Below are 144,179 nucleotides of genomic sequence, written 5' to 3' on the forward strand. Positions count from 1 at the left end.
CTGGGACGCAATGTCTTGAATACCACGGGGGTCAGAGCTGGAGGGTGTGTCCTCGCTTGGGTTAGTCCTGGGGGCGAGGACATTATCACTCTTGCTAGTCCTTCGGAGGCACACAACATTGGACAGATCTAGCGGAGATGAGAGATCCAGGAAATCATACGCTTCACTCTGGAGGAAGTTGGTCCACATGAACAGAATCACACATCCGGAGTTTTCTTCCCAAAGTTCGTCAAGCTTGTGACACAGACGTGACAGCTGGGGAAAGAACAATATTATTATTATAATGATGTATTTGTTTCTTCTTTAATGCTGCATTCCAACTGTATGACATAATCGTGTCTGCACTAGACAATCCATCGATTGATATTGTGAGCAACAATTTATGCTGTAGGAGTATGATAACAACCAAACCTGACCACCCGATCCATAATGTTGCCTCTTGCAAACAAATCACCAAACAAACAAACATGGGGAAGGCTCCTTAAACAAACAAACATGGGGGTAGGCTCCTTAAACAAACAAACAAGCATGGTATAGGCTCCTTCAACAAACAAACAAACATGGGATAGGCTCCTTCAACAAATAACAAACAAACAAGCATGGTATAGACTCCTTCAACAAACAAACAAACAAGCATGGTATAGGCTCCTTCAACAAACAAACAAACAAACATGGGATAGGCTCCTTCAACAAATAACAAACAAACAAGCATGGGATAGACTCCTTCAACAAACAAACAATTAAAAAACCATGGGGTAGGCTCCTTAAACAAACAATCAGTTCCTCTAACCATGAGGACAACAAACACAGGCTTTTAGGGACCAATTCTAACCTTGAATCCATATCTTGTATGTCACTTAAACAATGAAAACATAGACACACAAACACAGGCAACTCCCTTGAGATAAGGAACCATACAAAACAAATCCGTAATTATCATCTTGTGAATGTTCTGCACTACCAAATTAAACTAAACTACAATAAAATGAAACTACTGAAATCAGGGGATGACTCACCTGGTGCCTTGTGAGCCACTTACACGACAGTGTGAACTGTGGGGGGTGGACGGACGGGTAGTCAGGGGGAAGGCCAAAGTTCAAGGTCACTGGCGGTAGAAACTTCACTTCTGTTAAATCTTGTGTCACTTTGTTTAAATTTGCTGAAATGTAAAACATGAAATTCAAACTTACATCGATAAAATGAAACTTACCTGAACTTTATTCACCATAGTGAAATGACAGATGTGATGTAAAATCTTGTCACTCACCAATCATCAATCTGGATACAATAGTGGTGAAAATACTGGTTTAAACCCAATGGGCGCTGAATCCACTTTGTGTAAGTTCATTGAGGTATGAAGCTTCACAGGTGTAACGGCGTAAATATAAGATATAACCACCACAGAGCTCCAGATAAGCTTTTGGTGTTGTGGGTATTTTACCTATGCATTTTAAAATCATTGGGTATCAGTAATTCTTGTTATTCAAATTTCTGTTACCCACTAGTTTTTACACATGTGGGTATTTAAGTTAAATATTTAAAAACACTATTTATCAAGTCCCTGCAAACTGGTGTCGTGTAGGTTCGAGAGCTTTATAGGACTCAAAAATACCACGATGTATTGTATAGTGTGATGGCAAGCAATCATGATGTAACTGTCATCGTGGAGTTTGGCAAGGTTGACGTAATGCCTGGTTATAATTTCAAAATAAGTTGCTGATTTGCTAATCGAATATGCAGGGTTACTTCACAATAGTTTGATGATACACACAAGTTTTATTTTTGTAGCGTATCTGTAATGTTCGTTGCGCATTTGATACGCTTGGATTTTATTTTACTGCATATTTCTGCATTTCTGATGCATATTTTACGCAGGTACGCAGCTTATCTAGAGCTCTGAACCATCTACATGCAATGTTTCTGCTTCATCCTATTCCCTGGGGCACGGGTGGCCCAGTCGTCTAAGGCACCGCAATTCGCTGTGCAGAGTTGCGTCCCTTGGGCACGCCAGAAACCTATGATTGTGGGTTCGAATCCCGGTACACCCTGATTATGTTTCTAGGTTTGTCAGCACCATACCTGAGCTCGTGGGTTTCACCGAAGTGGTAAACGCCTGACACCTGCATCACTTCAGGCTTTCCTACCACATTAAGCTGACACGCCATGATATAACGGAAATACTGTCAAAAGCGGAGTTAAACCCAACTCACTCACTCACTCATCCTATTCCCGCCACTTTCGTAACCACGTCACTTGTCTTTTTATCTACACAGCATAACATAGTGTGAATATGTAGCAGGGTAAGGAGTCATTCCACAGATGATGTCCTTCCCTTGTCATCTTGCTGGTTATGTGGACAAGTGGTCCGACTTCAGATCAAAAGGTCTGTGGTTTGAATCCCATCACGTGATGGGAAATTTTATGCCCACTGCATTCACGTTTCAAAATTAGAATCCTTCAACTAACCTGTATGTACTTTCATATTTCAGGAATTGGTAAAACTATGAAAGATTAATAATTGTCTTAAAAGAGCAACCAATTAATGGTAAATGACATGTAGTCTTAAAATTTACAGAACAGAACACTTAATATTTCACTGCAATGAACAAAACACTTCGACGGAACTATTGTCATACAAGAGTTACCTACCTAGAAATTGTCTTCCTTTATCATAGGTGTCAAGGTGGTACGCAAACTGTTGACTGGCCTTTCACATTAGTTCCACATTGACAAGGCAAAATAATGACAGATGGTCATTTATGGAGTCAGTATTGCTTCTTGACGTTTGTTTATCTCTTGACAATATTTCGTCATAAACTGTAAATTTCTCATTTACCTTGTCAACTGAGAATCTTCGTTTCGCAAAGCGCCATTTTTGTTACTTAACCAGCGTGTATTCCTTAGCTTCAAACTGAGGTTTCAAGAATAATTTTTGTTGAAGTTGATGTTGTATATCATCATATACAAATGTATGACAAAGAATTCCACTGACCTCAAATATTTATTATTACTTTTGTTTATATTAATCAAGATTTTGCAAACCCCCTCAAAATGTCCCTCAAGGTTTTACATTTGTAATAAAAAAAATAGTTTCCAGGTAAACAAACAACTGCACAAAATATATATAATAAATATGTGACATTGCTGGTCATACCGAAGACCCAGGTTTCGATTTGCAACATAGGTAGATTGTGTGAAGCCCATTTGTGGTGTTCCCCGCCATGATATTGCTGGAATATTGCTAAAAGCGACGTAAAACCTCACTCACTCACTCGATACATGTCCTCTATATACTCAACAAAAAATTCATCTAGACCTGCTCAGAGGGCGATATTAGGCCCCAATTCTCAATTCATGTCAGTACAGTTAGAGCTAATATGAAGGCTTCGTCAAGCTGGCTTCTACTGACTGAGTTGCGAGTGGACTAATAAAAGGAAGAAGCTCATTTTACATTATTGTACTGAATACAATGTTAACATACAATAATAAAAGTACCTCAGAGAAATAAGAAAAATTTGAAATAACATTTTCCCAGTTTGCTTACAACATGTACCAAGAGCACTTAGTTTTGAAATCCAGGACCACAGACATCAATATTAATGAAATTTCACGACGGCCTGTAAGGAATTTAATCTGGACAAGATAAACCAGATAACTAAGAAATTCTGAGTATCCATGGTAATTGCAATTTACTTAATTATCTGCCATTAGAAATATTTTTGGAAAATTAATGATGAATTCCTTTGATAGAAATTAATGAACAGGAGGCTGATACTGCCCAAACTAACCTTCATCTTCCTGTTTTTCTCTGTGGGGGTCTATCTGGATGTAGAATGGATGGGGGAGGGGGAAGCAGGCCACAAACTGGCCCCCTGGCTCCTCCCCGTCCTGGGAGAGTGTCAAAACACTGTTGTCATAGATACTGGCCAGGGCTGTCAGCTCATCCTCCTGATCTTCCTTGTCGGCCATTGCTTACATCTGCAAGCAACACACTGAATCAGCAATACATATTGTATACAGACTTATTTCTTTAGAAACATCATTTTTATTAACCGGAAATGATAAAATAAAATAATTTGTTTTTTTGTGTATCTGTTGTTTAACGCAGCACTCAGCAATATTGAAGTTGTACGACAGCGCCCTGTATATAACCGAGTCTGGACCAGACATTCCAGTGACTGACATCACGAGCATCGATCCATGCAATTGGGATATGATGACATACATCAACTAAGTCATCTAGCCTGACCATCCAAATCTCTTTGTAGATGATCATGGGTCACTAAACATCAAGTCTAACCCGAATCTTCATAGGCGCCCGAACCAAGTCAAACGAAAGATAAATCACAAAAATCTTATTAACTGATAAGGCAATAAGGTCATATAAAATGTAGCCGCTATATTTATTCAAGGATCCAAGGAAAGAGTTGGGGTAATCTACCCTAACCCAACCAACCATAAACAACGAAGAGGTATGCAAACATACATCTTTTCCAAAACAGAATAATTTTTGTTGAAATATATCTAGTTGTTATAATACTATTTGGTAACAAACAGATTGTATAATCGCACCTGTTTAATTGGTCTCATTTGAAGCACAGGATCCGGACCATGTAACTAATAATAATAACAAACAAAGTCGCAGACGAGGCCTAAGTCGTTCGTCCTCGTCTGTGAAATTGTTTGTTGTTAGTTACATAATCATATCGTGAACATGTTGAAACCGTCGTGTTACCATCCCATCAATGTGATATGTCATGTAATGTGACCAGGCTACACAGATTTCCACTACAGTAGGCAAGTAGTTGTTTGTCTTTACCGGTTTGCATGAACTGATAGTGATACTAGTGATAGCTAATTATACGTCCAAGTTGAAAAGCCTCCGTGGAATAAATAAAAATGAGTCTCTAAGTAGTCGTCTTCCTGAACGACTTTAGAAAGAAATAACCGTCAGTATTCAATCATAACAGTGAAATGAAAAATATCAACACATCTTACATGTGGCATCGTTATTGCACCGTTCTTCGAAAGCTTTCGTGTTGTTTTCGTCCTTTAATTAGAGTTACTTCCCTTGTATTTCCGTCATTCGGAAATAGTCGGGGAATTCCGTTTCAAAGGGGGTTTCCCGTTGCAATTGTGGGATTGTCTGAAGATGAAATGAAGTCCGCTCATTACAATAATGTATTAATTATGAAAACTGAAGTCACAAATGATTTTGTCGTGAGAGTTTGCTTCCATACTCTTATATGAATGAATTAATGAATGAATGAATTCGACAGTTTTTTAAGGGAACATGTGCAATCAATCGTTTAACCTCAGTATGTTGTGCGAAAAGAAATATGTGAATATTTAGATGAAAGCGTGGTGTGTGTGTATATTGTTCTGTATCTGAGTTGCGTAGTTTAGATTTACCCCGCCTTTACCAATAAACAGTATTTTAGTTATATACACCACGGCCGTAAGCCCGACATGACGCGGGTACACGGGTATGGTGCTAACCAGGGGTGTCACGATAAATCGAAATATCGATATATAGCTATTGGTAAGCACTTTAGGTCAATAAATCGATTGTTAAATCAGTTTCCGATTAACAGTATCGATTTCAGTTAGGAATATCGATAGTTTCGATTTTATTTTTCCATATCAATAAAATATATGCAATGCTGTTCAAATTTGTTTTTCTTTTGAGTGGTAGTAATTTACACATGATATTGTGGAAGATTCTTTTTCTTAAAATATTACCATTAGAAAAAGAAAATCAGTCATATCTCAAACTTTGCTTTTTATTTGTTGTTATGGTTATGTCATTCAAAGGAAACTTCAGTTCCAAGGTTTAAATTCCATCTAAAATGATACACCGAAAACTTTCGATATTTATCGCAATCGTTGCTTGCAATATCAATAGTTATCGCAATATAATTTCTTTCAATATCAAAAGTTATGGTGATTTCCATACCAATAGTCACCCCTAGTGCTTACAAACCTAGAAACCTGATCGCGGCGAATCGGGATTCGAACCCACAACGTTAAGTTTCTGGCGTTTTAAAGAGACGCCACTCTGCACAGCGAATAGCGCCCCCTTAGACGACTGGGCCATCCGTGCCCCCAGGCAAATATGATGCTGATGTCACCGTGTATAGACTGATAGCCATATTTTAGGAACCCTAAGCCATCGGGATATTCCAAATTCAGTCCATGCCATTGTATCGATCAACGTGACTATCGGGATATCAATAAGTGTTTCAACCGCTACACCTCAAATCCATGTACAAAGCGTTGTCAGCAAACAATGCTGTGTGTATAATTGTGAGTGCAGCCGGACGTTGTATAACTGATCATCAATTAGACAGACAGACAGACAGACAGACTGACAGACAGATATTTTTATTCAGTATAAGACGACTGGCCCTAAATAGAATAGCAGAGATATACAAAGGCGACACAATCTATGGATAACAACTTCTTAAATAATGTTGTTATCCATAAATTGTGTCTACTTTGTCATCCGTCAACTTCTAAGTAATGCCTAAGAATTCAGCAGATATGTAACCATCTGCACAATATATTTATACATAATACATACAGAAGTAGATGTGTATTTATGTTAAAACTAATTTAAGGAACAGTATTTCTTATTAGATTAACCTTCAAGAGGAATACACTTATGCAATATTTCATAATCTTGTGATGAAATCAATATATGAAGGAATGTATGGATGGGATGGTTATATATTTATCGTGGGAGATTATAAAGTTCACGCACAAACAAAATATTCAATTCAACTTCAATAAAATAGTTTCCCTTACTGAGACAATATGACCAGAGTCTTTCTTCCTGTGGTGTAGAATGGTGTCTTCCTGTATATACTGCGATGTTAAAGTTGCTGTATCTAAAGCGTGATAAAATATATGATCATCAATTTATTGATTTGGATTAGGGATGCTGTGGGTCAAGAGGGATTAAAATAACATTACAGCAGAACTCATGATCTTTATTTATAAATCTTCAATTTAAAAATATCTTAAGGAAGAATATATGGTCCACATTCAGCCCAATCAAATACCAGTAAATCTTTAAACCTTCAAAGAAAAGTTTTAAATCGTTCACTAAGCTAATAGGTGCAGTATATACTCTATCCCCATTGTTTTATATACTCTAGGGACAGTAGAGTAGCCTAGTGGTTAGAGCGTTCGCTCGTCACACCGAAGGCTCGGGTTCGAGCCCCCACGTGGGTACAATGTGTGGAGCCGATTTCCCCCGCCGTGATATTGCTGGAATATTGCTGATAGTGCCGTAAAACATACTCACTCACCCACTCACTCACTGTATAATCGCTCGTGAAAATTCGGGTTAGAATTGACCTTTAGCACCCATGCTTGTCGCAAGAGGCGACTAATGGGATCGGGTGGTGAGACTCGCTGATTTGGTTGAAGCATGTCGTCGTATGCTCATGATATCAATCACTGGATAGTCTGACCCAGACTCGATTATTTACAGATAGCCGTCATGTAGCTGGGATATTGCTGACTGCGATGTCAAACAACAAACAAATAAAAAAAAACATACTCTGCCTCTGTTCAAGGACACTACCGAATTTCAGACACCTCGTGCTACTCTATGTATACACACAATTTACCTATGGGATCGCGTGTTACTGTATACAGATCCTTGTGTGCAGTGTATGTCGTTTCCTTATCACGAGATGCAAAAAAAATCATTATCACGAAATCTCATTTGTGGCTAGAGGTCGGCTTGAAAGAACCCCCGCGTGTCGTAATGGTTCAGTGTTTGTATATGATGACACGAACAAACACCATGAGCACATGTCCTTGAATATATAAGGCAGACCAACAAGAGAACCTCTTCCTCCCAGCTCTTCAAACAACATCGGTGTCACATATCTCGGGTAGGTTAAAAAGAAGAACGCTCCAATCAGCTGACGGCTTACGTATTACATATCGTAGCTATTCCAAAGCGTACACGTGTACTTCCTATTAGGTATAAATTTCAGATAAAAAAAGACTTTATGCATTAACACCTATTGGTCGTTGATCAATTTTGCGTCTTGAGCACTGTTGCTTTTGATGCACAAGTTAATAGGTTAATGTTATTTGTGGTCGCTATCGCCTTACCTTGAATCTAGAGGATAAGGTGAAATGTATACAGACTTGACCCAGAACGGATGAGAGGGTGCATTGTTCATCGCGAGCTGTCGGTGAGACATATATTTTCGGTAATATTCCCGATCAGCATTGCAGAGCATATTTTGAAAAAAACCACTAGCATTTCTGAGATTCATCCTTGTTCGCGTCACACAACATGAAGGGAGCATTGAAGACGAGAAGTGAGGAACGTCTACAAGATGTCCAAAATGAAAAACAAAATTTCAGTACCGTTTTTTTGTTGGTTCAGCTAGTCGTGGTGCTAGCTGCCATTGGAGGGTACGTGCTGTATGCCAAGCGGGGGCGCACTGACCTACAATGGTGGAAGACGTCGGTGATCTACCAGATATACCCACGGTCATTCAAAGATTCGGATGGGGATGGAATCGGAGACTTAAGGGGTAAGGACGCTAACGGGTCGTAAGGTGTGTGTGTGTGTGTGTGTGTGTGTGTGTGTGTGTGTGTGTGTGTGTGTTCGCGTGTGTTCGAGCGTGCGTGAGTGCGCGCGTTCAGTGTTTAATCCTATTGCTTGGGCAATATAATTTGAAAACCTGTATTATACATTAAACCCTTCTTAATACTTGTCGTATGCTGATATGGAATATAGCTAGCTAGACCTACCTACTTTAAACATCTAGATTGGTTTTGATTAAATTAAATACGTATCACGACACACTGGTACATGGTACTGAACCTATCACCACACACTGGTACATAGAACTGTACGTATCACGACACACTGGCACATAGTACTGTACGTATCACGACACATTGGTACATAGTACTGTACGTATCACGACACACTGGTACATGGTAATGTACGTATCACGAAACACCGGTACATAGTACTGTACGTATCACCACACACTGGTACATAGTACTGTACGTATCACCACACACTGGTACATAATACTGTACGTATAACGACACACTGGTACATAGTATTGTACGTATAACGACACACTGGTACATAGTATTGTACGTATCTTGACACACCGGTACATAGTACTGTACGTATCACGACACATAGTACATAGTACTGTACGTATCACGAAACACCGGTACATAGTACTGTACGTATCACGAAACACCGGTACAAAGTACTGTACGGATCACGACACACTAGTACATAGTACTGAACGTATCACGACACACTGGTACATAGTACTGTACGGATCACGACACACTGGTACATAGTATTGTACGTATCACGACACATGGTACATAGTACTGAATGCTTACATGATTCTAAACCTGCATTGGCCCTTTACTCTTTCTAGGCAAATCTTACACGTTATGATCTACAACAGGTCAATGGGTTTGAGTGAGTGTGTGAGTGAGTGGGTGAGTGAGTAATGGGTTTCACACATTTTACCCATGTGGGGAATCGAACCAGGGTCCTCGGCGTGAAAAACCACACTACCCCACCGCCCCGTAAATGGTTTTGAAATGTTATTTCAATCATTGTTGGATCGGTTTGGAAGGCTGGTTGGAGTCTGCAAAACATAGAGACTATTTCATGTACTTAGCCAGGTACATGTACATTTCATCAAGTAGAGAAGGAAAGCCATGTAGTTTCACGAATCATCGGGATATTCCAAGTTCTTTTCATGTCAGTGTATCGACCAGCGCGATATCAATACGTATAGCGTTACACCTCTAATCCATCTATTGGGCGTACTCAACACACATGACATTGTGCTTTATAGTGACGCTGAATCACTGACCCCATTTTCACGAATTATCAGTTTAATAAAAATGAATGCAACTGATGCATCTTGAAATATTGCATCTGTGACAAAACGGATAGTTTCTAGCGAGAAATACACTATATTCTACATATCAATTATTTCAAAAGTAAAAACTACAACAGATTCGTTAACTTGTTATACAGAGTTGCGTCCCTTAGTCGTTCTAGGATCCGTTGTTCCCAAACCCAGATAGCCCCGATTTTGATCCACACCCGTCACGCGTCATTATGGGACCTCCCCTCACCTTAAATATACCCACCGTAACTGAACTGTTGTTCACAGTGGCGTTAAACCCAATCCACTCACTCACTCCATATATTTTTATTAACACGTTATGATTACGTGTTGAAATAAAATGACATGATGGTTATTATAAGGGATGTCTGATACCGATCACAGCATTGACAGACGGGTCGTTGTTTCAGGTATCATCTCGAAACTCGACTACTTCCAGTATCTGAACATCAAGGCGATATGGCTCAGTCCATTCTACACGTCTCCCATGAAGGACTTCGGATACGACATCTCCAACCACACCGACGTCGACCCCATCTTCGGCACACTAAAGGACTTTGACGATTTAGTCAAAGAAAGTCACCGCAGGGGTTCGTAATTGTTTTGTAGGATTTCTATGCTTTTTTAAAACTATTTTTTTTATCAAAACTAGCATAAATGTTATTTTACGTCGCATCAATAAAGAGCTCGAATAAGCCGAACTGTTTGCTTTACATTTTGACTTTTGTTTGTTTGTTGTTTAACGCCACACTCAGCAATATTCCAGCTATATGATGGCGGTATGTAAATAATCACGCTTGGACCAGACAATCCAGTGATTGACTTCAGGAGCATCGAACCTCGCAATGTGGGACTTGCATTAACCAAGTCAGCGAGCCTGACCACCAGATCCCGTTAGTCGCCTCTTACGACAAGCATCGTCGCCTTTTACGGCAAGAATGGGTTGCGGAAGACCTAATTCTCACCCGGATCTTCGCGGGTCTTACATTTTACAACATACCAACGGCAATTTTGTAGCTCGAATTAATGGTGAAGGACGCCATTCTCCGGATATGTACAATATTCTAAGAATGAAATAGATAGAGGGGAATTTCGCTGAGGTTTTCTGTCATTTGCTGCTCCGATGAATGCGAAAAATGAACGAGGTGGATAAATGGCTAACTGTGACCAAAGCATGCATGCCTAAGACATCCATGTACCTGCGGTAAGATACATTCGTTGTCCACCGGTCTCTCGGGCACATCAACGAGAGTACATCAACCCATCTTCCCCCGAGACCGGTGGACAACAGTTTTTTTACTTCTAATTTACTATCAACCATAATTAAGCCACAACCATTACGTCGACACAGGCTTGATAAGAATATTATGTTTGAAAAGAAATTAGAAATATTTTCTCAAAACCTGAAGTTTGAATGGGAAACCTAGAGACAATGACAAATTCTCTATCTCCTGAAATGACCATTTCAGATATCAAAGTGATTATCGACTTTGTCCCCAACCACATGAGCGACCAGCATCCCTGGTTCCAGGAGAGTCTGAAAGGGACGGGGAAGTACAGGGACTACTTCATGTGGAGTGACGGCAAGTCATCATTTGGAGTGAGGAAACCGCCGAACAACTGGGTAAAGTCAATCCACCGCCATGTACCGAGCACCTTAACCACATGTAGTACATCTGGCTAAACATCCCCCTTGCAAAGGCAATACTGTGGAGAATTCTGTACATATAAATTACCCGGCGTTTTAATTCAGATCCTTTTTTATTCGAGGAAACACGGTATAATGGACAAAGTTTGAATGAGTTGCAGCATCCCCGGCCGCGTCATACCAAGAGACATTAAAAGATGGTACTTGTTGTTGCCCTGTCTGGCGCTCGGCATTAAGTGGATAAAACAAGGACTGGTGGTCTCGGAGTCAGTATACTGTGTCTGAGTGGCGTATTCATGTTAAACTGCGGCATGGTATCTCTTAAAGATATTATTCTTTAAGTTTAAGTTGACTCACACTATGTTAACCAAAGGGGCTTTGTGTTTAAACAAAAAAGACAAAATCCAAACTCATGCCATGCTGTGTTCTTCCAGCTGGGCGTGTTTAGTGGGGAGTGCTGGCGATGGAACGAACAGCGAAAGCAGTATTACTACCACGCATTTGTGAAGGAACAGCCTGACCTAAATTACAGGAACCCAGATGTAGTCAAAGACATGAACGTAAGTTCTATACGGCTCCTCAACCAATTGCTACCTTTCCTTTCAGCTTTCCTATTTCGGCGGCAGCGGCTGGGAGTGGAGTAAGACAAGGAAACAGTACTTTTACCATGCTTTTATCAAGGAACAGCCTGACTTGAACTTTAGAAATCCAGACGTTGTGGAAGACATCAACGTGAGTGTAGTGTGTGATCGATAGTTAAACCGAACTGGTTCCACAATACGGTGTTTCGACTTGTACAGTTTATATTTATTATTATTTAGCCCCACACAAGTCGACGTTGGATAAGTACTGTATCTTTAAATATTGCTGAAGCAATAGCTGCATTTTTACCTATATTCGTACATACATACGGATATTTATGTATTATTTGAACCGCCCTGTGGGAATGAACGCAAAAGAAGATAAGTCATTGCATGTGTGTTTGGATTGAGAAAGAAGTACTTGTCTTTAAATATAAGCTTCCTTGTTGATGAAACCGTCAGAGGTTGTTATTTTGATTTGAAACTTCTGACTGACTGATGAGAGTCGAAGATTTTCCCCGAACAGCGTAGAATCTATATTTATATTATATGACCCACATATACATTCGACGTTAGATACGTCGTCCTCAGAATACATGAATGTAGCAGTCTGATCTGCTCAACTGCGGATAGTTCTACAAGATTTCAATGGCCTCAAGGTCTTCGATTTGTTGACATTTCATAGTTAAATTAATTTCGTTTGGTAAGACAGCGACCTGCATATGTTTCTGCTGGGCCAACTGTTGCAGGACGTGCTGAGGTTCTGGATGGAGAGGGGAGTGGATGGTATCCGGGTGGACGCCATCATGAAACTGTTCGAGTCAGAGAACATCTTCCAGGACGAGCCCCGGAGCAACCGACCTGATGTTCCCGCCGTACGTATGTTACACGTTACAGCTACTAGTCCCGACCCGCCGTACGTATGTTATACGTTACAGCTACTAGTCCCGACCCGCCGTACGTATGTTACACGTTACAGCTACTAGTCCCGACCCGCCGTACGTATGTTACACGTTACAGCTACTTGTCCCTACCCCCCATATGTATGTTACACGTTACAGCTACTGTCCCTACCCACCGTACGTATGTTACAGCTACTAGTCCCGACCCGCCGTACGTATGTTACAACTAGTAGTCTCGACCTGGCTTACGTATGTTACACGTTACAGATACTTGTCCCTACCCGCCGTACTTATGTTACATGTTACAACCCCTAGTCACACCGCACTCTGCTGAGCAAATTGCGGCGCCTTACGCATGTTGAGCACCGGGCCTCCTACACATGAAACAGATTATACAATGTACTACTATAACCTTGCCTACACTGTCGACCACCGGTTATTCCTGGAGAGTAACCTGGTTGATAGTGTGACATTATAACCAGCCAGATTAGGGGCCAAGGATGTCCGGACCATTCGAAAACCTAATGTAGTATGTTGTAGGCAGTAACATTATCTGAGAGAGTGAGCGAGTGAGTGAATATGGTTTTAAGCCGCGTTTAGCACTATTCCAGCAATATCACGGCGGGGGACATCAGAAATGGGCTTCACACATTGTACCCATGTCGGGAATCGAACCCGGGTCTTCGGCGTGACGAGCAAACGCTTTAACCACTAGGCTGCCCGATCTGAGAGAGGATGTTGACATTTAAAAAATGCTAGATCTGCTCTTGCCCATAGTTCGTTTGTCATTCTATCAATGCTCAGTGTACCTGTCCCGTTTCCTTTTATTTACTCACACACTATGCTGATAGGATCAGAACACGCATTCTGACTGTACAGTGTCAATAATGTGTATCTCTTGAACCTGTTTTAGTGACTATTACGGAGCTTAGCACCTGTTTCTATATTTCCTGACTAATGATGTTTAGACACAACTGACATGAGTCATACGGGTGTTGTGAACAGTTCCAGTACGAGTATCTGACGCACATTCACACTGAGAACCTTCCAGAGATCGGGGACGTTGTGAGGGGATGGAAGAAGGTCATGGACGAATATGAGGCCAAGGACGGTCAGTCAAGGTCAGATGTTCAAGGTCATACATTTTTCAACAGCACTACCAAATGGAAATGCCCAAGAAGATTAATATATAGTGATATAGAGGGGTTTGGGGTGATGGTTGCCAGTGCCTGCTACTTTTAATGTAAATTCGAGAGGAGAGTCTTTCAAAGGCATTTAAGTTGGACATAAATATGACAAGATCGAGTATTTGGTTTGATATAATCACCCAATGAAGGGGCAAGAAGTAGCCTGAAACGTCGTGTATATATAATATAGAAGTTGTTATCTACAAAACTCCTAGTCTTACATTCGACCCGTGAAGACCCGGGGTAGAATAGGTCTTCAGCAACCCATGCTTGCTGTAAAAGGCGACAACGCTTGTCGCAAGAGGCGACTAACGGGATCGTGTGGTCAGGCTCGCTGACTTGGTTGATGCATGTCATCGATCCCAATTGTGTATATCGATGCTCATGATGTCAATCAATGTATTGTCTGTTCCCTACTCGATTATTAACAGACCGCCGTCACGCAGCTGGAATATTGCTGAGTGCGGCGTTATACAACAAACAAACAAACAAGCAAATACTATCAAATAGTGAGGATACCAGGTGTTCGCGAAAAGATGAGCGTATCCTGTTCCACAGCTAGCACCAGTCACAAACACATGCCAAGGCAAGTCAATTGTTAGACTAAGAAAAGAAGGGAACATGTGCTCAAAATACGTAATTGCATCAGATATCATTGGACATTATTTATCCGACTGTCGTCCCAATTTGTTTTCAGATTTATGGTGGTGGAGTTGTATGATCCCCCGGCCATTAGGAACAAGTACTATGACTATGGCGCTATGCCCTTTAACTTTGACCTTGTAGAGGGTCTGAAGGCCGACTGTGGGGGTAACTGCTTCCTGGAGGCCATCAGTAATGAATATGACAATCTGCCTGTCGGGGAATGGCCCAAGTTTGTGGTAAGTATGAAGAGTGATTGACATACGATATGCAGGACATAAAAATGACTGCATTCATACTTCACGTCTGATGATACGGCAGTAATTTGGAAGGACAATTCAATTGATTTCATTGAATTAAGAAATTGCTTAATTAATCACAAACATCAAAAATTAAAAGGCGCCTTTCCCGAAAAAAATCAACAAAACAAGAGGATATGCAGCGTATTCATTATGGCAAATATCGGTCCGAGTAGCAATATTATTTAAAGTCGATATTTTATGGATATAGTTTCAAGAGTAATTCACAAAGCGCATATCATTCGTACGGAAGCCTTTATGGCCATTTGTTGAGATACAGAAGTTGAAATTTCAAGATAAAGATACTAATTGGCCTTAAAACGCACATTCGTACTTTACATGTGACACCGTGTGTAATGGTTCAATTATGTTCGACATTGAATCTCATTGGTGTGACGTCATTTTTCTATGTGATTCCATTATGTGTAATACAGTGTTCCTGAATGAGAGTGAGGAAGGCTACTATTCATGAAATAAGAATTACTAAAGATGATTTCCCGTGTCTTCTTGAATGTGTTGTTGATATAGCTGGGTAACCATGACCGTAAGCGGGTGTCCAAACGCTTCGGCGTCGAGTCCGTGAACGTGATGAACATGCTGTTACTGACGTTGAAGGGGACGCCCACCACCTACTACGGCGAGGAACTGGGCATGGAGGAGATTGAGGTCAGCTTTGAGGAAACACAGGACCCCTGGGGCATCAATTTTGGAAAGGTACAGAGGATTCAGTGACTTTGTTAAGTGTCCGTTTTGAACAGTATTCCAGTTATATCAACACGGGGGCGGTCGTGTAGCCTAGTGGTTAAAGCGTTCGCTCGTCACGCCGAAGACCCGGGTTCGATTCCCGACATGGGTACAACGTGTGAAGCCCATTTCTGGTGTCCCCCGTCGTGACGTGGCTGGAATATTGCTAAAACCAATCTCACTTACTATATCACGGCGTGTTAGCTTGATGTGGGAGGAAAACCCGACGTGATGCAGGTCTTAGACTTTGGCCACCTTGGAAAAACCCACGAGTACGGGTATGGTGTTTCCGAACCTAGAAACATAATCGGGGCTAACAGGGATTCGAACACACGATCATAGATTTCTGGCGTGCCCCAGGGACGCAACTTTGCGTAGCGAATTGCGGCGCCATAAACGACAGGGCCAACCGTGCCCCCAGAAATCCTGTGATAGAGATTGAGCGCGTGCGTGCTTGGGTGAGTGGGTGTATCTACAATGGCAAATATTTCAGCCATATCAGGGCGAGGGGACCCATCAATGTGCATATGACATCCAACCCCTGTAGTGAAGAGCGATCACTTTTCATTAGACTCTCCCAGTACGTTGGACTAGGGGTTTATTGCCTAGGTGTATTACCTTTTGGCTTTTTCTCAATGAATGTTCCTTCAATGGCAAGGACTAATTTTAAGAGTGAGTGAGTGAGTATGGTTTTAAGCTGCTTTTAGTAATATTCTAGCAATATCACGGCGAGAGACATCAGAAATAGGCTTCGCACATTGTACTCTGGTCTTCAGCGAGACAGGCGAACTCTTTAACCATTAGGCTTCCACACCATCTTAATTTCGAAGACTTTACCTTAATTCAGATTATCTAACACTAAGCATACGCACATCCTATTATTTGCGGGAACGGGAACGATTTCAGCTTCTAACTAAGGACTCGACAGAATGACCAGTTCCAAGCATACCTTTGATTCAGATGAAATTACTGATGCAAGGAGTCGAATGATTGTTAATACGTGATGAGATTCCGGCCTATTTTATACTGGTAAACAGATTGTTCAGAAACCTGTCATAAATAACATGATATAGAAAGTTTATACAGGCATTGATTTTACACAAATAATGTGTCAATCTGGATTCGACACAGAAAAATGTTAGTACCGGGACGGCACGTTTTTAAGCCCCCTCGTTATCCGGAAAAAACAAAACGCTTTTAATCACATGGGCTTAAATTAACTTAAAACTTTGATTTGATTAGTCTCCTTTATCGGATTTACTTTAAGAAGCGTTGTAGCACGCTTCTACATAGGGGGCGGTGGGGTAGCCTAGTGGTTAAAGCGTCCGTTCGTCACGCTGAAGACCCGGGTTCGATTCCCCACATGGGCATAATGTGTGAAGTCAATTTCTGGTGTCTCCAGCTGTGATATTGCTTGAATATTGCTAAATGCGGCGTAAAACTAAACTCACTCACTCACGCTTCTATATGGCAAATTTGCACCTGTCCTATAATTGCACCTCAAGCGGTTTCAACATTAACAAGCCACATTGGACCCATAACGTTGGGGGTCGGTCACAATGTGTGAAGCACATTTCTGGTGTCCCCCGCCGTGATATTGCTGGAATATTGCTAAAGGCGGCGTAAAGCCATACTCACTCACTCACAACGTAGGCAAAACACTGGAGACTCAATATGACGTTTTAAAGGCAGGGGCACGAGTAGCCCTAAGGCGCCGCGATTCGCTGTAAAGAGTTGCGTCCCTTGGGCACGCCAGAAACCTATGATTGTGGGTTCGAATCCCGGTTCGCCCCGATTATGTTTCTAGGTTTGTCAGCACCATACCCGTGTTCGTGAGTGTTCGTCTAAGACCTGCATCACTTCAGGCTTTCCTCCCACATTAAGCTTACACGCCGTGATATAACTGGAATACTGTTAAATTTAAAGCGATGTCAAACCCAGGTCACTCACTTTTAAAGGCATAGGACAGCTTAGCATAATTTCGATATTTGTTTGTTGTTACTTCTTTGACATGTGTCATTTCAGTTTTTAACGTGTGATTGACTCATAACATTTAATTTGGAAAAGAAAATCAGGTCTTATGTTAAGGTTTTACTCTCTCATACCATCTGTAAGTATTGTTTTATCAATCTTACGATATTCATTCTTCCTATCACGTTCTTGCCCTGGGCTTAAATTTGTATAAAACGATGACGTAATCAAAATAAGTAAAATCCATAAGTAGGCCCAGCGCTTAAAAACGTGGAGTCCCGATATGCATTACGTTCTTGCAACCCCTTTTCAGGAGCGTTACACTGAGTTTTCCCGGGACCCCTGCCGCTCTCCCCTCCAGTGGGACGCCTCCAGTCAGTCGGGTTTCACCTCCTCCTCCAAGCCATGGCTTCCCGTCCATCCGGGTTACAAGACTTGTAACGTGCAGGTAAATCTCATTAAAGTCAGACCTTAAATCTCGCTGCCGCTAAACAAAAATCTGAGGACATCCCATGACGAGTCACGTGAGAACGACCTTTCGCTATCTTTGACCGATCACTGAAATGAGTAACAAGAAGTCGACATCAGCCAAATTAGAAAGCAGCTTTCTCTAGCTTTATGGCACACGTTTCAACCTGGCGACTTCCATTTCAGACTACGCTTGAAACATATATAAACACAGATCTCGATTAATTTAAAATTTTGAAAACTGGACAAACAAACATCCCGGAATGTCTATTATATTGTTGAGGGTGTACGCCTACGTACTGTGCAATGCCTCTTTCGTTCAAATGTTTATCCCATGGAAGCGAGAGATAGACGATGATTTTGACGGAATCAGTCGAACGGGCCGTAACTGTCGTTCGGAATACCCCGTGTTAACGTTTTCGAGGTTACATGATTTGAAAACACATTCCGACATTCACTTTCATGATCTGGCAAGGGATGCTTTGATTGGTCGGATGAAATGTCATTCTGACGTGACCCGTAATGGGATGTCCTCAGATCTTTGTTTAGGCTGCAGATTAGACACACACTGCGGTTATTACTACACCGAGGTCCAGACCTCGTCTGGAGCTGGAAACTCATTTTTGATACCAATGGTTTGTTAGTCAATACGACGTCTCTATCTAAACGATTTCTGCCATGACGGACCAACTGGATGAACGAGGCCCCCATTTGGAGCTAGTCAGTGAGTGAGTTTGTTTCAACGCCGCTTTTAACAGTATTCCAGTTATATCACGGCGTGACAGCCTAATGTGGGAGGAAAGTCCGAAGTGATGCAGGTCTCAGAAGTTTACTACTTCGGTGAAACCCACGAGCACGGGGCGAACCGGGATTCTAACCCACAATCATAGGTTTCTGGTGTGCCCAAGGGACGCAACTCTTTACAGCGAATCGCGGAGCCTTAGACGACTGGGCCATCCGTGCCCCTCCATTTAGAGGCATTACCTACCTGTATCATAGGTTGTGTGTTCAGTGATATTTGTTTTTCTCTGGCCCGATTTGTTTTGTTATGTATTCCTTGAAGTTTATAGACCAATGGGTATAGAATAACAAATATGTGATCATTGTGTCAGGGCACACTATTCTATTTTACAGTTTACTCACTCATAAGTAGGTCGGAGTAAAATATACTATCAATTACTTAATCTAAATATTTCTTACTTTACTTGGCAGTGTGTAAGTCGATTTATATCATGCTAAATATTACTGAATTCTTTGTTGTTCCTCTTTCTTGTATTTTGAAATTGTATAGATTTTACTTCATCAAAAACAGAGCCAATCAATTGATAAATATGTTCACTATATTTAGCAATGAACGTAATGAGAGGGCATTTTAACAAAGTATACGCTTAGCAAAAGTAAGTGGGTTTGGGTATATATATGAAATATAGAATTAATTTTACACTTATTCGGTTTTCGAGTAAAAACCCATTTTTCATACCTTCACTACTGCAGAGATCCTCATGTTATAACACTGGATCCATCTTTTCTACCTCTTCCTCTTCCAGGTACAAAAGAAAAAGAAAGATTCCTCTTTGAACATTTACAAATCTTTAGCAACGTTGCGAGAGGTCCCTGCCTTTCAAGATCCAGATGTTCAATTTGCGGTTGTCAACGATAATATATTATCCTATGTGCGAGGTACCGCCAACACTGGCCGATATCTCGTTACAATGAACCTCGGACACGATTTGTCGACAGCCGATTACACCAAGGAACCCGCCAAAGCCAAAAGCGGCCGTGTTGTTATAAACACTGAGAACTTTAATGAAGCGAAATTTAACGTTGGGAAAAGTGTGTCCTTATCAGGTTTAACTTTGAAACCTGGACAAGGTTTAGTTCTTAAGTTATAAGACATATATTATTAAGTTGTAATTTTCGATTTCAAACTGGACCATGTTCTGCGCAGATATATGAATCTGTTTAAATATGGGTTTTCTCAACTTACCTTAATATCTGTCAAACCAACTAATACCAACCATCATCTAAGCAGGGTACGCTATTTCATTATACCTAAGAGTGAGTGATCAATCACTAGATTGTGTGGTACAGAATTGATGAATGACCGCCGTTATGTAGCTAGAATACGGCTTGATGCGGTGTTAAACAGTTTTTTTTAACAATTTAATTGTAAGTATTTTGTATTAGTTTTTCATGTTGAAAATAAAATGTATATTAATGCCTTTCACACTTCATATGGGAGTGAGTGTGTATGGTTTTATGCAATATTCCAGCAATATCACGGCTGGGGACACCAGAAATGAGCTTCACACATTGTGCCCATGTCGGGAATCGAACCCGGGTCTTCAGCGTAACGAGCGAACGCTTTAACCACTAGGCTACCCCACTGCCCCGATCATACCTAATAAATTCATTGTAGTATCTTATCATATTATAACATTTATAATAATATTACAAAACAAAACAACGTTACAATTTTAACAAACTCATCCCTTGTTACTAATATGTTGCAATATTGAGGTTTTTAATTCGTTATGAACATGACATGTTCAATACATGTTCAATGTTGAAACATGACAATAGTATAATATACCGCTGCTTTTTTTAAATGAAAAATATACATTCATTTTCCTGAAACGGGCTGAATTTAGACTCAGTGAACGCATGTCAATGGCACTTGGTTGCCTCAAACTAGGCCTTGACGTGTTCTTTTTATAGAACTATTGTAGCCCCATTGTTAAACATACGACAACCCAACTTTGAACACGTACATCGATTCTACATGATAACTCTGCCACGAAACTCGCATTTCTTTTATTCATACCATGACAGATTTCCAATATTACTATCGGGTGGTCCTTAACTTCTTTTGGGTAGTATATATACCTAACATATTGATACAGTAACTGTGTTTAAGCTACCGGTATAGTCGCATAGTTTCAAGAATAGGGTCAGTGGGTGTATTGTATGGAATCCTTGACATTGTTGCATTGTCGCAAAGTCGCATTATCGTCTATGCAAAAAGTGTCAAAATTAACAAAAGACAGTGCGACAATGCGTCAGTTTGGCCATATGTCGCATTATCGCGTTTGTAATAATTACTGCATATTTTAATATTTTAACAAAGCGCGACAACGCGACAATGTCCTTTCAAGTATTCCATAGTTTTGTGTTAGAATGGTATAAAAGCAGTCTTTATTTATCGGGGGCAAAAAAGGGTTTTTGGAGTGTTCATGTGTATATATACGTGTGTAGGGTAGACAATGTGCTCGGTAACACATGCTACATCTGTTTGTTGCCTTTATTGTTCATCGTCAAATAATTTGTATTGTACATGCATGTGTGTGTTAATAGTCGGATTATCTTGATATCAGGTACTGTCATTTGTGATTACATACATGTTATTTTAAATCAAGCAAATCAACCAAACATGGATGTTGTCACAGGAGACAATATCAGTATAAATATTACTTCTGGGAATTCATATCTGATCCATCAGGCTGTCACTGGCCACATTCCAAATTTCGTTGTAATATTGAACAACAGACTACCGCATTATGGGTCGTTGCTTGAGAACACCTGTGTCGACTCTCATTTCCAGTTATCCATTCATATATGTTTTAACGCTATTGCCTGTTACTCCAAAATATATCTGTGTAGGGTAATAATAAAGAATGGTTGTACTCTGGCGTTGACGTTTTATAATTGAATATATAAAGGAAAACAAATGCCACATTTGATGTTTCTCACACAGACATCTTCCCGGGGCAAGTGAGTTGACTGACTATAAAATTCCAGTTTCCACCCTTACCGAACTAGGCTGGTATTATGGAGTTACATTTTGGCTGAACTAACGAGTCTATGCATAGTCCAATCAAAATCGCACTCCGAAATCGAAATCCGGTTCGTAATCTGTCATGCAGATTTCGGTCGTTTGCGGGATTTGCAAAGCATGTGCACCACTAACTCGTCAACAAATATTTTCTACATCTTTTCATGTTTTTAATGAAGGTGCTCACGTGATTTGATGCACTTCGAGATGTAAACTCATTTTATCACAATACATAGATCTTGATTATCGATCAGATCGCCTTGACTGGGCGCCGCAGTTTTGTTTGAAGCAAATGCAAGTGATACGAGTGTTGGAATCTGATTGGTCCATAGGAGAGGCATAGAAGGGACATAACTCATAATAGCCACTGGTGGCGCTACGATCGAGCCCAGGAATTCCAGCCTAGTTCGGCAAGGGTGGAAACCGGACTCTTAAAGTCAGTGAACTCTCTTGCCTCGGGAAGATGCACATAGAGGGATAACGTCAGAAGAAAACTGAATAGTTGCTGTTTTGACCAAATGTCCATAGGCGATCATGGAATTATCCCAACAACGTTCTGGAAATGGCGATCAAGTTAAAATTCGAAACTGGTTTGATTAACAAACGAGAACGGAAATCCAATGTTTTCTATTCCCCAAAGACCAAAATGCGTACATATTAAATCAGTCCATTCCTCTATGGTAAAGTGTATGGTACTCTCTGCGATCCAGTGATTCACTATTTCTTCTATTTTCGTCTTTGCATTTGTTGTTGATAGGGATTAACAAGAAGATCGTTTATAGGAAGATCGTTGATAAGAGTGAATAAGTATAGTTTTACGCCGCATTTAGCAATATTCTAGCAATTGTTTAGATATGTTGCTCAGGCCTGTCTGTGTTTGATAAGCCGATAATTAAGTATTTAAGAAAAATAAGATTGCTAATGTAGCAGGACGTGGAGTCATCCCACAGATGACATACTTACCTTGTCAGCTTGCAGACGGGGTTAACCTCTCTGGTCATGTGGTTCGAATCCCATCACGGGACTCTGAAATTTTATGGCCGTTACATTGGCGCCCAACGTGGGGCTGAGCACGTTTATATTAAATTTGAGCAAAATAAGCCTCAGTACCCTACTATGCGGCCCGGGACGTGCCTTCTGTTGACGGGGGAGTATGTAGCAGGGCGTGGAGTCATCCCACAGATGACATCCTTACCTTGTCAGCTTGCTGACGGGGTTAACCTCTTAGGTCATGTGGACAAGGCGTCCGACCTCGGATCAGAAGGTCCGTGGTTCGAATCCCATCACAGGACTCGGAAGTTTTATGGCCGTTACACTAACATTTGAATTTCCCCAAGCTACGCCGCTGGTTTAACTAATTACCCTAGGAAACATTCAAGGCATTATCTGTGTATTGGGCCAAACAGTTTCTATTTTTAGTTTTGGCCTGTAGAAGTTTTGTTATGAGTTATTGTTGAATGTCCTTAGCGTTTGCGCAATGCAAGACTACTTACAGTTTTGTATTAAGGACGAAGGGAACTAACTGCTTTGCAAATGAATTCGAAAGTTGGAAAATACCACAAGCCTAAAAATACAACTGCTTTGGCTCCTCACATCGTTGTCAATGAATGCGTTACAACAGGAACGTTGTTGCGGAGTTGAACTTGCGGCGAATGGATTATCGGAAACGATGGTCGTCGATTACATAATGCTGATGTTTGGTGTTTTGTCTGCCAAGAAAGGTTAAGTTGAACGTATCGGTAAGTACACGGTGGCAAATTTGACAGCCAGCATAATCTGAACACAACCCCCCTCGAAATATCGCTTCTAGCCAACCTCTCGAACTGCCAACCTCTTTGAAAACGAGACAGCAAATTCACATGAACTCGTTATTGGTCAGTAACTAAAAATATATACCCCCCATACGTTACATATAGGGGTTATATATTTACTGACCAATAACGAGTTCCTGTGAGCTAACTGACTGTCTTGACAGGATATGTTAGGCGTCTGTTTTTCACAACTCGGGCTGGAACAAGTCCAAATTTACTACCCGGGTACCCACCCCCATATTACCCGACACCACCGGCTGTAGGTCTCAAGAGATAGGTACAGACTGTCCGATTGGAAAAAGTTTGACCGTAGCCCTGGAAAAATGTACTTAGATACACCAGAGACCATATAATAATCTCTGGATACACCTATAAAACGGTCTGGTGCATACCCTGTAGTTTTATTCAAACATGTCGGATGAAAGGGCGGTAGTAGTCAGAAAGAACTGCCAACGTAAGTGACTTGTAGTTGAGATATAGAGTTATGAATACACAATGCCATTTAGAAAGTTGTGAAATGTACCAAATGTTATGTTTGGGATAACATTGTTACATTTGACCACTTTCTAAATGGCATTGTGTATTCATAATTTTCCGCCTTGAGAGCCATGCCAATTTACTCTTGTCAGAGGGGTACTCAAAGTATGTGATGTAGACTACCAGTTGTCGGACTTTCATTTTTGTGGAAGCCTCAGTTACTGAGTGGGTTAGATTTTTAGCATAGCCCTGGCAACATATATTTAGATTCATGTATCAAACAATCTGGTCCTCCATACACTGAAGCTGAATTAAGTTTTATCTTTATTCAACCATATGAAAAAAATCAGAAGGAATGGGTGCATAGTCAGAAAGAAATGGGAACCTTAGTGACTTGTAGTGTAACCGTAGAGTTCAAGATAAGTTTTGTCATTAAACAATATATCACGTGACTAACCACGGGTAGTCCTGTGGGTACCCGGGTCCTACTCAGTACCCACCTGACCCGGGTACCCGAGTTACCCGTCCCTACTGTCTGGGCTCCTTTTTATTCTATTTTATAAAGATAATTTAACAACTGGTATCTGTAAGATATGTTTATTTAGGGGACTAGATGTTAGTCTAGGTCAACCACTATGTCTAGCGGGTCAAGACTAATCCACATTGATCTAAATGGGGAGTGCAGGAGTACATCCCACCTTTTTCAGACACCTTACTTGTTCTTGCACCCTAGGTCGAGTCACTTGGGTATTATGTGGACCCACCATTTTTAAATTCCTGGATCCGCTTCTTTTGTTGATGGCGGCCTGTGATTTATGAAGTCTGGATCAGACGAAGCAGTGATTAATACAACTGTGATCAAGTCCGATCCACCTGGGACCAGTTCTAACCTGGTAACACTTGTACAACGGTATATTTCATGTAAGAGCTTGGTTATGTACAGTGACAACAGTGTACAAGGTTCGCAGTGGTAATGCCTTGGAGCAGCTTGGGTAAGTTTAATACCCCAGTGATGAGCCAGGGTAGAAGTGGTCTTCAGCAACCCATGCTTGCCGACCCGTGAAGATCCGGAGTAGAATAGGTGTTCAGCAACCCATGCTTGCCGTAAAAGGCGACTATGCTTGTTGTAAGAGGCGACTAACGGGATCGGGTGGTCAGGCTCACAGACTTGGTTGATGCGTGTCATCGATCCCAATTGAGTGGATCGATGCTTATGACATTAATCACTGGATTGTCTTGTCCAGACTCGATTATCTACAGACCGCCATCATATAGCTTGAATATTGCTGAGTGCGGCGTTAAACAACAAACCAACCAACCATGCTTGCCATAAGCGACGAATGACGGGTCACATGGCTCACTGATTTGGTTGATGCAAACTGCAGTCATTTATAAATAGATGAAATGGAATCTGTCTACACTGGACTTGCGTTGGACTGAAAGTTAAGTTGTCCTTATTATTGATATTCTAGTAAGAGTTATGCCCCTTGTTATCAAGCCTATTGTAACTTCCAGCACATGTTCAGTCTGTTTATTTGTAAAATTACAAATGTCTGTTAATGTTATAGTCCATGTTTACACAGAAATTGAAAAAAGTAACCTTACAAAACTTTTAACAATGCTTGTAATCACTATTTTTATGTAATGTTAATGATAAATATGTAATAACGCTCTGAAAAAGTATCACCGTGTTAACATGATGACATTGATTATTTCGCTAAATTTGATATCAGAATAAAGATAATGATTGAAAGAAATGTTCAAAATTCAGCCGTCAAAATAATCTTTCACTGTAAGTAGTTAAATGTGATAAGAACTGAAGTTGATATAATCTTCTTTACAAATTTTGATTGAATAATTCTGTTTACATTTGTCGTAAATATCTATTTTCTGCTTGACATGTGATCTTACCAATTAAATTGAGGAAATGAACAACAATGAGACAGGTCAGGCAACCGAACACACAATGCCATTTAGAAAGTGGTCAAATGTATCAAATGTTTTATTTGGGATAACACTTTCTTGATAGTACAGATTCTCATACTTTTTGGAGTACCGTCTGGGATTCGAACCCGCACCGCCAGAGTGAGGCACCAAATTGCCAGTACACAAAGTCAGCAATCTAGCACACCCAGCCACCGAGGCCTCCAAAAAATGAAAGTCTGACAGTTAGTAATCTAGATGACATACTTTGTGTACCACTCTGACAAGTGTAAATTGGAGTGGCTCCCATGGCCGAAAGCTATGAACATACAATGCCATTTAGAAAGTGGTCACATGTATCAAATGTTATATTTGGGACAACACTTTCTCAGTAAAGTACAGATTCTCGTACGTTTTTGGGTTGAGTCATGTCTGGGATTCGAACCTACACCAACACAGCCTCGGTGGCTGAGTGGGTTAGATCTCTGACTTTGTTTGCTGGCAATTTGGTGCCTCACTCTGGCGGTGTGTGTTCGAATCCCAGAAAGTGTTATCCCAAGAAAGCGTTATCCGGAATATAACATTTGTTACAGGTCAGTACAGATTCTCATACGTTTTTGGGTTGAGTCGCGTCCGGGATTCGAACCCACACCGACACAGCCTCAGTGGCTGAGTGGGTTAGATCGCTGACTTTGTTTGCTGGCCATTTGGTGCCTCACTCTGGCGGTGTGGGTTCGAATCCCGGAAAGTGTTATCCCAAATATAACATTTGTTACAGGTCAGGCCAACCAATAGATAAATAATGTTCTAAGGATTGTTACAAGAGTTTTAATAGACCGCTTAATATTAGGGTTAGAATTGGTCTTCAGCAACCCACGCTTATCGTAAGAAGCGACTAACAGGATCGGGTGGTCAGGCTCGCTGACTTGGTTGATCATGTCATCATATCACAATTGCATAGATTGATGCTCATGATGTCAATCACTGGATTTTCTTGTCCAGACTTGATTATATTTACAGGCCACCATCATATATCTGGAATATTGTTGAGTGCGGCATTAAACAACATACAAACAAACAAGTTTTAATGATGTTTTTTGTGCAATATCCCTGATTAGCATAACCCCATAGTTTGTGGCAGCAAATGAGGGTCATTTACAGGACATGAAAGAGAAATAAGCAAATGTGAATTTGATTTTGGGAGCATTAATTACATGACAAACAGGGCTGTAGCTAGGAGAAGTAAATATGTAAACAAAGCATGAAATAGTACAGTTTATTAATCATTTATAATGTTGATCAAACACAGACCAAATATAACCAGCACATACACTAGGGATGTCACGATAAGACTAGTATCTTCCAATACATATCATGATACAATCTTGGTACTCAATTCGCAGCAATTTTGCATGTATTTTTATGTTTGATAAGGCATGAACTCTATTAAAAAGGCTTGAAACTTCCTGATAATCTTGTCTATTTGAAAATAGATTTTTTTTTATTCAATTGACATTTTATTGCAGATAATACTTGAGTATCCACAAAAGTATTTTCTATTATTAAATAAAATAGCAAATTCCCTTTTTACGAAATGCCTTAGATGTGCCCCCAGTATTAAATAATTCAGATATGAATGAATGGGAACATGTGTGAAATGGTACAATGTTAAAATATTAATTGATACAGAATATAAATATGAATCATTACAGGTAAGCGTGTATCGTGTATCATCTAATTGTCGATAGATTGGATAATCGTGACACCCCTACTGTACACTTTATCTAAACCAAAGTTATCACAAAGATTCCTGTCCATGTTCTGGACATAAAATATAGTAACCGTAGACCAGTTTCATCATTTTGATACAATCCAGATACCCTCAAAAACTAATGCAACGAGTAAACACGACCCTTGAAGATCCAGGGTAGAATAGGTCTTCAGCAACCCATGCTTGCCGTAAGAGGTGACAACAGGATCAGGTGGTCAGGCTCACTGACTTGGTTGATGCATGTCATCGATCTCAATTACGTGGAATGATGCTCATGATGTCAATCACTGGATTGTCTGGTCCAGACTCGATTATTTCCACATTGGCTGCCGGATCAACAAAGATCATTTGACTACAACAAACGAGTGAAAGAAGGACACAATATAGCACTTTTCTTTATTGTTTATTTTTGTAATGATTTAAAAGTGTAAGCATTTATTTTTCTGCTACATAGTAGCTACACCACTAATAAATTAGTTTAATTTCAGAATCCAGAGTTAAGGAAGTCCTGGTCAGTTAGATCATACATGATGATAAGTGAGTGAGTGAGTTTGGTTTTACGCCGCTTTGAGCAAAATATTCCAGCAATATCACGGCGGGGGACACCAGAAATGGGCTTCACACATTGTACCCAAGTTGGGAATCGAACCCGGGTCTTCGGCGTGACGAGCGAACGCTTTAACCACTAGGCTACCCGACCGCCCCTTGATAATGAGTGATTGTAGTAAATTCAGGACTGAATATGGTCCAGTATTGACAGAGATCCAGAATATGTGAAGGTGTTTTCACTGATTCCACAATATAAACAATTAAACTTCCCTGACATTTTAGCAAATTAAAAACACTTGAAAAAAATATTGTCAGCTAACGACCCTGACATGATAAAAAACGGCTGAAATTCAAAAAACTATTTATATTTTTTAACCGATCATTTGATATTCTAGGGATGACTATGTGGAGGAGCTGAGATTTTGAAAATATATACTTGTTGATTTGTTTGTTGTTTTATGCTACACTAAGCAATATTCCAGCTGTATGACATCATTCTCTGTGTGTAAATAATAAAGTCTGGACCAGACACTTCAGTGATTGATATTGTGAATAATGATCCACTCCGTATGACACACAATCAACCACCTGATCCATTAGGTCACAACTAGCAATGCCGGGGACCTATTTTAACTCAGAATCCCCATGTTAGGAATTTTACCATCTGAGAAAGATGATTAATTGATTGTTATCTTCTCTAGCATGTATTTACAAATGCTGGTCTGTAAATTTCAAGACAGGCTACTTACATTTATTAGTCTCCAGCCTAGCTTGTTGGGTGTACAAATTATTTCAGACACTGATTGCATTATTTATTTAAGTTTTTATCTGAGTGGGTGAGAGATGTCCTCACTCACTCACTCACTCACTCACTCACCCACCCACCCACCCACCCACTCACCCACCCACTCACTCACTCACTCACACAACCAACCAACCAATCCCATTCACTCACTTACCCAATTCCACTGACTAACCCAATTCCACTCACCTTCTGATATGACATTGTCATATTTGCAGTGAACAAAGAAGATGGACAGAAAAGACTGGGCAAAGATCCAGAAGAACTGGGATTTTCTGAGGAAGGACCTGACTGCCATCTACCTCCTCGATGACCTCAAGTCCTGTCCAGACGATATACTGACTGACGAAGATGAACAGAGGGTGAAATATGAGCCAGTGGATGCTGACAAGAATGAGAGACTGTTGCGTATCCTGAAACACAAACCGTCTCGCCTAAATGCCTACAAGTGGTTTCTGGGTGTCGTTAAGAAGCATCAGAAATACATCTTTGATCGACTGCAGGAGACAGAGCTTGACACCAGTGATGTTGGGGGTAAGAAGTGTTATCATACTTCCATGTCAGAATGGTGATATGTGATTGCTTGACGTGATCTAGATAAAATACTATATATCCCACTTGGGAGGGAAATAAGTTTCTGATTGGGAGGATAAATCCCTTATGCCCAACCACACTGTTTTCTATCTTCATACAAAGAGTGAGTGATTGCAACATTTTTATGAATAACACAGAAAAAACATTTAAGCAGCCGCATTCAGCAATATTCCAGCCATACGACGGTGGTCTGTAAATAATCAAGTTTGGACCAGACAATCCAGTGACTGACATCATGAGCATTAATTCACACAATTGGGATACGATGACATGCATCAACCAAGTGAGTGAGCTTGATCACCCGATCCCATTAGTCGCCTCTTACAACAAGCATAGTTGCCTTTTATGACAGTCATGGGTTCTTGAAGACCTATTCTACCCAGAATCTTCACGGGTCAGCAACCTTGGTAGCAACCTTGGTGGCATCCCTCGAAGGCCTTTTGTAGCATCTTAGAGCTCCTTGTTGCGTCATTGGTAACATCATCGGTAGAACCCTTGGTAGCATCCCTGGTAGAGCCCTTGTAGCACCTGTGGTAGAGCCCTTGGTAGCATCCCTGGTAGCACCCTTGTAGCACCTGTGGTAGAGCCCTTGGTAGCATCCCTGGTAGCACCCTTGGTAGAGCCTTTGGTTGCATCTCAGAGCTCCTGGTAGAGCCCTTGTAGCACCTGTGGTAGAGCCCTTGGTAGCACCCTTGATAGAGCCCTTGGTAGCACCCTTGATAGAGCCCTTGGTAGCACCCTTGGTAGAGCCCCAGGTAGAGCCCTTGGTATTGCCCCAGGTTGCATGCCACAGGAGTCCCCTGTCATTAGTTCTCCTGGAGGCTCCTTCCCACAGAATAGGGAAGATTCGGTTCTACAACATGTGACCTGGCTTGGACAAAGTTCCTGATTGTAGGGATTGTTGTTCATGCTACCAACCACTGTCTTTCCTGTCCCAGTCCTAAGTATTTACAGGCAGCCTTGGTTGATCGTCTTCTCGAAGCAAGGGAATTCACTGACTATAGAACTCCAGTCCACATCCTTACCAAACTAGGCTTGAATGTCTGAGTTATAATTTGGCTGGTCTAATAAGACTATGCACAGTCCAATCCAAATCACGTAACAATATTGACATTCGGTTTGTAAACACCATGGCAACTGGTGAGCAGATTTCAGTCGATTGCAGGATTTGCGAAACAAGTGTACCATCAACTCGTCATGAACAGGTATTTTCCAAATCAACATACTTAAGTAACATGATGCACTTTACTATGTATGACCTTTTTTGATACAATATGGATCTTAATTATTTATGATCACCTTGAATGGGTGGCACCATTTTGTTTGAAGCTTAGGCAAGTGATATGAGCAGTGGAATTTGATTGGTCAATAGAAGGAACATAACTTGCAATAGCCACTGGTGGCCCTGCGATTGGGCCACAAATTTCCAGCGCAGTTGGAAAGGTCGGCAAATTCCTGCAAAGGTGGAAACTGGACTTCTAGACTCAAGTTAACTCCCTTGCCTCGGGAAGATGTGGTAGAGCTGCAAAATTGGTGACCACACCATAAAACAACGGACTTACTCATTAGTAATGCTGTCTCAATACTGCTGCTGAAACCTGTTTATTCACAAATGTTTAGATGAACTCAGCTATGACATCAACAGCTTGGTGAGGGAGATACTTCTGAAGAACTTTGTAGATGAGGCAGGGAAAAGCTGCACCTTGCCTGATGTGAGGAATGCTGTCTGTGTACTGAGGGGAAGAGGTGTCAACTTTGACTGGAAGGATGACAAACTGAAAGACTTTGTCATTGAGGTCTTCTCGAGAGTTCTCTTTGAGCCAGGCAGGAAGGGAAAGGTGTATCCTTAACAATCTGCTGACATATTGATTGTAACTATTGTATATTTGATTTTCACACTGTTAGATTTGTCATGAATACCTCCCTTGCCAATAGAGGAAGAAGGTGTATCCTTAATTTGATGACACATTTGCAATGCCTATTTTCTTGTACTGTCACGGATACATCAATATTCTCTGTAAAAGCATCTCAATTCGAAAGGTCACCCCCAGAGAATAATTAGTCACAATTATCTGCAGAAACAGATTCAATTGGGCCTAAAAGGAAATTTATGAGGGAGTCAATTTGTCAAGCAGACCCCTTTAATCATTCACAGATGTTAGGATTATCAATAACTCTGAAGCAGTTCCTTGTGAGTTTGGCATGTGTCAAGGTCATGTTAAATGTCAAGGTCATTCACAAATTCTTCTGTTTTATTCTGACTATTAAGGGTATGCAACAGTAACTTTACATTTGTAGGGACATTGAAGGTCAAGGTCAAGGTCATTAGACAGGATATCCTTGAAACATTTTACCTGGGGTAGTTTCTTTTTCAAAGTTGTACTGCTTTGAGCACATGTTTTGAAATAGTTTTCCCGAAACAGGAAGTCATATGTTTAAGATAGAAGTGTTTAAAACTTTGTTATTAAGGTAGTTATGGGCACGGAACTTTATATTTCAGTATTTCTGTTGTGCCAGAAGTGCTTATCACTTATGGTTAGGGTAACTTGAGGCTAAGGTGAGGTGAAATGGGGTTTTGACGTCATGTTCAAATTTATTACACTTATACAGTGACATGCACGCACATACATGTACATGTGTGTGTGGCTGCTTATACTAGTCCAGACAATTTTATGGTCCTGGCCCACTGAGATACCATGCCATAGTTTAACATGAATACCCCACTCAGGCACAGTATACTGACTCTGAGCCAACAGTCCTTAATGCTGAGTGCCAGGCGTCTTTGGTGTGACGCGCCCAGGAATCGAACCCCCGCCGTTTCGTTCTCTGTGGAGATCGCCACCGCTAGTGATCACGGTGGCGAGCTCGAGGCTAAGGACTGCATTACATTGGGGATCATAGATAAATATAGGTAGATATTGGTGAGTCTGTCTGTCACATGATTTGGGAAGGGTTTGGAGCATTCAGGAAAGCTGTGCAATTGGAAGCTTCTGTTTTTGTATGGAATAATACCTTTCTAGTTTTCCTTGTTTTACAAAAATAAGGTTATCAAAGGGAGCTATATTGCTCATTGGTCTATTTGCTGTTAATCCATTTATGTCCTTGACAAAGGCAGTCCCAAGTTTCTAAACCTTGGAGCAAAAGATGAAACAGGAATTGTTCCTGTAGTACCTTCTCCACTGGAGGTGCCTACTACTGCACCTGGTGCTGGTGCTGGTGCTGGTCCCTCTGCTACAGCAGCTGGTGGAGCTGGGGATCCTGGAGGACCTAGAGCACCTGATCCTGATATCAGTAATGGTAAGTCCATTACAGATTGAATAGTGTTCCAGCAGTGCAAGCTTCATTCGTCTTAAGGTGCAGGAAGGTGTTTTCTTCTGTTATCTGGTTTCTTCATTTATATTCTCCCATATGGGCTTATGGTTAGAAAAGTTTCCTGGCACATCATGCTTGTTATAACTCTAAGATGGGGGATCAAGTTGTCTGTGACTTGGCTGACTAAGATGGTGTAGAATGTTATAATACATATTTCTGGCTTTTGCATTAAACAACATTCACTGATTCATTAAAATACACACTTCCAAAGAAATGCAAACCCTTAAGTATGAAATGTCTGAAAATGAAAAGGTAATATTATACATTTTTGTTTTAGGACATTTCATACTTTTGGATTTGTGTTTCGTTTGGAAGTGAGTATATATTTGTTTTTCTAAAACATTAAGCAATCACACTTCTTCGTCATTTCAGAACCTGACAGTCAGCACAAAGACATGAAGACAATGACAGTAGAGGATCTTGTTGCATGTTTAACACCCATGTTTCAGAAACTGGAACTTGGAGAAACTTTCATAGCAAAATTTCGCGAACTAGACATTGATGGGTTTGTATTTCTAACAATGAAAGAAGAGGATTTCAGACGGGAATTCTCCACCAAAGAATTATCATTTGGAAAGAGACGCAAATTGATGTTTGAGATAAAGGCCATATTGGAACAAAATCCACAGATTGCACCACTTGGTGACAGTAGCATGTCAGTACAGAGAGTCATGAGAAAGGATGACAAACAGGGTGAGACAACTGCATCTCCATCTGTACAAACCACACCAGCTAGAGAGAGCGATACATCAGCAAGATCAATTGGTGCAGCTCCTTACAAAGAGCACTTCAGGAGGTTTGATTCCCCTGTATCCCCAACAGATAGATACACAAGGGGAAGGATGATAGAAATATCAGGCTGCTCACGAGAGAACATGATCAACCCAGTAAAGAAGTTTCTTCAACTTGAGAAAGGCGAGAAAAATGTGTACAAGAAGATTGCCAAGGAGACGGTGATGTTTGCATCTGCTTGCATGAATGACCGAACCAATGGAACTCTCTATGTCGGCATCAATCCATTGCCTTCTGATCTTGGTCAGGGACAAGTTGTTGGAATTCATCTTGACAGAGAGAAGTGTGAAGACAACATCAGACAACTGATTGGAGAGGCATTTTATGAAGATCAGCAGGAAATTGCATTTCAGGCAGTTCGGTCAGGAAAGTTTATTGAAGTTGCTGATCCTGAGACACCAGACAGACCACTCTGGGTGTTGGAGGTCGATGTTGTTCCCAGTGGAAAGGTTGTGATGGAGGAAGCCTTCTTTATTCGGGGCAAGGTGGTAGGTGCACACAAGGCCAAGAAGCAACAATTGTACAGATTAATTGATGGAACCCTAAATTCACTTTCTGAAAAAGACATTTATGATTTCATGGAGAAGAAGAAGAGCCTGACAGAATTGAGACTTCAACAGGAGATTCAATCATCACCTTCCTATGTGCAACCAGATTTGAGGAAGAAGATTCTCAATCTGTTTACAGGTGGCAGTGAAACAATAGAAGATGAAATGTATCCTGTTTTACTGATAAGTCCACTAGACACATCCATGGATCATGGCTATATTGAAGAAAACCTGTCCTTCATTCAGTATTTTGATACCAAGGCTGTCTTTGATTTTGATCCAAGCAGTGATTCCAAAGGGATCTTTTCAGCTAATGAAAAGGAGCAAGTCTACGAAGTCCATACAACTGATAATTTTGACAAAAATGCAGAGGAATACTCAGATAAAGTTCTAGAATCTCTTAAGTTGTCAACAGAAAAATCTTGGATTTTTTGCAATGGCTACAGTCGACTGGCTAAAGAAGAAATGCAACCATATGATTGGAAACATAAGAGATTTGAAGGTTTCAAGGAAGCTCTGAGGTTCTTTCATTCAGGCATTCCACTTGGAAGGGGTATGCTATTGATCCTTCTTTTCTCCAAGAACTATGAAGTTCTGTTGGAAGCAGCCGATGAAGTCATTCTGAAGTTTAAGGATCAATGGATGGTTATTGCCGAAACAGAGGAAATAGCCAACTTATGGCAGGATGAACTGACTAGGCGTCATGTTGTGTCAAAGAAATCTCTTGAGAACAGATGCGTTCTTGGGATGCCATGGAGACATGTCAATACAACATTCACGCACATTATAAACCCAAAACAGACAGGAACATGTGAGCTGCCAACATCTTCTGGGGCATTTTGTGTTCTGAAGGAAAGGAACATAACAGAGATGAATGATCTGGAAATACTCAGCAGCAGAGAATGTGAAGGAGATGAGGAACTGGAAGACAAACAGTCCAGAGAAACAATACGAAGGAGTCTTGAAGTGAAGTTTTTTAGAGGAGGACAAGTCCAATGGATGAATTTCTGGTTCAGAGATAATCATGTCCTTCGGAGACATCAACACAAAGAGCTCATGAGAGAAGTCGAAAATGCTCTTGAAAACCCCAACCGTGATGAAGACTTGCGGGTTAATTTGGTAACGCTGATGCATCAGCCAGGTGCAGGAGGGACAACTTCATCAAAACAAATTCTCTGGGATCTGAAGGAAAAGTACAGATGTTGTGTAGTCAGGAAGATTTCTGATGAAACGTCAACACAGATAGCAAAATTGAGAGGTTATGATGAGCCAACAACAAGGAAACCACCTCTGATTCTCATTGACAATGAAGAGGAAGATAGGGTTCAACAGTTACTACTGGAACTGGAGGAGAAGGCCAAGGTGGCCTCAAGATACGAGGAATACTTCAAGGTATTCTGTGTTGTCCTTTGGTGCAGGAGAGGTGTGAACCTGACAAGGTCTCACGAAGGACAAAAGGTTCTTCTGAAGCATGAACTTCAGAAATGGGAGCTTGAATGGTTTCAGAAGAAATATGACAACCTGGAAAAAAAATTTAATGAGGATAAAAAAGTTGATCCCAAACTTCTGATTTCCTTCAACATACTTAAGACTAACTTTGACCCTGACTACATCAAGAGAACTGTCACAGAATTCATGAGAGAAATTGATGACACTAAAGAATCAACACTTCTCAGATACCTTTCTTTGATCAACACATATGATGGTGACTTCCAAACAATTCCAATTTCTGCATTTGACCCGATTATTGGAATGCAGACAAAGCACAAGAGGATAATGCAGTTTGGAATATTAGAGAAAAGTGGATTGAGGGGGAAGGGATGGGAGACGACTATGAGCACCTCATTACGTGTCTTGGTGAATGAATCATCGCAAAGAGGTGCCCATGGAACACACATAAAGACTATCAGGATCACCAGTGCTCTCCTAGCTAGGGAAATCCTTGACTACATCATGAGGGAAAATAATCTTCAGACCAGTGAGATCATGCTTGAGTTTCTTTCCTCATCAATATTTGATTGTGAGAACAGCAGCACCTACAAACTATTGAATATTATCAAAAATCTTGTTAAGAAAAGGGTCATGCAGAAAGGTGGAAGACTTGCCAAGTTTTCACAACTTATTTTGCATATCAATAAAACTGAAGGAGCTGATAAAGCTGCTGACATCTGTGTTGAAGTTTTCAAGAAAACTGAAGATCCAATGATTGCTCAACAGATAGCAAGATTCTATATCCACAAAAGCAACTGGTCTGAAGCCGAGAAGTATGCCAGAATTGCAACAAAGAGTCGTCCCAAGAACTCATTCCTCTGGGATACCTATGGACAGGTGTACAAACAACAATTATTGGACCACTACGAAAGGGCCAAGAAAGGAATGAAAATCAGAAACGAAGATGCTGGTGAGATTCTTCAAATTGCACAAAAGGCTATCGACATATTCAGAAAAGAGCAAAGCCTGAGTGAAACTGAGAAAAGTTTGATGACGAATCATGGTGGCTACCTTGGGGAACTGAGGGTTATCTTCTGGTTATTGAATACCTTTTGTCACTTTGAGAGCTTCACTGGAGGGGAAGACCTTCACAAGTTTCTTGTTGATCGATGCTACAAGCCCCACTCCTTCTCATTTCTGGACAGGGATGAAGAAGGAATGATGAAGTCACTGGGTGAATCAGCTTTTAGAGCCATTCGGAAGCTGGAGGATGAGATGGTGCAGTTGAAAGGTGAATCAAGGGAAGAATTCAGGCCAGATTGGTCGTTTGACAGAAAAACACTGATTATCCTTAAAGAAAATGTAAATACCTTCTTTGGCGAAGACTCGGATGAAGTACCAGAATCTCTCAGTAGTGAAGATGCTTGTGAATATAGAAGACGACGTGCCCGGAGAATGGGTGTGACTTCCTTACAAGGAGCTCTTGCTTTGAAATATGAAGACAATTGGGAAGACAGTCTGATTGCAGTTTATGATCTGATGAAAGAAAACGTCAAGTCTGAAAGCTGCACAGGTTTTGATTTGGTCACGATACTGAACACAATTATTGCCCTTCATGTTGCTGGATCTTCAAAGACAGCATCCATTCCATATTCAAAGATTTTAGAATGGAGCAATAAGTTGTACAATGCTAAGCAGCCAGAATGCCGACCATATTTGGAGACATACCTGTATCTTGTCCTCTTTCACCTCCCAACAGACAGCAGAAGGCTGAAGGGATTCAACATGTGTTCTGAAGTGAAAATACAAGAAGCTTTGGTCCGATGGAGGGAGGCATTTTTTACAAATTATCCCAAACATCGTGATTTGGAACAGTTCTCCAGAAGGAAGGATACCACACTTTTCTTTCTCGGCAAAGGTGTTGGCTTGACAGAGGTTGTGTATCAAAAGGAACTGTTGAGTAAAGGAGCAAGAATGCGTGACAATCAATACTGGCAATCTGAGAAAGCAAAACGAAGATTCCAGCGCCTTGAAGGCACTCTGCTCGTGGGTGGTCAGGAAGTTCAGGTTCAACTCCAGCTCCCCGGTGGAAACAAGTTCCACATCACAATCCCGACATCGCTGCCAACAATGAAAAGGAGTATGTGGCAGAAGAGGGTCTACTTTGTTCTTGGTTTCAGTTGGTCTGGACCAAAGGCCTACGACCTCACTATTGACAACCCATCCAATGGGGAAGAGTCTGTTGTTGAAAGCAGAGAGCTCTTCCCAAGACCATCTGTCCAGCGTGGGCATGATATCTACACCCTGAAACTACAGGACATAGAGGCTGAGATAACACAGTGTACAGAGCAACTGGAAGCACTGGGACAAAAGAAAAAACACTCCAAAGCTGTGAGTATAAAATACATGAAACAGAGAGTGATCTATATGTTAACATGCCTTGTTACCCTACCCCTAATCCATTGACATATAAAAAAAGTGTTGCCTTACCATCTCAACTCAATAATAATAATAATAATAACAATAAGGCTATTCAAAATCCACATCTTTGAGGGACATGCTCGATGTGTGTTTGAGGTGGAGGTGAGGAGAAATGGTTTTTAAAGTTGTGTTCAAGGTTATGTTGCATTTACATGCATGATTGTGTGTGTTGGTCTGCTTGCACTAGTATGGACTAATGCTAGATTTACAATGCTAGCCCACTGGGATACCATGCTGCAGTTTAACATGGATACCTCACTCAGGAAATTGACTCCAAACTGACAAGTCCTTGTTTTATTTCTTTCATTCTCATTACTACTTTTCATGTTGTTGTGTTGAATGCCTTCATTAATCAAAGCTTCTGAATCTTGTTTTCAGGACATTAAGAAGAAGACATTACTTGAGAGAAAGCTGGACGAACTGAATGATGCCAAGACTGAACTGCTGGGTGAACTGCCATAGATGAACTCCCCTTTGCTGTGGACGACTGAATCAAACAAAGGCAGCAGGTTACTTTAGGAGGAGATTAATGATGTCATGTTTATATTATATCTATATATCCAGCCCTTGTTCTTTTTGTTAGGGAGCCAAGCGGCTCCAAACATGAATACTTTAAACAGATATTGTCACCAGTTATGTTGACTTTTAGGTTGACGAGTGGCGAGCAGTAGATAAATTGGTCACTAAATTTGACTGAATGGTTGCTATTGCTGTTCAATCAATTGTCAGATGTCAGCTACATGTTCCATTTCATCTCTGAAACTACTGGACCTGATTGATTCAAGGATGAAATTTGTCTTGCTGTAATTACAATTAGATCTCAGAATCTACATCAGTGTTTCAAAATTAGTACTACAGGTGGTTGAAGGGATAATAATGTATGTCAGAATTTGTACTTTATGTACATCTTATGCCAAACTATCAGGCCATGTGGAAATTGTTGTGTTCCCAAGATCAATGTCTGTATGCTTCATTGTGTTATTTACTGTGTTTGAAGCCTTGTGGTCATACTCTTTTCCTGTTAGGTTTGATCACATGCCTAATTTTTTGTATATTGTTGAGTATGCTCTTCATTTCTGGACACTTTTTTGAGCCAAAATGATAAATATTCCGGTACTCTCAAAGCGCCTGCACCAATCCACATACACACAAAACACATGTCCTCCACGTGCATGACTTCGAAAGGTTGTGCCTGATCATGATATTTTGTTAATTTTCACCTGGGTGAAGCCATAACACCATACACAGCTGCCAGGATCGATCTCTGCCTCATAGTCTAGGACAGTGTACTTGTTTATTGTACAATTTTCTTGACCTTTTGCAATGTGAGTCTGCAAATGCTATTGCATTGTTTTTTTTAATTGTAGTTTTGGAATGTCATTGTATATGTATTTGTACTGTTCTATTATAGACTATTGTCTGGGTGCTGTTGTACAGAACAACATTAGCACTGTCGAAAGTCAGTGTAGGGGTGTGAGAGTTACAGGGGAAAGTTCAAAATTTGGGATATAGACTACTCAAAAGCAGTAAGGATTACACAAATTTTTCATATTGCCATAGATCATGTCATGCCATGACAGTAATAGGAAAGAATCGGGTGGTCCTTAACTTCTTTTGAGCAGCATAGAAGATATCACTATGTACCTGATCAATATGCATTAATTTTTTGTTGAAATGAAATGTTGATTGAGATGCTATTGGAAATTTCCAGTTTATGCTTTCTTAGATACAAATTTCAGCTGACTTATGACCTTGGAAAAAATCTGCTTTGATATGTGTATATTTTGTTTTGTGCAAGTGGGCCCTGCTGTTACATTCATAATAAGTTCAGTGTTGTCACAACACCACAAGATAACTTTGATCCAAGTAAGGAAAAGATTTATGGATGAACAACTTATTTATTACAGTTGGGAGCGACATTTCGGTGTAGGTTCAAACACTGTTATCAAGCAAGTGATGTACTGAGTATGGTTGACGAGTATATATATATATACAGGTGGGAGGCAGTGTTTATACAGTAGAGAAGATATCAGTTACAATGTAGTTACACTGGAGTGGAGAAGCCTGTTATGTACACAAAAAGGGAAGTAAACATATTGACCGGCGAAGTCAGTAATATAAACAAAAGGGTGAAGCAAGTAATATAAACAAAAGGATTATGACGGATTGGGGTCTTTGATGAGTACGCCGTGGGTACGTAATAGCCTTGGTCACGGTTGATTGACAGTTGGAGTCTTTTGATGTTTATGGCTTCTTGCATTTTTCTGATTTTGAAGTCTTTGTTATTTTGTTGTTGTTTTGTTTGTTGTTTAACGCCTCACACAGCAATATTCCAGCTATATGACGGCGGTCTGTAAATAAACGAGACCAGACAATCCAGTGATTGATAACATGAGCATCGATCCACACAATTGGGACGTGATGACATTGAAGTCTTTGAGGTTGGTGGTGAGGGCTTTGACTTTATCCCACTGTAAAAATTAACCCAAATTAAAGAACATCAAAGCTCAGTCTCCAAAGATGACTCAAAATCAGCTCTATCAGACCATGTCCATGACAACCCAAGCCACAGCATCCAGTGGGATAAAGTCAAAGCCCTCACCACCAACCTCAAAAAACGTTTACCACCAGTCCCTGTCCCTTGCCTCCCTCCAATCATTGTCCATGACAAATACAAATGTTTTTAGTGTAATAATTTATAGTTCGGTTTGTTTTAAAAAATATTCTCATAATTATTTATGTATTTTTCGTATGTACACATACCAGTATACATGTGTGAGAAGATAAAGTTTATTTTAAAAGTTTCTTTACATCTTCCCAAAGTTTACTCATCCCCATGTAATGTGTTTCCTTCCGATCATTGTCCGCGACAAACACAAACATTTTAAGTGCAATAATTTACAGCTAGGTTTGTTTTAAGAAATATTCTCATAATTATTTATGTATTTTGTATGTTCACATACCATTATACATGTGTGAGACAAAGATAAAGTTTATGTAAAATCTGGTTTACATCTCTCATGTCCCTATGTAATTTTCTCAAACTCTTAACAAAAAAGAAATGGCCATTTAGTGTAGGATTGTCATAATGTGAACCTAATGTTTTATATTACTTTAGTTATTAAGTCATCACACGACAGATATTGACTTGTATATATAAGTGTAAAGCAGGAATCTCATTTGAGAGTTGTCCATCAGGTTAGGTCCATGTTTTGTCTGTTAGATATAGGACTTTCAGTGTAAACAGTTTTAGTCAGCATTATTGAACTCACCTTAACTGGAGATCAAGTGAACAGTGCATTGTCTGTCATCTGTCTGTCTAGGCATCTCTTTGTCATTAATTTATAATTATGATATCTCAGCATAAGGTCTACAAAGCTGAAACTTTCATGGATGATCTCAAGAAAGTGTCCCTGAAACTGCCCACCGAAACCTGGTCCAATTTTTACCTTTGTCACCATGGCTGCCATATTGAAAAAATAATTTTTGCCCATAACTCCATCACTATTTGTGATATATGGAGCAACATTTATTATGCTTTTTGGTAGCTTGTAGTTTTGTACTCTGCTATGAAATATTGATACTGTTGTGCAACTTCTTTTATCTATTTCTTTAATTCTTCATTCATTCTTATAATTCAAGAACAAAAATCAGGTGAGCTACGGAGCCCTTTGGTTCCCAAGTGATGTAATTTCATTGACAGGAATAAACATTAAGGTCAAACAATTCATAAGTGACAGAAGAAGATTTATCCTGTGTGCATTAATAGGTTTGACTCTTTGTAACAAGATTCCTGTTGCCAACTTGCCATGTAACATTATTCAAGCTTTACAACTGTATAAGGATCTTTACTGATATATCATGTCAATGTGTTTATTTGCTCAATAGTTTAAAATGCTCATCATGAATTGTTTTTTCAGATGAATATACTGATACTGGTCTAATGTGAGGGGAAATGGGGTTTAACATCGCATTCAGGATTATTGCATTTATACAGCTATGGAATAGTGCTGGTTTTATTGTGCTAGCCCATGGAGATCTTATACTGGAATTTAATATGGATACCCCCTTCAGACATGGTATACTGACCCTTGTGTTATATCCCTTTAATGCTGAGTGCCAGGCAGGGTAACGAAAAGTATCATCTTTAAACATCTTTTGGTATGACGCGCCCAGGGATCAAACCACCTACCTTCGGACCATGGAGGCCAACAGGATTGAACCACAGACCTTAAGCACTCAGGGCAGACACTCTCTCCACCAGACCATGGAGGCAATTGATGGGTCTCAGGGTAATGCAGTATATGACAGGGGATGGTGGGGTTATGATTGGCTATAAGGGGTCCTATGCTCCGGGGCCTGAATGTGAAGTTCAGACATATGGCTTCTTTCTTGATAGGTGTAATCATTTACTGCTAGATTGACTTTCATAATTCTATGTTTTAGTTGAGCACAAACAATGGTTGTTTGAATAGGTGTAACTTGGATGATCTTTCACTGCTGGATTGACGTTCATAATTCTGGTTGTTTGAAGGCCTTGGATTGAACTTGCAAGGACTGCCAATCTGCCAGAGTCCTAGGTCTCTAGAGTATGGCAACTTAATTTGAATCACCTCTTTGAGTGGCATTTAGAAGTTGGAATGGTAACTAAGACAAAATTGTTATGGATGAGCAACTTCTTTATTACCATTGGCAGTTGCTCATCCATAACAATTTTGTCTTAGTTAATTTGAATTGATTTTGGGTTTCTACTTAAAACTGTGATAAAACTGATGTAACTACCACACTGTGATAAAATTGAAGTAATATACAGATTGACATTGAACCCACCTTGCATTATAAGTCTGGTTGATGCAGTTATTATATGTACTAGTTTTCAAGTTAAAAGACATCTTAATAGTAATGTTGTCTTTGTCAAGCCTAATTAGACAATGCCAAACCACCAGTTCATGTGCCAAAGAGATGTTACAATTCTTCCTCATATGTTCACCTTATGATGAATCGATGAACTGTGGAATGAAATAAGGGATGACATAATACAAAGATATTTTTATCATGTTTACAAGATATTACCTATGTTCCATCTTGTGACACAATTGTAATTGTAAAGGAGGAGGATGGACTACAAATGACATGTTTTACTTTCAGTATTTTAATTAAATCTTACTCATTAGTGTTTGTTATTTTTGTTTCAATAGAAATGTTGATTATTTGGTCAGAAAGTACACATTGTTTTTATTTCTGTTAATAAAAGGATTGTCATCCCTTATGATGAAGGCTTTGTGATAGTGGAGACACACATATAAGTGATGACCTGATGAACCTTAACTGCATTACTTAACTTTACAATACAGCTGCATGTATATAGCATCCTGTTGCAATGTGTTCTTTTTGCTTCACATGGTATGACTTCATATAACATATTATCAATAAAAATGATTAAAATTATTTTTCAAAACCTATGTTCCCTGTAAAATTATAAAAGTCAATGACAGGTGCTCTCATCACCTACATGATATAGATTTCTTGCAAGTTTACATTGCAATAGAGCTATTGAAACAGGGACTGGTTTCAGTCTCTCCTTGCTCTGCAGACCCGTGAAGATCCGGGATAGAACAGGTCTTCAGCAACCCATACCTGCCGTGAAAGGCGACTATGCTTGTTGTAAGAGGCGACTAACGGGATCGGGTGGTCAGGCTCGCTGACTTGGTTGATGGATGTCATTGTATCCCAATTGCGTGGATCGATGCACATGACATCAATCACTGGATTGTCTGGTCCAGACTCGATTATTTACAGAAGGGTGTCATATAGCTGGAATATTTGGGGGAGCTTTTCGTAAAATCCTCAATATATCCTTCATGTTTTTGTTTCATTGCTTATAACAAAGAATGTTATCACAACCTTTCAAAACACAGAAAGACGGAGAATTTCAAGAATGAATGGAATGGGAAATAAGAATCATGAATAATGTTTCAAATATATATTCACTGGGTATTAATTATATTGATAATTATTTTTAAAAAGTGTGATATTTATGTTTGCTATTTATGGGATATTTTACACAAATTTCAAATGTCTCATCATGTGTATTTGCTTGTTTGATGAATGCTTGTATTTTTTTCTTTTAAATTCAGATATTAAAACCACTCGTCCCTGTCCAACTTGATTTTATATTTAAACATATATGATTTTGCTCTTCAACTTGTAGTTGTTTGAAGATTAATTTAATGATAAACAAAAGACAAAATAACTGACACGAATGTGACCCAAAAGAATTATAGGGGAGCTCAGCGATTTTACAACATCAATACGCTGGGCAAGGTAGATTAAGTTGTACTCTATGGGCTTATACAAAGGGAAACCACTCCCATCTAGAGTATACTAAGATGAGCTGCCCTTGATTTATCCAAAAGGTCACGGACATTACAAATCGCTTGCAGACTACTTAGGTTTTTATCCCCCGCCGGGACAGAATGGCCGAAGGGTGATTATGTCGTGGCACTGTCCGTCTGTCTGTCTGTCCCACAGAGGGTACTAAGCTTGTGAAATCTACTCCTACAGTTTCCAGAGAATATCCCTGAAACTCTACACAAAAGATGTCGACATGTTGATGATACACATATCGCAGTCCCTTTTCATTTCCACTAATTTTGACAGAGTTACTGCCCCTGTTTTACGGAGCTTCATTTGCCTAATTGTGAGAGAGGTACTAAGCTTGTGAAATCAACTCCTCCTCCAGCTTTTAGAGAACATGCCTGACACTCTACACACAAGATGTCGACATGTTGATGATACGCATATCGCAGTCCCGTTTCATTTCGACAAATTTTGACAGAGTTACTCCCCCTGTTTTACGGAGCTTCATTTGCCTAATTGTGAGAGTACTAAGCTTGTGAAAACAACTCCTCCTTCAGTTAAAATGTGCTCATGTTTAATATAACCATATCAGTCACGTTTCATTTCTTTTCATGTTGAGAGAGTTACTGCCCTTGGTTTATGAAGCTCGATTTGCACAACTGTGAGAGAGGGTACTGTTTTTGTCAACTCCTACATTTTTCAAGGAATATCCCTGACGCTTTAAACACATGCTGCTCTACACACAACATGTGTTATTGATACGCATGTCGCAGTCGTTATAAATTTGATTTATTTTAACAGAGTTACTACTCTGGTTTATGATACTCATTTTTGTCAACTGATACAGGTACAACTTTGCCTCAGGTAACAACCATTATAAAACAATGTCATTTACTCTCTGTTGTGAAAATGTCACAATATCTAACCTGTGTCTCTCCGTCATAGTCTGGTCATTTTGGTCGAAATAAATGGCCAACCTCAAGAAAATTGCAACAGAATTAATTCATACTTTATGTTATTTGGTAGCATGTCAGCTTTCGGGAAAAAAAAGTCTACCAAAATCAACTCATGGGAATGACCTTTCTCAAGGTCACAAGATATAGGCCTGTATATTTTGTATTTTCGTATTCTTGGATATTTGTAGGAAGGAAGAGATTCAAATTTATTATAGTTTTATTTCTAATATAACTAAATTAAAGAACAATCTGGGTATACAACTTTTATTTACTTTATCACAAATATCACAGGAAACAATTTAATTCATTATGATAGTTCAAGGTCAAATAGAGGACATATATGAAGAGTGGCCGAGAAGTTAAATGTTGCCAGAGATTTTCAAATATTGGAATGAAGTCATACATATTATATTCAAATGTAAGATGATATCTCATTTTAAGAACTTAATGTACTAATTGTGGAAGAAATCACCTAATTGTGTGTGTGTGTGTGTGTGTGTGTGTGTGTGTGTGTGTGTGTGGCTACTTTATGTTATTTGGATGCAAGTTTTGACGTTTATATAATTTTAAAAGACAATGGATGATTTTGATAAGTCAAGAGTCCTTCAATACAAGTTTTACAATTTCGTACAAGTAATACTATTTTGTCCGTAGAAACGGGTGGTGGCAGAATGTTCCTTAGATTGAGACTCTGCCCGAATTGTGACTCACGTACAAGAGGAAATGAATATCATATGTTCCAGTATACATGTTTAAGATTTGAAAGAAAATTATTACCAAACTATTGTCGTATAAATCCCAACTTTTATAAACTCCGATGCTTATTCACAACTACTGATAGTTGAACACTCATTCGTTAAGTAAGTATATTGGTTGCATATTTCAGAAGTTAATTTTGTTGTTGTTGTATAATGCCGCGCTCAGCAATATTGCAGCTATATGATGGCGGTCAGTAAATAATCGAGTCTGGGCCAGACAATCCAGTGATTGACATCATGAGCATCGATCCAGGCAGTTCGGATCGATGACATGCATCAACCAAGTCAGTGATACTGACCACCCGATCCCGTTAGTAGTCGCCTTTTACGGCAAGTATATATGATACTGTGATGTTGTTGTGCTAGATGTAAATAAAATAATGTAGCTGTAGTTTCAAAAGATTATCCAGTAATAAAACACTTACAGAACAATAATCATCTTTAATGTCAATTATATCATGTATGCTATTTCTCATATCACTTTAATACATTGTAATTTGTATGTGTATCATGTTTGGGAGAAGCATTCAGATAAGCAAAATTTGCTTGTTTGCCAACCCCTCCACTTTATTGAAATAAATCTGTTAATATCATAAAGAACTGGAACTTGGTAACGCATGGGTAGTTGGCCGACTATAGTCTATTCTGGTGAAAGGGGCCCCGGCGAAACTCATGTCAGCCGGTTATCTATTTCTGTCGCTGATACGCTGAGTGAACACAGGCTAAACTGACTATAGATTCATTTATTTTAGTGAGCGAATCTATTCAATTTGAGTATCAGTACAAGATAATCATAGACTATTGCATAGCATAGCAATATGGCAAACGCTCAAGTGAGTGAGTGAGTATGGTTTTACGCCGCTTTTAGCAATATTCCAGTTATATCAAGGCGGGGGACACCTGAGTGAGTGAGTTGGGTTTGACGCCGCTTTGGACATTATTCCAGTTATATCATGATGTGTCAGCTTAATGTGGAAGGAAAGCCCGAAGTGATGCAGGTCTAAGACGTTTACCTCTTCGGTGAAACCCACGAGCACGGGTATGGTGTTGACAAACCTAGAAACGTAATCGGGGCGAACCGGGATTCGAACCCACAATCATAGGTTTCTGGTGTTTCAGAAAATCGCAGCACCTTAGACGATTGGGCAATCTCATTAAAATCAGATCTTAGTTCTCGCTACCGCTATACAAAGGACTGAGGACATCCCATTACGGGTCACGTCAGAGCGACCTTTCTCGAATTTTGACTGACCAATGAAATGACTGACAAAAAAATGACATTAGCCGATCAGAAGGCAGCTTTCTCGAGCTTGACGACACTAGTTTCAAACTGGCGACTACGCTTCGAAACATATTTTGACGTATTCTCGATTTACAAAAAAACTGATAAGAATATTTCGTGATCTGGTAAGCGACGCTGTGATTGGTCGGATGAAAGGTCGTTCTGACGCGACCCCTAATGGGATGTCCTCAGATCTTTGTTTGGCGGTAGCGAGTACAAAGATTTGATTTTAATGAGATTGCCCTGAGGGACACCAGAAATGGGCTTCACGCATTGCACCCATGTTTGGAATCGAACCTGCGCCTTCGGCGAATAAACACACAAGTGCCTCGCTGTATTACAAACAATCTTTGGGGACAGAATTTGGTCTACTCCTGCTACAAATTTAGTTTCAAGTCAAGAAACGGAGTACAGAATCCACTGGCGCTGTTGTCTGAGATCATGCCGTTCCAGAATGGTAGCCGTAATTCTGAAAGAAGAAAAATGTCTTAGAGCATTGTGCCAAAAGTGAGTAAAGTTGTTTAAATTCCTATATATTTCAAGTAATTACATCTGCATTTGCTGAATTTTCCTGGTTCCGTTTTTCACCAATTTCCCAGACAAAAAAAAAGTTACAAGCCGGTTAAAAGAGTTAATTTTGTGACTTTAAACAGTAAAACAAATGCACTCAAGACGAGAAATGTCAATATCGGGTGTTTTAGAAATAGGCAACTTGTTCTGATATCAATATTGTCAAGATTGGTTGTAAAGCGTAATGAATCTAATTAATTGCAGATTACGTACGCATTACGCAAATGATTATACATCATGTCACTCATGGGCTTCCATACATTTTTTATTTTATCAAGGAGGGTCCACTTTTCGATTTAATTTTGGTTATTGGTCGTGTTTAACACACATGTTCTCTGCTGGTGCGGCCGTAGTTATACAGCAGACGACGCTACATAATTTATGGTTGATGGGCATGTTAGAAGTATATTGGAAGCCAACTGCTATTATTTTCATCATTATTAATTTCATTTTTAAATAAATGTGTATTTGTCAACTTACCATGAAATAATACGGCTCCGTTATCGTTGTTTTTTCTGAATATTTTCCAAGGCATTAGCAGGATCACTACGAATTATCTCCCTTTGCGAGCTCTTCTTGATGTACGGTGAACCGTAGATGCCTCATTCTCCTCGTTGGTTTTTATCTTTTTTAATGCGGGAATTAACCATTTTCCTGAAGGTTGATTTTGGTAGACTTTTTTTTTATACAAACTCAAATACATTCAATTAAAAGGAAACAGTCGTAAAATATTCTGTTGCAATTTTCTTGAGGTTAAATTACAGAATGACCAGACTATCAGCCTGCCAGTTTCTGTCTGCTGCCTGTGTCCCAATATCTAACTTTAGTTAGTTTCCTTGTATAAGGCTTTTGTGGGTGAGCTACATCCTTATGGCATTAGCATTCAGACTGGATTACTCACAACAAAATGTTCTGCACAATTTGTTTCAAATGCAGTGCCATCTACTGTTGTTATTTCATAAAATACAAAGAAAATATAAACTCGTTCTAAAATTCATGCGGGGGATGTTGTGCTCTCAGAGCACTCTTGTTATCATTCCCTTGATTAGCGAAAAGGTATGTTGTTTCACTCTTCTACCAGCATTGAGTCTGTTGGGAAATGCCTGTGTATGTCAGCCTGTCCCTGTCTGTCAGCCTGCCTGTGTATGTCATCCTGCCCATGTCTGTCAACTTGCCTGCCAATGTCTGTTATCCTGCCTGTGTATGTCTGACTGCCTGTGTCTGTCATCCTGCCCATGTCTGTCAACTTGCCTGCCAGTGTCTGTTATCCTGCCTATGTATGCCAGCCTGCCTGCTGCCTGTGTCTGTTATCCTGCCTGTGTCTGTCTGCTGCCTGTGTGTCAACCAGCCTGCCTATGTATGCCAGCCTGCCTGTGTCTCTCTGTCAGCCTGCCTGTGTCTGTCTGCTGCCTGTGTCTGTCAGCCTGCCTATGTATGCCAGCCTGCCTGTGTCTCTCGGTCAGCCTGCCTGTGTCTGTCAGCCTGCCTGTGTCTGTTATCCTGCCTGTGTCTGTCTGCTGCCTGTGTGTCAACCAGCCTGCCTATGTATGCCAGCCTGCCTGTGTCTCTCTGTCAGCCTGCCTGTGTCTGTCTGCTGCCTGTGTCTGTCAGCCTGCCTGTGTCTGTTATCCTGCCTGTGTCTGTCTGCTGCCTGTGTCCGTCAGCCTGCCTATGTATGCCAGCCTGCCTGTGTCTCTCTGTCAGACTGCCTGTGTCTCTGTCAGCCTGCCTGTGTCTGTCTGCTGCCTCTGTCTGTTATCCTGCATGTGTCTGTCAGCCTGCCTGTGTATGTCAGCCTGCCTGTGTCTCTCTGTCAGCCTGCCTGAGTCTGTTTGACTGCCTGTGTATGTTAGCCTGCCTGTGTATGTCTGACTGCCTGTGTATGTCAGGCTGCCTGTGTCTGTTATCCTGCCTGTGTATGTCTGGCTGCCTGTATATGTCAGCCTGCCTGTGTCTGTTATCCTGCCAGTGTCTGTTATCCTGCCAGTGTCTGTTATCCTGCCAGTGTTTGTTATCCTGCCTGTGTATGTCTGGCTGCCTGTGTATGTCAGCCTGCCTCTGTCTGGCATCCTGCCTGTGTCTGTCAGCCTGCCTATGTATGCCAGCCTGCCTGTGTCTCTCTGTCATCCTGCCTGTATCTGTCAGCCTGCCTGTGTATGCCAGCCTGCCTGTGTCTCTCTGTCAGCCTGCCTGTGTCTCTCTGTCATCCTGCCTGTGTCTGTCAGCCTGCCTGTGTCTGTCAGCCTGCCTGTGTCTGTTATCCTGCCTGTGTCTGTCTGCTGCCTGTGTCTGTCAGCCTGCCTATGTATGCCAGCCTGCCTGTGTTTCTCTGTCAGACTGCCTGTGTCTCTCTGTCAGCCTGCCTGTGTCTGTCTGCTGCCTGTGTCTGTTATCCTGCATGTGTCTGTCAGCCTGCCTGTGTATGTCAGCCTGCCTGTGTCTGTTTGACTGCCTGTGTATGTCAGCCTGCCTGTGTATGTCAGGCTGCCTGTGTATGTCAGGCTGCCTGTGTCTGTTATCTTGCCAGTGTCTGTCAGCGTGCCTGTGTCTGTTATTCTGCCAATGTCTGTTATCCTGCCAGTGTTTGTTATCCTGCCTGTGTATGTCTGACTGCCTGTGTATGTCAGCCTGCCTCTGTCTGTCATCCTGCCTGTGTCTGTCAGCCTGCCTATGTATGCCAGCCTGCCTGTGTCTCTCTGTCAGCCTGCCTGTGTCTGTCTGCTGCCTGTGTCTGTCAGCCTGCCTATGTATGCCAGCCTGCCTGTGTCTCTCTGTCAGCCTGCCTGTGTCTGTCAGCCTGCCTGTGTATGTTATCCTGCCTGTGTCTGTCTGCTGCCTGTGTCCGTCAGCCTGCCTATGTATGCCAGCCTGCCTGTGTCTCTCTGTCAGACTGCCTGTGTCTCTGTCAGCCTGCCTGTGTATGTCAGCCTGCCTCTGTCTGTCATCCTGCCTGTGTCTGTCATCCTGCCTGTGTATGTCAGCCTGCCTGTGTCTGTTATCCTGCCAGTGTCTGTTATCTTGCCAGTGTCTGTCAGCGTGCCTGTGTCTGTCATCCTGCCTGTGTATGTCAGCCTGCCTGTGTATGTTATCCTGCCAGTGTCTGTTATCTTGCCAGTGTCTGTCAGCGTGCCTGTGTCTGTTATCCTGCCAGTGTCTGTTATCTTGCCAGTGTCTGTCAGCGTGCCTGTGTCTGTTATCCTGCCAGTGTCTGTCATCCTGCCAGTGTATGTCAGCCTGCCTGTGTCTGTTATCCTGCCAGTGTCTGTCAGCGTGCCTGTGTCTGTTATCCTGCCTGTGTCTGTCATCCTGCCTGTGTATGTCAGCCTGCCTGTGTCTGTTATCCTGCCTGTGTCTGTCATCCTGCCTGTGTATGTCAGCCTGCCTGTGTCTGTTATCCTGCCAGTCTCTGTTATCTTGCCAGTGTATGTCAGCCTGCCTGTGTCTGTTATCCTGCCTGTGTATGTCAGGCTGCCTGTGTATGTCAAGCTGCCTGTGTCTGTCATCCTGCCTGTGTCTGTTATCTTGCCTGTGTATGTCTGACTGCCTGTGTATGTCAGGCTGCCTGTGTCTGTTATCCTGCCTGTGTATGTCTGGCTGCCTGTATGTGTCAGCCTGCCTGTGTCTGTTATCCTGCCAGTGTCTGTTATCCTGCCTGTGTATGTCTGACTGCCTGTGTATGTCATCCTGCCTGTGTATGTCAGGCTGCCTGTGTATGTCAGGCTGCTCGTGTCTGTTATCCTGCCTGTGTCTGTTATCTTGCCAGTGTCTGTTATCTTGCCAGTGTCTGTCAGCCTGCCTGTGTCTGTTATCCTGCCTGTGTATGTCAGGCTGCCTGTGTCTGTTATCCTGCCTGTGTATGTCAAGCTGCCTGTGTATGTCAAGCTGCCTGTGTCTGTTATCCTGCCTGTGTCTGTTATCTTGCCTGTGTATGTCTGACTGCCTGTGTATGTCAGACTGCCTGTGTATGTCAGCCTGCCTGTGTCTGTTATCCTGCCTGTGTATGTCAAGCTGCCTGTGTCTGTTATCTTGCCTGTGTATATCTGACTGCCTGTGTATGTCAGACTGCCTGTGTATGTCAGCCTGCCTGTGTATGTTATCCTGCCTGTGTATGTCAGCCTACCTGTGTCTGTTATTCTGCCTGTGTATGTCAGCCTACCTGTGTCTGTTATCCTGCCTGTGTATGTCAGGCTGCCTGTGTATGTCAGCCTGCCTGTGTCTCTCTGTCAGCCAGCGTCGGTTATCCTGCCTGTGTCTCTCTGTCAGCCTGCCTGTGTCTCTCTGTCAGCCTGCGTCTGTTATCCTGCCTGTGTCTGTCAGCCTGCCTGTGTCTGTCAGCCGGCCTGTGTCTCTCTGTCAGCCTGCCTGTGTCTCTCTGTCAGCCTGCCTGTGTCTCTCTGTCAGCCTGCCTGTGTCAGTCTGCTGCCTGTGTCTGTTATCCTGCCCCTGTCTGTCTGCCTGCCTGTCTGTGTATGTCAGCCTGCCCCTGTCTACCAGTCTGCTTGTCATGATTGGTGTTATAAATATTCAGTTATATTGTTTTTGAGTATATATTTTAAGGTTATGGGTGAGTTAAGATTACCCAATAGTATTAGAAGTATCTTGAGAGTATGGTGGTGCAAAAATTGTTTTGTTGTTGACAAGACTGTCTTCCAACATATGTTAGAAGGGCATATATAGCACTCAACTTGTGATAGGGATGATCGGATACATCATGCTATTTAAATATACATATATAATGTCAGTTCTGAGGATCATAGAAAGATGAAAATACATCTCTATAAAAAGCGGAGCAGTACATAATCAATAAACATTTACTGAACAGTTACATCTACACATGTAGGTCAACAAAAAGACAAAAAGATAATTGCTTTTAATCATTTATTAAAGCAAAATAATGCAAGACAGCTTGAATGTGATTCACACAGTGGTTTTTCCATGGTATGATTATTAATTGGTGAGGTGCGAACTCGGAAAGTACATATACAGTACAAGTACTTTAATAGAAAATCCTTACATTTTGCAAACCTTTTGTAAGGCCAAAGACAATATAGATCTATATACGTCTTTGGTAAGGCCTATTGTCACTGACATGTTGTATCATATCATACCAAAATACCAAAGTGTATTGTTATAAAGCCCTTGCATTGAAAAACTAAAGGCAACTATGCACAAGTCACATGTATATTTACCATTAAAAACCAGTAAAATACTGAGGTTGAATCAGAAATAGAAAGAAAACAGTTTGTGGAACTATTTCAGTAAAACAACCATGAACAGTAAAAACTTAAAAACATCAACTTAAACTATTCAACCCAAGTTTTCATTCAGAAGTTAATTTTGATGGTTTATAAGAAAAATCTGGGTGATTTGGGTCAAACACCACTTTGAACTATTTCAGAATGATTGTGGCACGTCTGCCTAATTAATACCACTTTGTTGGGAAAAAATAGATGTCATGAAATATTTTCTTGGTTCAAACATGATATTTTGAAACAAACTATAGTGTAAGCTTTCTTTCACATTATCTGTAATCAATTTGATTTATATTCACAATGGAGTAGTATAGCAAATAACTTACACGTAAGTATTTATAATTATTCTTTTGGGGTTGCTTGTCTTGACTGTTCAGTGGAAGAATGGTGGGAGTAGTGCACTTTACCGGGCGCACTTTTTCAGATCCAATTAGTGCTGTGGGGGCTCGAACACGCTTCGCCGGCTCACCGGCTCTGCTAATTAATGCGTTAATTAGCCGACGCTCTACCACTGGACCACAGGCGCTATCACATGTAATCAGTGCTCGTTTAACAGGTCATTAAAATCCCCATTGACATGCATGCGTAATTCAGTAAACAATGAATTGCGCATGCGTGTGACGTCACTGCCCGCTCTCCCATTCATTTTTTCTTGAAACCACACCCGCAATTGTTTATGTCAACATGACCGACCAATGGGATTAACTGGATTAACGCTTGAAAAGGTAAGAATTTATGGCTAACCCTTGCCCAAAGCAAGCTGACCCTAATGACTGAAAAGGGGTTTTGGATCGTAAAGACGTGTAAGTTCCCTCAGACCAAAAACGGGTGTTGGATCGTAAAGACGTGTAAGTTTCCCTAAGACCCGAAAAACGGGTGTTTGATCGTAAAGATGTGTAAGTTTCCCTAAGACCGAAAAACGGGTGTTTGATCGTAAAGATGTGTAAGTTTCCCTAAGACCGAGAACGGGTGTTTGGTTGTAAAGATGTATAAGTTTCCCTAAGACCGCAAACGGGTGTTGGATCGTGAAGCGAGAGTCACCAGAGCGTGAGGCACGGTAACGGTATAACGAGACAGCAGTGGCACTATAGCGCGGTAATTGAGCGGATGGTAGAGCTCGGGCTGTGCCCGGTAAACTGCATTGTTGCCAGGCGAGTTTTTCGTACCTAAAATGAGGGGATTAAGAAGGGGGTCGTCTTATACACGGAGTCGAAGATTTCACATTTTTTTCCACTGGCGATGTCAACTGGCGTCCGATAGCCAGCCCAGCATTTGACAATAAAACTTCGCATTTCGTCCTAAATAACTGTTCCAATAACTATTTCCATACATAAACATGATTTGTATCTCTTTTCCTTGAATAAAGTTGAATAATATCTGCAAATAAAGTTGAAATGACCCTCGCCTCGATGCAGATTGTCAAACCAGCTGACACGGTAAAACAATCAACATCCGTGAGTAGAGAGCCGGAAGTACTGGTAAGCATTTGCATTTTGTACATGTGACCTAACATGTGATAACCGGTGAAGCTGAAATCAATTCCTGCTGTTTTTACAGTTGTATTAACAGCTGTTGGAGACAGTGTGAATAAGTGATTGTGGAATAAACATGCTGAATGTGAAGCAAATATAAGCCTAGTTAGTTACAACATAGTTAATTGGCGATTAAATTACTCACCATTGTCTCTTATATGTTATTACTTCATAAATGAATTTTATTTTACGGGCACCAATTTGGTGTCATACCGTGTAAACACAAAATGGCAACATGTGCTGGAGTTACACACGCAACCAATCATCGTAGAAAAAACAACGCAAGATAAACATATTTTTAATGCATATATAAGGTTTGTGCGCGCACTTGTGAGGTGGGTGTTTGTATGTTTATCCAATCCAAAATCCAATAAACATACAAACACCCACCTCACCCGGCTCCCTTAGTTCCCTCCTCCACCCACCTCGGCATTTATTCCAAATTTAAAAATTCCAAAAATTCAATATAATTAAGCAACCCCTAAAAACCCCCTCTTGGGTTGCACACACCACTTTCACCCTTTTCGGAATACACTAAACTGTCTGGCCAGGCCCGTGTGCGAAATACGCTACAGTCGGAAAGCGCACGTTAAATCTTCTATATCAGTCAGTCAGTCAGACTTCATTCCAGGTCGCCTTATACATGGAGTATAGGATTTTGGGTTGATTTTGAAGGCTTGTACAGGGGGGTCGTCTTATACGTGGGGTCGCCTTATACACAGCGAGCACACACTTGTAATAAATGAGCACACACTTGCAATATAAAGACTTTAAATAAAAGAGAGCACACAAAAACCTGCAAATTGTGAAAACAAGTGAATAAGTAATAGCAAAAAGAGACAACATGAAACCCTGAACATTGAAAAATCAGGTGACATTAAGTCATTTTCTAAATCCCAACCATTGAAGTAATATTGCATAAGCACAATACCATTCTGGGATCACACCCAAGGAACATTCACAATGGACTACACCCAAGGGTTACAATTAGATCAGGTGAACTAAAACATATATCGATGGGAAGACATTTCACAAATAAACATTTGTTTATAATGGTTTTCATACATAATGGTATTCATACAATAAACACTACCAAGCAAAGGTAATTGCATATTTGGCTCTGTTGCCCTGAACACAACAATGTCCAGAGACATACATACAACACTTTAGTCAGCTAAAATATTTCATTTACAAGACTACAGTTACATACTACAAAACTTATACCGGGTAATTAATGATAACTAATGAAAATGTAGGATGTACAAATTCACAATTTTTAAGATTTCACTTATACACAAAAGTTACAATATAATGGTAACCAATAAGAACATAGGAGGTACAATGTACTAATTTATGGTTTCAAATATTTAAATTATATACAAAAGTTACAATTAATGAAACCAATAAGAATGTAGGATGCACTAATTCATGGTTTCAAATATTTCAAGTATATACAAAAGTTACAATTAATGAGAACCAAAAACAACATAGGAGGCACTAATTCATGGTTTCAAAGGTTTCAACTACATACAAAAATTACTATTAATGAGAGCCAAAAACAATGTAGGATGCACTAATCCATGGTTTCAAAGATTTCAAGTATATACAAAAGTTACAATTAATGAAAATCAAAAACATAGGATGCACTAATTCATGGTTTCAAATATTTCAAGTATATACAAAAGTTACTATTAATGAGAACCAAAAACAACATAGGATGCACTAATTCATGGTTTCAAAGGTTTCAAGTATATACAAAAGTTACTATTAATGAGAACCAAAAACAACATAGGATGCACTAATTCATGCTTTCAAATATTTCAAGTATATACAAAAGTTACAATTAATGAGAACCAAAAACAATGTAGGAGGCACTAATCCATGGTTTCAAAGATTTACACAAAAGTTACAATTAATGAGAACCAAAAACAATGCAGGATGCACTAATTCATGGTTTCAAATATTTCAAGTATATAAAAAAGTTACAATTAATGAGAACCAAAAACAACATAGGATGCACTAATTCATGCTTTCAAATATTTCAAGTATATACAAAAGTTACAATGAATGAAAATCAAAAACAACATAGGATGCACTAATTCATGGTTTCAAATATTTCAAGTATATACAAAAGTTACATTTAATGAGAACCAAAAACAATGTAGGAGGCACTAATTCATGGTTTCAAAGGTTTAAAGTATATACAAAAGTTACAATTAATGAAAATCAAAAACAATGTAGGATGCACTAAATCATGGTTTCAAATATTTCAAGTATATACAAAAGTTACAATTAATGAGAACCAAAAACAATGTAGGAGGCACTAATTCATGGTTTCAAAGGTTTCAAGTATATACAAAAGTTACTATTCATGAAAATCAAAAACAATGTAGGAGGCACTAAATCATGGTTTCAAATATTTCAAGTATATACAAAAGTTTCAATTAATGAGAACCAAAAACAATGTAGGAGGCACTAAATCATGGTTTCAAATATTTCAAGTATATACAAAAGTTACTATTAATGAGAACCAAAAACAATGCCGGAGGCACTAATTCATGGTTTCAAATATTTCAAGTATATACAAAAGTTACACTTAATGAGAACCCAAAACAATGTAGGAGGCACTAATTCATGGTTTCAAAGATTTCAAGTACATACAAAAGTTACTATTAATGAGAACCAAAAACTAATTCATGATTTCAAATATTTCAAGTATATGCAAAAGTTACACTTAATGAGAACCAAAAACAATGTAGGAGGCACTAATTCATGGTTTCAAATATTTCAAGTATATACAAAAGTTACTATTAATGAAAATCAAAAACAATGTAGGAGGCACTAAATCATGGTTTCAAATATTTCAAGTATATACAAAAGTTTCAATTAATGAGAACCCAAAACAACACAGGAGGCACTAATTCATGGTTTCAAATATTTCAAGTATATACAAAAGTTACAATTAATGAGAACTAAAAACAACGTAGGATGCACTAATTCATGGTTTCATACATTTCAAGTATATACAAAAGTAACTATTAATGAGAACCCAAAACAACATAGGATGCACTAATTCATGGTTTCAAATATTTCAAGTATATACAAAAGTTACAATTAATGAGAACCAAAAACAACATAGGATGCACTAATTCATGGTTACAAATATTTCAAGTATATACAAAAGTTACTATTAATGAAAACCCAAAACAATGTAGGAGGCACTAATTCATGGTTTCAAAGGTTTCAAGTACATACAAAAGTTACTATTAATGAGAGACAAAAACAACATAGGATGCACTAATCCATGGTTTCAAAGATTTCAAGTTTATACAAAAGTTACTATTAATGAAAATCAAAAACAACATAGGATGCACTAATTCATGGTTTCAAATATTTCAAGTATATACAAAAGTTACAATTAATGAGAACCAAAAACAATGTAGGATGCACTAATTCATGGTTTCAAATATTTCAAGTATATACAAAAGTTACTACTAATGAGAACCAAAAACAACATAGGATTCACTAATTCATGGTTTCAAATATTTCAAGTATATACAAAAGTTACAATTAATGAGAACCAAAAACAATGTAGGATGCACTAATTCATGGTTTCAAATATTTCAAGTATATACAAAAGTTACTACTAATGAGAACCAAAAACAATGTAGGAGGCACTAATTCATGGCTTCAAATATTTCAAGTATATACAAAAGTTTAACTATTAATGAGAACCAATAAGAATGTAGGAGGCACTAATTCATGGTTTCAAATACTTCAAGTATATACAAAAGTTTAACTATTGATGAGAACCAATAAGAATGTAGGATGCACTAATTCATGGTTTTAAAGATTTCAACTATATATGAAAGTTACAATTTATGAAGAAGGAGGCACTAATCCATGATTTCATATATAGATCTATGCAAGATTCAGAGTGACAAAATACTCTCCACAAGACTGTATGACAAGAGGGATGACTTCAACTTTTTAATAGTCATCTTTCCCTTTCTGTCGAGCAATATTTCTGCAGCTCCAGGCCTTGATGTCTACATTTCACAAAAACAACATAGGAGGCACTAATGAATGGTTTCAAAGATTTCTTATATATACAAAATTTACAATTTATGAGAACTAATGACAATGTAGGAAGCAGCGGTTTCTCAAAGAGGGATAGTAAAGGAAGATGACAAAATTCAAAAACGAATATCCACATGTAAGGTTTCATCTTGTGCATAAGTTCCACCCTACAATCCGAGCAACACTAAAGCACCCAAGAATCTCCTTCAAAGCAGCAATAGAAATGTTCACATATACACATATATGTAATATGATAGTGAACGTTGCCATAAACCGTCAAACCAATTGAGGTCATGGATAGTCACAAGAGCCAATGTCAAACAACTATCTTAATGAAAAGATCAAATCAGCTAAAGAAAGTGTTGGATGTCCAATGATTTTATCTAACAAGAATCAAGCATTCTTCATGAAATGATAGACAATTATATACAATGTTGTTATATGACGGTTTCCGGACCCCTGGTCCAAAGCATGAAAACTTGTTTGGGTCTTGTATTGTGATCATACACATTTTTTGTTGCAAATACGGCCACAAGATTGGCCACTTAAATAGGCCTGATGTGAGGAACAGTCAGCGATGGAACTCACTTGTGTCATTTGCAGGTATGTGGACATTCATTTACACATTTGTATGTAGCCGATAGCATATGGATTTGCCAGCTATGATAACAGATATTTTCAAACTATCAATATAATTTTATGAAACTTCTTCTGCAGAATTTCATGAACATATGACATTTACAACTTTGCTGTTTTTTTCAGTGAACAGTCCTTGTTGAAACAATGCTTCAGCATTAATCATCCTCTGTTTCAACATCTCCTGCAACATCAGCTGTTAGCTGCAAGAAGTTTCTGCTTCTGAAACACAATATGATTAGATTCTGTATCTATGGATACACTTTTTATTTCTTACTGGAATATAACATCCTTCTTGCCTCTGGAGAATACTAAAGTTTATAGGTTTATGACAGACTTAAAATCCCAATGCTGATTCACCTTCTGCTGTCACCTTTATCACTCCATCATCATTTAATATGCTGTCTGAGGTAGAGGCACTAAAAGTGATCACTGAATGAGCTGTTTTTGGACTGTGTATTGGCAAAACATTTGTATAGCAATATATATTGCAATATATGTGTCTACTGAGATTTGGTTTGCAATATATTTTGTTTCTTTGTTTGTTGCTTAACGCCGCACTCAGCAATATTCCAGCTATAAACCGGCGGTCTATAAATAGTCAAGTCTGGACCAGACAATCCAGTCATTCACATCCATGATTTTGGGATACGATGACATGCATCAAACAAGTCAGCGAGCCTGACCACCCAATCCCGTTAGCCGCCTCTTACGACAACCATAGTCACCTTTTATGGCAAGCATGGGTAGCTGAAGACCTATTTTACCCTAAAACTTCAAGGGGTTTTGCGATATATTGGCAGTTAAAGTGTTTGGCAGTGTCTGAAACTAATTGTACATAAATATTATGATGTCAAAGCCAACATAGTCAGTCATTGCCATTTTGTAGTCATAGATACAGGGGAAAAAACATTGTGAGAAAAAAATTACTCCTGTGTTTCCACAGTTTGGGAAAACATATTTTGAAGGGAAAAAAACATTTGTGAATGAATTTCTGAGTAGATTTAGGCTTATATACTTTTAACCAAATTATACTGGTACACACAAACAAATATTGAAATATGTATTGTTTGATAAGCATAGTTCAGTATACTAGTAATACCGTGTAGTCCTTAAGATACTGATATTCTGGTTGTCATCTTACCTCAACCTTTATCAGCATCCCAGAGTAACCTCCGTTGGTCCTTGTATAGATCTTTCAAATCCGCCTCCAGTTTCCGTTTTTTTGCTCTTTGCTGAAATAGACATACCGGTAATGAAATAGCATATTCAATGGATTACACACAGACACATTCATGTGGTTTGGCAGATCAGTAATTACCTCACGCCACATCATACCCTTTTCTTTTTGAAAATCATGAGGCTTGTTTGTCTATTTCTTACATATTTTTGTAAAACTTATTTCTTTTCTAATCTGGCAAAAGGTTGTTTTGGTTGGTTTGCCCCATGGGGAAATAAATGCAAAGTCTGTTGTACAATGTACAATGTTACATAAATTTGAATTATTGGTATATCATTTACTTATCCTGATATGGCATTATGCAATTTCATTCATTTTTCAGTATCTACAACACAGAATGAAAAGTATTCCCTCAAATGCTCCTGTGGCCACTATGGTCTGGAGTGTGTTCCCATTGATCGTCCTGTTGCTTATTTTTCACCAAGGAGTGAGCGAGTCACTTGAGTATTCCAGTCATATCACGGCATGTCAGCTTTATGTGTGAGGAAAACCTGAAGTGATGCAGGTCAGATTTTTACCACTTTGGTGAAACCCATGAGCATGTTTATAGTGCCGACAGTGAGTGAGTGAGTATGGTTTTATGCCGTTTTTAGCAACAATTCAGCAATACCACGGCGGACGACACCAGAAATGGGCTTTGAACATTGCAACCATGTCGGGAATTGAACCCGGGTCTTCGGCATGACGGGCGAACGCTTTGACCACTAGGCTACCTGACCGCTCCTAGTGCTGAGAGACATAGAAACATAAACTGAGAGAATTTGGAATCGAACCGTCATTGGTATCTGGTGTACTCTAAGTCGCCATTCTGCACAGCAAATTATCATGTCTTAGATGATTTGGCCACCCGGCCTCTCCAAATCATCAAGGATGGACTGAGTAACCAGGATGAGGGGAGGTCAGGTAGGCCTTATCCCCGTTGATACAACATGGATACACAAAATACTGAAATACTTTTTTTTATCCTATCCAGAATGCAATTATCCCACAACACGGTAGGGCAGTCTGGAAACTGTTGCATTATCTCTCCTAGTGACTGTTGCCAAATGCATGGACAAGGTTTAACTTCTTACTTCACCCAGGAGGTGCCTTCACATGTCCCACATCATCAGCACTATAAGTTTGGTCATTGTAAAGCTATGCTCCATGTATCACACCTTTGTGCCGATCTCTTGAGAGAAGTGGCATCTGCTAAGATACATCACTGTAGAGTGCACTGCTAAAGACTAAACCTAATTGTAACCTCTAAGAGGAACAAAAAGTAAGTGCCTGCAAAAAGTCCATCCTTGTTCCATGTTAGATCTGGTGATGAAGAGGAAGAATACACCATATCCAGTGATCCAGAACCCCAGATCAGAATGATCAGTGAAAAGTATTAACTAGCATAAACGAGTAAACAGTTTTCAGCTATAGCTATTGTAGAATGAAATAAATTACATACTGTCATATCAAGATCAGAAATACAGTCAAACAAACAAAGGGTTTAAATTGTGCTCTAAGTGACCAAAGAAAAAGGTTACATTTCAATTATTTTATATTTGTGTTTATATCTATATGTGTTCTTATCCATAAAAATCAGGCAAGGAAAAATAATTCTGATTACTTGATATTTTCTGCTTGTAGATTTGGACACTGCTGCCGTTATCCATAAACCGCAAAATCAAAAGAAATTCTGATAACTTTGATCTAAAACCTACGTTTCCAGACACATGTTATGTTAAAAATGAGCATTTCTGATTAAATGCAATGTTTTTATACTTACCTGACAATACAGTTCATTCGTGTCCCTACCTTGTACAAACAGACAGTACTGGAACGAAGAGACAGTTGAAACAGATTACTGCTTGTGCCTCGGCATCAACGAGTTATCCCCCTTGACCCATACTTCTTCATATTCTTCACTGTATGACAACAGAGGTAGTGTAGACAGTGGTGCCAAATGTTGAGGTGGAGGAGGAGGTGGGCCTATAGGTGTAGGGTCAGGTAAGTCTAAAAACAGCAATGTTTTTACTTACCTGATGCTAGACAGTACTTTATTTGACTGACATGGAAAGCGTGGCTTTCCGTGGGAAGCGCAAGGCATGCTGAAGAAGCACAACAAAACCGTCCTTGGCAATGGGCATCAGCGGTGCCAGTGGGCTATGTTCCTCAGAAACGGTGCGTTCAAAAGCATCAGGGGTTGGTCAGCTGCTTGGACAGGACAAGTGGACCAAAGCTATGGGATAATGACTGGTGGAGACAGAAGTAGATGACCAGAAGCACCCCTCCATGATGGACTAGATTGACATGTCAGCATGGAGGGCCAGCAAAAAAAACAGGGCACAGATACAATGCTGCTGAGACACCTGTAGATAACGATGGGGAGCCGAAACTGGGTAAAGGCTTAGCTCCAAGTCATCATCAGGACCAACGATCTCTGAAAGAGATGGACATGAAATTACCGATCATTGGCCAGGCTGCTGAGTTTTGGCGACAAAGTTCCATCAAAGGCCAAGGTGAACCAAACCATGAGGTCGCTGGTCAAACTGGACCCAGGTCAGGTCCAGGGCATGAAGCTCGCAAACCCTGGCTGGAGTTGCATGGGCCAGGAGAAAGCAAGTGTTAAATGTGAGATCTTCAAACGAGGCAGACGTAAGCGACTCATACGGAGCTTGGCGTAAGTCCTGCAAAACAACAGGAGATCCCAAGCTGGGGGTCAGAACTTCTTACTCAGGTCCTCCAGCCGAAAACCTCGGACCATGGCAAAGAGGGCAGGGACCGATGATAGCTGGGAATCTCAAGCGATCTTCAGGACATAATTGAGCACAGCAAGATAGGTCGCAATCGTGGAACCAGCCAGGTGATAAAACTGGCGAAGAAAAAAAAAAGTCAGCCACCTGTGGAATGGTGGCCTCCACTGGAACGATGTGCCTGGACAAGCAGAAAGCCTGGAATGAACGCCACTTTTCATCACAAAAGGAATGAGTGGAGGAATGATGAACTTGTGAGACAGCCACCGCAGAACAACCTGAAAACCTTTAGCCGCTCAGCGATTTCTGGAGACACGCCAGACATACAGTCTGTAACCTCTGGGGTCTGGATGTGGGTGTCTGGTGTGTCAGGATTGATCAAGAGATTTGGCCATGCCCGGAGATGTAATATGGGTTTGCCAGCGAGATGAAAGAGCCTGGGAAACCAAATCCGGGCTGGACAGTAAGGCGCAACCTAAAGCAGATCCAGAGGACAAGTCTGGGCCGCTTTGTGAATGACCTGAGGGAGAAGAACTAGGGGCGCAAAAGCGTACATGCTTAGGTCGATCCAGGACAGAGTGAGGCCGTCTACCTCTCAAACAGCTGGGTCTGGGACTGGAGACATGAACACTGGCAGTTGGTGGTTGTTCACCATGGTGAAGAGATTGATGTTTGGAGTTCCCCGGAGATCGCACAAGAACCGGAAGGCCTCCGGGTGGAGCATCCACTCCATGGGCACGGACGATCGGTCCTGGACAGGGAGATTGGCCATGACCATGCCTCATCCTTGTAGAAACGCGTCCATGAAGAGATGGTGGGTGGCCTCGAAGCTTGTCATTGAGGAATCACTCGACGTTCGAAGGGACTAGCCACTACTCCAGGAATGAGAGTAATTCCATTGGCAGAGGAAGAAGATGACCTGACAGGTCTGAGCACAGAAAGGGAAGGAGAAACCATTGAAAGGGACACAGTTGCAGATGACCCCTGGACGTAAGCTGAAGCTGAGATGAAGTCAACAGGCTGAGAAGGCCCTGCCACTGGGGAGGTTGAGAGGTTGAGAGAGAGTTCTCCTCACCCCAGATTGGAGAGCAGTAACCGATCCGGAGGAACCTGAATCAAGGTTGGTCTGTCAGAAAGACATAGCCTATAAAAGAGAGGTGGCGAGTGAGATCTGACTTCTCCAAGTTGTTCATCCAATCCAACCGATGGCGAAGCAAATGGTGAAATCGTGCTGAAGAACCAGGGTCTGAGGAATGTCGTGACCAAGGATGCAGTCATCGAGGTAGACTCCAAACCAAATCCCCATACAGTGAAGGAACGCAACGATAGGATGGGTTTTATGTGGAAATAACCACAGAGCCCGTGGAAAAGCCAAATGGGAGCACTTTAGGCTGAAAGTGATGGCCCAGGAAGGGAAAGCGAAGGGACGATGCGCTGCATGAATGGGAACATGGAAGCATCCTGTAGATCCAGACTGATGAGGCAGTCTATCAGGTGTAGTAGGTGGTGCAGAGAACAGATAGAGATCATCTGGAAATGTGGCGGAGGCGCATAGTTGAGGTTGAATAGCACCAGATTGTGGATTATCATCAGTTTGGACGACCATTCTTGGGCACTTGGAAGACGGGAGAATAAAACCCTTGAGTGATGGAGTCGGCGTCCAGGAGATCCACGGCATTCTTGGCTATCAGGAGTTCAATGCTGGCCTGAAGAGCTGGTACATCGAGAAGCCAATGTTGAGGTTCCAAGGGGGTGGTAGTGTGTGGAGGAATGGCCCAAAACTGCAGGTGGAATCCATGGGTGACGACCGGATCCTGGAGGCTGCCAATTCCTCCAGTACGTTTGAAGTCTCTCTCCAACTCGGGGTGACTGAACAGGGACAACTGGCGGAGGGAGGTGTCAGTTGTCTGGCGCCAGATGAAAGTTACTTTCACCTATGGTCCCCGCCGGAAAAGCGTCTGTGAGGTTTGTAGATCTGGTCTTTTCTGGGGTACTGGCGTTTGGGATGAAAAGAAGGGGACTTCAAACTAGTTCTCTTTCCAACATAAGACTTCCGCTACTGAGAGAACTGTGAAGAGAGGTGACATTCCATGTTACTAAGGAGACAAAATTGCTATTGATTAGCGCCCCAAATCTTGGCCTCCTTGGCAACATTGGTGATCTAGCCATTGATGAGTGCCAAAGGAGGGTAGACGTTGGCAAAGTCCATAGAGTGAAACAGGTAATGCTCCTTCCAGAATCTTGGGGCTTGAATTGATGGCTGAATCAGAAGGGCTGTAAAGACGCTGTCTAATGATCTGGTCACATCAGCGACCAACTAGTCCCAGGGAAGAAGAACTTCTCCGAGACCCGGCTGTTCCACCTGAGGGGAGGCGCCTTGTGCAGGTGAGGCACAAGGTAGATGATCCACGAGCCAAGCCGGCATATCCGCAGAAGTGAGAGACTTGGCTGGAGACGCTTCGTCATAGTTCGGTAGTAGATGTTGCTCATTATCTGAAGGGTGCCGTAGAGCAGAGACGGATGAAAAATAACGACTTGCTGTAGAAGGAGAAGTAATGGCGGACTCCAGACGTCAGACGCCCTGTGCCTGGACGCCAAATGACGAAGCACACTCAGTAGGCGAATAAGAGTCCTGGGGACTGAAACGTCGACTGATGGAGCTGGCAACAGCTGTCAACAAACTTGCGAATGCTGGCAACAGTCTTGCGAATAATGGTGACAGTTTGGCGACACGTGGCGAAGATCGCAAAAAGTACATTAACTCGCAACCTTGTAAACACCTGAAAAATTGAATTATCAAGGTATAAACCGCAAACAAGCGGGTATATCAAGCAGGGGAAGGATATATGGAGGTAACACCACCTGAAGACAAAATTTGATGACTAAACAAGGTAAGTAGAAACAAGTAGTTCAAATACACATCTGTCCGTTGGGCGGACAGAGAAGAATGTAAGGGAGTAGGGACCAAGGGGCCAACTCGTGGATGCCAAGGCACAAGCTGTAGTCTGTTTCAACTGTCCAGTACTGTCTGTTTGAATAAGGTAGGGAGCTAAAGCATTGTGTAGCGTCAGGTAAGGTAAAACATAAATTACTTGATTACCTTTGATCCATTTTTTTTCATCTTCAATGACTCAAGTTTTTCCTCCTTCTCTTTGATATCATTTTCAATTTTTGAAAGAGTTAGTTGAGTGCTTGACTCATTCTGTGTTTGGGGGAAAACTTGTTGTGGAGCCAAAGCACCTGTTGGCACAGTTTCATCTAAATCTTGAGTTAGGTCATCTAGCCGTATGTCATACGCTTTTGGTCCTGACCAGCCAAATCCAAAGACAAAATATATTTTACTTTGCCACATGCGCTTTGACCTAACTGGTTTTGATGCAGCTATTGTGATATTGTACTTGTTACCACTTGCTGTTTGCAGTGGTACCAAAACCTCAGTTCCACCAAACAGAAGATAGCCTTCCAACCGCTGAAATCTCTGCTTAGCTAAGGCAGACTCCCAGAATCCATTGTCATGATATTTCACCCCATCAGTTAACAGATGTTTTTGGTATACAATTTCAGACAGCCCCATGCCTTTCCCAAGGAAGAATAAAGTTGTACCCTTCTTTGCACCAAGTCTGTTTTGATCATCATGTTTAGGATATTTTTTGGAAAAGGTTTGTTTCCATTGTTCCAAAGCATCCTGTAGTGTAACTTCTGAACACAATTCAAAATTTGAAACCCTCGCAACTGTTGGCAGATGAAACAGAACAAGGTAGACATATGTTTCGAGGTATGGCGAATCCTCTGGCTGTTTCCTGTTGTACAGCTGTTTACTCCAGTCTAGAATATTCTGATAAGTAATGTTTGCAGTATTTCTGAGATCACAAACATGACATGACAGAACAATATGCAACATTGTAACCAAGTCAAATGTTGAGCACCATCTAGAAGATACATTTTCAAGCATAAACATACATGACACATCCAGGTTTTCATGATCATCAGCATGTGTCAAGTCCAGTGCTCCATGAAGGGAAGTCAATCCTATTCTTTTGACAAATCGTCTTCTGTACTCACAGGCATCAGAGCTGCTAAGTGATTTAGGAACTACCTTGCTGTGCTCACCAAAGAAGACATATGCTTTTTCTTTGTAATAATTTAACTTGCCACGGTCCAAATAGCGGTCAGTGTTAAAGGCTTCCCTTGAGTCTCCTTTGGTCTGAACAAGCTCATCTTCAAGTTTGCGTATCGTTTTAAATGCTGAATCACCAAGTGATTTGAGCATGTTCCTTGACTGTAGGTCCAAAGATGAAAACTCTTCTGGAACAAAGTCTGCATCAACCAGAAATCTATGGAATGTTTCCATTCCAGGAAATATTTCAAAGATCGACACAGTGTCACACAGTGAGAAGATAGTGATTAATTCATTAATATATCCTCCATGGTTATTAATAAGAGTTTTCTCTGCTTCACTAAGTTGCTGTTCCCTTCTGAATATTTTCAAAGCTTCACTTGCAAACTGCAAAACCTCATTCGAATCCTTGATATTTAGTTTTGTCTTTGTAGTTCTAGCAGTGTCATAGCTTTCTCTCATTCTGCTCTTGTAGACTTGACCTATGGTGTCCAAAAGAAAGGAATTAGAAGGTAGAAGATTTGTTGCTTTTCTTGCATATTCTTCTGCCTTTGACCAATTTTTGTTGATGATGTAGAATCTTCCAATCTGTTGGGCAACCATTGCATCACAGGTCTGATGAAAAACCTCAGTCATGACGGCTGATGCCTGTTCACTTCCTTCAAGTCTGGAGATATCCAATATCATTGGAGAAAGTGAGGATCGTATTTCACCTGTCATTCTTCTCTTCTTAACCAGATTGCCAACAATAGAAAGAAGTTTTTTAGTACTCCTATTTTCACATTGAAAAATGACAGATGAGAGCATCTCCAGAAAGATGTCACTTCTGGTTTCTTCTGTTGTCCTGAGGATGTAACCCAATATCTCTTCTGCAAGAAGAGCACTTGTTATTCTAATTGGAGCCTCTCTCCCACATATGCCTCGGTTGGATGTTTTGTTCACCAGTAACCTGAGTGATGTGCTCATTTTAGACTCCCAGCCTGTTGGCCTTATATACCTGTCATCTCGCACAAAGCCTTCAAAGATAGGATCAAAACATGACAGTGGTATGATGTGAAAGTCAATATGGTATGAATTGATCAAAGAAAGGTACTTTATGACAATAAACTCCTTCCCATCAAGTCCTGGCATAAAGTCTTCCACTCTTTGTTTAATGTAGTTCTTATCAAAATTAGTCCGCAAAATATTGAAAGACATCAACAAATTTGGATTTGTGGTCTTATGTTTCTTAAATTCATCTTTCAGGCTTTCATTCTTTGCTTCGAACCATGCCAGCTCTTGTCTATCAAGGTCATGTCTTAGTAATACTATATTTCCAACTATCGAGGTTGGAAGGTTGACACTCTTTTCACAAAGAAGAATTGCACAGAACACTGGGAAATAATTTTCCTCTCGCAGAGCAAGCTTTGCACATTTTTCAAGATTTAAAAGCAAAGATGTCATGCTTTCTTCATCCATGCTGTCAAGTAGTATCAGAGGGGGCCTCTTTTTCTTCTTGTCTTCATAATTTCTCAAATTGACGATCTGTTCAGCTGTATCGTCAGTAATTTTTATGACAACACAGCATCTATACTCTGATCTTAAGTCCCATAAAATTTGTTTTGCCGATGTTGTGCCACCAGCTCCAGGATGATGCATCAATTTTACAACTCCAACTTTCTCATCATCATCATAGCCAGGTGAATCCAATGCATTTCTGACCTTTTCTTTAAGTACTTTGTGTTGCTTCCTCTTCAAAACATGGTCCTGGTTAAACCAAAGATTCAACCAACTAACTTGATCTCCATGATAAAAGGCATCAGCAGCCTTTTTCCTGATATTTTCCCTTGAATCAGGATCTTTCAAATTGTCATCATTGTCATGAAGGTTCCTACTGACTATTTCCAAGTCAGTCATGCAATTCAAATCACGCTTCTTAAGAACACAAAATGCTCCAGTGGACGTTGGTATTTCACAGTCAAACTTTTGTGTTGGTTGTATGAGCTGCTTGAAAGTTGTATCTACATGTCTCCACGGCATTCCCAACACACATCTTTGTTCTAAGGCTTCTTTCGAAGCAACATGTCTTGAAATCATTTCTGACTTCCATGACTTTGCAATGTCCTTGTTTTCAGCAATAACCATCCATTGGTCTTTAAATGCCATGAGAATTTCAGCAGATGCCTCAGTAAGTGCTTCATACTTGTGAGAAAAAAGAAAGATTACGACTATTGCTCTGTTTTTTGGGATCTTGAAAAGCCTCAAAGCTTCCTTAAATCCGTCAAGTCTCATTTGCTTCCAGTCAAAAGCACTGAGGGGATGTTTGTCTAGGCCACTGTATCCATTGCTTAAAATCCAACGATTATGAGGTGTTACCATTAATTCCTCTGAGAAATCTTTCTTCTCTTTGTCAAAATTGTCTGTGGTGAGTAATTCAAAGACTTGCTCACAATCATTAGCTAGATAATGATATAAACCCTTGCTGTCACTGTTTGGATCAAAGTCAAATGTTACTTTGGCATCAAAATGTTCGATGAATGACAATGTTTCCCTTATGAAGGCTTTGTCCATAGAGATATCAAGTGGACTCAACATCAAGATTGGTTCAATTTCATCTTCAATCACTTCACTTCCTCCAGCATACAGATTCAAAATCTGTGTTCTAAGGTCAGGCTGACTTGAAACTTTAGAACTGAGACGCTCTTGTTCTAATCGATGATCTCTCAACAACTGCTTTCCCTTCATGTAACTGTGTATTTCCTTTTCATTTAATTGTTTCCGAGACCCATTAACATGTCTATACATTTCTAACCCCTCTCTTTTGCATCCTCCAAGTGCTGTTCCTTTAACAAAGAAAACCTCATCTCTAACCAAGATTGCATTTGGAACTACATCCACTTCTATCACATAGAGAGGTGTGCCCTTTGATTCACTGTTGTCAACCTGGATGAATTTGGTGGATCGTATAGCATGGAATACTATTTCATGTTGATCCTCAAAGAAAGCATCTGCAATCATTGATCTTACAGCTTCTTCACACTTTTGCTTGTTAATGTGGATACCAGCTACTTGCCCTGAACCTTTATCTGACTTGCTGGGACTGATACCAAAATACAGTGTGCCATTTGTGCGGTCATTAAGGCATGCATCAGAAAACAAGACTGTTTCTCTTGCAATGGTCGTGATTACATCTGATTCACTTTTGTTCATGTCAATGCACATCCTGATAGGGATGATCATGTTCTGTGAAAGCCCTGATATTTCCAACTCGCTCCCTTTCTTGTATCTGTCTGTTTCGTCAACTGCTGTGTCAAATCTTCGGAAATATCCTTTCAGTGGCAAAGGTTTATCTTGTTGGCTTTCTTCCGTTTCAATGCTGTAATCATCAGCTCTGTTTTGTACAATCCCTTTATTTTGAAAAGTCTTTACTAGCTTGTCTCGAGCCAATAACAAACGCATTCTTTTGCCAAGGGACATGTCACAAAAATTTTCTTTTAAGTGTGACTCTTCCATTTTTGAGAAAACAAGACCATCTATCTCCTCTTCTTTGAACCTCTTCAACAGCGATATGTCAACATTATATTCTTCCAGCAATGGTTCAAGATGTCTGCATAATTCTTCAGTGTCCATATTTTGCAGAAGACAGGTTTCCGGCAATTTATCTGAAACAGACATGAGGTTTCAATGGGACAATCCAGTTTGCTCCAAATGGGAATGATGAATTGCAAAATAACTCAAAATTGGGAATTGTCTATTACACTCTTCTGAGCTTCGTGGTATGAGATATTTTGTTCAGCCTATATTTTCATGATTTTAGACTCGCGTTTCAACACAGGGCAGGATTTTGAAGAAGCCACATGGTTTTCACCTCAGTTTGAACACTTCACATCCTTCCTGCAGTCAGTGGCCTCTTGCTTGTCACCGCAGTGGTAACAACCAGCAGAGGCATGACAGGACTTGGATCCATGTCCAAAGGCTTGGCAGGTGTAGCACCTGAGTGGATTGGGGATATACACCTCCACTCAAATGTTACAGTAACCATCTTGAAAACATGCTGAAAAAGTTTCATTGGGTATTTACGTGTGCATTTAAATTCAATTTCATTTGCATGCGCTTCTGTATGCAAGTTAATTGAAAGTAATTGGGTTTTGAATATTTTTGGGGGGTATTTTGCGCCAATACACTGCTTATCTGTAGCTCTGAGATGCATTTACACAGCTGATGTGAAACAGTTGATTTTTAAGGTGTATGAATTCTTTCAATATGCCATTAATAAATACTTGACAGAAGTGCTTCTGAAGCTGAAAAATGTTGTCCTTCGACTGGACTCTAGCAATCAGTCAAAGCAGGTGGGAATATATCAAAACCATGTAGGGTTAATAAATTAGACTTGCAATTATCAAACTGCATCAGAAAATAAGTACATGTCACTTTTAAAGGCTCTTGAAAAAATATGTTGAAACTGAATATGATTTAATTGTTACAAAATACAAGCTATGGCAGCTTTTGCATACATTTGGATACAGATACAAAAAGATAAGTGGCGAAAATAGGGTTGTGTTATGTGAACCCTTTGTCTCTGAAATCATTATCTTCGAACCATCAAGCAGAAACGTGAAGAAGGATATGAGCCTGTTTTCCAAGATGAGATGTAGGTAAATGCCTCTCACACAGCCAGCAGTCAGTGGCTACCCAGTGGAGACTGTAAGAATAGGTGAAAGACTTATTGTTCTCCATGCTGGATGTGCTGGTCAGGGTTTACTCCAGACTGTGACCTCGTCTTTCGAGGCAAGAACAACAGGGACTACCACACAAAAATAATGGCAAGGTATTTCTGGAGTGTGTGAAAAATAAATTGGTCCCTGGTTTGCCTGCTAAGTCCCTTATTGTCATGGACAATGCACCATAACACAGTATGCAGGATCCTGACAGCAAGGCCCCGATGTCTAAAGCCTTAAAGGAGAAATGGCTGCAAGGGATTAATATGACCTTTCCTTCCAGGGATACAAAACCACTACATCAAATCCAACAAACCTGAGCGCGTGTATGTGGGGACCGCCTCCATGGTCTAGTGGTAGAGCGTCCGCCCGGAGAGCGGAAGGTCCGGGGTTTGATCCGTGGCCGCGTCATACCAAAAAACGTTAAAAGATGGTTCTTGTTGTTACCCTGTCTGGCGCTCGGCATTAAGGGGCTAAAACAAGGTTTGGTCGGCTCGGAGTCAGTATACTGTGTCTGAGTTGGGCATTCATGTTAAATCTGCAGCATGGTATCTCAGTGGGCTAGCACTATAAATCGACACCGGACTAGTACAAGCAGCCACACACACACACGCCGCTATATCAGTGCAATAATCTTGGACGCGACGTTTAACCCCATTTTCACCTCACCTCACCCGTGTATGTGATTGACAATTACAAGGTTAGCTGTCTCATAACTTTCCCTATAGTTGTGCCCATCAGAAGTGACACAAGCAATTCTGACGAGGGCTGTGACATAAGCGAGTCAGATTGCGATTAAAAATATCATGAGACGACCCATCTTATGCTGTCATTCTCCGTAATGTCATGTGGCACATTCAGTGCATGTTTGCTCTGTTCCTCCTTCAGTTCAAGAGGTCAACACACATGTGCATGCATGTCGCTATATCAGTGCAATAGTCTTGTATGCGACGTTAAACCAAATTTCACCTCCTGTCAAGAGGTCAACTTGTAACAGGGTATTCATTGCTGTGTAAGGTATTGTCATTTAATATTCCCGATTTTGAATTATTTTGCAATTCATCGCTCTTGTTTGAAGCCAAATGGACTGTAGTTGCTTTTGCAAAATCTGTTTATGACCGCACCATAAAACTAAGCAAAAATATGCCTTACCTAAAATCTAAAATATCTCACAGAGATAAAATCTTTACTGTTACAGTCATCTGGCAAAGCATGTGTCTTCCTCTTGGGCTCTGATTGAGTTGGGGCATTTTATATATTCAGATGCATTACATTAGAATAAAGTGCAACAGTACAGCAGCTCAACAGTTTCAAATGTCAAAAAGAGAGCCACTTCACCTTCAAAAAATAATGTTTTTCCAGGTTCACAAAGGATGTACTTTCAATTTTAATGCTTAACTGTCAAAAAAACAAACACGATGATGACATTCATCAGGATAGTAACGAAATATTTCAGTCAATGTAACGAGAGTACAGAATCTATAGGGATACTTACCATTCTGTGTTTCTTTACTTGTGGTCTGAACTGCTTCCTGGTCACTCTTTGCTCCACGATTCTTATGTTGACATTCATTCTTGAACTTCAAGTTAAAAATCTTTGTTCTGATTGTATAAGGCATCAAACTTCAACATATGATCGGTAAGGTTATTAAAACTGATAGCTGTAACCTCTTTAAACCACAGCTAAAATACACAGACATGGGATCATGTACTGCAGGAATGAAGTAAACAATACATCACAAATATTCGAAATTCACTTAGGAACAAGCATGTGTGGTTGTAAAAAGTTAGAAATTGCATAATTGGAAATTTTTTACTTATTCCATCTCACACTGCATTTTTCTTTCTTCAATCCTATGTGGAAACGTGCTTGAACAAAATTTCCAGCTTTAAAAACAATTCACCTGACCACATCCAAGCATCACCATTGTCATGCACCCAACAACTGGATCACGCATGTAATCCTGTGCATAAAGACGTCTATTTCTGCCACATCATTCTCTTTTGTCAGAGCTAACATGTGGAGATGGTTGGGTGGGCAAATAGTGTGTGATATAGGAAAGTACATAAATATCGAACAATACCCGGTAGTTATGATTGTTAATAATTCTACCCCTCTAACATATCTGCCAGCCAGCCATAAATTGTTAATTGGTCACTGCAAGTGCCTTAATTATTTAAATTTCAGTGAACTGAGTTTATTCACATGTTAGCTTTCAAAGGTTGTGATGGATACTTGTATAATCCTCGGTTGACAAGATAGACGCAATTTTTATGGATAACAACTTCTTAAATACTGGGAAAAGCGACGTTTTGGTATAGATCCTTATACCGTTGTCAAGCAAGACTAATGAGGGACATAGACTTACTTACTTACTTACTTACTTTGGAGATTTAACGTGCGCTTTCCGACTGATGCGTATTTCGCACACGGGCCCGGCCAGGCCATTTAATGTGTTTCCGAAAGGGGTGAGGGTGGTCTGTGCAACCCAAGAGGGGGCTTTAGGGGTTGCTTATATAGAATTTGGGAATTTTGAGATTTGGAATAGATGCCGATGGGGTTGGGGTGGAGAACTAAGGGAGCTGGGTATGGTGGATGATTGTTTGTTTATGTGATTTTGATTTGGTAGGTTATTGTGTTTTTAGATGCGTTTTATTAGTTCCGTTTTGATTAAGAATACGCCTAAGGCCTTGAAGTTTTCTAGTTTATTTTGTGGGTTTAGTATTGCTTCTAGAGTGAGAGCCTTGTTTAGATTGAGGGTGGTTTGTAATGCGGTTCGATGTGTTAGGTAGTGTGTGCAGTGGATGAGTGCGTGTTCTGGGGTTTCTGGTTGTTTGCAGTGTGGGCAGTTACCTGTAGTGTGTTTTTTAATTTTTTTTAGGTGGTTATTTAGGTTGGTGTGTCCTGTTTGGAGTTTAGTGATTACTCTGTCGATTTTTTTTGATGGATGGAGAATTTTTGGTTTGGTTAGTGGTTTGCTGAGCACTCTTTTGATTTGGCTATTTGAGTTTAGATATAGGTTATGCCATTTTTTGTGTGATTTTTTGTTTGTTTACACTTTTAATTTCTGATTTTGAGATGGGTAAGTTTAAGCTTATTTCTGGGATTTTGAGGGATAGTTTAGCTGCTTTATCGGCGTTTTCATTACCGTATATTCCTACGTGGGCGGGTATCCACAAGAAGGTTATTTGTTTGCCTGCCTTAGTTAGGTCGTTGGAGCTTTTAAGTATTTGATTTATTAATTTAGGTCGGTTTTTGGTATTTTTGTTTTGTAGGGCTTGTAGTCCACTTAGGGAGTCAGTAAGTATTAGGATTTTTTGGTGGTTTTTGGATTCTTGATTGTGGAGGGCTGAGGCCATGCCCATTAGTTCTGCCGTGAATATTGATTGGTTATTTGGGAGTCGGAAGGATTGTGTGGTTTTAGTTGGTTGTGTGGTATGGACTCCGAAACCCGTGTGTTTGGAGGTCGGATCTGAGGATCCGTCCGTGTAAATGTGACACCAATTTGGCCAATTTTTGTGTATGTATGCTAGTGTGGTAGTTTTAGCTATGTTTGGGTCGGTTTGTTTATTTATTTGGCTAGCTAGTGTTGTGTCTATTTTGGGTATTTTAAGTTTAGGGGTGAAGATATTTGATTGTTTGCAGTTTTGTTTAAGATTTTTAATTTGGTGTTCATTTAGGTAGTTTGTTATTCTTTGGGATATTGGGGTAAGTAAGGGGTGTTTACGAGCTAGAGCTTGGTTTTTAGGGCTGATGTTTTGGTTTATTAAGTTTTGGATGAGAGGGTTTGATTGGGACGCGGCCCAGAAATTTAAGCTTAGCTGTTCCCTGCGTAGACTAAGTGGCATTTCTCCTGTTAAGGCCTGAAGTGAGGTGTAGGAGGTGCCATGTTGGGTGCGTGTAATGAGTTTGAGAGCCTGATATTGTATTGAGTCAAGTTTTTTAGATAGAGAGTTGTTTAGGGTGTTGTATATGGCGCAGCCGTAGTCTAGTTTTGATCTAATTAGGGATATGTAGAGAGAGAGGAGAGTATCTTTGGAGGCTCCCCAGTTAGAGCCAGTTAGGCATCTTAGGGTGTTTAGGTCTTTACTGCATTTAGTTGTTAGGTTTTGGATGTGAGCATCCCAGGTGAGATGTTCATCGAAAATAAGTCCTAAGAATTTGGTTTGTTTTTGAAATTTGATTGTTTGATTGTTTAGCTGGAGGATTGGGGAGGCGGGTTTCATGTTTTTATGTTTGAATACTATTCCTGTTGTTTTTTCTGAGTTAAGGGAGAAGCCCCATTTGTCAGCCCATTGTTGTATTTTATTAAGAGATTTTTGGAGTAGATTTTTGGCCATTTTCATGCTTTTAGTGCAGATCCAGATGGCTCCATCATCCGCGAATTTTGATGTGTTTACTTTAGGGGATAGACCCTCGAATAGATCGTTTATCATTATATTGAAGAGGGTGGGGCTGAGGATACTGCCCTGTGGAGTGCCATAGAGGGACATAGAACAGAATATATATATATATAGTGGGTGGGGGATTAATTGTGTCTATCTTGTCATCTGTCAACTTCTAAGTACATGTAATGCCTATCAAACAATTTATCCTCAGTTGAGTTTACTCACTAACTACTATGAGCGTTTTGGCATGACTTCTGTGCTTGTATAAACACAGTCACTGCTAAAAGTGGCGTAAAACCATGCTCACTCACAGTAACTGTTAATCCTCTGTATTGTGCTGGCAAATTGGGGATAAACCTGTGACGGATCAAACTAAGTTAGAATCCTTGTTTATCTGTGACATCTTCCAACTGGTGACATTTTAGTAAACTTGAAAAGTGATGATCAATTTTAATATTCATATTATTACAGTTTTTTAAATTGTAAATAAAACTTTGATATAATTGTGCTAAAATCGTCTGTAGGTAAGTTTAAATGTCATGTCACATCAGCATTTTTTCAGTTATATTGCGGCGAAATAATTGCCAGCTTTTGGGGACTGCATGTAACATGGCTGCTTTTATATTTCTTATACAGGCGCTTGACCTGCAGTAGTGTAGTAGGCCTCAGTAGAGCATGATCAATTAGAATTTTTATTGTGTAAACAAATCAGTGAAGTTTGCAACAGTAGATGAATAAGTTGATAAATTTGGACCGCAGTTACCGATTAACAACTTAAGACATAGAGACAGGTCGTCGATATATTAAACGTTATGGTCCTGTTAAGACGATTGACAGTTAGAACGTTGGAGTAAATGACCCTATATTGTAGGGTCAATCGCTTTTGACATGTTTAAACTCACTTCAAGGCACATGACAAGTCTAAGCTGGCCGCCCTGATTACGTTCTTATGTTTGACAGCAACTATGCCCGTGGATTTCAGAGAAAGATATGATTTTTACCTTGATGTTATTACAATAAGCGAAAATATATTCAAAGTCCACAGTTTGTTTAATAGTACAAAAATTAGAGTGTTAAAAATCAACATTTTCTTTTATTGAACACAATATTTGAACTATATTGCTGTAAATAATCTAGCCTGCTGCCTATGTAACTTAAACATATTTATGTATGATCTTCATATGCCACGTCTTATGGCCTCTATTATCCCTGCTGACACTATCATAGTATTCAATTTCAGTCTGGCACTCCAAGCGTGAATAAGCATTATACATGTGTTGATAAACCACACTGACGCATATACATTTTTGTAGATATGAAACATTCTAGTTAGTTAATTGTGGATACACTGGGCACATATACATAAGAAAGCCCCATGACCAATGAATTGGTACCTTGATATGCAACAAGAAAGAATCTTGTTTATTTCCAGGCCGTCCTGATCATCGTTTACTCCTACTTCATGCATGGTTAGAGGCATCTTCCCGAGGCAAGAGAGTTAACTGGCTATAAAAGTCCAGTTTCCACCCTTGCCGAACTAGACTGGTATTATGGAGTTACATTTTGGCTGGACTAACAAGTCTATGCATAGTCCAATCAAAATCGCGCACCGAAATTGAAATACGGTTCGTAAACTGTCATGCAGATTTCGGTCGATTGCAGGATTTGCAAAGCATGTGCACCACCAACTCATTGTCAGCAGATATTTTTCAAATCTTCTCATGTTTTTAATCAAGGTGCTCACGTGATTTGATGCATTTCGCGATGTTTTATCACAATATAGATATTGATTATCGATCAGATCGTCCTGACCAGGTGCAACCATTTTGTGTGAAGCAAACACAAATGATACGAGAGGTGGAATCTGATTGGTCCTTAAGGGAGGCTTAGAAGGGACATAATAGGTAAAAGCCACTGGTGGCGCTACGATCGAGCCCAGTAATTCCAGACTAGTTCGGCAAGGGTGGAAACTGGACTTTTAAAGTCAGTTAACTCTCTTGCCTTGGGAAGATGGGTTAGAGGCAAGATCAAAGGCGCCGCCCAGCATTTATTAGACAACAGACAGGGTTGTCTGTTTGGCTTTGAACCACCATCCCCACCCTGTCGGTAGGGGTTATCTAATCGATTAGCACATAACTGTGTCCAGTTTACCGCGGGGTTTGATGCGGTGTCAGTGTCGAATGGTTTTGTGATAGTTGTGCAAATGTGTGTTGTATATCGTATATTTTTGTTACTAACTATCTTCTTATTTGCTAAAAGAAAACGGATATTACCAAGAGTAAGTTAGCCAACTGGCATATCCACTGCCTGCTACATTCCTTATATAGCCTAACCGTCCTGTTTGTGTGTACTAGACGTAACATCCGAAGACTAATAAAGTCAATTACACGCATTTACACATGGAAGAAATTTATAGTTGATATTGTATATTTTTTAATCAATCTAAACACATGTATATCAAAATAACAAATAAACAAGTCCATGGAAAATGCTTTGTTGCACAATAATGGTTTTTTTGCTTTCAGTTTGACATTATATATCATAACAGAGTAAGCAGGTAAGAGAAGGTTTGGGATTCCTCTTGAAAGTACTAAAATAACTGGTGTTTACAGAACAGAGAGTTTTTATGATAAAAACATTGACTATAAATTTCTTCTCTCATTTTCCAATGTAGTTCACTTCAAATATCTTCTCTTTTTCTAAACTGTTAAGAAAAAATGTTAACATGATCACAAGGTAATGAGCCTGTTGAATGTTACCCTGTGAGATCTGTCAAATCCATCACGGATTTGATGCTATCTACAGGTTCAGCCATTTCCAATTTCCTCCACTAGTTATTGGAAACGTTCAGGAAAATATTTCCTTTCTCCCTTAATCCCATCTTTCATGCATGTAAAACATATACTTAGTGAGAGCTTTGTATAATCCATACAATAAACTAATGTTCATTCATTATGATATTGAATTTTATGATTTAACACACACACATGTATGTACAGTTTGACAGATTATAATAATATGAATATAAAAAAGCATCACCACTTCACAAGTTCACTACAATGTCACCAGTGGGAAGTTGTCGCTGATCAACACGGATTCTAACCAAGTCTGATCTTTGTTTACCATGGAATGCATGAACTGGTTGAGTGACTTCTTCCCATCAGAATTACACACAGAGAAAGAAAGGGCTCAAAATCCTGAAGATATCCTGTATAGATGGTATTAAGTATTCACAACCAATTTCCTCTAATAATAAAATGTTCCATTTGACATTACTAAGCACCAATACTCAGCAGGATCATTTGGGCAATTGTAAAAATCACCTCTGATGTGAAACCCCCAGTGATTGTTAAGATAACAAATCCTATCTGTAGTCAGACAACATGACAGTCTATATTCATTTCCAATATCCTCCAGTAAATAGGGGGTAATGCCAGAATAACACCCTCTGAAAAGATACCTCTAGTCCCCCACCAAACCTCCTCTTATTAACTTTTACCATAAACAAACAAAAAGTTAGGGTGTGGGGAAATGTCCAGTATTGAATATCAAGAGAACTATTTTTTCATAACGAAATACTAGATACCCTTATGGACCTTCTATTACAAGAAATACATCTTCTTGTAGACCTTTCAATTTCAACGGTTATATGCTACTTACGTTTAAATGTATCCAATTTTACAGTTAAAAAGGTGTTGAAATATGTTAATGTGTCAAAAGTATTCAATATATCTTCACACGCAATGCTTGTTGCATTAACATTCATTCATTATCATTATCAAGTTTTAGGTTTTATGTCAACTTCTGTATTTCGTCGACGGGGTAGACAGGGTTGAATAATAAACAAGAGTTTGCCACTAAAGTGGCTATATCCCCCGCCCCTGTTGGAGAATTTATGACATAATTAAATCTAAACAAACCCTAATTTTTTTTAACCAAGGTGGAACTTGTCATGGAAATTGTAAAAAAAAGATGAGTTTGGAACCTAAGTCCATCTTGTTGCCATGGAAACGTAAAAAATAAAAATTTCTAAAATTTCTCAATAGCAAAAGGCACCAGTTCAGCATGTACCTGACAGACCTGCAAAGTTTCATGAAAAAATATAGAACGGTTTATGAGTTATGCTCCGGAAACGAAACGTGACGGACGTACGTAGGTATGTACGGACGGACAGAGCCCGTTTCTATATCCCCCACCAACTTCCTTGGGCGGGGGATAATAATATGATTATTTAATAGATATAAACCACCATACTTAATTGTAGGGGGGGGAGTTTAATGTATTTCATTACATTACATTATTGAGTTAGTACAGATTTAAAGGTATATATGTTGACTATAAATTATAAATGATGTATATATGTAAATACAGATATATCAAATATAATACTAGAACATATGGATTTTGTTACAGAGGGAGAAAGTTTTAAACATAGATAAAATTAAGCCTTAATATATTAGTAATGTACAGCTTTGTTAGATGTAAAGCATAGCAGGATAAAGTAATATAAACAGTTAGGCTGTTTTTCAGTATGAGGGGCTTGCTATATAAAGGAAAACTGAAGTGAACCCCAGCTTCAACATTCATATATTTTTATGTTTACATGTTTTTTAGCGCTTGTACAAGAAACATATTCTCCAGCAAAAGTAATTAAGCATTAAGAAACCTGACAGACACTTTTGACGTTCAATCCGTAATCTGTAGGTTTGTTCATAGGGACAGCACGTCGATCTTTCTGAAGCATTGTTTTCACACAACAGCAGATAATCCCTAAGCTTACTCTGCTCCATTAGCCTTATTCAAAAAAGAATCCGCGAGTAGTTCAGCTCTAGTGACCAACTGCGAGAGTAGGCTTCTTTCCCGGGAATACCTCTGCCTTCTGGCTTCAAACGACTGAAGCATTTATTTTGTTATCTAGGCTTACATACATTTACACACACGCACGCACACACATAAATACACATACATAATTTACATACATTTAATCAATCATACATACAGCCACTTAAAAGTTAACAATAATAATGACAGAGAGATAAACGCAGGTCGGGTAAGTATTATTACCTTGGTTAATCATAAGTTGCCATTTTTTAAACAGTTTTCATTAATGATGGTGCAGAAAAAAGACTAGCAATTAACACTATAACCGTGATGCAATCGCGTTACTGAATACAATCCACAAAGAACAATATATAGGGTGCTTTTTTACTATTTATTCGTTATATGATATCAATAATTCATTTATGGATACTAAAGAATGAATTTATATCACACATTTGATTTTGTTTCATCATGAAATGTTTATTAATATGGCAAATCGTTTTTTAGATATCAATAACTGAATTTATTATCAAATGATGTACTTTATGATCTAAAAGATCAAAAATGGCATTGTATCTATAGCCTTCGTCTCCGTGAACCTTATGCCCATTTTTTTAATAATTCGTGAAGATAGGTACAGTATCGTAACATTTGCATATAGTCATATTCAGATGATGTCTCTACATATATGTAAGGGCAAGCTTCTTCCTTTTGTTTAGTCAGCAGCTTTCCTCCTGGTTATGGATGTGGAACACAGGCTTTAGGGTTACATATGAATCTTGTTATCATTGTATTTTAATGCGATTTGAATATTATTATTTACTATTGTACTTACTTCATGTTTTAAATGAGAAGTTTTATATTTATATGTCACCACAAATTACAATTATTGCTTGTAAGCTCATCACAATTGACAAATGCTCTAAAAGATATGACTATTAAACCATTAATGTACGTTGAAAAATATATATTGTAAATGCCAGAATGATGTATCTTGGATCAAGTAGAAGATATATTAACAGCAGCGCTGTGAATTTATTCAACAAGCCCGTGAAAACAACACTGCTTTAGCTCAATGTTTACCACTACTGGCGGCCATTATGCAACGGCCATCTTACACATACCGGTAACCCTGCGCTCACGTCTACAGGTCTTTTCCTGTGGTACGGTAATTAGTAGAACCCCCTCCCTCAAGTGTATCCTCCATGATATAACCTACTCTCATTAATTAAATGCTGCCCTTACCCAGCGTCATGGCTATGGAGCTGAGGCAAAGAGGCCCAACCATCATAAAGTAATTAGGGTCCATTAAAAACAATGCTCCACCAAACCTCATAAACATGATCACTGAAAGTCGTACTATAGGCGTTTAATGTCAAATCACAAAAAAAGCATTTGAATAGCATCAACATTTAGCAGGATCATGTATTCTCTTAACACCATCGCAAAACATCATGTAGAAGCCACAGCAGTACTCATATTTTCCAAGAAAATCACATCTAAAAATGAAACATCAGCAAGTACAGCGGACGGGTTCCACACGAGTGACCAACGGGGTGCACACGGGTTGTGTAACGCGTTGCCCATGCGTGTAAGGGGAATGAACTTCTAGGCAGTAGTGTATACTATTCAAAGGGAGTTTCTTTCTAATTTGACTGGTGGGTATTGCAACACACAGCCTTCCAATTGTGCTTGTCCTTAACTTGTTTTGAGTAGTATATATATAGCCATACCAAGGTTGCGACAAGGATACATTTGACTCTCATTTCCTGGTTCACATCTGATGTCTGCAAAGACGTCTTTCACAAACTGTTGAAGGTGAACATCTGTCCACTCAGTCCAATCAAAGGTATCTCCACTGTGTTGAACTGTATTTTTGACATCCAACAGGGTGCAACTCTGTTCATCTTCCTCAATGAAATTTTCCAGTAAGATTTTACGAACCACAGATTTTGAATTCTTAGCTGCAGTGGCTGGTTGTTCCTTGGTTGCCTCTAAGAACAAAAAGAGTACATGATGTAGTCAGCATAAAATTCCTTTTTTCCTGTGACATAACTATTAATACCACGTGCACGGTACGATGTTCCCCGAGGTTGGCGTACCCCAGCTTCATCCACAACAACTCACGAGATACTTCCCTCTCAAAAATAATGTCGTGCAATATATGACGTCTTCAAGTTCATATGTTCAAATCTCCAGAAATGATGTCATCACAGAACAATGTTTTATTTTGAAATAAACTATGCTTCGCTCTTCGTTGTTCTTTGCAATTTATCGTATAGCTATCTTACAGTGATCAGCAGTACCTCAATAAAAAAAACTAAACTTTCTTAACACCCTGCATGATTTTACCGGTAGGTCATGTCCCATCAGCCATACGCCCATTTGTCATACTCCCAATAGTTATACAGCAAATGAGGGATTGGTTAAAACAACAAGAGGGATATACCCTTTGGTCAAAATGGATAAGTCCACTGATTAGAAAGCTTGGGATTAGTTTATTATGAAAACATAATATACATTGAAGTTATTTGAACATAATACATGACAGACTTTGATAATCAAAACATTCAAATTAATGTTATTTAAATAAATACCTATGATGTTTTAGGAACAAGTACAGGATTTATCTCAAACTATTTCCTGTTCTTTACTGAGTTAAATTGAGTTTACTCAATTTAGTGAAAAAACACAAACTAGTACATAAAAGTGTCTATGTTTTAGACTCAAGCCAGTTGCAGTTTGTACTCCAAGCGAGCAACACCTCTCCAAGCCTCCAGAGCCTCCTCAAGCCCACGCACAGCACCGCTGATAGCAAGCCCAGGGAGAACTTCAAAGGTAATTATATAACCACTCACCCATCCATTCACAACAACCTACACCTCCTAATCAACGCTCACACCCAAGCCCAAACCTAAAACTACACTCACAAAGCCCACCTAAACAAACTCAAACACTTCAAATTAAAACACAAGCCCTCCAATTAATCTCTTAAAGCTTTAAACAACTCACAAACCCAAAACATCCAAAACACCGCAAACACTGCTCACCCCTTCCAAAACACTCCATCCACAACCCCTCACCTCAAACACCCAAACTCACACACACATCCTATACACCCAATCCCAGCATGACAGACCAAAGACAAATCGAGATATGCGAAATATCTGGCATTACATCCCCTACACCTGCGGAGGCGCACAACACCTCCGACAGGGCAACACCCTCACTCATTCCCGCAGGCTACGGCGATGAAGACCCTCAAGCCTCCTACATGGAAACTCAACCCAGCACCCCACCTCCCCAAGCATGCAACTCAAAAAAACGCAAACTAGACGCATCGGCATCACCTACCTCACACACCCTCTCACCCGCAGCCCTCATCACCACATGGGCCCTCTACTTTTTTTCGGCCACCCCCTCAGTACAACTAGCTCCAACACTGACCATAAATAAAATAGGCATGTGGCTAAGGCAACAAAAAATCAATTACCTAAACATCAAACGTAGTTTCAAAGGATATCAGATAATCTTCCCAAATCAAGAATCCTACATAGCAGCAACTAAAATTAAACAAATATTCCAATTCACCGTAAATAGCTCTAAACCTAACTGGCAAATATACACTAGGGGAGTTATTCGAGTGCACCCAAGGGAAACCGACGAGGACCTCGACATATACCCCAAAGAAGCTAACACTATCCAAACCCAACCACAAATAACTAGCCTCCGCAGGATTAAATCAAACAGAAACAGGAAAACCACCCCCACACCTATTGTAATAATAAACTTCAAAAAAACAGCTAAACACCCTGAAGCCCCCAAACATATCACTTTCGGCGCTAACCATAACTTAGAGGTCAAACCATACATCAAGCAAGTAAAGCAATGTTCAAATTGCCTACAATATAATCACACCGCTAACCAATGTACTTTCAAAAAAACTAAATGCAAAAACTGTGCTCAAACGGACTGCCCAGGCATATGCACACCCTGGTGCATCCACTGCAAATCCATAAAACACTCATCACTCTCGAACCAATGCCCCCACAGACTATCACTCACCCAACAGGCCAACAGACATATAGACATAAACACGGCCAAAATCCAAACCAAAAAACCCACACCGCAAGCATACAAACCACTACTACCAACACCACCCTCAAACAACAACACTCACGCACGCAAAACAGTATACCCAGTCTCCGTATGGGACCAAAATCAGCGAGACGCATACATCGCAAATGAAACAAACACCCCACACATCCCACAAACTCACACTCTCACCCTCCCCGCCTCTCACCCTACAATTACCACATCTACACCCGCAAGCAAAACCCAACGCACAACGACCACCACACAACCAGCACCAACACAAGCCATCACAACAACACTACAGGCAACCCCCGAACACCCAGTCAACAGGGAAACTACAGAAACCACTCAGACTCTCGCACCCAAACCCAGCATGCAACCCACCACCGAACAGATTGACCAAACTAAAGACAACTTAACCGAGGAAGAGGACGAGTACACATCCTCAGAGGAAATAAACGAGCTTACCTTGTCAGCCCCAAAAACCAAAAGCTATAGAAAAAAACTCACCCAAAACGTAGCAAGCAAAAATCTAAACAACTTAGTCCTCCTACTAGCTTACGTGTTAAAGCAGTCTAATCCAGAAGCCAGCTCCAAAGCCTTCTTTGGTGTAGCACATAAACTAAAACTCGTCACCACCTCTTTCGACCGTTTCAGCAGCAACCTTAATAACCTACTAAAGTAAATACCTAAACCAAGCCTAAACCAAACATAAATCCACCCAGTTTCCCAATGGAAGGCCTAAACATTTTTCAATGGAATGCCAATGGCCTCGCCGGCCATGGTTCTGAACTCAAAGCTAAATTCAAAATAGATAAAGGTCCCCATGTAGCTTGTATTCAAGAAACCAAATTCTCACATAAAACTAAATTCAACCTACCAAATTATAACGCAGTGAGAACCGACAGGTCCAAAACCATGCCAGGCAGAACAGGAGGAGGTCTAATCATCTACGTTAGAGAGGATATTAACTACGAGGAAGTTAAAGTAAACACTCCTAATCTAGAAGCTAATGGAATCCAAGTCACCATCAATAACCAAAAAATAAAAATCATTAACATCTATCACTCAACACTAAAACCAATTAAAGATACAGACCTAGATGTCCTTTACCAATTAGGAAATAAATCAACCATCTTCCTAGGAGACTTCAATGCCCATCATCCTACCTGGGGCATTGCAGATAAACTAGACAACCATGGACAACTAATATCAGAGTGGATCGAAAAAAATGACCTAATACTATTAAACAATAACCAACCAACTAGATACGACAAAACCCACCACACCATGTCGGCTATCGACTTAACAATATGTACGCCAGACTTAGCACAAAGTCTGATGTGGGACGTCCACCCAGTACCTCTAGGCAGCGACCACTTTCCCATAAATATAACCCTAGGAAATATAAAAATACCAAATCAAACCCCTAAACAGGAACCTAAATTTCAGTACAAAAACGCCAACTGGGACCAATTCCAAGAATTATGCAACGAAGCTAATCTAAACGATTTAGAAACAACAGACCCCGAAACATTCTGTCAAAACCTAACTAACTTCATAATCAACGCAGCCAAATCCGCAATCCCCTTCAAATCATCCAACCCAGGAAAACCCACTGTTCCTTGGTGGAATGAGGAAATAGAGCTAACTAGACTAAAACGCAAATCAGCTTTCAACAGAGCTAAACGAGACCCCTCTCATCTCAAAACAGCTCATGAACTTAACCACCAAGTGCAAAACCTAGTTAAAACTGCTAAAACCAAAAACTGGAAAAAATTCTGTGAGGAGCTAAATCACCACACCGACGCTGGCAAAATTCACGCCATCCGAGGCATCAAACGGCACAAAAAAAGCCCCAATATAAACAACTCAACTAACCCCACCCAAAAGGCCAACAACCTAGCCGAACACTTCTCTAAAGTTAGCAGCAACAGTAACTTTAGTAAGAAATTCCAAGATAAACTAAATAAAAAAACCAAATTCTCCAAAGAAAACAGACAAGACAACCTAGAAATAAATCAACCTTACACCATAGAAGAACTAAATCACGTACTAAACAATAGAAAAAAAGGAACAGCCCCTGGCCTAGACCTCACCTCTTACCAAATAATCAAACACTTACCTACCAAACTACTCCAAACTTTACTTAAACTATACAACCTAGTCTACCTAAACGGACAGGTCCCATCCTCATGGAAGGAAGCTCTAGTAATCCCAATACCTAAACCAAATAAACCAGCAGATCAGGCAAACTCCTATAGGCCCATCTCCTTAACCTCAAATCTCTGCAAAATAATGGAACTTATGACTAAAAATAGGCTACAGCACTACCTAGACCAAAACAACATCATAAATCCTGACCAAAGCGGTTTCACTCCTGGCCGATCAACTCTCGATAACCTTGCCCGACTAGAACAGGATATAAAAACAGGACAGCTAAACAAGCAATACACCATAGGCATATTCCTCGACTTCTCTAAAGCTTTCGATATGGTATGGCACCACGGGCTAATACAAAAACTAAAAAAAATAGGACTAAAAGGTCAAATAATAAACTTCATCCAAGATTTCCTAAACAATCGCAAAATTACCGTGGGTATAGACCATACACTATCGGACCAGTGTCCCCTAGAAAATGGCACTCCCCAGGGCAGCATCCTCAGCCCTACCCTCTTCAATATAATGATAAATGATCTATTCGAGGGATTATCCCCTAAACTAAACACTTCAAAATTCGCGGATGACGGAGCCCTATGGATCCGCACTAAAAGCATTAAAATGGCAGAAAACTTAATCCAAAAATCTCTAAATAAAATACAACAATGGGCTGACAAATGGGGCTTCTCCCTTAACTCAGATAAAACAACAGGAGTAGTATTCAAACATAAAAACATGAAACCTGCCTACACAATCCTCCAGCTAAACAACCAAACAATCAAATTCCAAAAACAAACAAAATTCTTAGGACTCATTTTCGATCAACACCTCACCTGGGAGGCTCACGTCCAAAACCTAAAAACTAGATGCAGCAAAGACCTTAACACATTAAGATGTCTCGCCGGCTCTAACTGGGGAGCCTCCAAAGATACCCTCCTCTCACTATATACAACACTAATTAGATCAAAACTAGACTACGGCTGTGCCATATACAATACCCTAAACAACTCTCTTTCTAAAAAACTTGACTCAATACAATATCAGGCTCTCAAACTAATTACACGCACCCAACATGGCACCTCCTGCACCTCACTTCAGGCCCTTACAGGAGAAATGCCACTAAATCTACGCAGGGAACATCTAAGCCTTAATTTCTGGGCCGCGTCCCAAACAAACCCTCTCATCCAAAACCTAATTAACCAAAACATTAGCCCAAGAAACCAAGCTCTAGCTCGCAAACACCCCTTACTCACCCCAATATCCCAAAGAATAACTAACTACCTCAATGAACACCAAACTCAAAATCTTAAACAAAACTGCAAAAAATCAAATATCTTCACCCCTAAACTCAAAATACCCCAAATAGACACAACGCTAGCTAACCAAATAAATAAACAAACCGACCCAAACATAGCTAAAACCACCACACTTGCATACATACACGAAAATTGGCCAAATTGGTGTCACATATACACTGATGGATCTTCAGACCCGATCTCCAACCACACAGGCTTCGGAGTCCATACCACACAACCAGTTATATCCACACAATCTTACCGACTCCCTAACAACCAATCTATATTCACGGCCGAACTTATGGGCATGGCCTCAGCCCTGCATAACCAACAATCTAAAAACAACAAAAAAATCCTAATTCTCACTGACTCCCTTAGTGGACTACAAGCCCTCCAAAACAAAAATACCAAAAAACGACCTAAATTAATAAACCAAATACTTAAAAGCTCCAACGACCTAACAAAAGCAGGCAAACAAATAACCTTCTTGTGGATCCCCGCGCACGTAGGAATTTACGGCAATGAAAGCGCCGATAAAGCAGCTAAATTATCTCTCAAAATACCAGAAATAAGCCTAAACCTACCCATCTCAAAATCAGAAATTAAAAGTGTAAACAAACAAAAAATAACCAAAAAATGGCATAATCAATATCAAAACTCAAATAGCCAAATCAAAAAAGTGCTCAGAAAACCACTAGCCAAACCTAAAATCCTACACCCCTCTAAAAAAATTGACAGATTAATTACAAAACTCCAAACAGGACACACCAACCTAAATAACCACCTAAAACATCTTAAAAGACACACCACAGGCAACTGCCCCCACTGCAAACAACCCGAAACCACAGAACACGCACTCATTCACTGCACCCACTATCAAACACACAGAACCACACTACAAACCACCCTCAATCTAAATAAGGTTCCTACTCTAGATGAAATACTAAACCCTGAAAATAAACTAGAAAACTTCAAGGCCCTAGGCGTATTCCTAATCAAAACAGACCTAATTAAGCGCATCTAAAAATTAATTAATCTACCAATCCAAAATCCAATAAACATACAAACACCCACCTCACCCGGCTCCCTTAGTTCCCTCCTCCACCCACCTCGGCATTTATTCCAAATTTAAAAATTTCAAAAAATCAATATAAGCAACCCCTAAAAGCCCCCTCTTGGGTTGCACACACCACTTTCACCCTTCTCGGAATACACTAAATGGTCCGACCAGGCCCGTGTGCGAAATACGCTGTAGTCGGAAAGCGCACGTTAAATCTTTTATATCAGTCAGTCAGACTCAAGCACTATCCCTCAAAATCCCAGAAATAAGCTTAAACTTACCCATCTCAAAATCAGAAATTAAAAGCGTAAACAAGCAAAGAATCACCAAAAAATGGCATAACCTATATCTAAACTCAAATAGCCAAATCAAAAAAGTACTCAGCACACCACTAACCAAACCAAAAATTCTCCATCCATCAAAAAAAATCGACAGAGTAATCCAACTCCAAACAGGACACACCAACCTAAATAACCACCTAAATTTTTTTAAAAAACACACAAGAGGTAACTGCCCACACTGCAAACAACTAGAAACCCCAGAACACGCACTCAACCACTGCACACACTACCTAACACATCGAACCGCATTACAAACCACCCTCAATCTAAACAAGGCTCTCACTCTAGAAGCAATACTAAACCCACAAAATAAACTAGAAAACTTCAAGGTCTTAGGCGTATTCTTAATCAAAACGGAACTAATAAAACACATCTAAAAACACTATAATCTACCAAATCAAAATCACATAAACAAACAAACATCCACCATACCCAGCTCCCTTAGTTCCTACTCCCCAACCCCATTGGCATCTATTCCAAATCTCAAAATTCCCAAATTCTATATAAGCAACCCCTAAAGCCCCCTCTTGGGTTGCACACATCACTTTCGCCCCTTTCGGAAACACATTAAATGGCCTGGCCGGGCCCGTGTGCGAAATACGCATCAGTCGGAAAGCGCACGTTAAATCTCCAAAGTAAGTAAGTATGACTCTAGCATATCACTCTTGTTATCATGGCAGGATTGATTGAAGTGGAATATGTTACTTCTAGGCGAGGTACAGAGCAGGTACTGTTTCAAGGTCACCTTCACAACAAGAACTCTGCAAAGGAACACTGGAAGTGTGTAGTGAAAACTTGAAGTGGTAGAGTTACAACAGTTGGAAACTATGTCAGGAGCACCACTCCTCATAACCACGGCCCACAAGAACCTGACACAGATTTGTCAGTAACATGAGGAAAAGGGTCAGAGAAGAGATCACCCCGATGCCAACCTTGTACCAGGAAGCAGTTGCCCAACAAGATCCTGAAGTAGTAACTCATCTACCATCCAGAGAGAGAGGGAAAGTACAAGACTTGGGGTTAGCTGTCCCATACCAAGAAAATCCTGGGGTCAGACGCTGGGTCAGAAGAGCATCATTCCTGGCTCTGTTACCGGAAGCTGACGTCCAAGATGCCTGGGTCGACGCCATGGAGAACGCTGGTGAAGGCTCAGAGATTTAATGATTATATTGTAACAACTTGGGTTGATGATGATGCTAGATTCCCCATCCCTCTATGGAATCATCACCCAAACATTGGACCTCGCACGAACAATAATCTGGAAGGCTTCCACTACCGACTGAGCAAGTCTCTGCCACATCATCATCCAAACATTTATCGTTTTGTTAACTGATCAAGCAGATTGAGAAGTCTGAATCTGCCAAGATGCGACAAATTGACTTTGGTGCTGCTCCCCAATACAGAAAGCAAGTGTATCGCGAGAAAGAAAACCGACTCATCAGATTGTTGGACCAACTCCAAGTAGGTCAGAAAAATTGTGTTCAGTTTCTGGATGCTGAAATGTGAAACTGCAAAATGTTAATATGTGATCCTGCGTTGATGATCATTTAACTTACAGTGATTACTTAATGTGATTATTTATGTATATATGTCATATAAGATTATAGGTCATTGAGGATATGATTAATATATATGCTATGCTGAAGAGTATTAAAAGATTATTAAAAGTTGTAATTTTGTTTTTTTTTGGATCATTCCACTTTAATTGTGGGTATTACAAAGGTAGTTGTTGGTACAGTCAACCATACCATATGTTGTTTTAACCCATATGACTAATGGGCCGTATGACTAATGGGAGGACACCTGATTTTACTAATAAGAAGCTCTGTTAAAGGGCCTGTTCAACAATAATAGAAGGATTTAAAGGAACATTATTTATAGTTATCGCTATCATGTCTAATTAAAGCATAAAAAAGGATATTTTGTTTTATTTTTCTGTTTTGATTAGGTTTGCATTTCTGAAAATATTCATCGCTCCTGAATTATAAGTGCAAAAAACCCTTTGAAAGGTTATATTTTGGCTTGTCATAAGCTAAATTTCTGTTGAAACAATCTTCATTTGTAGATATCATAAAGGACATTTAAGAATAAGTGCATAAAAAGAATCAGAATTTTTGAATGAAACATATTTGATATTTCATCTCTTTGAATGGTTGCCACAAGGTTTCTTGTCACTACTGTTATCAGAACTACAAAGTAAAAATATATCCCCCTGCGGACTGCTTAAACCTGTAAAGTCTGACCCTTTGAATACCATTACGGTTGGTTATTTTTTTGAAGAGTTAGAAGAAACTTAAAAAGCAAAAAACAAAATATGAGTGATTTTTCTTATCCCAAATATATTAATACCATTATACTGTTCCTGGTATTGAAATCAAAACTTCATGTCATTGTGCATTGTGCATTTCTGTATTTCTTTTCCATAATATATGCAGTTGCAGAAGTATTACATAATCATAGCATACCGGGGTAACGTCTATTTTATATACTTATCCTGCATTACATATTGCACATTGGCTTACTAACTGGAAATTAATGACGATCTAGTAGTGTCATCAGTACTCTTTGGCCCAACATAACCTACGGGACATCAGGTGTCTGAAGAGATGCCTCCTATATGTCATTATTGTCTTCACAAACTACCCTCAGGACTGATGGTACAGCGGTGAGGAAGAAGTCTGTCACGGGAGGGTCCTTGGGTAATGCAGGATAAGTATATAAAATAGACATAATACTCTGATTATGTAACATTTTTTACTTATCTTGCATTACATTTTGCACTTTATCCAATGGTAGGTGGTGTTGGAGCGTATCTTCAGTCAAGTGCTAGGATAGCTGTCACGTGACATGGCATCTCATAGAGTGGTCCTCTAGGTTGAGGACCTAGAGGTGGTTAGTCTCTGCTACTCTTCTGCAGCGAGCAGCTGCAACAGTAGCCCTTGTGAACAACCAGACATAACTTTCGGTTCTCTCAAGGAGACCTAGGTTAATTGTCTCGGAATCGCGTGGAAATGGCAACCCAGTGAACTGGAACCAGAACCAAGAGTTAGATAAACTGTGAATGTTTACTACAACTCCTCCCCTCCTCAAACCTGAGAACAGTCTGACTGATGGGGCATGGGGTAGGCTTCTTGGGGTTGGCGATCTGCTGAGCAGCCAACAATGGCCCAAAACTATGTATGCCATTCATGTCTACCACAGACACATCACGGAGGTAATGGCTCGTGAAGACAGTGGTAGAGCTCCAGAAGCACCCCTGTGAAATTGACTGGATGGAACAATTTCTGTGGAGAGCCATGGTTGAAGCCAACACCTGGATCTTGTGGGGGTTGCTGGCCCTGGGGTGCTTCATCATAGACTTGTAGGATTGTGGCTCTCAGCCACAAAGAGATAATGTTCCTGGATATCTCTCCTTTACAAGTCAATGAGGTCAGAATAAACAAGCGGTGCCTGTTCGTCCTCCTGGGCCTCACTGCTTCTACGTAGGCTTTTAGAGTATGGATGGACATAGCAGAAGCTCATCCTGGTCCTCTACCCCAATAATGGAATGGAGGAGTGGTATGGTAAAGCATCTATCTGGTTGGCCGGGCTGCTGATTTTGGGCAATAAAATCCCAGCACAGGCCAAGTTGAACGGATCTTCTGGGGCGTTGTTCCCACTGTACTAGAGTGACATCTTGACCGTGGAGTTCGCTGACCATAGTTGCAGTAGCTGGAGCTAGTAGGAAGATGGCCTTCTGAGTCAGGTTTTGAAAGGAGGCTCTGTTGAGTGGTTCATAGTGGTTCTGAGATGTATGACATTCAAGTCCTATGCTTGGGTACAGAACTTCAACTTCTGGTCCTCCAACCTGAAACTTTTAAAAATCTTATAATAGCAGTCAACTCGGGACAATATCGTAGACAGCTTCCTGTCTTGGTAAACAGTGCAGACGGTGTAGATGGCGGACAGTTACATAGCTATGGTACTACCCTTGAGATGTTTCTTTACTCTTAGGTGGAGCAAGTAGTCCACTATGAAATGCGCTGTTGCCTCTGTGCGGCTCACATCTTTTTGCCTACAGAAGGTCACCAAGGAAGCCCATTGGCCATCTCTTGGTGGATGGTCTTTGGGCCTGGGCTAGAGCCAGGGCAGCTCTCCTAGAATAATCCTTGGCTGTTAATGCCTTCTGCAGACTACGCAGGCATGAAGATGGTACTGCTTTGGAGTTGGATGGAGGCGGTGGCTATGAGGGTCCTGCAGTAGATTCAACCACTCTGGAAACCAAAGAGCTGTTTGGCTTGCGATGTGTAAGAGAAATGGGAACCAGGTTTTTGCTGGACAGTGTGGTGCCAAAAGAATTAGAATCAGGTTGTTGGTTGAGTTGATCTTTTGGATCACCTTGGGCAGGAGTACCGGCAGGGTGAATGCATAGGCACTGAGACCCTCCAAGTCTACGGCCTGAGGCTACAGCATTGGTGACACGAACGTCAGCAGCTGCTTGTCTTGTGGCAAACAGATCGATGTTCGATTGCCCCAACTGCTGACATAGTAGATGGAAGCAGTCCAGGTACAGTTTCAACACTGAGGGATAGGCGGTCCAATGTGACAGCACCTCGGCCATGACGTTCCTACACCCGGGGATGTGTGTCGCTCTGGCCTCTTACGGAATTTCTGTATATTGTGGTAAGAGGAACATCTGGTTCAAGAGGGAGGTCAAGTTGGTCGAACCCTGTTTGTTGTTGAACGAGACAACTGTTGCATTGTCCGTGGCGATCATCTAATTGGTGAGCCCAATGTTGTATTTTTGCCAGGATGACAGCTTCGACTTCCTAGGTCTTTTTTTTCAAAGGGTTATACATCAGGTTCAGAGGTTACACAGTATGTTTAATCAATCGTAGTGAAAATACGTTACATGGATGTACTAGTTGTGAAATAAATATAGCATGCATAACTGAAACACATACATATACACACACACACACACACACACACACACACATATATATATATATATATATATATATATATATATATATACATACATACACATGATATGCCTCAAGAAGAGCATGAAAAGTTGTACCGTAGCAATTATGATAGTATTGCTATTTGAGGCGTAACTTGACCTATAGCATTGTTGTACAGGGCATGATTATTATTTTAATTTGTGTAGGATTTCCCCCCATTTTTGTTCAAATTGTAATAGACCATTGTTTTCTGTGGCAATGAATTTTTCAATCATCGCTGACTCTTTTAGTATTTTCCAAAAATGATCAAAAATTGGTTTCTCACCCTTAATACTTGATATATATATATATATATCTTTTACTGGATATTATAATATGATTAAGTAAAAGTATACTTTTGTCGAATCCAAAAATAACTGAGTATTAGGTAAGTGAGATCCTAGTATTTATGTCAAGGTTTAAAAAGGTTTCCAGTTTGCTCCAAAAGTGTTTAACATATTCACATTCCCAATATACATGTATAAGGTTTTCACCATTTAAGTCACAAAAGGAGCAAATATCATTATCAACTAGTTTCATTTTAAATAATTCCTTTTTGGTGTAAATTATTCTATGGATAAACTTAAACTGAAAGTCAATCAATTTAGTACATTTTCTGAAATGTGAATAAACTTCTTTCCATTGAATATCATCGTCAAAAAGAGATTGCCATTTTCCATTTACTAAGGGTGGTTTTGTTATTGTAATTAGTCTATCATAAAAGTACCTAGATCCTTGAACGGGTATAAATATATCCCTCAATTGTGGACTAAGATTTAAGTCATATATTGGTATTTTGATAAAATGGTTGACAGTGTCTCTCCATTCTTTAGGTATACTAAGTTTAACCTTTTTATAATCTAGTATTATACCCTGTATATCATAACGTACTTTCAATATTTCAAATGGCAGAAATCCATTCTCATTACATAAGTCCTTAATTGTCATTATACCCTTTTTAAACCAATTTTTAATTATGTAGTTTTCATGTTTAAATTGGTGATTTAGCCATAGGGGCTGTGATAGAATTTCGGAAATCTTTTCTGAATCTGTTGTAAATTTTCTGCTGTAATTTCCCCAAACATTTTAAACATATCTCCAAAAAGGGTTTTTCACACATAAATATTTATCAGCATTGACTCCTAAATTTATCATATCAGTGAAAGAAAAAACTGAGGGATTATCATATGTACTCTATTTTAAATACTTTCTTAATGTAGATAATTTTAGTGATTCTATAAATATTTTAAACCATTCTAAGCCCACCATCAGCATAATGTTTTTCAGATTATCTGGTTTATCATTCCATAAAAAACTAAACAGAATTTTATTTAAGTTTGTAATAAAAACTTTTGGGGGGTTTGGCAGTGCCATAAAAATATGGACAAGAGTTAAGAGAGCCAATGACTTGATAACAGTAATTTTATCTATAAGAGTCAAGTTTCTTCTTTTCCAGTTTGCCAATAACCTATTTATTGTTTTAAGTCTTTTTCGGGTATTGATAACTCATAGATCTTGCAAATGGGGGGTGAGAATAATTCCTAACACTTCAAAATTCCCTACATGCCAGTCTAATTTTAAGTCTTCACAAATATTTGTTGAGCCCCCTGCTTTCGACCCGGTCCATATGGCTTTTGTTTTATCAATATTCATTTTAAGTCCAGACATTTTAAAGAAACAGTCAAGTATATTTATTGCTGCATACAGGCTTTCAGCCTCTCTGTTTAAGAATAATTGTGTGTCGTCTGCGTACTGACCTAATTTGTACTCTTTCTCATTCAATACAATTCCTTTAATATTTTTATTGTCTCATATCATACAGCCTAAGATTTCTACAGCAAAAAGAAAAAGATATGGCGATATTGGGTTTCCTTGTCTGCATCCTCTTTCATTAATAAAGAAAGAAGACATATGACCGTTTTGTATTACACAGGAGGATGCATTATTAGTTAGTAGGTGTATCCATTTTATCATATAAGGCCCAAACCCATACTTTTCTAATACCCTGGAAATAAACTGTCTTGATATTGTATCAAACACTTTCTCAAAATCAATTAGCAGCAACATTCCTGGTCTATTTAGTCTTTTACATTCAAACATAATGTCATACAAAAGTTTGTGTTTTCGCTAATACATCTTCCAGGAATAAAGCCAGTTTGGTTATCATGAATTAGGTGATCTAAAGTCATTTTCATTCTATGTGCAATACAAGTACTAATTATTTTTTAAAGTGCATTCAGCAATGATATTGGATGCCAATTCTTTTTCTTCTGTCTTTGTTTCCCTTGGGTATACACGTAATGACTCCCCTTTTCATTGTATATGTCATTTCCTTATTTTCAAAAGTTTCATTTATGTATCTAAAAACCGATATTTTTAAGTCTTTCCAGAAAAAAATAAAGAATTCTATTGGAAAGCCATCTACTCCTGGGCTTTCGTTATTTTTCATTTGTTTTACTGCCTTTGATATTTCATCTAAAGTGATTTTATTTCTAAATTAGCCCTTATTTAGACTAGGTGTTTTTACATTTTTGAAATTCATGAGCAAAGCTTCTCATAAAATTTTCTTTGTTCATTTATTATTAAGTCCCCGTCACTAATTTCTTCCCCTTTATTATCAATCAAAGTGTTTATGAGTTTACTTGTATAATTTCTAGAATCCAAAGTACAAAAGTAGCTTGTTGGTTTTTCGCCTTCATCATACCATTTTATCCTATTTCTATTATGTATTCCCCTTGTTACTTCTTCATTAATTTTTTCTAATTCTATTTTATATTTGGATAGTTCTGCCAATTCATTTTCACTAATCTGTTGAAAGTTATTCCTAATTTCTTCCTCTACTTCTTCTTTTTTATCTTCCAGTTCCTTAGTCTGGTTTTGCCTGTTTTTTTTAACATATGTTGCAAATGATATGGTTTTACCTCTAATTTTCATTAATAAAGTTTCCAGAAATAAACAGTCACCAATGGTTAATTCTAAGTTTCTATCCCCAACGCCAATCATACCTCCTGGCTCTTTAGAAGAATATTCTGTTATAGTTTCTTCCATAATTTCCTTCACCGTTTTAACATAATCTACATTACACAATAATGAGGTATTAAGCTTCCAATAACCTCGTCCTTTTTCCTGACTTAAACTGTTTGAGAATTCAAGAGTTATTACTGAATGGTCAGATTTATAGCCTGGTTATATTAAACTCTTTAAAGTCATATCATAAATATCTTGAGAGATCATGAAAAAATCAAGTGTTGCCTGTTGTCTTGGATTTCTTTTCTACCAAGTGTATTTTCTTAAATCCTGATTTATATCCCTCCAGACATCTATAAGGTTATATTGTTCTATTTTTTCCAATACTGTTTCTCTAGCTTTTGGGTTATTAATTTTTTTACAATTTCGATTGCACCAAATGCTGACATAGTAGATGGAAGCAGTCCAGGTACAGTTTCAACTCTGGGGGATAGGCGGTCCAATGTGACAGCACCTCGGCCAGGACGTTCCTGCACCCGGGGATGTGTGTCGCTCTGGCCTCTTACGGAATTTCTGTATATTGTGGTAAGTGGAACATCTGGTTCAAGAGGGAGGTCAAGTTGGTCGAACCCTTTTTGTTGTTGAACTAGACAACTGTTGTATTGTTCGTGGCGATCATTGGCCATTGGTTAATTGGTGAGCCCAATGTTGTATTTTTGCCAGGATGACAGCTTCGAGTTCTTAGTTGATGTGTTACTGTGTCTGGAGACCATTGCTCTGCCACTGTCTGATCTAAAAAGTGGGTGTCTATGAAGAGGTGATGGGGCACCTTGAACTCTGTCAACAGCATTAGAAATTGGCATTAGTCCTTTAGTCCTTGCCAAACTGCACAGTAGTTAAGGTATCATAAGGACTAGTAGACATTTGCGATTTTTAAGGGTTTTGCTATATGGTATCATTATAAGGACTAGTGGACTAAAACTGTTAGTTTTTACCACTGACCAACCTGATGGGTCCTCCAGATTGGCAGAGATGCCAAAACTATCTAAGGTTTGCAGTAATCAGTGGGGTAAAAAAGCTTAATTTCATGTGAAACAGAGTAATGTTAAGAGTACCATGTCATAATGCTGGTTTTCGCTTAGACATTTTTGTTAGGCCTATGTGTACGTGAAGCATGGTACACATGCATTGACACTTACTAAGTAATGTAGCCGGACACACAAGCCACACTATTCTAAAAACTGAGCAACAACGCTCAAAAAGGACATCGAAAAAGTACGCAAAAATAGAAGTTCCATAGCAGCATGCAGCAACCTCATCAGCGACATACATTGGGGCCACATTTCAAACAAATATGTTGTATTTTGAATAACTAATTACAGATTATAAATAGATAACGAAAGTTTTTAATTCAAGCTGTTGTGTGGGGACAAACCTCAACAAACTATTATTTTAGTGAGGCGACAAAAAATGGTGTCAGAAACACTGCATTCGATGCTGAAACGTGGTCAAAGCCAAACACATTCATAAAATTAACTGTATTGCAGAAGGGCAATGTGGTGTTTCGAGTTCAAAAGACATATCGGTCTACATGCAATTAGCTCCCTGCTTCATGTGATTGGTGCATTAACAATTTGCTCTCCATGATATTTTATACATGTAAATAATTTGTGAGAAGAAAATGTTAAAAATCTTAATTTGGGCAGGATAAGAGGAATAGCGTAATTTTAGTCTCAAAAGTGTAATTATTATGCCAAAAGCGTAGTGGTTAGCATCTCTGTAGATGGCAATGTAGATTGGCTAATTGCTGGCTCCTTATGGTTAGGTGCCAGAAACACTTCTAGCGGCCAGCCGCCTAACGCTGAGCTATCCCTGCCTGTGAGGCCTTGTGCTGCTGTAGGCCAAATAGAACTTGACACTGATGGACTCATTGGGGGCATGTCAGAGCCAGTTGGACAAATGTGACTATCTTGTCCCATTGGTCTGGTGGGAGGCGCAGGAGGCTGTTGGTGGTATCAAGAGGCCTCCTGTGAACATCTCAGCGTTGATTAGCCAACCCAGTTGGTGAACCAGGTGCATTGTAAAACCCTGATGCTGAAGAAGTAGTTGCCTCTCTTGGTGATTCATGAGGCAGTTGTCTATGTATGACATGAAGCCAATCCCCCTCCTGTGTCAGTTGGAGACAATCGGCTTCGTAATGCGCGTGAATAACCAGGAGGCCGTTGAAATTCCAAACGGAAGAATGACCCGTTGGTTGTGGTGGTTGTTGACAATTAATTTTGGGACTTCCTGTGCTCCTGGTGGATGGGGATGTGTAGGTAGGTGTCTTGGAGCTGGTCGCCTTGACTGCCTGACATGCGATGACGCCGGCATGGATGTCTGTGGGGGGGTCTTGAGTGAGTTGGTACCAATCTCATTAAAATCAGACCTTAGTTCTCGCTACCGATAAACAAAGATCTGAAGACATCCCATTAGGGGCCACGTCAGAACGACCTTTCATCCGACCAATCAGTGCGTCGCTTACCAGATTATGAAAGTGACAGTCGGAATGTGATTTCTAATCATACAACCTCAAAAACATGGGGTATTTCGAACGATAGTTACAGGTTTAACAACTGAATCCTTACAATCTAGACCATATATTAGCCATTCAGGTGGCTAGATGGCCCTGTCTCCTTTGTAGAGTCAGTGATGCCAGTGTGCAAAGAACATGGTCCATCAGTTTCCACAACTGATACAGCTGCCAGCTGCCAGGACCGTACAGACTGTAATTCCTGTTTCTTGTAAGTGAGGTGTTCATAGCTGCAAAGGTTGATGACAAAGCTGATATGTGGGGAAGTGTCTTCCGTAATTCCCCATCTGGGGACGAGATCTGGGGATCTGTGATCCTGCAGGATCCAACTCTGGAAGATCCAGTCATTCTAGAGTCCATAAACAATCTAAAAGCCTATCTAAAACTATGGAAAGAAATGGTGGCCAACACGAAGACCAGAAGCCGCAGTAGAGGCATGGAATTTAATACCATGTGTAAAAAAAGATGGATTTACAAAACTGCCAAAATAAAAAGGATGGATAACACACAAAACAAACTCAAAGTGGTTTGAGACAAAAGCATCAAAGGATCGTCTCTCGCGTCCTTCGTAGGTAGCGAAGAAGGGCATAATGAGATATAGGGGGACACCTGATCTGACACCACTAGATCGTCATTTAATTCAAGTTAGGAATATGTAATGCAGGATGCAGGTATATTTATAGTTTTATAAGTGAAAACAATAGGAAGGTCTCTCAGCATGTCGCTCCACGTGCTATGTGATACAGCACTTACAGGATAATACACACATTCTCACATGCATTCTTCCTTCATATAATAACACATAATAACCGTGGTGAGTAGAGATTGTAACAGTGGTGACCAGAGATTGTAACAGTGGTGACCAGAGATTGTAACAGTGGTGACTAGAGATTGTAACAGTGGTGACTAGAGATTGTAACAGTGGTGACTAGAGATTGTAACAGTGGTGACCAGAGATTGTAACAGTGGTGACCAGAGATTGTAACAGTGGTGACCAGAGATTGTAACAGTGGTGACCAGAGATTGTAACAGTGGTGACTAGAGATTGTAACAGTGGTGACCAGAGATTGTAACAGTGGTGACCAGAGATTGTAACAGTGGTGACCAGAGATTGTAACAGTGGTGACCAGAGATTGTAACAGTGGTGACTAGAGATTGTAACAGTGGTGACCAGAGATTGTAACAGTGGTGACCAGAGATTGTAACAGTGGTGACCAGAGATTGTAACAGTGGTAACAGTGGTGACCAGAGATTGTAACAGTGGTGACCAGAGATTGTAACAGTGGTGACTAGAGATTGTAACAGTGGTGACTAGAGATTGTAACAGTGGTGACCAGAGATTGTAACAGTGGTGACCAGAGATTGTAACAGTGGTGACTAGAGATTGTAACAGTGGTGACTAGAGATTGTAACAGTGGTGACTAGAGATTGTAACAGTGGTGACCAGAGATTGTAACAGTGGTGACCAGAGATTGTAACAGTGCTGACCAGAGATTGTAACAGTGGTGACCAGAGATTGTAACAGTGGTGACTAGAGATTGTAACAGTGGTGACTAGAGATTGTAACAGTGGTGACCAGAGATTGTAACAGTGGTGACCAGAGATTGTAACAGTGGTGACTAGAGATTGTAACAGTGGTGACTAGAGATTGTAACAGTGGTGACTAGAGATTGTAGAAGTATTCCTGCAGTTCCAACAGAAAATAAACCTTTCTACAATCTCGCAATAGCTAGACAATGGTCGATAAAAAACTGTTGACAATGCAAGTTTGATCCCACAAGAATTCCACCTCTCATTATTTCGAAGGAGACATACCTAATTTGAATTTTCTAAATAACATTTCATTAAATTTGTTGCCAATCTAATTGGGTGAAAACATGCATCACCAGTACTGGCCATGCTAGATGGTGAAATTCATTATGTGGGGATTTCGAGTTTGAATAGCTTCCAAGCAACCCGTGCTGGTCGAAAGTGGGGGCCAAATGGACTGGGAGGTCAGACTCAGTGACTTGGTTCACAGGAGTCCGTATCTAAAATTAGACGCCCTCATGCATATTCATGACCCTCACCCTTCGGGCTCGCGTGTGGAGATGGTCATGAATATGCATGAGGGCGTCTATTTTTAGATACAGACTCCTGTGCTTGGCTGATAGCATGTCCTCGTACACCGGAGGGACATACTGTGTTGGAGAGCGTTTAGGACTCTAACTAAATTTCAAGGTTATAAAACAATTCTTATTCAACCTTCAGTGTCACAATGAGTCACAGTCTACTAACCTTGTTTCAGTGAAGATTCAGTGGTAGATGTTAAATGCCTGAAGATGTGATTATCTGTCTTCTTGAGGGCCTCAAGGAAATGCTCATAAGAATTGGAAAAGCTTTTTAGGCTAAGCAAAAGTATTTCATTCTTGTCCGCATCCACATCTTTAAACTTGACACGCTGTCTCTCCTCCAATGGAAGACAAGAAGCCAGGTCATCAAGAAGATACTGAGCATTCAGCTCCAACCTAAGGAAGTCCCAGTTATGCTGAATCGTCCGCCAATGTTTCCTTTCCATTGTGCACAATCAATTAAATGATAAAACTGGTTGCATCTTGATACCTGAAGCAAAGAAGATGTGTAATGTCACACACATATAACCGAAAAACAATATTTCTATCATAAGTAGGGGCATATAAAACATATCTTACGGACAAAATACTTTCACATTACCTGTGCAGACTTGAATTTGTTTGTCTAAACACTCTCATATTTACGGTACATGCATTATTAAACAAACACTGGAAGAAAACTTCACCTTTAAACATATGTACATAAGGTGTATAAAACTTGACACAAAGGTTTGAAAATTTAGACAAAATTTAGACAAATTTACAAAAGACATGTCAATTTAGACATAACTTTTTGTATACAGACATGTACCCTAGCCAAAACAAGTACAGAAAGGTACTCTAGGATGAGTCTAGTCCACAGCGGGGGCACGGGTGTCCCAGTCGTATAAGGCGCCGCAATTCGCTATGCAGAGTTGCGTCCCTTGGGCATGCCAGAAACCTATGATTGTGGGTTCGAATCCCGGTTCGACCCGATTATGTTTCTAGGTTTGTCAGCACCAGAACCCGTGCTCGAGGGTTTCACCGAAGTGGTAAACGTCTGAGACCTGCATCACTTCGGGCTTTCCTCACACATTAAGCTGACACGCTGCGATATAACTGGAATACTGTTAAAAGCGGCGTAAAACCCAACTCACTCACTCACTCACTCTAGTCCACAGCAGTCCGTAATGCGCAATGCGGTTACATATACGACACGTCCTTGGTCCCAAACCGCGGTAAAATTCAACTGGTGCAGTCTAAAACAGAACCTCAGCAAAAGGTCACCGATTTCTCTGGAGAAAACGGCACCGCATTTAGCGAAAACGGCTACTATGTGTCGGGCGAAAACGGCACTTCTATTTTTAATAACGATAAGAACGATTTTTGTAGCATTATATCTTCAATATCGACCCATGTACTACAGTCAGTTCTCCGAATATCGTACACTTTTGGTCGCCGGTCTCAACCACCAAGCTTTGTATGCAGATACAGTGTCATGGGGCATACCATACAAAAGGTTATCCAATCATCTTCCCACCCCATTAAACCGGTTGTACATTCCGATTTCCGTTTTGACCACACGTTCAGTCAAAGGAGGCTAATAATAAATTTGTACAGTGTGACTGTAATATCGTACGCAATTTCTTCTAATATCGTACATGTATTTTAATTCCGTACAGCACCTGAACGGTACTCCCGTAGCTGTTATTTCTTATGAAAATTTGTATATATTGGTTGAATCAAAATTCGAATTATCGCACGAAAGGAAATGCATAGGTTCAAAAACTATATTAATATGTAGATAGATAGAAGTCCATTTTTTTCGAAATATTCGAGAACATGTCTTGCCAGAAATGTGGCAGACACGGGGTCATTTATTTACTTTCGATATGCCATGCAGAACAAACAACGTTTGCCACTGCAGACCTTCATTTGGGATGATCTAAGGATTTCTGTAGCAAACCAATTATTATTTCAGCTTCATTTTCAAAATAAACATCATCCAGAGTTAGGGTGTTTGAAGTTGAACGTGCGACCGCGATCACTATTTCACGTCGGCTTCCAAATATTTCACGGCGCTGAACGGATTTTAAAATGTTTTTCACTAATGTTTAACATATTCTACCTTGGTACCAGTCTTCAAATTAATTTTGGACGTATTTCGAGGTTTTTTTTTTTTTTCGGAAACAACTTTTTAATACATGTAGTTGAAGAAAGATCTAGGCATTTTATGAATGTGCAATGATGGTGGTACTTTTGTTATTACGTCGGGGCAAAATTAATACAGACAGCCTTACAATGTTTGTAGTATCTTTTTGTAATATATCTTAAAACATGTACAGTTACTAGGTGTATAGTCTTTGTGTTGTCGTTTTACTTTAAGGCTGCGTAGTAATGTGGCACTGGACGCATGATAAGAGATAAAAAATGTTTTCGGATAGATCTAAATGAAAACAGGGATAAGGTGTGCTTAGGTCTGTTACTTAATATTTCATATAAATAAATTATGACAGTGAGCGACTACTTCAAGATGGACTTCAACAATGACCATACACTAAGGTGACAATATATATTCTTTTTGTCATTTTAATTTGTTTATCAATGCTTATTCAAGTGTTTCATAAGTGGGTATATCAAATGGAAAATTGAAAATTTCACTGTACGAAATTAGAAGCATAGCAAAATATTATAATTATTTGGGCATCAAATATCGTACGTCCCCCTTTTAATTAATTTTGAAAATAACTTATATGAAACCTATTAATAATTTTCAATATTAAATGTTTATGGCAGCTGTTATGCATTATTTCTTGTTTCCGTACCGTTCGTGCTTATTAAATTTACCGCAATGAGCTGTCACGTGTAGATCGAGGTTCTCGAATCGTGGCCTTGACGTCAACCCAGCAAGAAATGGAGAGAACCGCTTCTGCACAAGTGCACTTCGCGATAACCAATCATATCTCGTGAGAAAACGCATGACAAATACACGTGATAGCTGAAAATAGTGTTGGGGATTACCACATTTCAACCAACGAAAGTAGTTTGACGCCGCATGAAAGCATTGAAAGCAATCAAGGAAACATCAAAGTGTACGGAACTTAGGAGTCTGTACGATATTCGGAGACCTGACTCTACCAAATTCAACATGTTAGTGCGCGTTGTATATTTTTCTCAATCTATATTTCCTTTCCATCAATGAGACGTACTAGTATATAGTGACACAAAACAGAGTGACGCAAATACATAATGAAAATATTCCACTCAGCCGAACAATTTTATTTTTTTCAAGTCGCTGTTATGATAGCCAGAGCCGCGATGGGGTCCAATAGTCAAAAAGTGATGTTGAGTCATGATGACTGTAGGATCCCATCGCGGTTTTCGGCTATTGTCATGACAACTATTTCTATGCGAATGCCTTGAAAGAGAAACGTACTCTTCCGGTAGAACGCATGTCTGCTTCGAAAATGTAATAAGAAAACAGATGAAAAGACAACCAACTGGCATATATCACATCCTTACCCGCCTTCCGGATGATAAAAGGAAAAGGGTCAAAACTTGCCCAAACTGGGATACCCCTTCCTTAAAATAACATCATATCTATTTCAGTACATTACGCAATTCCAGACCATAATACAAGGCTTTGTTGGCCATATATGGACTGTACATACAGTCCGATCAACACGAGACTGGTTCCCTTTCAGTCGACTGGAACATTCTTCAGCAGGCGGCCCCGTCTCTCATATCACAATAGGTATGCATCATCCGATCATTGTATTTGAGTACTGCTTAGCTTTTGCCAGGGCTCCGGTAAAACCACGGACTTGTATAATGTATATATAGGTCCGTGGTAAAACCGTTCCCAATCGGACAGTTTGTCCCCAACTTGATACCTGCAGTACCCAGGGTACACGGGTCACGGGTAGAGTACCCAAGTAGTAAATTTGGACTCATCTCAGCCCTACACATTTCATTCCCAGTGTTTGTTTGTGTGTTGATTAACGCCGCACTCAGTAATATTCCACCTAAATGATGGCGGTCAGTAAATAATCAAGTCTGGGCCAGACAATCCAGTGTTTGGTATCATGAGCATCGATCCACGCAATTGGATACGCTGACATGCATCAACCAAGTCGGCGATCGAGCCTGACCACCCGATCCCGTTAGTCGCCCCTGACGACATTCATAGTCGCCTCTTACAGAAAACATGGGTTGCTGAAGGCCTATTCTCTACTCAGATCTTCACTGGTCAATATACTGCAAGTGCAGTGAAGCTTTTGAATGGTAGATCTAGTGTAAAAGATTATTCTTTTGATATCGGTTCGATTCTAGTCAAGGCAAAAATTTGTACAATGTGCGATTACCTCCCGACTACCTACCTCATCGCGAGTTAACCTGCAAATTTGCGGTCCGTGTTCAACAGCGCACAGTTGTGCAACAGTGGTGAGGATGTAACCGCGATGTAGGTCAAGTTCTGCGACATCTTAGTTCGGGGTGGAGATGTATTTTATTTTGAATTTGTATTATTGACTGGGGGTAATTGCTAACTAACTAATAAGAATTACACATTAAGATATATAGCAGAATGTTAAATTATAGAGTTTGTTGGCGCAATAAATTCGTTCAGCCTTTTCTTCACTATTTCTACAACCTACCACCCCTCAACGGGAGATGGCATAGATTTTCCAAGAAATTACTTGACCCCTTGATTTCCAAGATATGACTTGGCCAGTCCGTTTGCAGAACATGCTGCGATGAAATTAAAAAAATATATATTTGGAGGGTCATTTGATTGGAACTACATTATTATTATTATTATTTTTATTTTATTATTATTATTTGGAAGATCATTTGTTTGGAACTACATTATTATTATTATTATTATTATTATTATTATTATTATTATTATTATTATTTTAACGTATAAAAACACATGACATAAAACCAATTATAGTTTGTCATGGCAAGTTACAATCCACCTATTGAACAAACATGGCGGACACAACTGTTATGAGACCTAAACGGAAAACATGTCTGCAATGCTAGAGTAAATGTTAGTGAAGAACGCTTTCGAAAGGGCTCTCAATAAATAGAGACCCCAAAACAATGTACCATAATATAGTAATATCTAACCTTTTTTTTTATACACGCAAGGCTTCTTTACAGTCAGGCGGTTTCTTCTTTACATGTCGAGAGGAATACAAATATTGACTTTGTTAAACGCACCCACTCTAAACCTGCTTCCTATAATAAACGTTGGGCTTACTTGGCTAGGGGGAGGGGAGGCTGGTGTCAGTGAGTGGCAGTCGTGAGCGTGTTGGCTTGAGTAAGCGGCTGGATGAACGAGCATGGTTATGGAGCAGGGAGTTGTATAGCTGTATTTGTTGTTGTTTGTATTGTATGCAGTAGTTAAATATGTGATCTAGATTTTCAGGTGTATTGCAATGGGAGCAGTTGGGGTGTGGGTGTCTGTTTTGTTTATGTAGTGTTTCGTTGAGGTTGATTTGGCCACTGAGCATTCTATTTATAATTTTATCCGTGATGATAGATTTTGTGAAATTGCGGCATTTAGTAACAGGTTTAGTGAAAAGAGCTTTTATCCATGCAGATTTAGAATTTTGAATATTATTTTGGAAATTTTGATTCTGAATGTTTTTTTCCGATTATTGATTTGATTTCGGCCTTACTTGTAGTGAAGTTTATGCAAGGTGATCGGTGTGTGGTGGCTAATTTTGCTGCTGTGTCTGATAGATGGTTGCTTTGTATTCCAGTGTGTGCAGGTACCCAAAGTAATGTTATTGTTTTGTTTGTTTCTGTGATGTTATTATGTATGTCTGTGATATTGTTTATAATGTCTTGACGCGATTTTGATGTTTTGTTTTGAATTTGGGATAATGAGCCTAGTGAGTCCGAAATGATTAAGGAGTTGGTGTCCTTGGATTGTTTAATATAGTGATATGCACATTGGATGGCTAGTAGTTCTGCTGTAGTGGTGTGTGTGAAGTTAGTGTAGTGAAAGTTAGTGGTAATGGAAACTGGTTGTGTAATTTGGATTCCTAAACCTGTGATGTTGTTGTCGTTTTGGGAGGCGTCAGTATAGATGTGTGTGATTTGGCCAGTTTAGTTGTATATAGTGGTCTGTTTTTGCAGTTTGTCTGTTTTGGTTAAGTCGGTTTGTGTAGTGAATAGTTGTGGAGTGTTAAGTCTGTATTAGGTGCCGGGTTTGTCGTTGATGTATGTGTGAGATGGGGAAGTTTGTCTGATATTTTCAAGTTTGTGGGTTTTGATGAGTTTATATAGATGTGTTAGGTATGGGGCTAAGTTATGGTTGTTTTTGAACTTTTTGAGTGTGGCAGGTCTAAGGTTTGTGTATTTCTCTGTAATTTGTTTAAATATGGGGTTGTGTTGAGCCCCAGCCCAGTAATTTAGAGTAGTTTGATTACGTCTTAGCTTGATTGTTGTGGTACCGGAGATGAGTTTTTAGTGAATTAAGTGAGGCACCGGTTCTGGTCCCCAGGGCTATTTTTAGGGCTTTATACTGAATAGAAGTGAGTTTTTTGTCTAGTTTTTCCGTGATAGAGTGAATGACCTGGGCGGCATAGTCAATTTTGGGTAGTATGAGTGATTTATGTATGTTGAGTAATGTTTGTTTGTCAGCGCCCCAATCAGAGCCACTAATGGCTCTCATTAGATTAAGATCTTTTTGACATGATGTGACCAAGTTATGAATATGGGGGGGCCCATGTTAGTTGTTGGTCGAAAGTAACTCCTAGGAATTTTGCTTCATTTATGAATGTGATAAATTCGTTATTAAGGGTGAGTTTGGGTGTATAATTTTGCATGCGTCTTTTTTTTAAAAGTAAGCCAATGGGTTTTTTGTGTATTGATTTTGAATCCCCACTGGGATGCCCAGTTTTGTACATGGTTAAGCAGGGGTTGAATTCTTTTTTGAATTTCTTTAATTGATGTAAACGACGTCCAAAACGAGATGTCATCAGCAAATTTAGCAGTGGTAGTGTTTTTAGATTTAGGCGGAAATATGTCGTCTATCATGAAATTGTATAGAGTTGGAGAAATGATGCTTGCCTGTGGGGTGCCGTTTTCTAAAAGGTGTGGATCAGATAATGAGTTGTTAGTTTTAATTGTGATATTTCTGTCAGTTAGAAAAGAGTGGATGAAATTTAGAATCCTACCATCTATGGCTTTTTCTTTAAGTTTTTGTATCAGGCCGTTATGCCAAACCATGTCAAACGCTTTACTAAAATCAATGAAAATGGCCAGGGTGTATTGTTTCTGGGCGAGTGCTGTTTTTACGTCATGTTCCAAATGTAAAATGTGGTCTAGAGTTTGTCGGTTTGCCCTAAAGCCGCTCTGGTCCTCATGTAAAAGGTTATGGGATGAAATTTGGAATTTATGTCTGTTGTTAATGATGGATTCCATTATTTTACAAATATGGGACTTGAGGGAGATAGGCCTGTAGGAATCCGGATCTCGTGGGGGTTTCCCTGGTTTGAGAACCGGTACCACCTGGGCTGTTTTCCAAGATTGGGGTATGGTTATATAGTTGTTTGAATTTTTAAAGGGAGGTGGTTAAGGATAATGTAGCTGATATTGTCTGGTCCTGTGGCTGGGGCTGTATTTTTACTGTAGATTGCTGTTTGTAATTCATGTATGTTGATTATTTTGTTGAATGCCTTATGGGTGAGGGGTGGTCTGTGTGTGTAGATAGGGTGGTTTTTGATTGTGTTTTGCATGTTTGGTGTGTGGTGGGTGGAGCTACTAGTTGCCGAGAAGTGAGCAGCCATGGCATTAGCCTTTTCTTTATCAGTATTTAAGTTAGGAAAGGTGGGGGCAGAATAGGCTTTAGAGTTTCCTTTAATTGCTTTGAGTATTTTCCATTGTATTTTAGTGTTTTGTTTCCCCAAATTCAAGGTGCTTGTGAAATTTTCCCAATGGTTTCTTTTGGCTGCTCTTATTAGTTGCTAGGTTGAGTTTCTAAGAGCTTTGGACAAGGGGATTTTGGTTTTATCCCGCTTGGCCTTGTTTAATGCCTTCTTCCTTAGTTTTCTTAATTTTTCAATATCTGGGCTCCACCAGGGAACAGGTGTGTGGTTTGGTGATGTTTTGATTGTGGGAATGCATTGAGTGGCTATTTTGTGTATGGTGTTGGTAAAGTTGGTATTGAATATGTCTGTCTGGTTACACAGTGTTTTGAATTTTTTCCAGTCAGCTTTTTGAAAATTGAATTTTGATTGTTGGGAGGGTTGGTCTAAAGGAGGGTGAGATGGGGATGATGGGGAATTTAGACTAGATGTGGTTATAGTGGTGGAAATTTTGATGGGCAGGTGGTCACTGCCCCAGGTATCTTAATGGACCTCCCAACTGAGTTTTGATTGGAGGGGGGATGTGCTGATGGTTAAGTCGATAGAGGTGGGGGATTGGAGGGGGCTGAGGGGGATTCTGGTTGGTTGGTTATTATTTAGACAAATAAGGTCATTGGTGTCAATCCAGTTATTGATGAGTGTACCAAATTTATCAGAATAGTTTTTAGTGCCCCACAGTGGGTGGTGAGCGTTTAAATCACCTAGAAAGAGTGTATTTTGGTCAATAAATTTAGTTAATATTTCCAGATCCTCTCCTGAAAAGGGTTTTGTTTTAGTATGGTATACATTTATAATAGTCATATTAGTTTTGTTGATAGTAGTTTTGATGGCCAGGCATTCAAGATTTGGGGTTGGAATGTTAATAATTTCGTAGTTGAGGTACGTGTTCTTTAATGAAAATGCAGAGGCCTCCATGTGGTGGTCCCGGGAGATTTAGTGGACGTGGTCTGTCCTGCCGAATGAAAACATAGCCTGGTATTTTGAAGGCTTTTTTGGGTGAGATTTTTGTTTCCTGGATTGCAATTATTAAAGGTTTGATTTTCCCAAGGGCTATGAGTGCCTTAAGCTCATGCCCATTGGTGGTGATTCCATTGCAGTTCCACTGTATGAACACCATATTCGGGTTTTAGAATGAGGGGAGATTGTATGCCCAAATAAGGTGGTGTTCTGGGGCTAATTTTGACAGTCCAACATGAGTTGAGTTTTATTTAAGTGCTCTGATAGCTGCCTGGAAGTTTTGGAAGGTTTTTTGGTAGAGGGTGGAGAGAAGGGCCAGGGAGTGGATTTTCTCGGGTGTGGGATTTTTAAGAAGAATGGCTGCTGTTAGGAATTCTATGAGTTTGTTTGTGTTTGAATGTAGTTTCTTGGGTGTGACTGTTAGCGAGGGGGCTGTCTTGAGTATCTGTAGTTTGTGGTTGAGTAGCTGTTTCCTTGTTGTGTTTATCTTGTAGTTTATTTGTCTGTTTTTTTGCTGTGGGTGATTGGATGGTATAGGATTGGCTGATCTAGCAGGGTGGGGAGCTTGGGGTTTGGGGAGGGAAGGTGAGGGAGGGAGTGGGGTCTGGCTGGGTGGAGATGGTTGTGAAAGGGTTTGTAGCGACTGGGTTTGTGGAGGGGGGTTGAGGTGCTACAGGGCCCTCTTAGGGTTTGGTTCCTTTGGAGGCCTGTGGGGGGGTTTGGAGGGGATAGGGGTGGAACGGGGGATGGGAGTGGGAATGGAGGGAGGTGGGGGGGGGGGGGGGGGGGGGGCGGCGGGTGTGTGTCGGCAGGAATAGGGGTGGAGAAGAGTTGTTTACGTTTAGTTTTGGGGTGGGCAGGTGGGGGTGGGGGTTCGGGAAGGAAGCTGGCTATGGAGTCTGAAGAAGTGTTGAGATCGTAATAGTCGGGTATGGTGCTGAATATGGGTATGGTTGCTGGTTTAGGCAGGTGTTCTTTTGTTATGTGTTTGTTGAGTTTGAGTATGTGTGATTGTTTGTTTGGGGCAGGTGTTTTGTGTGGCTGTATGCCCTTCTGTTTTGCATTGGATACAATATGGGGCCCATGTGCACTCTGTGGCTTCATGTCTGTATGAGCCACATTTCTGACACATGGGCGGCTGTCTGCAAGTGGATGTAGGGTGGTCAAATGAGTGGCAGATGTTATTGTTGAGGGTTTTTCCTGACGGGGTGGACTTTGTATGTGAGTGTACCAAAGATAATGTGAGTGGGGAGACTTGTTGTTTTGAATGTGAGGAATACTGTCTGTGTGGTTGTCCTGCCCGGGATGGGTGTGCGGTTGTTGATGTTTTTGTAGTTGATGATTTTAGGTTGGGTGGGAATTTTGTTTGCCATGTGAATGTAGTCCTGTATGTCTTGTTGTGAGTCCCTGTGGTCTATGTGTATGACTCCCTGTATTTGTGTGAACCAATTGGGCACCTGCCATGTTATGTTTAGTCCATCAATGATTGGGTTTTTGCTGGCATGTAGGAGTGTCTCTTGTGTTTGGAAGGTGAGTTTGAATCCTCTGCCACATCTGTGTATATATTCGTATATTATGTTGGCTTTGTGTAGGCAGAGGGCGAACTTGTTTGTAGAGTAAGTGTCATTTAGGGGTGTGGATGTAGTTGAGAACGCTAATAGAATGTGCTTTGGAGGGGGGGTGGATGTTTGTGGGGGTGTTTGTTGGGAGCAAGTTTTCTTGGTAGTGTGTTGGGATTCCAGGGGTGAGTGTGAGGGGCGCTTGGTTTGCTTTGGGAAGGTTTTTTTTTGGCTGTTGTATTGTGTGAGGTGATGTTTTGTTGCGGATTTTGCTGGGGGGGGGGGGGGGGGAGGATAAGTTCTTCCAGGTCAATGCCAAAGTCAAAGGGAATTGGGTTTGAGGTGTGTGTGGGTGTGAGACCTGGGAAGTGTTTGTTACTGTCTATGGGGGTGGTAAAGAGTGAGGTGGATTGTGGTGATGAGCGTGTTTTTGGGGAGGAAGTGTCAGATGTGTCACAGTAAGGGTCAATGACGAAAAAATTGGGAGATAAATAAGCATGCAAGTATGGGAGAAAGGGATAAAGATAGGAATACTTAACAGCACTTTGAAAGAGTGGCAAGGTGAGTCGAGCGAGTAGCGGATTGGCGGCTGGGCGATTTGGAGTCCCTTGGCCGATCGGCCATGTGGCCGTGGTGCGATCGCAGCGTTCGCAAGTGAGGTGTTGTCCTCAGTGTTCGAAACCCAATGTGTGTTTAAGTCAATGTCTAGGTTCGAGATCCCAAGATGTAGGTATCAATTTGTTTTTTTCAGACAGGCAAAATGGCGTCCGACCATGCCGGAAGTAAACACATATGACGACCAACGACGACCAAATTGATTTTACACTTACTTACTTACTTACTTTGGAGATTTAACGTGCGCTTTCCGACTGATGCGTATTTCGCACACGGGCCCGGCCAGGCCATTTCATGTGTTTCCGAAAGGGGCGAAGGTGGTCTGTGCAACCCAAGAAGGGGCTTTAGGGGCTGCTTATATATAATTTGGGAATTTTGAGATTTGGAATAGATGCCGATGGGGTTGGGGAGGAGAACTAAGGGAGCTGGGTATGGTGGATGTTTGTTTGTTTATGTGATTTTGATTTGGTAGGTTATTATGTTTTTAGATGCGTTTTATTAGTTCCGTTTTGATTAAGAATACGCCTAAGGCCTTGAAGTTTTCTAGTTTATTTTGTGGGTTTAGTATTGCTTCTAGAGTGAGAGCCTTGTTTAGATTGAGGGTGGTTTGTAATGCGGTTCGATGTGTGAGGTAGTGTGTGCAGTGGATGAGTGCGTGTTCTGGGGTTTCTAGTTGTTTGCAGTGTGGGCAGTTACCTGTAGTGTGTTTTTTTATTTTTTTAGGTGGTTATTTAGGTTGGTGTGTCCTGTTTGGAGTTTAGTGATTACTCTGTCGATTTTTTTTGATGGATGGAGAATTTTTGGTTTGGTTAGTGGTTTGCTGAGCACTTTTTTGATTTGGCTATTTGAGTTTAGATATAGGTTATGCCATTTTTGTGTGATTTTTTGCTTGTTTACACTTTTAATTTCTGATTTTGAGATGGGTAAGTTTAAGCTTATTTCTGGGATTTTAAGGGATAGTTTAGCTGCTTTATCGGCGTTTTCATTACCGTATATTCCTACGTGGGCGGGTATCCACAAGAAGGTTATTTGTTTGCCTGCCTTAGTTAGGTCGTTGGAGCTTTTAAGTATTTGATTTATTAATTTAGGTCGGCTTTTGGTATTTTTGTTTTGGAGGGCTTGCAGTCCACTTAGGGAGTCAGTAAGTATTAGGATTTTTTTTGTGGTTTTTGGATTCTTGATTGTAGAGGGCTGAGGCAATGCCCATTAGTTCTGCCGTGAATATTGATTGGTTATTTGGGAGTCGGAAGGATTGTGTGGTTTTAGTTGGTTGTGTGGTATGGACTCCGAAACCCGTGTGTTTGGAGGTCGGATCTGAGGATCCGTCCGTGTAAATGTGACTTCAATTTGGACAATTTTTGTGTATGTATGCTAGTGTGGTAGTTTTAGCTATGTTTGGGTCGGTTTGTTTATTTATTTGGCTAGCTAGTGTTGTGTCTATTTTGGGTATTTTAAGTTTAGGGGTAAAGATATTTGATTGTTTGCAGTTTTGTTGAAGATTTTTAATTTGGTGTTCATTTAGGTAGTTTGTTATTCTTTGGGATATTGGGGTAAGTAAGGGGTGTTTACGAGCTAGAGCTTGGTTTTTAGGGCTGATGTTTTGGTTTATTAAGTTTTGGATGAGAGGGTTTGATTGGGACGCGGCCCAGAAATTTAAGCTTAGCTGTTCCCTGCGTAGACTTAGTGGCATTTCTCCTGTTAAGGCCTGAAGTGAGGTGTAGGAGGTGCCATGTTGGGTGCGTGTAATGAGTTTGAGAGCCTGACATTGTATTGAGTCAAGTTTTTTAGATAGAGAGTTGTTTAGGGTGTTGTATATGGCGCAGCCGTAGTCTAGTTTTGATCTAATTAGGGATATGTAGAGAGAGAGGAGAGTATCTTTGGAGGCTCCCCAGTTAGAGCCAGTTAGGCATCTTAGGGTGTTTAGGTCTTTACTGCATTTAGTTGTTAGGTTTTGAATGTGAGCATCCCAGGTGAGATGTTCATCGAAAATAAGTCCTAAGAATTTGGTTTGTTTTTGAAATTTGATTGTTTGATTGTTTAGCTGGAGGATTGGGGAGGCGGGTTTCATGTTTTTATGTTTGAATACTATTCCTGTTGTTTTTTCTGAGTTAAGGGAGAAGCCCCATTTGTCAGCCCATTGTTGTATTTTATTAAGAGATTTTTGGAGTAGATTTTTGGTCATTTTCATGCTTTTAGTGCGGATCCAGATGGCTCCATCATCCGCGAATTTTGATGTGTTTACTTTAGGGGATAGGCCCTCGAATAGATCGTTTATCATTATATTGAAGAGGGTGGGGCTGAGGATACTGCCCTGTGGAGTGCCATTTTCTAGGGGACATTGGTCCGATTGATTTTACAAAGTGTGGTTGGCAAGTATATATACAAGCAGGAGGCAATGTTTATACAGTAGAGTAGATATTGTTATACTGGAGTAGAGACGCCTGTTATGTACACACAATGGTAGTGATGACAATCATAGGTGAAGTCAGTGACATAAACAAAGGATGAACCCAGTTATGTAAACAACGGGATTGTGGTTGATTGGGGTCTTTCATGAGTTGATGGTGCGCCTTGGTCACGGTTGATTGACGGCTGGAGTTGATGGCTTCTTGTAGTCTTTGAGGTTGGTGGCGAGGGTTGTGACTCTCTCTCACTGATACTGTGGCTTCGGTTGTCAAGGATGTGGGCTGATAGAGCTGATTTAGAGTCATCTTTGGAGACTGAGCTTTGATGTTCTTTTATTCAGGTTTTGAGGGGCCTCGATGTTTCTCCTATGTTAGCTTGTCCACAATTGCATGGAATGTGGTACACTTCTCCTGATGGTTCTAAGTTGTGGCTAGATGGTGGCTTCCCTGTGGCTTTAATTGTGTTCTGAATGGTATGACTTCTCTTGAAAACTACATCAATGTTGGCCTGTTCCCTTAAGAGTCTCTGGATTTTGTGGCTAACTGTTCCAACGTAGAGGATGCTGATCACAAAGGGTGCAGACTGTTGACGTGGGGATTTCTGAGATTTCTTGGTGATGTTCTTTATCGTCTGTCGTACTAGTTGCTCATGATAGACCTGACAACGTCGTAGCTGATTAAGGTTCCTGGTTGGCGGATGTCGAGAATCTTCTTACAGAATTCTGACGAATCTGCCACAAAGGACAATTATTGAAACAGCTTAATTGACTTAAGCAATGAAAGATGCTTGTGTTTAAGCCTTGCCCTAAGCTTAAGGTTTCCATCAAATGTAGAAAACAGCAAAAATATTTTTACCAGGTTATATTTCATTCCCGTTGTTTCATTCACTCCCATACATGATATGTAACGATGAAGACATACTTCGCTAAATGCAAGTAATATATTGACTGTACACATTTCAGTCAAACACAGTTGTATCAGACTTTGCTGTGTCGAACGTAGTGTTGTGTCGAAATAACGCTTGGTCCTGCGTATTCCTTCTTTATTCATCATTTTCGGTTGGGATTGGATAATGCGAAGTATTTACGTAGGCCCCTTCATCTTCGACACAGGGGTGTTGACTGAAGTGCATTTTATAATAATGATGATGATAATAATAATAATAATAATAATAATAATAACAAAGAGGAAGGTTATCACCCGGGACCTCCTAAGCACAGATCCCCAACACCCCTTACTCACCTTCTTCACATGGATGACCTTGAACTTATTGCCAATGGAGGATCTACACTAAAAAAACAGATTCTGCTTGTCGAGTCCTTTTCTCATGATATTGGCATGTCCTTTGCCACATTCTTCATTTGAAACTAGAAAATCAGGACGTTGACACCCTCACAGAAGAATCATGTCGGACAATAGATCCAACCACCCTCGCTCTTCCCTCAATCGCATATGTTTACCAATTATGATGGGAGGGCGTGGTTTGATTAATGTTGAGGCTCTTCATGATAGATTTGTTTTGTGCACTTTTGCACACATTTATTTGTCTGATAATCCTCTTGTGAAGCATGTTAAGACTCATGATGAAAACAAGTCATTCCACAGTTTTGTAAAACGAGCCAAGGATGTGGGACATAATTTCAATGTCGGTGTTGACTTTGTTGATAGTTCTGTATTGCTGGACGGTACAGAAATGAGTGTCAACCAAGCGAAATTCCATATCAAATCGGTCCAGACTCAAGGAGAGGCTTTCTGAACGACCACTGCATCGTGTTGAGAAGTGTGTCGAGAAGATCAGCAATCCTGCAGAGTCCTTCACTTGGATGAGTGAGTGAGTGAGTGAGTTGGGTTAAGCGCTGCTTTTAACACTATTCCAGTTATATCACGGCGTGTCAGCTTAATGTGGGAGGAAAGCCCGAAGTGATGCAGGTCTCAGACGTTTACCATTACGGTGAAACCCACGGGCACGGGTATTTTTTGTCCCTTTTGACAGTAATGTGATTGACAAGATTGAGGAAAAACATGGCAAATATGTAGACCTCGCTTTCGAAATGTCACGCTTGCATCCCAAGTACCAAGTTGTCCGACTCCCCATTGTTCTCAGTGCCTTAGGTTTGGTACCTCCCAATCTGTTGACTGACATCGGTAGAGTACCCGGGTTTGCAATCAGTTCCGGGTGGGTTTGACTTGGCAGCGCTTCCTGGGAGAAGCGTGTAGAGAGGGCAAGGGCCCTGAGCTGATGATGAGACAAACCAGCCTGACTGTGCCAGGATCATCCAAACCCTCTTTGCTGCATTTTTTATTTTTAATCTGTAAATAATGATAACATATGATTTATCCTGCTTTATCCTGCTGAATTGTTTAGCATACAGCGCTATAAAGAGGGTGGACGATTTCAAACAGTCGGTGCTTCATAAAACAAGGGCCAAGTGAAGAAATATTTTGCACATTTATTCGTGATAGAAAACTACACATTACTATATAAGAATACCCTGGGTATTTTTTCAATCATACCAAAGTTAAGTCCAAAGGGAAAATTTGTAAATGTTCTTGAACCTACCTCAATTACGTTATTGGAGATGGTTTGCGTTTCATGCTAGGAACCTTTCTAAATTGTTACGTTTGAGCGAATTGACTTCAATATCATATCTCCGATATCTTAATTTTAACTGAGAATAAATTCGATTTTTTTTCGGCAAATAACAGCGCGATGGTAAATTATGAACTTTCAGTAAATGCATTATCCAAACGTTAAAGGCTAATTGTCGAGGTCATCGTATGTTTGGCAGAAAATCAAAACCAACATTGGGGTTAATCTAACGTGTCATGTCATAAAATGTGCAGGAGACAATCAATGATTTATGAATATTCACCAATCCTAATTTAAAGTGTTTGGTTGAATATTTATAATATAGAATACAACTTCCTTGTAGACGTGCGAAAAAAAATCAAACATGTATGTCGCTTCGCCCGACCTCCGCATAATTTATTGCTGTTTTAATATCAACAAAGTTTACATTGCCTTCATATATATGCCTTGGCGAAAGTTGACGATCTTCTCAATGGAAGAATGTCTCGGGTGTTATTATTCGTTTAATATGACGAGAGATAAACGAAAATAAAGACCGTGAATTCTGATGGCATGAGTTCAGTAAGTCCAAAGGTCACCGGATGCGATGTCACGGACAGGGGTAGTCTGCTGAAAATCTTTCGTTACAAAACAATTTTAGTAAATTTTGAAATATTTCGCCTGTCACATACATAATAATCACAAATCACTACATAGTTTAAGTAATCAACACTAATATGAAATCACAATGTGACTTTCACGGCATAATTGGCGTATTTTTTAATCCGTTTGCCTTTGCATGTTCCTGTGACCCGGAAACGGTAGATGATGAAACGACACGCCGCATGCAAGTTTCTCGATATCTTTTAGTTGAACGTTTGTTGATATTCGATGTTACGTTGAATATGAAGGGATATGATTCATGTAACTGTGATATACACGCTGATGATGTTGTTTTATTATAATATTTGTGTCCCCCGCATTACGTCTGTAGCTCTATATCATTAAATTTAAGAATGTTAAGGGATTTTTCCTTTAATGATACATTTATAGAATCTAGCATCATTATAGAACAATTTCACGGAGCATTTTCAAATTTATCCCATAAATATAAATACCGTGTTGGTGATACATTGATTATATTTGTTAATGTTAAGTTATTTACAGCTGTTCCTGTCTTTTAAAATGTTTGAATTCTTTATATATTTAGCAGTAATATTTTCCACAATGATTGTGTGTACATGGTGTATGGACATTAAATATTGGTCAATGCATCAGCACAGTGTAATTGATCAATCTTCAATTATTATCTTTCACCTGAACATAACTCATATGAATAAGTAACTATTTGATGTCATTATCTAATTTTAGGATTCCATGAATAATAAATAAGTAGATAATATCCTTAACATATACATGCATAACTCATGTGGACATTAATCTTGGGTATTAAGTGGCTTGTTTCCAAACAAAACAATTCTTAAATATAACTGCCAAATGAATATGTGTACATGAGAGTTCTGTTTGTTTAATCACAAGAACCAGGGTGGCACTTAAGCTGGTGAACTAGCCACATATCTAAAAGAGAATACACGTTGGAAAAAGGAATAGGGCACATACATGTACATTTACAATTCTTGCAGTTCTGGTCTGTTTGAGGAAAGAACATGAAAAATATTGAAAATTTTATTATAAATTGTATATTTATATACTTATCCTATCTCACACTATGCATCTCTCTTTCTTCTTTCGATTCTGAGTGGAAACGTATCTGAAATAAAAGTTTCCAGCTTCTAAAGTTAATTAACCCTGTCATACCTCACATCGTCACGGTCACCTCCCAGATCTGGGTCATGCGCGCTATGCATGCTGGTAGACCTTCTTGCACTGATCACGTGTCTATCCCAGTCAACTCATTCTCTTTCAAGAGCATATAGACTAAGGAATTGCGATGTGGGGATGGACGGGTGGGCATATAACGTGTGAGATAGGATAAGTATATAAATATACAATTTATAATAAAATTTTCAAATTTTTAAACTTATCCTATCTCACACTATGCATTTTATCCCACGGTTGGATGGTGGGGCGCAACTCCCTTGTCTATAGATCACAACCGTAGGATATTTACGAGGAAGCTGGAACTTAACAGTGGTACAATACTTAATACAGTAACACAGTTAGGTGTCGTAAGACAAAAAACAAAAAAAAACAAAAAACAACACACAAAAACAACAACTCGTAGACAGGATAAGAAGAACACTCTCAAAGAATGTTGAGATCCTGATACGTGAACAACTGAAACACAATAAGTCGGGTACAACATGTGTAACATGTTCAAACGTAATCAAGCGTAATCGCATGTCTAAAACGAACGAGTACGACTTATATTCGAGAGAGTATACATCCAGTCGTCGAATCTACAAGACGGGGTATTCCTATCTCCAGAGGACGATAGGTTGGACCCGCTCGGCATCTCTTTTATCGCTACGTCAAACCCTCAATCATGTCAGTGATTGAATCGATGGGTAAAAAACGAGAAGAGGAAACGATCAACAATATCCACAAAAGGATCATCGATCCGTTACTCAACACACATACCTAAAGTAGAGGTGTTTGAAATAAGGGATCGGGACACCGAAATCGGCCGCGTCTAATGACGACTTCAAGTTGAAGACCAAGGTCTCTACAGACGAGTGATTATACCCTCCAACCGGATACTCAGTCTGGGAAGCCCGAATGAATACAATAAACACCAATAATCATGACAAATGTTTATTATAAATAGAGATGGATGTAATGTAATGAAAATCTGGTTATACATCTCCCTATCTGCGCAGGTGTGTCTTGGAGATCTGTTGTGCGAGTACCAAGGGTCCAAACTGGTGAAGGCCTTGAACGTCCGTCACTGAGATGTCTCGGAGGTAATGGGATGCGAACACGGTATCGGATTTCCAAAAACATCCCTCCATAATTGTGGTCAAGGAGCAATTACAGGTAGGCCAGCGAAGGTGTAGGCTCGAAGGATCACTGAGCGTATCCAAAACGAGATTGTGGTACGGGATACCTCCGTAGTAGCTGCCGCAGAGAGCGGGATGAATAACCTCTTACGTAATCGACGAAGTGGTTTCGCCGCTTCCAGATAGATTTGAAGTGCACGTACCGGACACAACGATATGTCTTCGCCAGGGTTTAAGAGGGCAGTCAATGGTGGGATACTGAATAGTCGATCGGGTTGACCAGGGAGTTGATTTTTGGCGATGAAATCCCATCGTAGTCCCAAAAATACTTTCCCATGTGCAGTTCGTTCGAAACGCACTCTGTTGACGTCTAAAGCGTGAATTTCACTCACCCGAGCCGCCGTTCAAGGGCCAGAAGGAAAACTGTCTTCAAAGAAAAGTGTTCGAAAACGTGATGTTTGGTCCGCCAACTTATACGATCTGATCAAAGATTGTAATTCGGCGATTGTTGAAATCTTAGTGCCCGTTGTAGTTGCGATGACAGAATTGATCGCAGCTAAATAGGTAGCTAGAGTCAAACCTTTTAGTTTACGAGATGATCGAAGATAGTGAAGGTATTCAGCAATTTGTTGCGGGGATGCCGTGCCAGGTGTGGAAATGTCATGTGAATGACAAAACGATTCAAATGCCTTCCATTTATGGTCATATAGTGCTTTAGTAGATGACCTGTGCGCCCCCGCAATGGTCTTGGCCACTCGTTCAGAATAACCCTTAGCTATCAATGATTTCTGTAAATGCGCCAAACACATAGATTGAGGGTTGTTGGCGACGGATGACGGAGCTGAGAGTGTGGTTGATGCAGAAGATCGTCCCTTAGAGGTAGATGGTAAAACTTTCTGTCTGCCAGACGAATGAGCGTTATGAACCAACTGCGTGTTGGCCAATAGGGCACGACCAAAAGTAGAGTGAGGCGATTGGTCGTTGATATCTTCTGTAGAACCCGATGTAGAATGCCGGTTGGGGGAAAGGCGTAAGCATGTAGTCCTTCCCATGGGATTGCTAACGCATCGTGGTCCCAGGCTATGGGGTCTGGGATAGGAGATACAAACCGGGATAGCTGAGTATTGAAGCGGGTTACGAAGAGGTCGACGTCTGGGCACGGAAATAACTGGCAAATCCACTGAAAAATCACGGGATGTAGACGCCATTCCGTGGGAGATGGTTTGTCGGGTCGGGACAGGGAGTCGGCTATGACGTTGGCGATGCCGGGAATATGTCTCGCTCGAACTTGAATGTTGAGTGAGTCGATCAGTTTGAAGAAGTCGAGTGCTAGAGATAGAAGTGACGTTGACTTGGTGGATCCCATCTTGTTTATGTACCACACGACCGATAGGTTGTCTGACTGAATCATTAGTGTGGAGGACTGAAGGCGTGTTGACCAATGAGACACTGCCAAAATCACTGCTTTGAATTCTAGATTGTTGATGTGAAGCTGGCTTTCTTCTAATGACCACCGCCCTGCCACTTGTAGGTCTTGGCAATGAGCTCCCCATCCGACGGTTGAGGCGTCGACGAACAGGTGGAGGGTCGGGCTGAATGGTGGCAAGGAGACTCCTTCGCAGACATTTGATGGAGTTAACCACCATTTGAGGTGTGGGTGTAGATGGTTTGGAAGAGATATTAGAACCTGACAATCGTCGTCCTGAAGGAAGGGCTTGAGGAAGCACTGGATTGGCCGTAATCGAAGTTGACCTCTCTTGGTGAGGGCTTGTGCTGATGTTAGGAGACCGAGAAGTTGTTGCCATTGACGTAAGGAAATTGGCTGTTTTAGTGCCAATGGAACGAGGCGTTGGATTTTCTCCCAACGATCTTGGGGTACAAACATCTTGCCCAGACTCGTGTCGAAGAGGGCTCCGATGAACTGGAGACGTTGTGTTGGAATAGTTTCGGACTTTTTTGGGTTGATGATCCAACCTAGTTGATGAAGTAGGCGTTGAGAGAAATCGAGGTGATGAAGTAGAGTGTTCGAATCCTTGTTGGCTTGAATGCAGTCGTCGATGTACGTTTCGAAGACGATGCCTCGAGTGTGTAGGAACTTGACGATGGGTTTTGTGAGGCGAGTAAATAGCCACGGGGCCGAAGAAATTCCAAATGGGAGCACTCGCCATTTCTAGTGTTGGCCTAGGAACACAAACCGAAGAAAATGGCGGTGCTCTGGCAGGATAGGGACGTGTAAGTACGCGTCTTGTATATCTAGGCTGATCATGAAGTCGCCGGGATGAATAATCGTTCGTAGTAGAGCGATTGATGTCATGCGAAAGTGTGGAGGAGTCTCTAGGTATAGTTTGTTGAAGGTTTTCATGTTGAAGATGAGACGTAGTTGAGGACTTTTTTGGGGGAACCAGAAAAATTGGAGAATAGAACCCTGGTGTCATTGGCTGAGTGCTCAGACACTCTATTGCGTTCTTTACAAGTAACGTGTTTATGGTGTCTATGAGAACTGGAAGTTGTTTGGCTGGATACAGATGTTGAGGTGGTTTGCACGTCGTCGGAGGTGTCGTGGCAAGAAGTAGAGGATAACCTGTTTGTAGGAGACGAGACACATATGGGTCGTCTAGGATGGTCTAGTTTAAAGCGAACGTGCCTAGTCTTCCGCCTACGGGAGACGAGAAAATCGGAATGGCTGGAGTCGGAAGGTCCCAGTCGTCCTGCTGTTGTAGTGAGTCATTTGTGTTTAGTGTCTCCTGGCTTAGGAGAGTTAGTGTTTCCTTTAGTCCCTGAAAAGGAGACGGTGCGTCCGCCAGATTTCCCTCCTCGCTGATGTTGGCGTGCTCGGCCACGGCCACGAAAAGAAGCAGACCTATTACTCAAAACTTCTCTAAGGTCTTGTTGAGAAGGAGTAAAGGTTGGTCGTCTTCGGTCTTTCCTTTGTTCTTCCAGTTGATTTTTCTGGAGACGAAGTACATTGTAAGTCAACAGTGACAACAGGGAAGTGTCTCTTTGGACTTCATGGGCGACCTCCTGTATGCGCCCAGCAAAAAGGGAGGGTGTTGACCATGGCATTTGGTACAGCCTGTTCTTAAATTGATCATCCCATGAGCAATGTTGTAACACCTCCCGTCTACGAAGAGAAGTGATAGATCCCGCATGGTGAGCAAGGAGGTCTAGTATAGCTGTCGTTTTATCCTGGATGAGGGTCACAGCACCTCGAATACAGGATTCTTCTGAGGAATATGCATGAGCTAGAGCCGACGAAAGTGCTTCAGTTGCTGATAAAATAGTGGAGACCAACGGGAGGGTCCTTCGAACAGTGGTGTCGAGGTGAACGAGGTCCCTGTCATCCACTGAAGAAGCTGAGTACGGACGCTTAGGAGCAAATGTTGCAATGTCACCATCTAGTTCGGGAGAAATCGTAGACAAGCCATGAGTCCCTGCATCCGCCAATACAAAGCGTGGAGATTGAAGCCGATCACGAAGACGGCGAAAGTATCCAAATGTTTTGTCTAAATTGGTGGCCATATCCTGTAGGACTGGTCTCGGAGGGAGTGTGATGTTCGGCGACGAGGCTGAAGGCACAACAAATGATGATAAAGTGTCCTCCGTTGAAGTGCTTTTTAACAATTGTAACTTATCTGCTATCCAGATAAGAACAGTGATCGGAGCCGCTATGTCGAAGCTCCCAGAAGACGAAGCTGGGGAGGTATAGTGGTCTGATGACTCTGATTCTGGTGGTTGATCCACTGAAAGGGATGTAGTGGGTGTCGATGCAGATACCGTAGTTGGTACAGCAGGTGCCTGTTGGGGAAGACATACTGCTGTTACAGCCTGTAACAGAGAACGAATCTGTTCTGCTGGAATAGCAGAAAGTTCGCTAGGGATCCATGATGTAGGGATAGCTTGAGATAGAGCTTGTGATGTTGCAGGAGTCTGTGATTCAGAGGTAATAGGAGGGCGTCGAACCGGAGGTGGCGATGGGGAGCCGGTACGACAAGTAGGTGAAGTAGAACTCTGCCTATCTTTAGGTGAAGTACATCTACTAACGGTAGCTGATCTGAGTGGTCTATCTCTATGTCACCGAGGAGAATCCTCATGACGAGAAGAGGAAATGTAGCTTGACTGATAAGGTCTGTAATCTGGATCCTGAGGATACCCATGCCATGGAGGGTGGGGATCCCTGTAGTGTGGGTGCCGTTCCAACTCATGTGCGTAGGCACTATATGAAGTAGTGTTCCATGGGTAATCACCACGTTGATGAAAATCAAAAGTGTGAGGGTAATCTCTTAGTCGAAACTCCGGATGGGTGAGTGAAGGAGAAGATCGAGACATGTAGGATGAATGGCTAATAGACTCGTTGTAGCGTTCATCCTCCGAGCCTAGACGTGATGGGTCTGCATAGTCTCTTCGTGAGACATGATAAGGGGATGAGCGATAATCCGCTCGCCTGTCATAAGACGAGTAACGATCTGTAGGTGAACGTCGCATATTCGAGTCTCTCGAATGTCTCCGTTCCTTGGAGGTTTTATGAACTCTCGTGTCCCGTTGAACCTCCTTTGAAGTGTGCCGATACTTAGGAGTCCGTATGTCCTTCGAAGTTCGGTTCGATGATGTTCGTTGAACCTCAGAGGTTCGACGAGGCTCGAATCTCTTTTGTTTGTCTGAAGATGTACGATTCGAATGTGACTGTCGCACCTCGGGAGTACAGCGACGTTCGGAGGTTCGACAAGGTTCGGATGTTTGACGAGATTCGGAGGGTCGGTTATGTTCGGAGGTTCGATGAGGTTCGGAGGTTCGGACGTTCGAGGTTCGGAGGTTCGAGGTTCGGAGGTTCGAGGTTTGGAGGTTCGAAGTTCGGAGGATCGAGGTTCGGAGGCCCGATGTTCGTAGGTTCGAGGTTCGGAGGTTCGGGGGTCCAAGTTCGGAGGTTCGGTGTTCGGAGGTTCGAGGTTCGGAAGTACGAGGAACCTTAGATGGTGGGATGTTCGGTGAATCATCTCGGTGTCGAGAGTGAGAAGTCCGTTGGTCCCAGTCTGAATGCCGATCCCCCGATGATTGCACTGAATAAAGTGCACTGACTGTCGATGCTAGTCGATCCCGGGACGAATGTCTATCGTCTTGTGAATCCTCTCGGGAATGGGAGGTTCGTGAACCTTGATCCGATGAGTCGTCATACGACTCTTGGTCTTGAGAGGATCGATCCTGCGAAGATCGTCGTATGGGAGATTTCGAACGACGGACCAAACTTACAGGGTCGACCGAGGTACCAGTACCCTGTGTACCCTCCGAAGGTAAAACAGGAGCGAGCTCCATGTTAGTCGTAGAACACGACGAGTCGAAAGTACGAACCACGGTCGGGTTGGATACGTTGGCTGACGTAAGCCGGTCATCCAAACTCGTGTCTAACGAGAGGACTCGTCGAATGTCCGAGTCTCGGGATGTGGAGGGTAGGTTCGGCTTTGAAGGTGGATTCGTGGATACCTTAGACATGTCGTCTGTGAGAAAAGAGTCAGAGACCCCCTCATCGTCTAACGAGATCATGGGACCAGTTTGATCCCTAGTATTCTGGCCCGCCGGTGAGGGTGATCGGGCCGATCTCGCTTTCTTGACCGGTGTTTTCTTGGCTTTCGTGGATTTTTCTGCAGTCTTAGAGAGACGATCTGACACACGACGCCGACATTTATGCAGGTACAGTTTGAAGGATTCATCTGGTAGATCGGAGCAGAGCTCGCATCGCTCTAGAAAACTGCATAATCCACGACAATCCGAACATTGGGCATGAGGGTCAGACGGAGAGAAAACACGTCGGCACAAAGTGCAGACAGGTCTCCGTGTGGACTGCTCGTCCATTATGATGAATAACTATCCCAAACAGGGATATAAGTAAAATTGCAGGCAATTAGACGACAAAAATATGAAGATCGCTTGCAAGCGAATGGAAATGGAAAATGGGTTCCTGTAATAACAACACGTCACCACTGCGTGGCGATTTGAAAGAGAATGAGTTGACTGGGATAGACACGTGATCAGTGCAAGAAGGTCAACCAGTATGCATAGCGCGCATGACCCAGATCTGGGAGGTGACCGTGACGATGTGAGGTATGACAGGGTTAATTAACTTTAGAAGCTGGAAACTTTTATTTCAGATACGTTTCCACTCAGAATCGAAAGAAGAAAGAGAAATGCATAGTGTGAGATAGGATAAGTTTAAAAATTACTGTCTTATGTGTTTTTTTTGGGTTCTCACCAATGAAATAATGTGTAATTGTTCTGACAGGACTTTCCAGGTTTGTTGCAGTATGCTCAGGTGTGTGACAGTGATGTTCATGCATGTCCCTTAAGGAACATGAACCACTGTGAACTGTACATGATCAACAGGTTTTCAGTCAATGTGATGTAGACAAATTCAAAATAAAATTAATGCAGATCATCACCAGTATCATCACTCCAGATAACTGTTTGAGCAAGTGAGTTTTTACTCGAAGGTTTCTATCTTAATCGGATTATTACACTTTTCATTGGGTAACCAGTATTTTTTCACTCGTCTATTCATCAATCTATTGGGTTTTTCAACAAATGAGTAAAGCTTTTGAGATTTAAAAAACATGAAACAATGTTTTAGATGTATATAACGGTTCAGAATATAGGCTTGACTCGGAAAGTAAACTAGCTCGTAATTGTGTTTCGTAAATTTGCTCCGTTGTACGCATCCAATGTCATTCTTCAGTTCTGTTCTCGGAAATCTCTTTCCATCTCTCACAATCATTACCTAAACATTGCAAATTTTCCTGGAATGTGCGCCTTGGTAATATTACGTCAGAGGGTAAGTGATGTGTTAGTCGGACGGTGACAGTAGCCACTATTGTTCAAACTGAAACCTGTTTCTTATACAGTGGCGTAACTAAATATATGCTAAATAGTCAGTTGGCCACCAGAGGAAAAGAGGCTGAGTTAAGATTTTCGTTCCCACTTTTTCCTGTATACCTAAAACTATTTCTATTGCACGAAGGACGTATCTGCACACGATTTCCAATGGGTAGTAAGCTTGCAAGTGTGTGCATGTCTTTTCAAGGGTTCAATATTGCATAAATTGAAGGAAAAATGCTTAATTTGACAAAATTGACAGTAACTTTTTCATTAAGTGATTAAACTATCCAAATTATGTCTTTGATTACAGTTGATATGTTCGGTTATCTGAATGTGGCAAACAGTTTGTTTCATTCAACTGTTATTCTAATTCTCAGTGTAAACATTGATAAAAGTTATGTTTTTTACTTCATTTTCAAATCTTGTGAGTAGGTAAAACATTAATTCCATCGAATTGTTACAATAAAACCACTATTACTGTGTATAAAAATCTACCTGAACCATTGTGCTATCCCATACAGAAAACAAATTGAAAATATATAACATGGTGGCTGAGATGTGGTATACAATGTAACCCCACCTCCAAAAACCAATTTTGCCGAAAATTGCTTATTCAGATATGGTGGTAGATTATGCAGATTGTTGTCTATCATTGCACATTCCATAAATAGGGAACCAGACCGGAGACACGTAACATTTAAAACACTTTCACATACACCTTCAATATATCTTGAAACAACCATGGGGTTGATTTTGAGGGTCTCTCCATCAACACCTTTGACAACCAGAAATCGTGGCCAAGAATCAATGTTGTGTACAGATTCCCCACCAGAGGATATTGCAGTATCTGTATCAGTATGACATCTTTTAGCTTTTGATCGAGAACCAGTAAACTGTTGGGAAGCCAAAATGAAAGAAATGATATTCGACAGCCCTGCTCACCACCCGCCATAGAGTGTCAATAAGGACATTGTTTCATTGGAAGCCGAGTACAAACACCAGGGCCAGAAGTGTGTTTTACTCCAGCAAACAGGTTGCTAAAATTGTCAAACAGGGTTAAAGTCAGGTCAGTTCCGCCCTAGACACTTACCTGATGACAAAAAGAACCCAGAGGTCAATGATGCCAGATGGACCCATGGGCCATCCCCTTCTGGCTTAGGACTCTAAGCCAAGTTGTGATACGTTCAAAATGTGATGTTGAATATTAGCATATATTCATATTTGAAATTGACCAAGCTCAAGGAATGGCGTGATCAGTCGATTGATAGAACCTGGCCTATTCTACCACTGAGATTAATAGATTAACATGTTACAAAGGATCAAATGATATAATAACAAATATTCAATGTGGTTTTCTAACAATTCTAACCAATGCTTAATATGGTTTCAGTAAAGACCGCAGTCGCATTGACCACTTAGTTAGAATGCCATTATAAACAAGCAATATGCAGTCAATATGTCGACCTAGAAAAAGCAAATGACACTGCATGGAAACACGATATTTTAAAAGATGTACATGGCTTGAGGTTGTGAGGCCGCTTTTAGCCAGCAAATCATATTACATTTGCCATAAAGTGCAAAATAGCTGTGAACATTATATAAATGGACCACTGAAATTCATTGATGACACCAGTTGTTAGCGAAAAGGGTAAACATATTCACGATATAGTCGGAATCGGACAATAGACTCTTCTTTAAGCAAATATTGCTTATATTTATGGAAATGTGTTTTGTCGGGTTTTTTTTCCAATAGCACTTAAAGGGGCACTGATCTAACGCAATTCCCCGGGACTGGTTGTTGCCTTTGTTATTGATTTTTCCCAGTGATCTTTATAGATCACAGTTAACCAATCAGTGTTTATGCAAAAATGCGTAAAACAAATATTGCCTCAAGCCTCCAAGTTTATTTAGCTGTCCTTGCAGACGGTAGCCCAGACTCTGGTCACGCCCAGTTGCGTTGCGTATCATCCGGGTACTCACGGGAGAAAAAACAATAACAAAGGCAACAAGAAGTCCGGGGAATTGCGTTAGATCAGTGCCCCTTTATTATGATGTTTCATGGTTGCAATCCCCTAACTCCCAGGTGCAGTTGTTTTCCTTATTGTCATTTTGACCTGTAATCTGTTGCGCTCCTGTTGATTGGAACACTGCCTCCGACATAAATCAGTCACCTACAGGGTACCCGGTGTAACCCTGCTGGTCTAAAAGTTATATCACCTTGTAAATGAATATCGTTATGTTAGAGTGAGTGAGTTTGGTTTACGCCTCTTTTAGCAATATTCCAGCAATATCACGGCGGGGGAACACCAGAAATTGACTTCACACATTGTACCCGTATGGGAAATCGAACCCGGGTCATCGGCGTGACGAGCGAACGATTTGACCAAAAGGCTGCCCCACTTCTATCAAACTCCAGTGACACTGTATGCTCAGGTTGTCAGTGAGATACTATCCATAAGTAAGAAAAACAAGACCAAAGTAATTTTTGTACTGTTGCAGACTATTCATACTAATATGTGAAAATGTGATGGTATTTTCACTCCCAACGGGTAATACAGGTATGACATTCGTACTGTTGTCTCAGACACCTAGTGTCATCACTGAAATGTTTACGGTGAATGAGGATACATTTCAAAATTTGTTTTGAACAAACAAGGATGAGAATCTTACCAGAATATTTTAATATATGAAGTATATCAACACGAATCGATTAGAGATTTTTGAGCTGTCACTACCATGTGGGTGCTTGTGGGTTTTATCAAAGTACTAAACATTAAGACCTCAATTGAGGCTTTCTTCCCACATTAAACTGACATGATTTCATATAACTCACATACCTACCCACCCACCCACTCATTGTATATGTCTAGAAACATGGCGGTATGATTGCAACATATTTGTTCGTTAGATTCGAACCCTCAAACCCTCATAGTTTGCAATCACACACAATCAACAGAAAGCGTGGAAATCACTGTCGAAGCATTCGTAAAATCTGTTAAAACACTCCATGAAAAACCTCAAACAAGGTGGAAAGGCACAATAGTTGGCCACATCATTCATATTATCAGTTTTGTATAACATTTAGACATAAGTTTTAGATATGTTTTTTAAGTAACTGACTGATTGAATATCGAAATATTCGCACAATGCCTCATCTATGCACCTTCGAACTCAGAAACAGATATGAACGTGGGAAACAGATCACCACTGTACCCACTCCCCCAAGGAAAGTTGGTTCAAGAGGCTATAAACTATTTCGGGTATATTTACTCTTCAAAGAAAGAAACTTGACAGATGTAAAAACATTTTTTTGCCCAATATCTAAAATAATTCCATTAAACGAGAACCAAATAAGTCAAACAGAAACATGATGTGTCTATAATTCGCGAAATCACATGCGAAGCACATAAACGTTGCGTTTGGGGATCAATTTTACAGCTACATCCAAACGCAACCGCCTTTAAAAAACGTGCAGCATAGGATCCTGCATTTAGGCATGCAGCCCCCCCCCCCCCCCCCCCCCCCCCCTCTGCTGAATGGGTATAAAAATCAACATCAACGGCTGTTCATACAGTCCTTATCACGGCAGTAGAGGCGGTGACAGAATGCCAAGACGTAATGCAGCTCAACGGAACAACGCCACTGGGGCAACTCAGCAAGAAGTGGCCAGTCACTTTGGCGTATCCAGACAGACAATCTCCGCACTGTTGACCCGAAACAACAGCACAAACAGAGCGACACCTTCGAGACCGCACTACCACAGCCACGTCTACAACCACACAGATCCCTGGGGTACGCAGAATATCGGATCAAACGGTACGCAACAGACTGAGGGAGGCTGGACTTTTTGCACGAAGACCTGTTCGACGTCATGTATTGACCCCACGTCATCTGGCGGACCGTCTGCTTTGGTGCCAACAGAGGGTTAGATGGGCACGTGCAAGGTGGAGAAATGTACTGTTTACTGACGAGTCCCGTTTCCTACTCACACGTGCTGACGGGCGCGCACGTGTCTACAGACGTCGGGGTGAACGTTACGCCCCCAACTGTGTGCAGCAGGTTGTCCCATTTGGAGGGGGAGTGTCATGGTATGGGCCGGAATTCATCACGGTGGTAGGACGCCGCTCGTGCATGTGGCAGGTGCATTGACAGGTGTGCGTTACAGAGACTTGATCCTACAGCCTTACGTTCTTCCTCACGTCAACGTTCATGGCGGACAGTTCCAGCAGGAAAACGCTCGACCGCATATTGCACGTGTTTGTCAGGACTTCTTACAGCACAACAACATCCAGACATTACCTTGGCCAGCCCGGTCACCAGATTTGTCCCCCAGTGAGCATCTGTGGGACGAGTTGGATTGACGCGTTCGCAGAAGGAATCCACCGCCCCAAACACTTCCGGCGCTTCTTGATGCACTTCGGCATGAATGGCAGCACATCCAACAGCGTGTTATTGGCAACTTGACTGCATCTATGGGTCGTCGGTGTCAAGCGGTGATTGATGCACGTGGTGGGCACAACCGATACTGACACTTTCTGTACCCCTGTGACATTAACTGTATCGTGTACGTGTGCTTGTCTAGGTGACACGATTAATGTTTTGAACATTGTGTACATTGATCTTCAAACAGTGTTTCAATTATGGTTTCTGTGTCCTATTTTGAAAAAATCGCATTATATTACATTTGGAAAGTCAGTGTCAAGTTTCTTTTTTTGAAGAGTATATTTCCACTAAATGTCTGAATTTAGCCCAAGCTGAAACAGACCGCATCCCGTGAAGGAGATCCGGGTTATTTTTGGTTAAGACTGAGCTTGTCGAAAGGAGCGACTACATGGATTGAGTTGTCAGGGTCGATGACATCGCGTTTTGCATGTCATCTTACCCCGACCACGCAGACCAATGGTCATAATACCAATCATTGGTTGTATGGTTCATACGCGATTTTTACAGGCCGCCGTCATGTAGCTGGAATCGTACGGAACAAATAAACTGAAGCACACAGCGGAGGTTTATACATTTCTATAAAGTTGTCGAACCAAAGGTCCGGTCGGTGCAAGTTTGTTATTCGAGTCCACAACCTGCCGCTCCGCAACCGTGAATACCCGGGTTAGAATAGGTCTTTAGGAACTCATGTCTGCCGTAAAAGGCTACTTACTATGTTCGTCGTGAGAGGCGACGAACGGGAACGGGTGGCCAGATATTTCGATTTAACATGTATTTGTCAAACGTCACGTGTTCGTAAACACGAAAGTGAGCGACTGTACTGCTTCGGCTGTGTGTCTGTGATCAAACTCGACCGCTTCATGTTCACAGGTTCACAGGTTCACAAAATACAATTTCTATCCGACATTTCGTCTGATCGTACGGCGATTCTCTCCCAAGCAGAGTTTATATATACTTTAAACTCTAACTCATCTTGCTGTAATGCGGGAATATGAATAGAAACTATTCAGAAAACTTTGAATAGCGAAAATCAGATAGAGCTGAAAGTAAGCATTCACATTCCGAAAAGATGTGGTCTAATTGTCGAATAGCCTTCCAAAGCATTGCATACATAAACAGATACAATGTTACACTGTAACACATGCCTACAAGGATAACCATAACGTGTTATTTTTTGGCCGCGAATGGCTGCAAGAACACCACATACCTGACGCACATAACAGACTGAGGAGCTATCATCTTTTTCATAAGGTTTTATGGTCGACATTTATGGAGGACATTTCCAAATTTGACGCGTCAACAATCATGCCAGTTGCAATTACCTCTTCCTGTGCGATATGTTCCCGTGTTTGTTTTTTTAGGTGAACATTTGCCTTGCCTTTGCATCTGTTTGTGACAGACACCACATGTAGACAGGCATTCACGAATACCTGGTATCATCACAATTTCATAGTGATTAATAAACACATACTGAAGATATAGTCGGAATCGTACAATGGACTGACTTTAACAGAGATGTCTTATGATTATGGAAATGTTTTATTTCTGGTTTGTCGCTTTTATGCACGTCTTTCAAAAATGCAAAACACGACATACTATGATAGAGGAAGGCCAGTACACATGATATGGGTCTAACTCACAATGTGTATTTAAATAATTGTCTATTATAGGTATATGTACAACCTCAATGTAAACTATTAACGAAAACAGTTTCAAGTTCCAAAATACGGTTGGCAACCTATGACTCGTCATTGATTTGAGGTAGTTAACGTTTTGAAAGGCACACATTTGATCCGAAAACTCATGCAACCAGGGAATTCTCAGCGGACGGTTTGCTACTGATATGATTTGCATTGATCGTTTGTTAGCTGAATGGGCTACCAAGCAGAATGAACAATTAGGTACAAACTCAAGAATCAATCGGCATCAGGAACTTAACCCTGTTTGAGAGCACCCAGAATTGTACAGAAATCTTTAATAAAACAGATTGGTTTATTGACATGCTGGTTAAACAGTAAGGCCTTTAATGATATCATTAAGGCATTTTATTCTTTCACATCTCTGTGGACGAGGTATAGAGTTGTTAAATCATCATTGGGCATTGATATGTTCCTATATTATAACATTGGAAGGACTGATCAAGATATCTCCTGAAGTATGAGTGTGTATGGGTGTTTTACTGTGAATCCTTTACTTTGGAGAGTAGATAAGGTGTTCGCATCTTCAACACAACAGCAGCAGGGGACACCAGGAATGGGCTGCACGAGGATTCCTTGTTGGTAAGAATACACGAATCTCCTGCCTGACTAGCGAACGTTTTGACGTATACACTATCTTACATGTTAGACCATTTCCATAGCAACCTGTGCAAGTCGTAAGAGACGACCAAGTGGATAGGGTGGCCATGTTCGATGACATGGCTGATAGCTTGTCATTGTACCCCGACGGCTTGGATCGTCATTCACAATATCAATCACTGGATTGTCTGGACTTGATTATTTACAGGTTGCCGTCAAGTAGCCGGAAAATTGCTAAATGCGATGTAACGCAGCCAACCAACCAACAAACAGCGGCACTGAGGTACATTTTTGTAATAACGAAGTTCCACTGACATACCTTTTTATCAAATATTATTTATATTTTCAACCACTTCTGATCCCGTACACTGATTATAAACCTGTTATAAGATCTTTTATCAAAGATCTTATACAAAAGAAGTGGGACACCCAAGTAGGTATCAATAAAGTACATGCAACAAAACCAAATATTGGTTACACCTACTTGGGCTGTCAGTACAGATTTGAAGAGGTCATCACACGACGATGTGGTATTGGCCATGGCAGGTATACTCATGAATATAATTATCTTAAAAGGTGAGGATCCTCCATTCTGCAGCCCTTATGATGAAAGAATTACGGTCAAGTATGTGCTACTTGACTGCATTGATTTTTCCATTACAAGGGATAAGTATTTAAAATTTACATCCATAAAGGATCTGTTTAATCAAATCAGTAGTACTACTCATTTAATCATCGTTTTTAAAAAAAGAAATAGACCTGATAGATAAATTTTGATTGTAATATGTATAGCATACAGTAAATGGTTTTTAATTTTGTAGAATGAATTCATAACTGAGATTGTTAGTGGCTGTATCTTCACAGGGGGTTGAAGTATCGTAAAACAATTGTCCCACTGGGAAGGTACGTAAGTCCGGTATCATTATCTTTTCATTTCTCTGTGATTTTAATCGTAGTATTTTTGTTCATTTTAACTGTTTGGCTAATCTTTCTGATCATCGTCAGTGGCCAGAGGGATGGTGTAAATTCTGCTGGGGTACCATGTAGGTAGCAGAAGTACCGTAAGTCCCCATGGTCCCTAGTATGGTTGCCTAACTTTGGTTGCTGACGATCTACAGCCCGTTTTTATATTGTATCGTCTATTATAATCTGATCATTTTATTGTTCTAGATCTAGTTTTACAATTATAATCTGTGATATATTGCTAGTTGTTGTACTGTCCTTCGACGACAGGTTTTTATATATAATATAAATGTTTAACTTGCTCAAGTCACGATATGGCTGAAATAGTGCCGAAGTGACTTTAAATATTAACTCACTAACTCATTATATTTTCAAGCGTTATACAGACATGACCCCAAATCATAGTTATACTTTTGCTACACGTGGGGATGGCTCAAGCATTTCGTAAGGATCGAATAATGCTTTGTTTGTTTGTTGTCTAACGCCGCACTCAGCAATGTTCCAGCTATATGACGGCGGTCTGTAAATAATCGATTCTGGACCAGATAATCCAGCGATTGACATCATGAGCATCGATGTACACAATTGGGATACGAATACATACATCAACCAAGTCATCTAGCCTGACCACCCGATTCCGTTTGTCCCCTTATAAGTCAAGCACAGTCGCCTTTACGGCATGCATGGGTTGCTGAACACGGATTTTCATGGGTGGATCGAATAATGAGGATCAGGTGATCAAAATGTGTAGATCGCTGCTCACTTTATAAGCCATATGATTGCTTGGCTCAGATTCGATTATTTACAGGTCGCCGTTTTATAGCTGGAATAGTGCGTACACCAACATTCACCCTTCATTATATTTACTGTATGTATCCTACAGCGCATGAAATATGACTGTCAAAGTATATTATTGTACAATTATATGTGACGCAGGTCTTATTCCTCAACTGAATTAACTAAGATATAATTTCAAACATTACAATGAAGAGTCCCCTAATATATCGTCCGCATGTCCAGTGTCACAATCGCACGGGCTATCTTGTAAAAATGCCAATATTCACATTCCAGTGAAGGCACTTGATGTGCTTTGAATAAATTTTTGTTAAATTAGTTATTCCACATTTTAAGAACTGAAACGGAATTCGTATTTTTGTTAATCAAGCATCAAATCAACAGAAGATTAAGGAGTTATTTTTTATGACGATCTGTATTTGACATTGACAAATGGTACTACTACAAGACATGTTCTCAGAGATCGTTTATTGCGGTGAATCGTTCTCCGTGAAACAGGATTTCAAATAAAAACTGGCTTAAGTTGTTGAATTGTATGTTTTCGACTGAAGAATCAATTGGAAATTGTCGTAGCAGGTGGTCTCATGGGTTCTCGCCTTTGACCGTGTTTTTCTTTCAGAAGCTATTTGGGGAGCATTCAACGTGTTCTTCTCTTTTCCTGGAAGGCACAATCCCTCAGTTCCACGCAGTTAAGCTTTTTCAACCACGTACTATTAATGATGCTGATTCTACTTTCCTGTCTTTTAACTCAATATCTAACACGGTCCAGTTTATGTTTTTCTTGCTCAATCAAAATATTTTTCAACATTTAGAACAATTCGTTTATGTCAGAAAGACAATAGTCCCTGTAGAGAACAAAATGACTAAGACAAATGGAACAGGTTAGAGTCCAATAGTGTCAAATTCTCATTATCTTATAAAATGACGTTATCAAAGTATATTGCGTTTCCATTATTACTTCATTTAATACGTGTTTTACCAATAATTTGGTCAAATCAAGCTTGATTCATTACAATTCTTCTACAAACGGCTTATCGGAAAATCAACTCAATATTGTTTCCTAATTCCTTCCTCGCAGTCCTGTTTCACAAACAGTTCGTTTCTCGCACAACACCTCCACAAACAATTGAGATCTTTTCTCATACACCTCCACGACAAACCATTCGTTCTTCGCACATCTTCACAAACAATATCTTCCTCGCACACTTCCGGGGCAGTCGGGTAGCCTAGTGGTTAAAGCGTTCGCTCGTCACGCCGAAGACCCGGGTTCGATTCCCGACATGGGTACAATGTGTGAAGCCCATTTCTGGTGTCCCCTGCCGTGATATTGCTTGAATATTGCTAAAAGCGGCGTAAAACCATACTCACTCACTTACTCGCACACTTCCTCTACAAACAATTCGTTCGCCGCACAGCTCCCTAACAAATATTTCCTTCCTCGCACAGTTTCACAAACAATTTATTCATCGTACACCCCCCTGACCAAACATTACTCCCTTACACCTCCTCCACAAACAATTTGTTCATCGTACACCTCCCTGACAAACACATTCGTTCATCGAACATCTTCACAAACAATTTGTTCATCGCATACCTCCCTTACAAACAATTCGTTCCTCGTACAACTCCTCCAGAAACAATTCGTTCCTCGCACAACTCCTCCAGAAACAATTCATTCCTAACACAACTCATCCAGAAACAATTACTTTCGAGCACAACTCCCTGAATAGCATTTCCTTCATCGCTGACCTTCCTTACCAACAATACGTTCCTCGTACAACTCCTCCAGAAACAATTCGTTCCTCGGACAACTCCTCCAGAAACAATTCGTTCCTCGCACAACTCCTCCAGAAACAATTCATTCCCAGCACAACTCCTCCAGAAACAATTCATTCCTCGCACAACGCCTCCAGAAACAATTCGTTCCTCGCACAGCTCCTCCAGAAACAATTCATTCCTCGGACAACCCCACCAGAAACAATTCGTTCCTAGCACAACTCCTCAAGAAACAATTCGTTCCTCGCACAACTCTTCCAGAAACAATTCGTTCCTCGCACAACTCCTCCAGAAACAATTCGTTCCTAGCATAACTCTTCCAGAAACAATTTGCTCCTAGCATAACCCTTCCAGAAACAATTCGTTCCTCGCACAACTCCTCCAGAAACAATTCGTTCCTCGCACAACTCGCCCAGAAACAATTCGTTCCTCGCACAACTCCTCCAGAAACAATTCGTTTCGCGCACAACTCCTCTTCGAACAGTCAGTCAGTTATTACGATTTTACGCCGCTTTTAGCAATATTCAAGCAATATCAAGGCGGGGGACACCAGAAATGGACTTCACACATTGTATCCATGTCGGAGATCGAACCCGGGTCTTCGGCGTGACGAGCGAACGCTTTAACCACTAGGCTACCCGACAGCCCCTCCTCTTCGAACAATTCGTTCCTCGACCACCTCCTCAGTAAACCATTAACCCACCATATTCTAGCAGCAAGTTCAATCCTTTCAGTAATGATGTTACAGTTAAGGTTTTGAGGTCTTTCTTTGACGAGGAGCCAAAGTGCAAACACAACCCACTTCACCTGTGTCGAAATGAAACAGGCGGCTGCATGTGTGGTACAAGATGCCAATGGAGTAGAGTAGTTCACGTTGATTGGGGGGGGGGGGGGTCAGCTATTTGGCTGAAAATGTATTTCTCGTGGTAAATAAACATTTCTCAATGACTACCATATCACAATGGTGATGAGGAACGTGTGTTATTTCCACAATATAATTACAACCTTTGTCGTTAATATTCAAATAGAATAGTTTGTAACTCCCATGGTGTATTTCAATTACAGCGAAAATGTTACATTTCCTGTACAGAGTAAGCGTTGGTAGTTGCGCCGAAACCACACATGACGTCGTTCTGTCTGAGGTGAAGGGAGGTGAAATACTTCACCAACTTAGTTTTGACCTAACAACTGAATAAATATTATGATCTGTATTAGTATCATGGTAGTCAGTTGTTGTCACGCTCACGATTAACTGAGGTGAGGTGAGGTGAAGTGAGGTTTATGGCCACGTTCAAGATTATTGCACTTTCATAGCGATCCTACTCAGACACAGTATGCTGGTTGGTTGGTTGTTTAACGCCGCACTCAGCAATATTCCAGCTATATTACGGCGGTCTGTAAATAATCGAGTCTGGACCACACAGTCCAGTGATTAATATCATGATAATCGATCCATGCATTTGGGATCGATGACATGCTTCAACGAAGTCAGCGAGCCTGACCACCCGATCAAGGTTAGTCGCCTTTTACGAAAGCATAGTCGCCACTTACGCCAAGCATGGGTTGCTGAAGACCTATTCTTTACGGGTCTGACTCCGATAAGACCAGTTGTTGCTTTAGCCCCTTAATGCCGACCGCCAGGGTAACAGGTTCTGTGCTCTAACGTCTTTTGGAATGACGCGTCCGGGTATCGAACCCCCGACCTTCCGCTCTCCGGGCAGACCCTCTACCACAAGACCACGGAGGTAGTCCCGTTTTGTCTGGATAAAGCCGCGGTAAAGATCATGTTTCTTGTAACACAAAACGTTTCTAATAACAACTTAAACAACCTTTCAAATCTGCCTATTTTGTTGAAATAAGTTAATACGTTGAGCCGCCGATGACACACATGACGTCCTTTTGTCTGGATAAAGCCCCGGTAAAGAAAATGTTTATTGTAATAACAAAGACAATCAAAACAACCTTTAAAATCTGGCTATATAGTCTAGTATTTGGGAACATATCGTGAGACGGAGCGTTTGTGTAACTACATGCAACATACGTTTTGTTTTTGTTAAGAGTCGCACTCAGTACTCTTCCAGCTCCATGACGGTGGCCTGTAAATAATCTGGACCATCAAACCGGAAACTGATATTATACGTCATCGGGATAAATTGTGAAGATCAATGAACAATCATGAAATTATAATGAAAAGCACAGGATTAGGTTTATAGTAAAAAGACAATACAATGGATCATATGTGTGCCAGCAGTAGTAAATAATATACCCTATTACTCAGGTCCCTGCACACAGGAATATCCATATATTTGTCGCAGTTGAATAGCTTGGATGAGGCACGTGTTCTGTTCTTGCAGGGACCGCCTCCGTGGTCTAGTGGTAGAGCGTCCACCCGGAGAGCGGAAGGTCCGGGGTTCGATCCCCGGCCGCGTCATACCAAAAGACGTTAAAAGATGGTACTTGTTGTTACTCTGTCTGGCGCTCGGCACAACTGCGGCATGGTATCTCAGTGGGCTAGCACTATCAATCGGCATCAGTCCGGACTAGTACAAGCAGCCACACACACGTGCATGCACGTCGCTATATAAGTGCAATAATCTTGGACGCGACGTCAAACCCTATTTCACCTCACCTCACCTGCTCTTGCAGGGACTTTACATCGATATTGTCTCTGGTTCTTGAATCAGTGTTAAAAATCGTCGAATTCCACTCGGGGCAAGCAGACAGGGCATAATTCAGGTCGCAGGAGGAAGCCTCGAATCGCTCTTTTCTCGCACTGATATATGTACAGCCAGCCTTCTTGAAAATGCTACCTCGAAGCTTCTCGAACAAAGTCGTTTACCGGAATGTGATACTGACAAGCTCCTCACAGCGGCGCTCTTCATACCTGGAGGGTAACGAAGGTGTCAAACGGTGGGACGGAGTTTGGACTGTAAACACTAAGGGAGGTCACTCAATTACACGAGCTAAAAACAAGAAAACAAACTATCCACAAGAACAATACGCTCTATATTGTAGCGCCTCAGTCTACTGCCACAACAATAATCCGAAACAACTTACTCGGAATCGTAGAATAGTTTTAGGCAGATATTTCTTATGAATATTTAAAGGTTTTGTCGCTTTTTTATTTACATTAAATACTACCACACAACAATACGATGACACATATTCAGCCATGTCACCGAGCCTGACCACCCGATTCATTTTATAGTCACCTCTTACGATAAGCATTCATTGCTGGGAACCTATTATACCCCGGAATCCCAATGGGGACCAAAGGGGTATTCCTAGTCTAATAAAACTGGTTATCACTGACTCATAGATAGTCCGTAATCTCATTTCACGAGAAAATAACCATTTCACTCATATTTGGTGTTCTGATGAGGGTGTTACCCGCATTTGGGGTCAGAATATGTACGATTTGGGTTCTGTGTTTCAGTAATGTTTTTAAATTGTTTGTTCGTTTGTTTGTATTTTAACGCCGCACTCAGCAAAATCCCCGCTATATGTCGGCTTTAAAGGCGACTATGCTTGTCGTAAGATGCGACTAACGGGATCGGGTGGTCAGGCTCGCTGACTTGGTTGATACATGTCATCGTATCCCAATTGCATGGATCGATGCTCATGATGTCAATCACTGGATTGTCAGGTCCAGACTCGATTATTTACAGACCGCCGTCAATAGGTGGAAAATTGCTGAGTGCGGCGTTAAACAACAAATTAACAAACAAACAAACAATTCATGTACGTACCTGAAACAAAGTATCCGATTCTTTCAAAATACGACAGTTAATCTGGCATAGTAATGAAAGAATCGGATTGTCCTTTACTTAGTTTGAGGAGGTATATACCGAAACACTATGAAAACGTAATTTTCAACTTCCATCGTCAAGTGTTTTCACAATAATGATCACTGTTCTGTGTTAGGAGTTATGTTGTCAAGGGTCATGTGCAGGTGGTGGTACTTTTCGTAGGCTGTGAATGGACGACACTCAGCATGACCTTTATTGGTTCTTCGTATCGAATTAAAACACTGGTTACAACGCGCCTCTTTCTCGACAACCTGTACTTTGTTTTTAAAGTAAAATAATCATATTGCTTTTGCCCAAATAAACATAGAGCAGGTGTACACATGGATCCTATGTTTTTCACATTCGTAATTAAGGACGTTAAGCGCATGTGACATAAATTTTATCACAGTATTTTGCCGCGCCATTTGGCTGAAATCTCTAAGCTAACTGCGCGAACTAACAGCGGAATCAGTTTACATTTTTGTCTCATATTGGTCGGACCCGTGAAGATTCCGGGGTAGAATAGGTCTTCAGCAACCCATGCTTGCAGTAAAAGAGACTATGCTTGTC

The 144,179-nt window shown here is 40.5% G+C and overlaps 4 protein-coding genes across 4 annotated transcripts in view; 2 read left to right on the forward strand and 2 right to left on the reverse strand.

Annotated features, from left to right (window-relative positions):
• Positions 1–5,065, reverse strand: part of LOC139450206 (E3 ubiquitin-protein ligase RNF14-like) — an 11,679-nt gene extending 6,614 nt beyond the window's left edge. Inside the window, exons 1-4 of the mRNA XM_071231882.1 lie at positions 4,999–5,065; positions 3,789–3,978; positions 1,017–1,159; positions 1–255 (exon numbers count right to left, since the gene is read on the reverse strand). The exon at positions 1–255 is cut by the window's left edge and continues 252 nt beyond it. Coding sequence (XP_071087983.1) covers positions 1–255; positions 1,017–1,159; positions 3,789–3,969 — 579 coding nt within the window. The 5' untranslated portion in view covers positions 3,970–3,978; positions 4,999–5,065. The remainder of the gene's footprint in view (positions 256–1,016; positions 1,160–3,788; positions 3,979–4,998) is intronic.
• A 3,183-nt stretch (positions 5,066–8,248) lies between these two features.
• LOC139449931 (alpha-glucosidase-like) lies at positions 8,249–22,026 on the forward strand. Its single transcript, XM_071231544.1, has 10 exons — positions 8,249–8,564; positions 10,340–10,519; positions 11,399–11,553; positions 12,012–12,137; positions 12,908–13,033; positions 14,066–14,181; positions 14,945–15,128; positions 15,717–15,902; positions 18,217–18,351; positions 19,919–22,026. Exons 1-10 carry the CDS (start codon positions 8,321–8,323, stop codon positions 20,261–20,263), a joined length of 1,797 nt encoding a protein of 598 aa, XP_071087645.1. The 5' UTR covers positions 8,249–8,320; the 3' UTR covers positions 20,264–22,026.
• A 1,835-nt stretch (positions 22,027–23,861) lies between these two features.
• On the forward strand, positions 23,862–41,512 carry LOC139449831 (sterile alpha motif domain-containing protein 9-like). Its single transcript, XM_071231380.1, has 6 exons — positions 23,862–23,942; positions 29,755–30,070; positions 31,751–31,970; positions 33,246–33,427; positions 33,875–38,664; positions 39,133–41,512. The coding sequence occupies exons 2-6, from the start codon at positions 29,767–29,769 to the stop codon at positions 39,214–39,216; spliced, it is 5,580 nt and encodes a 1,859-aa protein (XP_071087481.1). The 5' UTR covers positions 23,862–23,942; positions 29,755–29,766; the 3' UTR covers positions 39,217–41,512.
• Positions 41,513–61,325: 19,813 nt separating this feature from the next.
• On the reverse strand, positions 61,326–108,165 carry LOC139450948 (sterile alpha motif domain-containing protein 9-like). Its single transcript, XM_071232772.1, has 6 exons — positions 108,118–108,165; positions 103,926–104,249; positions 83,927–84,167; positions 74,459–74,565; positions 67,250–71,907; positions 61,326–61,415 (listed from the first exon to the last, which is right to left on the reverse strand). Exons 2-6 carry the CDS (start codon positions 104,203–104,205, stop codon positions 61,326–61,328), a joined length of 5,376 nt encoding a protein of 1,791 aa, XP_071088873.1. The 5' UTR covers positions 104,206–104,249; positions 108,118–108,165.
• Between the last annotated feature and the right edge of the window lie 36,014 nt (positions 108,166–144,179).

The sequence above is a fragment of the Haliotis cracherodii genome, unplaced genomic scaffold (assembly GCF_022045235.1).
Source record: "Haliotis cracherodii isolate W230 unplaced genomic scaffold, xgHalCrac1.p SCAF_8, whole genome shotgun sequence".
NCBI classification, from domain to species: domain Eukaryota; kingdom Metazoa; phylum Mollusca; class Gastropoda; order Lepetellida; family Haliotidae; genus Haliotis; species Haliotis cracherodii.

Excerpts from the sequence above, each read along its gene's own strand:
- LOC139450948 (XM_071232772.1), bottom strand. The coding sequence starts at position 104,205 with ATGGAAAGGAAACATTGGCGGACGATTCAGCATAACTGGGACTTCCTT. Across the intron at positions 74,566-83,926 it reads CCAGGAAATGAGAGTCAAAT|AACAAAGATTTTTAACTTGA; the intron begins GTATCCTTGTCG and ends TTATACAATCAG. Across the intron at positions 71,908-74,458 it reads AAGTAAAGAAACACAGAATG|ATAAATTGCCGGAAACCTGT; the intron begins GTAAGTATCCCT and ends TGTCTGTTTCAG.
- LOC139449831 (XM_071231380.1), top strand. The coding sequence starts at position 29,767 with ATGGACAGAAAAGACTGGGCAAAGATCCAGAAGAACTGGGATTTTCTG. Across the intron at positions 30,071-31,750 it reads TGACACCAGTGATGTTGGGG|ATGAACTCAGCTATGACATC; the intron begins GTAAGAAGTGTT and ends ACAAATGTTTAG. Across the intron at positions 38,665-39,132 it reads AGAAAAAACACTCCAAAGCT|GACATTAAGAAGAAGACATT; the intron begins GTGAGTATAAAA and ends TCTTGTTTTCAG.
- LOC139449931 (XM_071231544.1), top strand. The coding sequence starts at position 8,321 with ATGAAGGGAGCATTGAAGACGAGAAGTGAGGAACGTCTACAAGATGTC. Across the intron at positions 10,520-11,398 it reads CAAAGAAAGTCACCGCAGGG|ATATCAAAGTGATTATCGAC; the intron begins GTTCGTAATTGT and ends TGACCATTTCAG. Across the intron at positions 13,034-14,065 it reads ACCGACCTGATGTTCCCGCC|TTCCAGTACGAGTATCTGAC; the intron begins GTACGTATGTTA and ends TGTTGTGAACAG.